Source organism: Lithobates pipiens, unplaced genomic scaffold, assembly GCF_037356315.1.
Source record: "Lithobates pipiens isolate NorthernLeopardFrog02 unplaced genomic scaffold, aLitPip1_a1.2 Scaffold_19, whole genome shotgun sequence".
In the NCBI taxonomy this organism is placed as follows: domain Eukaryota; kingdom Metazoa; phylum Chordata; class Amphibia; order Anura; family Ranidae; genus Lithobates; species Lithobates pipiens.
In genome coordinates this window covers 259,378,483-259,522,661 of record NW_027507764.1, presented here as the reverse complement: position 1 = coordinate 259,522,661, position 144,179 = coordinate 259,378,483, and positions in this window count along the sequence as shown.

Here is a 144,179-nt window from a genome sequence, read left to right as displayed (position 1 = left end):
GACTTGAGAGTCAGTGTGATTAAATTAATAATGTTCAGCCATCCATTCCATTGGATATAAATCAAAATTGATAATTTTGTGACGATTCTCCAGGAGTGGGATGGTGTAAGTTACAGTAAGTTAAGTTGATCAAGGATGGTCGCCCCAGTTCAGAAGATGAATTTGTACAGTATGCAGGAGTGATGCAGCTGCTCTGAACTATACCTTGGTCATACAGTGCTCTGGCTAAGGTATGTTGATGATATTCTTTTGAGCTGGAGGGTACCCTCGAGAGTCTGGGGACAATTCATCAAGGAACTGAACCTAAACACCAGGAATATAAAGGTCTCCTTTGACTGGGGCCCTCAACAAATCTCTTTCCGCTACCTCCTTATCAAAGTGAAGCAAGGGAACCTGGTTATGAGCACTTATAGACAGCAATCACCCGAAGTCCTTAATGGCATTCCGATCAGACAGTTTCTGTGCATACGCAGAACCTGTAGCCAAGAATCAGACTACAGAACTCAATTTGGGGAAAGAAAATATCCTCACAGGACCCTGATAAAATCCAAGCAGAAGACATCACAGAGGCCACAAATCGATCTATTACAGGCAAAGGTAAATAAGGATGATCCCCAAAGAAATCAAACTGATCCAGTCAGGCTCATTACCCAGTATGGGCTACAATGGGAGGCTGTCAGATATGTGCTTACCAAACATTGGCACCTTATAACCCGATCTCCAGCTCTGTTTGATATTGTAGGCCCTAGACCCCCTCATGATGGCCAAGCAAGCCAGAAACCTGGCAGGAGAACTTGTAAATTCTGAATCCATAAAAACCACTCCACGGAGTGGCTTGCAGACCTTCAGGAGATCAAGGGAATGTTCCCCTGTGGGAAGTGCAGTATTTGCAGTCTGGTGGCGAGAACCAACATCTTCACCGATACAGATAGAAAGCATATGAAATTAGGCAATTTATAAACTGTAACGCTGAAAAAGTTCTATATATGCTTGAATGCCTGTGCCATAAGCTATATATCGGCAAAACAAAACACCCATTAAGAGTAGGAATCGGCAAACATCTTTCAAGCATCAGAGGAAAAGATGATGAGAAGCCAATTGCCAAGCATTTCCTTGACCACCACAAGAGACAAACCAACTGCCTATGTGTAAAAGGTGTCGATGCCCTGAACATAATCTAATAGAAGAGGACACTTTGATACAGTCCTAGTACAATAGACCAAACAAAAGCACCTAAGGAGTCTTGTCTTCGTTTAATAAGGTAATTCTCACCGACTATACAGCGGGGATATAATCAAAACCCTATATACTCCAAAAGAAAAAAAGAAAAAAGAAATTGATACTAATACACCCTAAAGAGTTAAATTTCCAACATTTATTAAGCTATCAATAGCAAAGATAAATAACAAGCATATAAAAATCCCTAAATCCCCAATACTGACTCCATACGTAAAAATCCCTCTACCACCATCCCTATACAAAGATGTAACCCGTTCCCCAATAAACCATATCTGTATAAAATGTTAGAAATAAACCACTCTCATAAAGGAGGGGAGGAATACATGATACAGTGGATGATTGCCACCCTCTACTAATATTTTACACCCCCAGTCTAAAACCTATATAAACTCCCACAATCCACCTATAATGCGAGCAGAATCTGTACAATTTCAGAGGGCAGCAGCGTAGCTCCAAACCATGGATATTAATCAATGCTATTGCCTTATAAAATGACCTGGGAAACAGTAATATAAAATCAAACAGTTAGTCGTCTGTCAAGAGATATCTCCAGCTGGAAAAGAGACAGTTAGGAGAACAGACACAAAATGCTATATAGAATGTTCTTTTTCTCTTGATAGTCCTCTGTTGTAACATGAAAGACTTCTTGTATGTATTACCAACATAATTTTTTTTTAGTGCAATCAGACTGAATGAAATTGAAAAACAGGCACTGCATGGTTATACTGACTCATCACAATTTTTGCCATAGTAGGGACAATGACTGCTGCTCTCATCCTATTAACCATATGCCAAGGTTCCCATAACTTGTAGGTATATCCTCTAAGCAATATTCAAACAGACAAATTATTCTTGGTTACTTACTGGATGTTGACCTTGCAGATTTTCCCAGTCCAAAAAGAGGGATGTATATTGCCCATCTGTTTCGCATGGCATTACATCCTTGATCAACAAGTTGTCAGTCCGCATAAATGATATAAATTCTTACCACAAGTCCACCGCCAGCTGAAGTGCCTGTATTTAGTATTTCAACAAATGTTTCTCCAGGGTAATTTAATGCTGTTCAACCCAGTAAACTCATATATTCGTCAAAGCTCTGACGAAGTTCCAACACTTAAGGAATGAAACATGTAAGCTTTTAGGTTGGACTGACACCCCGGAGGTCTTCAATTCACCTCCCCCTATCAAGACCAAATGTTACGACCTTTGCGAAAGAACAACGTGCAATATATGAGTTTACTGGGTTGAACAGCAAACACTAACTCTCAAGCCCCATATATATTTCCATTATATATACTGTATCCACTTCACTAGATGATCTGTCCTCCCGCAATATCCACACCCAGGGGGCTCCACTCCAGTGGACACTGTACTACACATAACCTACATCATTGTTGTCTATTTGGTAGATCTCGGAAATTGAACATGAGGGCCGAGGGCCGCAGAGTGTTTGTTAAAGCCAATGTATGGCCAACACCACTGGATGTTATCTATCCATTGTTTTCTTCCCTGATCCCATTCACAAATGTCTGTCTAAGTGGGTAAATTGTAATGATATACGGTACTGTTCACAACTTCATAATTTATTGCTGTCTGTTTGGTAGATCTCAGAAATTGACTTGACATAAGTCCGCAGTGTGTTTGTATAAGCCAATCACTGGCTGACACCACTGGATGACACCTATCTTTACTCTCTCCCCTGATCCCACTGACATATGTCCTTAAGCCTGGGTTCACATTGCTGCGTTCTCAGAGATCGCATGTAATTCAGACCCGCACTGCAGGTGCTGATCGCAAGCCATGTCTGTGAGATGCAAGTTCAGCCATACACTTGTATAGCTGAACTCGCATTGGATTCACAAGAAAATAGTGCAGGGACTTGTTTTTCCCTACACTAGAATCATCAATCCGATTCCTGTGTGAGTTCACAGTTCGCACTGCGATCTGTGAAATAAACTGGGGTGTCGTTAACTTTGTTAATGACACCCACAGCAATTTGCAGTAGGCAGTGTGAACTGCCTGCTTAAGAGGAGCGATGCGGGAACCAGCACTGGAATTGCCCCGGTTCCTGCATAGCACTAGTGTGCACCCAGGGTCAAGGTCTTTGAACTGTCATGATATTCACGGCATAATACACCTTATTTCATGTGACTCCTTCTGGGCCGGGTCTGTACACTAGTGGCAGCTAAGGATGATGGGCTTTATGTTCAAGTCAAACATTGGCTGTTTGCCCGTTCGCCAAATAGCGGACAATTTGGGGTGTTCACAACAAATTCAAAAGCCGCGGAACACCCTTTAAAAGTCTATGGGAGAAATCAAAAGTGCTCATTTTTAAAGGCTTATATGCATGGTATTGTCATAAAAAGTGTTTGGGAACCCGGGTCCTGCCCCAGGGGACATGTATCAATGCAAAAAAAAGTTTTAGAAACGGCTGTTTTTTCGGGAGCAGTGATTTTAATAATGCTTAAAGTGAAACAATAAAAGTAATATTCCTTTAAATGTCGTGCCTGGGGGAGTGTCTATAGTATGCCTGTAAAGTGGTGCATGTTTAGAATAGTCCGAGTGCAAAATGACATTTCCAAAGCGGAAAAAGTAATTTAAAAGTACTATCGCTAGCGCCGGCTATAAATTGAATTGTCAGTCCGGCAATGAACATAAAAGTTAATTGATAAAAACAGCATGGAATTTCCCCACAGGGAAACCCCGAACCAAAACAAAAAAAAAAGTTCATGGGGGTCCCTCTAAATGCCCTTCAGGTCTTGTATGGATATTAAGGGTACCCCATGCCAATTTTTTTTTTAAATGGCGTGAGGGTCCCCCTCAAAATCCATATCAGACCCTTCAGGTCTTGTATGGATTTTAAGGAGAACCCCGCGACAAAATGAAAAAGAAAAATGGCATGGGGTCCCCCCAAAAATCTATACCAAACCCTTATCCAATCACACAACCTGGCAGGCCGTAGGAAAAGAGGGGGACGAGAGAGCGCTCCCCTCCAACATTGGGAGGGTGCTTTGGGGTAGCAGCCCCCCTAAAACACCTTGTCCCCATGGGGGCTAAGAATATGCATGCATCATACATTTTAGGGGGAGTACAAATGGGGGAATCCATAGTGGAGAAGGATCTGGGGGTTTTGGTAGATCATAAGCTCAATAATAGCATACAATGCCAAGCTGCGATTTCCAAAGTGAGAAAAGTCCTTTCTTGTATTAAGAAAGGTATGGACTCCAGAGAGAGAGATATCATTTTGCCCCTGTTCAAATCATTAGTAAGACCTCATCTGGAATATGCAGTTCAGTTTTGGGCACCAGTTCTCAAAAAGGATATCGGGGAACTGGAGAAAGTGCAGAGAAGGGCAACCAAACTGATAAGAGTCATGGAGGAACTCGGCTATGAGGAAAGATTAGAGGAACTGAATTTATTCACTCTTGATAAGAGGAGATTAAGGGGGGATATGATCAACATGTACAAATATATAAGGGGTCCATATAGTGAACTTGGCGTCGCGTTATTCACTTTACAAAAAAATGGCCAGTAAACAGGTAAGATGTTAAAAAAAAACACACGGTTTTTGAACATCTACTGTTATACTGAACAGCAGCACTAATTAAAATGATCAATTCTCTTATTTATAAGTGGACACCTGCTGAACTCAATTACAAGATTCAAATCGTGTGCACATGTACTGCATAACCCACTTAGTAAATGGATTACTCATAAAACATCGCTATAACTGCATGTGCAAATAATCCATCTTTCAAAAAACTTCTACAGCGTAGGCTCTTTGTGCTGGAAATTCTCCACCACCACCGTATTTTCCACAACACCTTCACACATGAATTCCACACCAAAGAGGCTTGTGATAAGTGAAGGCCCCCTTTTGGTAATATTCTTACCGAAATACACTGGTGAAATCAGCGTATCATACAAACATTGAGCTCATCCACACTGGTTTTTGGCTATTTGTCTTCTTCCATCAAATCTTGTTGTCATAATAGCTTCAATAATCCCAAATGTTTTTTATGCAGAAAAAAATGGAACCATATATAGTGTAATTCCGTCAAACACCACTTAATTTTATTCATATAAAACAGCAAAATATCCACTCACAAACGAAATTCTTAAATAAGGCATAAAATCAAAGACACGGTAAGATCATCAGGTTCTCTGCGGCTCACTACATTGCTCACCCATCCCCTGGAATCTGCGTGATTCACACAAATTGTACACCTCTGTTCTCTCCACTGTAGCTCACAACACCATACACCGTTAAACTGACGCGTTTTGTCTTTAAAAGACATCATCTGAGCCTCAGATGATGTCTTTTAAAGACGAAACGCGCATCTCACCTATAGCTCTATTTCCCGTATATCCCCAAGTAAACAGACATCACCATAGCTTACATTCTTAGCTCCATCAGCATCACAGAGCAGTTTACTAATTTCTTTAGTTTCCTAAGTTTAGTGCCGGCTTCAGTCTTAATTCTTCTACATAATGTAACACAAGAATCCTTGTTTAATGATGCATCAAATTCATAACATTTAACCCATTTTACAATATATTTTACATTATCTTTGCCTAACTCATACATGCACTTAGTATCATCATTCATTTCTTTTTGATTCACACATTTCTGGCCCATTTTAAAGTGCATATGGAGTTTAGTTAAGGTCTTCTCATGGCATAAATTCCTTAAGAGGTTATTGTACTATTTCAACCCTCCTAGTCCTGTGCTCTATTAGAAAACATTGGTATTTTTATACCTTTATACACAATATTTTTGTCAACTTGCAGACTGACACAGAATTTCTTTCCTAATCCTGTGCTCTACTAAAAAAAAAATGCTATTCTTATTCTCTAACCAAATTAAAACACATTGTGAATTGTTCTTACCTTGAACCAGAATGGGTCTTTTCTGCCAATTCTTGGGAACCCGTCACCTGATAGGGACCAGACGGTCGACTGGCCTCTGTTAACGTCAATTCAGATGGAGGATTTTGGAATAAAGAATCCCGTAAGTTAACGTTCACCAGTGGTCTGGTCCCTTCATGGGATTTTGAGTTTTCAGCTCAAAGGACTAATTTTGGGGGAAATTCACCTTAGACTGCACTCATGATCAAGTTAAGAAGTTTATTCTCATACGAGGAGACAAGTTACAACAAAATGACAGATATTTGCCTATTGGTTCGGACCTCTATGACCCGTGCGATAGGGCAGCATACAATAAAGGTCAGCCTGATCTGCGCCTATCTGACTCGTCTAACTGACAATTGAAAAACTTGCATTATTATACCTTTACAAGCCTGACTTAGCCACCTCTCCCAAACATGATTTGTTGATGTATATGTCTGGGCTTGATCTTTATTTTCATATCTTAGTAGGCGTGCTCAGTCTCACAAACTAAAATAAAAATGAATCTAACAGTGATTACGTAATTTTCAGAAAACGGAAACTCATTTCTTTGTAAAACAAAACTATTATCTCCTGTGATTTATATGCACTTCAAGGAATCTAACGATTGTGGGTTATATGAAGCAATCCTACATTTTAAGCAGTCTTTTACAAGGAGGCATAAATGTTTATAAAACATGCATATCTAATTTCTTTAACACAGAGTGACCTGTATTGAAAGGGGTATGAATGACTGCACCTCCACTGTAAATGAAGTCGTAGAGGTCTATGATGATGTAAGAGGGGAACAAGCATGGATGCGGGCCAACCTGACTGATTTGGAATACAGGTCCCGCAGGAATAATGTTAAATTGAGAGGAATTCCTGAAACCATATTACCGGCGGATCTACCCAAATACGCAAAAGAGCTCATGCATACCATCCTAGAAGCGTCTCCCCAAGACATAATAGACAGGATCCACATAATTGCCAAACCATGCCACCTTGCAGCTTCAGTACCCAGAGATGTGCTTATGAGAGTCCACTTTTTTATATTAAAGAAAAACTCCTGTTTGGAGCTAAGGTCAACATGCCCCAACCCGCTCCTTACACGAGTATTCAATTTTTTCCAGATCTCTCCAAATACACACTTCAATTAAGGAGACAACTGAACCCGGTCACTAAAGGTCTTCAAAACCACAAAGTTTGATATAAATGGAGGTATCCAGCAATGCTTTTAATGGCAAAAAACAGGAAATCCCACACTATCAGCAATCTCAATAAGGGGACGCACCTCCTCCATACATTGGGTATCATCCAGGAACCTCCCAAATCACCTCCACCACACAGTGGAACAATCACCCCCACCGTAACCTGGATCAAAACAACAGCTAAGTAGAACTAACCCTCATCACCACGATAGGCCAACATGCTTCATTACTGCTCCCCTGGGCTCTGACAGATTGAATTCTTTGTTGTTTTAGCTCCCTTTGATTCTGACTGTTCTTACCCCCAAATAGAGGCTGCAGCTGTGTTTTGCTCAACCTCTGATTGAACTGGTGTCTTTATTCAACCTTACTAACTATGAAACTATGAATAAAGTGCATTTTCACCCCCTCCCTGCCCAAGCCATTTTTCAGCTTTCAGCACTGTCACAATTTGAATGACAATTGCGTAGTCATACAACACTGTATCCAAATGAAATTGTTATGGCTTTGTCCCCACAAATAGAGCTTTCTTTTGGTGGTATTTGATCACCTCTGAGGTTTTTTTTTTTCTATAAACAAAAGAAAAGTGACAAGTTTGAAAAAAAAAAACAATATTTTTTACTTTTTGCTATAATAAATATCCAATTTTTTTTTTTAAACAAATTTTTTCCTCAATATAGGCCGATATGTATTCTTCTACATATTTTTGGTAAACAAAAATCACAATAAGTGTATATTGATTTTTTTGCGCAAAAGTTATAGCGCCTACAAAATAGAGGATAGATTTATAGCATTTTTATTATTGTTATTTTTTTACTAGTAATGGCGGCAATCTGCAATTTTTATAATGACTGCGATATTGCGGCAGCCGGGCACACGCATTGAGTACCTAGTGACATGGCGAGCGTGCATGCGTGCCGCCTGGTGGACTGGGAAGGCGAGGGCGTCATATGACTCCCTCCCACAATGAGAGCTGTGCCGCCTGTCCGTCAATTGACAGCCAGCGGTCGGCAAGCAGATAAGCAAGTAAAGTACACCCTTATCAATGTCTATGCCTCGAACTCTCACCAGATGAAATTTCTTCACAAAGTACCTGGTCCCCGACATCTTTATGGATACCACATCTGAAGTGAAAAGGAAGGACTCGCCACTGAAAAAGTTAATCTCTACACATGATCTCTTTGATGTCTGATGTCTGTCACCATGGATCTGAGAGAGACTTTACCTATTTCACCCCCAAACACAACTCCTATTCGAAAATAGATTTGTTTTTAACACACAAATGGCTATTACAAAAAATTTGTGCATCTGCAATCCACACCACAACATGCCTGTTACGTACCTGCTGGATGAGCCTGACGTGCAGTGGGAAGGCTGTCTCGTACAACCCCTGCTCAAGGGCCACCGATGCTGCAACAGTGGTCACAAGAGCCTGGCGGTGTATGGGTGCCTGGTTCGTCTTTGGTCTTGTCAGTTCAGCTGGTGCAGCAGGAAACAGGAAGCAGGCTGGTAAGCTGGGGAGACACTGAATACGTAGTCAGACAAGCCGGGTTTGGTAACAGGTGATCAGATGTAGATATAGACGACAGGCAGAAAATGGTCAGGATACAGGCAAAGTTCGGCAATAGGATATCAAGCAGTGTAGAGCAGAGCGTGGTTACAAGGCAGGCCAAGGTCAGGATAGCAGAGATCAAATCATAGTCAAACAAGCCGGGTCAAACACAGGAAACAGATCGGATCACAGGAACAGGCAGTCACTGGAACAGGTATGAGCTGCAGACCTGACAGCAAAGACACAGTGCTGCTGAGGTGTTTAAATAAGGCAGGCAGCCTGTTACCAATCACTGAAATTAGTCTGCACTATTTTAACCCCTAGGTGGCAGATCCATGACAATGCCCCAATAACCCTTTTAAAACTTCAAACACCACCGTAACACATTTCTCTGGAGGGCAAACAACTATACAATACAACGCGATGATTACGCACCAGAGATTTTTCATCAGATTCTTTTTACTCGACATGGCTCAGTGTCTGATTCTAATGTGGTGTGGAGTGCACACAAAGTTTTTTTTTTAGAGGAATATTGTTGAAACTTGGCTCTGTTCACAAACTGAAGAGGACGCAGCTCCTTGATGAGATTGCATCTCAGATAGCGACCCTAGAAGTGCAACACAAAACCAACCCTCAGGCCCCACAGACAGATCAACTATTGTCCCTTAGACATGAACTTAAAACACTACTACTTCATTCATTTGACCTCCTTCAATGTAAGCTGAAAGCCACTACATATTCCAGTTCCATCAAAATGTAAAAAAAGACTAGCACAATGTATCAAAGGTAAAAGATCCAAGACCAAAATACACCAACTTAACCAACCCAACACAAAAAACCCATTGACGAACCCCCCAGAAATTGCCAATGCTTTCAGTGACTATTACAGCAACTTATACAACCCAAAACAGGACCCTCTGACTCCACAACCATCCCATGACGATATTAACCTTTTTCTACAAAACATTCATCTACCAACTCTGACTAAAAAACAATTATCGATCTTAAATGTTCCATTCACAGAACAGCAAATTAAAACAACGATCAATTCACTCCCCACAGGGAAAGCAGCAGGACCTGATGGCCTGGCAGGAGAATATTACAAACAATTCTCTGACCATTTACTCCCACACCTAACTAATCTTTGAATGCACTGATAATAATGATACTGAAACCAGGAAAGGAGCTAAATACACCTCAAAATTTTTGCTCGATATCCATACTCAACCTTGATCTAAAAATGTACGCTAAAATCATAGCAGCGAGACTGCTAGATATTATGCCCAGTCTCATACAAAGAGACCAGACTGGTTTCACTAAAGACAGACAGGCACCAGGTGCCACTAGAAGCATGATTAATGTAATCTGCCATGCAGAATCTAGCGGAACACCTTCTCTGCTTCTATCTCTGGATGCAGAGAAGGCATTCAATAGGGTGCATTGGTCATACCTCAAATTGGTACTTAAAAAATTTGGATTCAGAGACTACATTCTTAGCGCCATCATGGCAGTGTTCTCTATCCCTTCTGCCTAAGTATTCAAAGCAGACATCGTATACCGACTATTCCCCATAACTAATGGCAAGCGTCAAGGCTGCCCACTATCCCCTCTAAACTTTAACCTGCTCAAGGAACTACTAGCGGAACACATTACAGTCCACTCCTTCATCTCTGGCTTACAAATAAGGAGCACTCCTCACAAAATTAGCCTTTTCGCAGATGATGTGATTCTAATCCTCACAATCCCGGCTTCCTCCCTGGCAGAAGTACAAGAAATTCTAAATTGGTTTAGTAAGGTCTCATATTATAAAGTAAATATGACCAAATCATTTATACTTGACACAAAGCTTGATGCCACGAAAAAAACCTGGTTCAACTATCCTTTCACATGGGCAGAAAAGGACATCTCATACCTAAGGGTTCAACTAACAAGATCAGTTAAAAATCTCTACTCCAACAACTTCTTACCCCTTCTTCATAAAATCCAAACAGACTCCCAACAAATAGTAAAACATGAACTCTCCCAGTCAGGCAGGCTTGCAGCCTTTAAAATGACGTGTCTCCCACAAATACTGTACTTTTTTAGAACCCTTCCCATAACCATCCCCACATCATTCTTCAGATGCCTCCAAACAATTCTTAGCAAATTTCTCTGGAAAATAAAAGGCCCAGATGTGCACACTCAAAACGTATTAAACACAAATTAGCAGGTGGCATGGGATCCATAGACTTTGATTATTATTTAGCAGCCATCCTCACTCAACTACCCAAATGGTTCCAACCCCACCAAAACACCCCTTGCGGCCAAATAGAGAATCTCTCTCTCATCCGACCTAACCTAAAGAACTGGATACTGAGTACTCCTCTAGGATCCATAACTCCGACCACCATCTCTCCAACCATAAAAGCTTTAGTCCAGGCATGGAAAAAAATGATCACCCTCTCTGATTATGTCCCTAGCACGCCACTCAACCAAATACATCTATTGTCCCTCCACTACATGACACCGGATCTAGTGCTGACACAGTGGACCCTTAAAGGGATCCATTCCCTACAAAATCTGATACAAGGGAACCAACCCAAACCTTTTTCCCTATTACAAAAAGATTTCAAACTTCCCTCATCAGATTTTTTTTACATACCTACGAATTCACCACTGCTTAAATACAATACCCCTTCCCCTCTACGCCATACCTCCAAAGACCTGGGGAATCTTAAAAAACCCTACCTCCAAAACAAAAGGCATCTCTTACTTTTACAACCTCCTTCATTAGAAGAACATTTTCACTAAACTGCCCCCACACTGCCAATGGGAATCAGATCTGATGCACTGCTATACAGATAAACAATGGCAATATACATTAAAAACCATCTATGGAGCCACAAAATGGTCAGCCCTCTGGGAACTCACGCAGAAAATCTTGCTATGATGGTATCTGACGCCTGTTAAATTAGCATCCCTCAACCCCCAAACCCCCAACACATGCTGGAGATGTAAAACCATTAAAGGGGACATGTTTCATATATTCTGGACTTGCCTCTATATCCAGACCTACTGGGAAAATACCTTCAAGCTTATATCTGCCATATCCAACTGCACAGTACTCCCCTCACCCGAACTTGCAGTGTTAAATCTAAAAATAGTGGAAATTCCCCATCCCTTCAGACATGTAACAATCCACTTAATACTGGTCACCAGACTAAATATAACAAGACTATGGAAGTCAGACAAGGCCCCAACCGTTGCACACACTATTGACCTGATAAACTTACACTTCAGCTATGAGACAATAATGGTTGTCAACAACAGGTAGGCCACAAAGACCCGAGAAGCATGGAGTCCCTGGGCAAGCTGGTCAAATACTGTGACAGTCATGTAACACTTTCTCTTCAGCCTTACCACTTTCTTGACCAAGAAATGTGTACGTTTTACACAAGTTTAGTTTGTTTATATAAGTATACAAAAGTTTTAACATACAAGATACAAGGGTTAATACCTATACCAAACATGTACTCATTGAGCGTTCTCCCCTCCTGAGACACATAAGTGCTCCCATTTGGGGTGTCGGGCAGGAGAGGAGACCAATGAAATCATTATCTGTCTTTAACAAGACTATCGAGCAATCTTTTAGTTATTAGTCTGTTTCATATGTTCTTATCACAAGCTCAACAACATTGTTGCATGACATACAATGTTGACATTGTTAACTGTATTTACCTATGAAAACATTTAATAAAAATCGATTAAATAAAAAAAAATGGTGTTATCGCTCTCACTCTCTCATACTGGTCACTGGAAGTTCAACATGGCGCCTCATGGCAAAGAACTCTCTGAGGATCTGAAAAAAAGAACTGTTGCTCTACATAAAGATAGCCTAGGCTATAAGAAGATTGCAATACCCTGAAACTGAGGTGCAGCACGGTGGCCAAGACTAAACAGTGGTTTAAAAGGACAGGTTCCACTCAGAACAGGCCTCACCATTGGTCAAACAAAGAAGTTGAGTGCAAGTGCTCAGCATCATATCCACAGGTTGTCTTTGGGAAATAGACGCACGAGTGCTGCCAGCATTGCTGCAGAGGTTGAAGGAGTGGGGGGTCAGCCTGTCAGTGTTTAGACCATAGGCCACACACTGCATCAAACTGGTTTGCATGGCTGTTTTCCCAGAAGGAAGCAGACAGATTGAACACTTTTTTGACACTTTTTTGGGAAGAGTAACATTTATACAGTGATCAGTGCTATAAAAATACACTGATTACTGTAGAAATGACACTGTCAGGGAAGGGGTTAACACCAGGGGCGATCAAAGGGTTAAGTGTGTCCTAGGGAGGTACTTTCTAACTGTGGGGGGAGAGGACTGACCTAATCACTAGGAGCAGATGATCACACTGTACTCCCCTGACATCTGCTTGGTTTACATTGGCTCCACCAGCCACGTGCATTGGCTCCGGAACCGCATGTGTATCTATTATATGAACCACCATTCCGATTTGTGCAATAGAGCCACCCTGCCACAGTATGACTGCAGTGGCTGGTCGGCAAGTGGTTAATGGCTGCGTGTTGAGATATTTTGAAGGAACAGCAAATTTACACTGTTATGCAAGTACAAGTGCCATCACTACTTTACATAGCAAAGTGACATTTCCTCAGTGTTGTCACATGAAAAGATATGATAAAATATTTACAAAAATGTCCCCTTAAAAAAAAAAAGCTTGTAAATTGACTTTAAAAATGGCCAAAAAAAATACATTTTCATCCACTATAAACTTCAGTTGGGTACAGTGTTATGTTCATGTTTATCAGATTTTTTTTTCTTTCATTTATCGAACCTCCTGAAAATGGAACTTTGCGTGGTTTGCTGTTCCCTAGATATATAAACTTTGTAATACTCTTTTGTGGACTATGTTGTTTACATTTTATGAAAAACCACAGGCAAGGCAAGAACTAAATGCTGTTATGTGATTCAAATCTAATTTGATTGAAAATTTTCAGGTTACCATTTGAGCCAAATTAATTACTTCTCACTATGAGGTGTAATAATCACATTATACGTGATGTACAGGGGGTGAGGAAGTGCATAACATTGCAATGATTAAGTAGAACTAAATGTAATACTTTGTCTGTTTCTTAAATGAAAGCAGTAGCTAGAAAAATACATTTCAGACTATAATGTATTCCTGAAATGGTACCATATCTGGCCAATTACATTGCACAGTTTTTTATATTTTTTGGTTATTGTGTCTTTTTAGTACATAAGTTTATTCATGAGCATATGATTTTAAAACTAAATTACAGGCAGATATAAAATATAAAATTTGTAAAGATATATGTGTTAATACATAACTAAAGTGGCTATAAAGTGTATTTTTAAAGTATTTTTTTTTTCATTTGAAACCAAGAACAAAATCCAAATATAGTTTAGATTATCTGTCCTAAGGTGTGGTGCCTGCACCAATTTTCTTTTTGTGAGCTTTTTTTCCCTATATTCTCACCTAGAGATCCTTTCAGTAACACAGGGTTGCAACGTTTAGAAGATTACAATTTTTTGCCATTATTGACAAGACATTATTAACAGACAAAAATAAATAAATAAAGTAATACTGTATTTAATGGACTAAAAGGGGGCAAAAAAGGGGACCTCACACAAAAAACTAAAATGGTGTGAGGATCCCTTTCTGGTCTGATATGGATTTTAAAGGAGAATCAAAAAAAGAAAGCATGAGGCCTTCACACGCCTTTCCTGAGCATTCAACCTTTCAGGCCAGGAAAGGAGGGACAAGGATGTGCTCCCCCCACACCTGAACAATACCAGGCCACACATCCTCAACATAGAGGAGGTACCCTGCTAGGGAGGACCCTCTTTGCAAGTTCCCATATTGATGAGGACAAGGGCCTCTTCCCCACAACTTTGGCACGGTGGTAGTTGGGCTCTAATGATGGGGGCTTATTGGGTTCTGGAAGCCCAATTTAAAAGCCCTACTCATTAAAAAAAAAAATACATACTCAGTTATTTGACAAATCCTTTAATAAAAATAAGTACCATGATGTTCATCCATCATCAATCAGTCAATCATGACACTCAATGCCTGGCTACCTGCCAATAAAATAAAAAGCCAAATGCTGATACACATTCTTTCTCGTCACTTCTTTTAGCTGAATGTCAACTCCTGTTTCTATATATGGACATGACCATACTTGGTCAGTGATGTTACAGGAATCCCTGTAAAATCATTGACCAAATAAAGTCCATACTTGGTCAATAACATTATCTGGGAGGCTTTGCTGCTTTGTTTATATTAGCTGTTGTTCATCCAAGGGAAGTGACAGGATCAGACGGATGTCAGGGTTTTTTCTTTTTGTGAGTCTCCGTGAGTAGGGCGTCACAACTAACATTGATCTACATCAATAAAGATGTCGTGATTAATGATAGTTGTACATCATAGTTCATTTCTTTTCTGTTTTTATTTTTTTTTATTGAAGGGCTTGTCAAAAACCGTGTGTGTTTATTTACAACCCCTCTTTTCAGAGAAGCCTACTGCACCTCCACCTAACAACTGTATTTCCACTTTCTCTATCAGCTCATCCCCCACAGTTATTACCTTTTTGTATCACTTGCCCTTGACTTTTAAATTGTAAGCTCAAATGAGCAGGGCCCTCTGATTCCTCCTGTATTGAATTGTATTGTAACTGTACTGTATACCTTCATTTTGCAAAGCGCTTTGCAAACTGTTGGAGCTATATAAATCCTGTATTATAATAATATAATTTAAAAAAATTCAGATTTTTGTATGGCGTTTCCTCTAAGGCCGCGTACACACGGGCGGACTGTTCGCCCAACTTTGTCCGCTGAACAGTGTTTGGGCGGACAGTCCTCTCGTGTGTGGGCTTTCAGCGGACAGTTTCAGCGGACAGTTGGACGGACAAGGTTTTTCGGAAATTCCGAAAAACTGTCCGCTGAAACCTTGTTTCAGCGAACAGCCCGCTCGTGTGTAGGCTTGTTCGTCAAACAAAGTTGCGCGCATGCTCAGAAAGGATTTTCACGCCGAAAGCTATAATGCAGTGTATAGGACGTCGTATTTTTCGTCCCATCGTACGTGCTGTTCACGTCATCGCGCACGGTTTCAGCAAACTGTTCGTTCGTCGTGTGTGGGCATGTCCGTCCATGCTAATTTTGAGCGGACTGTTTGCTGAAACTGTTGGACGGACAAAGTTGGGCGAACAGTCCGCGCGTGTGTACGCGGCCTTACAATCCATACAACCCAAGGGGTGTAGTATAGATTTTGGGGGGTGCCCCCCTGCTGTTTCTGTTATATGGGGAGATTTCCATTAACACTTATATCAGGCTCACATCTAGGAGGAGGCGGGTGCGTAAGTGCGAGATCACGTATATATATATATATATATATATATATATATATATATATATATATATATATACATATATATACATATATATATATATACATATATATATATATATATATATATATATATATATATATATATATATATATATATATATATATACAGAAGCCTCCCTGTAGCAGTAAAACTGCTGTAGGGGCAGTTGGGAAGTGGTTAAACATGAGAAGTAGTGAAAAAGTGGCAAACATTGTATCTTCACCAAGTGAAAAACTTTTGCCATCCCCCTCACTCAATATCTCCCTGTACCTGCTATCTGCTAGAGAAATGCTTACAATGTTCTTTACAATGATCATCCAAAGTCCTTCATAAAATGGCATTCTCATATAGTAAAGAAAGCACTAACAAACTGTAATAAATCTTAAAAATATTAATGACACAAAAAACGAAAACTCACATTCACAAAAATTCAAAGTGTCAAAAGTGTTGGAAGAAAAACAACTTTTTCATTTATTTTGTAAAAAATAAAAACCCAGTGGTGAATAAACAAAAAAAAAGCTTTATTTGTGTGAAATAAAATTATAAAAATGTCATCTGAGTACAGTGTTGCATGATCGCGCAATTGTCAATCAAATTGCGACAGCGCTGGAAACTGGAAATTGGCCTGGACAGGAAAGGGGTAAAAGTGCCCAGTATTGAAGTGATTAAACACCCTAGGCACTGATTATTTTTACTAAGATTGTAAATAAAGAGACACTTTTTTGACAAGTCCTTTATTAAAAATATTTCAAAAGCATATTTTTTTCTTTTCCAGCTTAACCACTTGCCGCCTGTCCTATAGCAAAATGACGGCAGCGAAGTGGTTTCAAAATCCCGACTGGGGGTCATATGACGCCCTCAGGATTTTGAGCTGTTGCGCGCCCCTGGGGGCGTGCATCGTGGCGATGGTTGTTGCGGGGTGTCAGTCTGACACCCCGCAACTATGATCTCGGTAAAGAATCTCCAACAGAGACTCTTTACCAGGTGATCAGCCATGTCCAATCACGGCTGATCATAGTGTAAATAGGAAGAGCCGGTGATCAGCTTTTCCTCACTCGTGTCTGTCAGACGTGAGTAGAGGAGAGCCGATCGGCTGTTCCTCTGATGGAGGGTCTGTGCTGATCGATTATCAGCGCAGCCCCCCAGAGGATGCCCACACTGGACCACCAGGGATGCCACCAGACCACCAGGGATGCCAAGCACCAGGTATGCCACCCTAGACCACCAGGGATGCCAATCAGTGCCCACAATGGATGCCAATCAGTGCCCACAATGGTCACTGATTGGTATGCATTATTGTTTGGCACTGATTGTCATCCATCAGTACAATATAATGCCGCCTATCAGTGCCCATCCGTGCCACCCATCAGTGCCCATCCATGCCACCTATCAGTGCCCATCCGTGCCACCTATCAGTGCCCATCCATGCTCATCTGTGCCGCCTATCCATGCCTATCCATGCCGCCTATCCATGCCAATCCATGCCAGCTATCAGTGCCAATTTGTGCCACCTATCAGTGCCCATCCGTGTCACCCATCAGTGCCACTTATCAGTGCCCATCAGTGCCGCCTATCAGTGCCACATATCAGTGCCCATCAATGCCACCTCATCAGTGCCATTTCATTGGTGCCACCTCATCGGTGCCCATTAGTGCCGCCTTACCAGTACCCGTCAGTGGAGCCCCATCAGTGCCCATTAGCGAAGGAGAAAACTTACTTATTTAAAAGTTTTGAAACTGAAACAAAAAAAACATTTTTTTCATAATTTTCATTTTTTTTATTTATTTAGCAAAAAATAAAAAAGGTAGAGGTGATCAAATACCACCAAAAGAAAGCTCTATTTGTGGGGGAAAAATGATAAAAATTTAATTTGGGTACAGTGTAGCATGACCATGCAATTGTTATTTAAAGTGCGACAGTGCTGAAAGCTCAAAATTGGTCTGGGCAGGAAGGTGTTTAAGTGCCTGGTATTGGGGTGGTTAATTAAGTGTATTCGACTTCTGGTGAACATTAGCATACATATATTATTCACTGATTTCTTGATATTACTCTTCAGCAGAACTTGATTCGCTGGAAGGGCGCTCCTCGGTCGACCACAGCTAGTTCCCAGATGGGGTGACCGACTAGTGGATGCGGACCCTTCACTACTACCTACAAATTATACCTTCTCTTATTATCGTATAGATACATGATTCTGTTGGATAAACTCTATTACGCACTGTTGATTGTTTTTACAACGTGATGTATATTTTAACCATTGTAACATGGAAAACGAAATAAAAATCTATTTGGAAAAAAAAAACTCCCATGGTGTAAATCCATCGACAATCCATTGACCAAATATGGATATGACCATATCATCATAACTGGAGCAGACAGAATGTGGAGCAGCTGTGCGTGGCAACCAATCAAATTTATCTTTAGCTTGTTCTGTTAAGCTTTGAAATTAAAGATGCCATGCACAGCTGCTCCAGTTTTGATAAATATAATAATAATATAACAAACAAGCGTTTTTTTTTTTTAAAGGTATTACAAATTTTTAGTGTTTCACTTTAAGAATTAGTAAAATTGCTTCATCCCACCAAACTGTATTTTTATTTATTTTGCATTTACATTTTGCATTTGACGTGTTGCCCTAGCCATTATCACTGACCAATAGAAGGATTTCACAAGTGATTTTAGTGATTTGAAGAATCTTATCCAACTGTTAGAAAAGGACACTTCAGGTTCCATATAGAATGAGGAGTTGATAGGAGATGTTAAATCTTATGATGATTCTGTCATTGAATGGGATAATATGCAGAGGCACTGTGTGGGTATAGAATTTGTTCCACATGTGACATAAGTGGAGGGTATTTCCAGAATGTTGAGCTAATTCCAATAAATGGCCTTTTTTCAAAGTTGCTAAAAACACCACACTTAAAGTGGTTGTAAACCCTTACAACACACTTTGACCTACAAGTAAGCCTAGATTAAGGCTTACCTGTAGGTCCAAGAAATATCTCCTAAAACTACACGGTTTAGGAGATATTTGCTGAAAGACAGGCACCGCTGTCTATGACGTATGCGCCGTAGATAGCGGTGCATAAGCGCACTGAGCGCGCCGCGGTCAACGGCGATATGCCGCGAGTGGTGGCTCCCGTGCGCATGCGCGGGAGTGACGTCATCGTGGCTTCGCCAAATGACAGCGGCGGAGCAGGAGACCCACCGAGAAGATGGATGCGCTGGACTACAGAGGACAGTGGTAACTTCGCTGGCTCCTGTGTCAGGTAAGTGACACATAATGGACTACTATGCGATGCATAGTAGTCCATTATGCTTTACCTTTGCAGGGAATGAAAGAGGAAGGGTTTACTTCTTCTTTAAGAAATAAGAGCTTTTAAATTTAACACTTCAACTACATCAAGCCATTTCTAAGCTACAAAATCATCACAATTAAGCAATCAGACAAACAGGATAATGAGGTAGTCATGGACGATGCCCAGTATGAACATGTAAGCCCAGAAATTTAAATAAATAAAGAATCGTACAGATGCATTATACGTGCTGATGTTCGATGGAAAGGTTAAAAGGTTTCTGGATCATATACTGTATGTTATTTTTTTTATTTAACGTATAGCTCCACTGTAAGGAGGTTAAAATGTATCATTTTGGCTATACCCGTGCCAAAGCTTGGGTACGAATAGAAGACTCGTTCTCCCAGATCCCAACACATCACTTACCCTGGATTAAACTGAACATGATTACTAAACAGAGCTCCAGTCACCCTATAATAGGCCCCACTCTACTGAACTGCCAAACAGCGTGTAAAAAACTGAACATTTCCTCCTCCCCAGGATATCTTAACCCAATCAACCACAACCCTGAGTTTCCCCTGGCCTATCAGGTTACCCTTCTTGCAACCTATCTCCAAATAAGACACTTCCTAAACAGCTCTAAACTTCTGACATCATGGCACAGAGATCTTACCCCTTTTGAAACACCAAATCCGAATGCCAGAGACACCTTATGTCCAACCTACACTTTCTCATGTTTGCCAAATGTGACTCCAAATGTAACAAAGTAACTCAACAATGGGAAAACAGACATAACCTCAGACCTCTCTGTAGAGGATTGTAAATGTGTTTTATCCCACATCCACAAAGGATCAATGAACGTCTTGGTCCAGGAAAACGGCTACAAAATCTATTTGAGGTAGTACAGAACCCCTATAAAATGCCACAAATACTATCCTACAACTACCCTGCTTTGCTGGAGATGTAATGCAGACTCCGGTTCACTACTGCATATACGGTGGGACAGCCCGCTCATCTAATTGTTTTGGAGAGAAGTACATTGTCTCACTACAAATATCACATTCTTGCTCACTAACACCCCCATATTAAACGCCTCTCCTCCAGGTGGAGGAAAAGTCGGAGGCGTTGGGGTTTTTTTTTTTTTTTTTTTTTTTTTTTTTATTCTTGGGGGACAGCTCCGGATATAGTATCTGTCTCTCATTTATCTGAAAGAAGGGGTAGTTTTGGGGCGTGGATTGGGTTTTATTTTTATATATTTATTTATTTTTCGTCTCCTCTCTTTTTCCCTCCCCCCCCCCCCCCCGAACTGACAATAAAAATGACTAAAATAAGTTTCACATCATACAATGTTAAGGGACTAAACACCCCAGAGAAACGTACACGATTAATAATGGAGTTGAAAAGATTTAAATCTCAAATAGTTTTCTTACAGGAAACTCATTTTAAAAAGGATAGGATCCCTTGGAGTAAAGGTCACTATTTCCCATGGGTATATCATAGCACCTCACAGAACTCGAAATCCTGTGGGGTATCTATTTTAATAGCAAGACAGACACCATGGAAGGAACAAGGGGTATACATGGATGAGGAAGGTCGCCTCCTGATAGTAAAAGGTACATTGGGCTGCCAAAAAGTGACATTGGTAAATATATATCTGCCAAATGAAAACCAAGTAACCTCTCTAGAAATCTATTTACAGATTATTCAACAACATAAAGAGGGAATACTAGTGTTAGGAGGCGACCTAAATATGGCTTTGGATCCAATAATAGACACATCAAAAGGCTCGTCTCATCTATCTTATGTCAAATTAAGGAAAGTAAAGAGAATGATGCAAGAACTGCAGCTGATCGACAGCTGGAGGGCTGTTCACACACAGAGCAGAGATTATACTTTTTTCTCGGCAAAATATAAATCTTACTCTAGAATTGACTATATTTTAATCTCCCAGAATGTGATTACATCCCTAGTGGAAGCCTCAATTGGCCTATTTACACTATCAGACCACGCCCCGACGAGTTGTGTGATTGAATTAGGGGAAGCTGAACCAAGGGAATGGCAATGGAAGTTAAATGAAACATTACTAAAGGATAGTGAATATAAGGTAAAATTAGAACAAGAACTGGATGTTTTTTTTGCAACAAATAAAGTAGGAGAAACAACACCTTTTTGTATATGGGAAGCACATAAATGTGTCATGAGAGGAATATTTATATCCATGGGAGCACATAGAAAACGCAGAATGAATGAAACGATTGATAACTTGCTTAAAGAGATTAGGGAACTAGAAACAGTACATAAAAAATCACAAGCACAATTAGTAGAACAGAAATTAGAGGGTCTGCGTGAAAAATTAAATCTCCAATTAATAGATAAAGCGAAAGCAAAGCTAACTCGAGGGAAACGGAGATTCTATGAATTTGGGAATAAACCAGGGAGACTGTTGGCAAACGCCCTCAGAGAAAGCACAACTAGGAATTCAATTACACAAATTAAGACACAGAGAGATGAAATGGTTAATACATCGGAGAAAATTGCTCAGGTATTCAAAGAATACTATGAGAAGCTATATCAGTTGGAAAAGAAGTCTACGTTGGCAGAGGAGTTAAAAAAAGGAGAGATCGCTAGAGAATATATTGAAAGGACAGAAATGCCAAAAATAACAGAGGAAATGGCCAGAGAAATAGATGTACCAATCACTCTAGAGGAAGTTGCAAAAGCATTAAAAATATTGAAATTAGGTAAATCACCAGGTCCAGATGGATTTACTTTGTCATATTATAGAATGTTCGCGGAGAAATTGGCTCCGAGATTCGTGGAAGCTTATAATTCAATACGGGAAGGGAAGCAAATTCCAACAGAAACGTTACTGGCGCATATAACAGTAATACCGAAAGAAGGAAAGGATCCCTCTCAGTGTCCCAGCTACCGACCTATTTCGTTGTTGAATGTGGATCTTAAATTGTTCACAAAAATATTAGCCATGAGATTGATAAATTTGATACCGGAACTAATACACCCAGATCAAGTGGGATTCGTCCCAGGGAGAGAAGGAAGAGAAAATACGCAACGAGTGGTGAACACAATTTACCTGGTACAAAAATTGCATAAGTCAATGGTGATAGTATCTGCGGATGCAGAAAAAGCGTTTGATCGGGTGGATTGGATATTCTTAAAAGCAGTACTACAACATATAGGCCTGGGGGAGGGGATGCTGAGATGGATCCTAAACTTATATTCAAAACCAAGTGCTAGGGTGAAAGTGAATGACAGATTATCAGAGCCATTCTCCATTTTAAATGGAACACGCCAGGGATGTCCCCTCTCACCCCTGATATTCATTTTGACAATAGAACCTTTTTTAAGGAAAATACGTGCCAATGTGGATATCAGGGGGGTAAAAATAAAAAATGAGGATCAGAAGTTGGCAGCTTATGCAGATGATTTGATCTTTTTTGTAACGTCCCCAATTACATCTCTCCCATCTTTACTAATGGAGCTACGAGAATATGGGAAAATATCCAACTTTAGAATAAACTATGGAAAATCGGAGGCAATGGGAGTAGAGATGGATTCGCCTCAGTTGCAAGCAGTGTCCACGCAATTTGATTTTAGATGGACGAATTCATATATAAGTTACTTAGGAACAAAAATGTCAAAAAATCTAAATGAACTGTTTGAACTTAACTATATCCCACTGGTAAGACAGATCAAAAGTGATCTTCAAAAATGGGACAAAGAGATTTTTACATGGTTCGGGAGAACCAATATTATTAAGATGAATGTGATGCCCAGACTGTTATACATAATTCAAACTATACCAATTAAGATCCCTTCAAGTTTGTTTAAGGATCTTAGATCAAGATTTATGAAGTTCATCTGGGCTGGGAAACCAGCAAGAGTACGCCGAGATATTTTAGTACTCCCCAAAGGAAAAGGAGGGATAGGACTTCCAGATCCAATAAAATACCAGGAGGCCTCACACTTAACTAGAGTAGTGGAATGGTGTAGGCTTAAAAACGAAAAACCGTGGATACAGACAGAACAAGCAGCGACAGATATCCCATTGGAAGGATTAGTGTGGATTCCAGATACAGAAATACCAATGGGATTGAGAAAACATCCAATACTAGGGGAGACATTACGAATAACTAAAAGAGTATTCAGGAAAACATCTATTTCAAGAATTCCCAGTCCGCTCCTTCCTATCCTTGGTACCCCAGCATTTCTACCGGGAATGACAGATCCAAAGTTTAAAACAATACAAGATAGAGGTATGAGTAGAATTTGTCATTTCTCGGTAGGCAACCGGTTAATGACTAAAAAAGATATTGAAAAAGGAATGACATTAGGACTAGACCCTTTCAGAATGAGGCAATTAGAAGCCTTTATTAGATCTAAATCAAAGGTATACGTAGAAATAAGGGCATTGACTGAGTTTGAAGAGATCTGTTTGAAAGGAGAGGAACTGAGACATCTGATGTCTTATTTTTATAGTATGTTAATAGAACAGGAGACTTCACAAGATTTGCCCTTTTTACAGGCTTGGGAAAGAGATTTAGGGACTACGTTTTCCCCAGAACAAAAGGATAAGATGCTGTTGTTTAATCAAAAGGCCTCGATGGCAAGCAGATATCAAGAAGGGGGATATAAGATCCTTACTAGGTGGTATAGAACACCAAAAATGTTACATCAAATTTACCCCCAGATATCAGAGACATGTTGGAGATGTCATGGAGCAGAAGGAACATTATTACATATATTTTGGGAATGTCCAAAAATTAGAGTGTTCTGGGAGATGGTAGCCGATACTATTGTAAGGATTACAGGAATTGACCTGGGAGATAAACCGGCAACTTTTCTGCTGCTGGACATCCCAATGGCAATAGAAAGATTCAAAAATTCTTTGCTGAGACATTTATTGATAGCAGCAAGGGCATGTATCCCGGTTCTGTGGAAAAAAAGCAACCCTCCAGCTAGAGCACAGTGGTTTCAGAGAATTGCAGAAATCCAACAAATGGAAAATTTAACAATGACAATGAGAGATCAAGACGAGAAATATCAGAAGATCTGGGCTCCATATCTAAATTATAGAGAAAGTATGATGTGAAACATTTCGAAATATGATAGAGCAGGCGGGTGGTGGTGGGGGGGGGGGGGGGGGTGAGGGGGGGGGATTATAGAGAAAATTCAAACTTTTATTTTTTTTTTTTTTTTTTTTTTTTCCTCTTGTTTGTATATTTATTTATTTATTTTTCTGGGAGGGAAGGGTGAGGGAGGGGGGAGGATGACATGGAATTGAGGTACGGATTGAAATATTATAAGACTGTTATAGCTGTTAAAGAAGTTGTAGATGTAAAACGAAATGTAATGTGAAATCTATGGAAAGAAAAGATGAAAAAATAAAGAATTTATAAAAAAAATATCACATTCTACTCCCTAGATTACTTAGTCGTGCAGTATCTCCAGCACCACTCTTCAATCCCCCAATCGTTGTATCGGAAGTCCTTGAGCCTCCACTTGTTCAATGTAGCCAAATTGTGCATCCCGATGCATTAGAAAGACAAACCCCCCCCAACAATACCAGAATGGCTGCAATGAGTTAGAAAAACTGAAAGAAATGGAGGACTTGGTACACCAGGCCCGTGAGACCGGAACCAAATTCTGCAAAACCTGGTCATACTGGCGGAACAGAATCAGCAGATTACACCAGGCTTATGTAAGATTAAATCCCTAATAGCGTACAGGAGTTTGACCCACGTTGGAAGAAGGAACTTGGAGACAAAGGAGCCAGTTTCTGGGCTCTTAGGACTATACTCTGAATACTATGACTACCCTACCGGACGAAAACTGTATATTGGGACTTATACCCCAACAACACCCCTAATCTAACACATTCAAGGACAAGAGAATTGAGTACTGTCAACCTGCCCAACACCACCTCTCTCCATCCCTCCTTTTTTTTCTTCTCTCCCTCTTCCCCAACACGACTTCCCTCTAAATTGGAAGGACCTTTACGCACGTTGTTATTATTATTTATTATTATACAGGATTTATATAGTGCCAACAGTTTACGCAGCACTTTACAACATTAGGGCAGACAGTACAATTACAATACAATTTGATACAGGGATACAGGGGGGAATCAGAGAGCCCTGCTCATTAGAGCTTACAATCTAGGAGGGAGGGTGAAGTTATACAAAAGGTTAAAGCTGTGGGGATGAGCTAGTGGAGAAAATAGTGCAGTTGTTAGATGGAGGCAGGATAGGCTTCTCTGAAGTGGAATGTTTTTCAGGGATCGCCTAAAAGTGGATACATTTGGAGACAGTCTGACAGATTGGGGTAGCGAATTTCAGAGGATGGGCGAGGCCCGGGAGAAGTCTTGGAGCTAGATATGGGAGGAGGTGATGAGGGAGCTAGAGAGCAGGAGGTCTTGGGAGGAATGAAGAAGGCGATTAGGTTGGTATTTTGAGACTAGGCTAGTGATGTAGCTGGGGGCAGAGTTGTGGATGGCTTTATAACTTATTATTAGTATTTTAAATTTAATTTGTTGGGCAAGTGGCAGCCAATGGAGGGATTGTCAGAGAGGGGTAGCAGACACTGTGCAGTTTGTAAGGTGGATGAGTCTGGAAGCAGCATTCATGATGGACTGAAGGGGGGATAGCCTATTTAAAAGTAAGCCAATGAGGAGGGAGTTGCAGTAGTCAAGGCGAGAGATAACCAGGGAGTGAAACAGGAGCTTTGTAGTTTCATTGGTTAGAAAGGGACGTAGTTTAGAGATGTTGCGGAGGTTGAGGCGGCAAGCTTTGGTAAGTGATTGGATGTGGAGCCGAAAGGAGAGTTCAGAGTCCAGGATAACATCTAGCACGCTGACATGTGGGGATGGATGGATGGTTGTGCCATTCACAGATAAGTCCGGGGAAGAAGCACGTGGAGGAGCAAATATTATAAGTTTGGTTTTGGACAAGTTGAGTTTGCAAAAGTGGTGTGACATCCATACAGATGTCTGTTAGTAAGTTAGTGATGCGTGATGAGACTGATGGAGTGAGTTGAGGGGTGGAGAGATAGATTTGTGTGTTGTCAGCATAAAAATTATATTTTTTTTCTTTCAATAGATTTTTATTGGATTTTATCACATACAGATATAACAAAACAGAGGATAAGGGAATAAAGAAAGGTAAGGTAGGTTATGTTATTGGACACAGTAAAACAAGAAAATATCTGGGTACATACAATCACAAAGTATCTGCAACATATACCATGCAATTACTGAAATATAAGATAACTTCATTAACAAGGTTTGAACCTGGTGGTCCACAATTTCCAATTACTGTCAAAGGTTTTGCAAGAAAAGGAGTTAAGTGCCAGCAGTCTTTCAAAGGAGTAATTCCTATTCACAATAGCAATCACCTCAGAAAAGTTAAGGGCTAGAGAACTCTTCCAGTTACGTAAAATTAGGTTACGTGTTGCCAGGAGAATATATGTTACCATGGCCCTATCACTGTATGGAAACTTATCTATACCGATGTGTAAGATAGCCAAGTTGGGGTTTGGGAGCGTTAAGATACCTGTAAGATCAGATATCGTTCGGAACGTCTTGTTCCATAGGCCTCTTAGACACTTGCATTCCCACAAAACATGTATTAAGTTCCCTATCTGACCGCATTGCCGCCAGCACTGAGGTGAGGAAGTCGGGAACATGACCGACAGTCTGTAGGGAGTGTAATGACACCTATGTAGAATTTTCAGGGTCATTTCCCAATGACTTACGCAATGGGAGTATTTTTGAATGATTCTGATAGCTAAAAGCCATTGGTCTTCAGTAAAGGTAGTTGCTAAGTCCTTTTCCCATTTGCTAAAGGCAGAATGTTTGTGAAACTGTCTTTTGTCCTGGAAAATGTTGTAAAACAGGGAGATACCCTTGTCATTGGGTTTCGAATTTGAGTAGAAATCCCAGGCTTTTGTGGGTATTGAAATGAGGGGTATTGGGCGTGAATTCAAAAAGTAATGAGCACGAGCGCATGAGAACCACAGGGAGTTCGATAGTTCGAATTTTGAGACAATGTGGTCTATCGACATAGGCACTGTGCCCTAGAACAAGTCCTGGACATAGCATATATTTTTCGCTTTAAGGCTGTAGCGAGGGGAGTTTGGCGGATAGAAGTTCTATAGGTAGGTCGTGTTGTAACCTAGTCGCTGCCACACGCTTACATTTGAAGAGATAGCGCCATGCTTGTAATGACACCTGTATAGTCGGGAACATATGACTGGTCACCCAGGGGTCCCAGGCATCGCTGAGCAGAAAGTCCGCAGGCCTGTCTACAGGAAGCAAAGAAGATTCGATGTCCACCCATTGTGGACTTTCTGCAGATCGGAACCAGTATTTGAGTTGATCAAGTCTAGTGGCCCACATGTAATCTGTAAGATCTACATATCCAGCCCCCCCGAACGCCTTGTGGGGTAGAAGAACCCGACGAGGACATCTGGCTCTCTTACCCTCCCATGTGAATTTCCACATACTTTTGGACAATGCTTTAATGTATTGAGCGGGTATCGGGATTGGTAAGGAGCGGAAGATGTAGAGTATTTGTGGCAGTATTGACATTTTATAAGCTGCTATTCTGCCCAGCCACGATATTTATTTTTTCCCAATGTCCGCGAGTTGTCTGTCTATGCTAGTCAATAGCGGTGTAAAATTCTTCTCTGCAAGAGTGGATGTTGTGCCCGTCAACGTCAGGCCTAAGTAGGTGATGCCGTTGTCAGACCAGGAGTAAGGAAGAGTAGATTGCAGGACTAGTTTAGTGGATGGGTGAACTCCCAGGTCTAAGATCAATGATTTGGAGTGGTTGACTTTATAATAGGATATGTCCCCAAAATCCGATAAGATTTTGTGGGCTTGAGGGAGGGAGTGTAAAGGGTCTGTTAGTAATAGTATAATGTCGTCAGCAAACAGGTTTATAACATGTTTGGATTTATTAAACATAAAGCCCTTGATGAGGTCGTTTGCCCGTATAGATTCTGCCAATGGTTCTATAATAAGGTTGAATATGGTGGGGGAAAGAGGGCACCCTTGGCGAGTGCCGTTGGTAATGGTAAAGGATTTGGACAATAGACCTGCTGTGTACACCTGTGCAGATGGGCAGGAATAAAGTGCCAAGATGGCATTAAGTATTAGACCCTGGAAACCAAACTTATCCAACACAGCCTTCATATAGGTCCAATGCACCCTATCGAACGCCTTCTCCGCATCCACAGAGAGAAGCAGAGAAGGCGCTCGCGAGGACCTTGCATGGTGAATAATATTAACAATTCGCCTGGTGGCATCCGAAGTTTGCCGCCCCCTCACAAAGCCCATCTGGTCTTTAGAAATGAGATGTGGTATGATAGTCATCAACCTATTGGCTAGTACTTTTGCGTAAATTTCCATGTCAGAGTTTAGGAGAGAAATCGGCCGAAAATTGGAGGGAGTGGTAGGGTCTTTGCCCGGTTTTGGTAGAGTCACTATGTGGGCTCTCAGCATCTCAGGGGGGAAAGAGGAGGTCTGTTCAGCTTTTGTGAAAACTTCTAAAAGATATGGAGATAGCAAATCTTGGAAGACTTTATAATATTCATTCCCAAAGCCGTCTGGGCCTGGGGATTTGCCGGAAGGCATTGAACTGATTATTTTCTGTATCTCCCGACACGTAAACGGAGCATTTAAGTAGGTGATATGATCTGCGGATAGGGAAGGGAGATTGATATGCTGTAGGAAGGATTGAATGCCCTGCATGGACGGTTGGGGAGTGTTCATGTCATCGCGGAGGTTGTAGAGGGCTCCATAGTATTCTGCAAATTGGTCCGCTATCTCTTGGGGGTTTACTATTTTGTGGCTGGTGAGAGGGTGTAGTAGGTGAGCGATTTTAGAACGGGTGCGCGCCGCTTTGATTCTATGGGCTAGGTATTTTCCCGCACGATTAGCATTTGCATAGGAATTAAGTTGTAACTTACGGAGGTGTCTATCAAATTTTTGAGTTAGTATGTTTTTTAATTTATTCCGAAGATCAGCGAGCATAGTCGTTGTAGCGGGTGAAGGGAAGGCCTTGTTGCGTAAGTCTAACTCGTGTATCTCCTTCAGGACTCCCTGAAGTAGTGCATTGTATTTTTTCTTTTCCCTGGCCCCTAATTGTATAAGAATGCCTCGCATGAAAGCTTTGTGAGTGTTCCAAAGAAGAAATGGGTCAATATCGGGGGTAGAATTGGTTTGGAAGAAATCCCTGAGATGCTGAGAACTAAGTGGTGCAAGCTTAGGTTCCTGAAGGAGCCGAGTATTGCAACGCCAGATAGGTGGTGAGGAGGCGGCGCCATGGGTGGCAAAGGACAAGGAAATTGCAGCATGGTCTGACCATGAAATATCATGTATCTTAGAGGATCTAACCCTCTGCAAAAGCCATTTGTCAGTCAGGAACATATCAATACGTGAATAGGAGCAATGTCTTGTGGAAAAAAAAGTATAGTCCCGTTCCATAGCGTGATGACATCTCCAGACATCGAAAAGGTCTTTGGTGTGAAAAAGATTAGGTAGAAGTGAAGCCCTGCGTTGGTGAGTTGCTGTGGTATCCAGATTGTGATCCGCAATGAGGTTAAAGTCCCCTCCAATGAGGAGGTTTCCATATAACATGGAATCAGCCTTTTTGAGAACCTGCTTGATAAATCTCAATTGGTGAAGGTTAGGAGCGTACAACGTCACTAAGGTGAGGGGCTGGGAATCAAAGTCACCTGTAAGAATGATAAATCTGCCTTTGGCATCGATGAATGAGTCCTTAGGAAGGAAAGACACTGTGTTTTTGATGGCTATCATGACCCCGCCAGTTTTTTTGTTAGGAGTACATGCTAGAAAAATGTGCGGGAAATCCTTATGCGTACAAGTAGGTGTTTTCATTTGTTGGAAATGAGTCTCTTGAATGAGGAGAATGTCTGCCTTCTGGGTTTGAGCCTCCCGCCATAATGAAAAGCGTTTGGCAGGGTGATTCAGACCGCGCACGTTAAGGGATAGACACTTAATGGTCATTAGGGTGGTGCGGGAAAAGTTTGTAATGTAACAGATGCAGGGTACTCACTGCGTCTTCCTTTGTCAAAGCAGGAAATGGTGCCAGCGATTCATTCATATGTGTAGTCAAGTTCCAGGCGTGTGGTCCACCGTGTCCAGATAGGGAGAACGAAAAGAAAAAACAAACACATGAGGCAAAAACAAGTAACTGTTGCATAGTAAAAAAGGATCTTACAACTGATCCGGGTGCAGACATGTCTGCTGAACTGAACATTAGGGTGATCGGAGACTGAGAAATGACTCCGTCAGCCAGAGAGACATAACTTGAAAGTCAGAAGTTGTTCAGGAACTGCTCCCGGCCTGATGTTTGCCGTGACGTCTACGCGTGACTAACTGCCATTCCTCCCTGAGGGGGGAAGGTTGTGGTGGGTGAGTTGAAAGATGGATCACTGCGGATCTCTGCGTGTCCTTTGGACATGAGGGAGCCTCCTCCGATCATGTTGCTGCTGTGAGCGGCCTGTGGCTCCGCATCGTGAGGGCGCCGTCCGCCGCCATTTTGTGGAGATCCGCGGGTTTTCGCCGCGAAGAACTGAGCCATTTTCTGCGGTTGGATTACGTTCTTCCGTCACCTAGACATGCCTCCGCCGTTCCGCCGATCGTTCCGTAGGTTCGGAGGTATTTTGTTGGCCGGTGCGTTCTGATGCGGCGAGGTCTCTCTGGAGGACGAACGGAGCTCCGGAATCAAGCGTCCATCTTGGAGCTCGTTCGCCACGCCCCCAGCATAAAAATTATATTGAAAGCCGTGAGAGGCTATCAGCTGACCCAGGGAAGAGGTGTAGATTGAAAATAAAAGAGGTTCAAGAAAAGAACCTTGGGGGACCCCGACAGAGAAGTAGAATTGTAAGTGACATTGAAGGTACGTTGGGATATGTAGGATGAGAGCCACTGAAGAGCACAGTCATGGAGACCAAGGAAGTAAAGTTGTTTGAGGAGGAGGGGGTGGTCAACTGTGTCAAAAGCAGCTGAAAGGTCCAGAAGTAGGAGTACAGAATAGTGTCCGTTAGACATGTGTACACTGAAATATTTTGTTTCGGAATTTTGTTTTTGTCTGAAAAATGTATTTATTTAGTTACTCCCGAAGTTTTTTTTATTTATTTTGTTTCATTAAAAAATGCATTCGTCCAAAAATCCGAAATAATTAAGGTTGAATCTGTCATTGAAGGCTTATGCTATATGTCGAATGTTCTAAGAAGATTCGATAGAGCAGCTAAACTGTACGACGCCGCAATCGTACATTTACGGTCAAATGTTCCATCTACAAGCTATAGTAGAATTCTAATGTTGTATGACACTAGTAATAATTATATTATTACCACATTAGAATTCTTCTATAGCCTATGGGCGGAGCATTTGACCATAAATAACCACTTGCGTCAAATTTTCATGCCAAATCTTTTCTCTCAATGTCGAATAATCTTGGACTAATAGAGTTAAGTTAGGCACATTCAATCTTTTTAGCTATTGTCTCTATAATGTTGAATCTTTTCTCACTATGTAGAATAATCTTGGACTAATAGAGCTAAGATTAGACACATTCAAACACAGATTGCTGTTGTCAGAGTCATGTCGAATCTCCTAACTATATCGAACTGTTGTCACAACGAAAATGAAAATAAAGCATTTGTTTATGTAAATAGAACTAGTTCCCCCACAAGCGGGGTTTTTAGGCAGCAAGAGACAGTAATAGAAGCCAATAGAAGTAGTATAAAAGGTATTTTAATAATGATAATTGGTAAAAACAAACATGAGCTTCACCTGAACACTTGGATAACAGACAAAATCATGTATATAAAGTACATATAATGTCACATGGAAGTAAAATAACAGACACAACTATGTTACACTGTATGAGTAGATAACAGTGAGAGCATAAAGCTAACGCGTTTCGACCCCAGAGGGGGTCTTCTTCAGAGATGGTGGTCTGTTAAAAGAAAAACAAGATTACACTGAATAAATAAATCCGGTGTTATACATATTAGGGATTACCCAATATCAATTTAAAAATGGTTTACCCAATAATGTACTTCCAGGTAGGTAAGATGGATTGTAGTGCTTCAGAAGAAAGGTTCTCCCATAAGGCAATATCTCAATTTCCTTTACACATCTTGAGTGGTGCTTGGTCCGTATGTATTGCCAAGATGCCAGACGGAAGAAGAGGCAGTGTCATACACCCACTGACGTGACTCACGGGAGGTCACACTATTGCCTTGCCCCCCGGAGGAGGAAACTCCGGGGGGGTAGGTGCGAGTAAGGGTACACCGAAGATATGGCGGGTCACACCTGCAGCAAAATCCCAACAGTGGCAAAAAATTAATTAATTAAATAATTGAAAGCAAGGATTATTTAGTGTTGGAGACATGGAGTGCATACACACTATGGGGATAATAGTATCATATCCCCGTTATGTATGCCAAGGGTTGTGCACATGTGCACATATACATATACACACTTGCACCCCCAATTGTCCAAATGTCCACATAACATGCTTTCTAAGACCCAGACAGAGAGAGAAAGAAGAGGGGGGGAAAAGAGAAACCACGCCTGGGAGTCCAAGAAGCCTAAGAAAGAGGGGAACAAAGGAAAAAAGGAAAAAATGGCCTGGGATGAGTGAGTGTGCAGATGTGTGTCAGTGTGTGAGCTCTAATATACAGAAAGGGGGGGACGGGAGAAAGAGAAAAATGAAGAAGAAAAAGAGGAATAAAGGTGATGGGAAGTGGACTGTGTGAAAGCGGTATGAGTGTGCGCTTAAACAGAGAAAGAAAAAGTGCGCAAAGGAATGGTGAGAAAGTGAAAACATGAGTAAGTAATAGTATATGCGGGTCATACAACAAACAAACAAAAAGACACCGCATGTGAAAGTGTGCAAAAACATGATGCGCTAAACTGGGTGACAATGGTGAGGGACATAATCAATAAGAGTGTCAAGTGCATAATAATATATACATATAAAGAAAGTGTGTGAATGTGATGTGTGGGAAAATACCACACCGGTGTATTAGCGTCATTGGAATAGCCAGGCGGGTGGTGAGGTTATTACCTGAATTGTAAGACCTAATAGGAAACTGTTCCAGAAGGTAAAGATGAGGGACGGCGACTTAGGCGTTAAACCACAAGTGGTAACTGGCGCAGCCCCTACAACGTATTTCCTGAAGTCCGATCTGTAAATTAGTTTAGATCAGTCCTCATATTGAACAGCCAATAAAAAGGGCTTGTTTTGGTGCAGTATATCACCAAGTATAGGTCAAATACAAAGGGGAAATACAGTGGTGTGAAAAAGTGTTTGCCCCCTTCCTCATTTCCTGTTCCTTTGCATGTTTGTCACACTTAAGTGTTTCGGAACATCAAACCAATTTAAACAATAGTCAAGGACAACACAAGTAAACACAAAATGCAATTTGTAAATGAAGGTTTTTATTATTAAAGGTGAAAAAAAATCCAAACCATCATGGCCCTGTGTGAAAAAGTGATTGCCCCCCTTGTTAAAACATACTATAACTGTGGTTGTCCACACCTGAGTTCAATTTCTCTAGCCACACCCAGGCCTGATTATTGCCACACCTGTTCACAATCAAGGCATCACTTAAATAGGAGCTGCTTGACACAGTAAGGTCTACCAGAAGATCCTTAAGAGCTACACATCATGCCGAGACCCAAAGAAATTCAGGAACAATTGAGAAAGAAAGTAATTTAGATCTATCAGTCTGGAAAGGGTTATAAAGCCATTTCCAAAGCTTTGGGAATCCAGCGAACCACAGTGAGAGCCATTATCCACAAATGGCGAAGACATGGAACAGTGGTGAACCTTCCCAGGAGTGGCCGGCCGCCCAAAATTACCCCAAGAGCGCAGCGACGACTCATCCAAGAGGTCACAAAAGACCCCACAACAACGTCCAAGGAACTGCAGGCCTCACTTGCCTCAGTTAAGGTCAGCGTTCATGCCTCCACCATCAGGAAAAGACTGGGCAAAAATGGCCTGCATGGCAGAGTTCCAAGGAGAAAACCACTGCTGAGCAAAAAGAACATCAAAGCTCATCTCAATTTCTCCACAACACATCTTGATGATCCCCAAGACTTTTGGGACAACATTCTGTGGACCGATGAGACAAAAGTGGAACTCTTTGGAAGGTGTGTGTCCAAGTATATCTGGCGTAGAAGGAACACTGCATTTCATAAAAAGAACATTATACCAACAGTAAAATATGGTGGTGGTAGTGTGATGGTCTGGGGCTGTTTTGGTGCTTCAGGACCTGGAAGACTTGCCGTGATAAAAGGAACTATGAATTCTGCTGTCTACCAAGAGATCCTGAAGGAGAATGTCCGACCATCTGTTCGTGTACTCAAGCTGAAACGAACTTGGGTTCTGCAGCAGGACAATGATCCTAAACACACCAGCAAGTCCACCACCGAATGGCTGAAGAAAAACAAAAATGAAGACTTTGGAGTGGCCTAGCCAAAGTCCTGACCTGAATCCTATTGAGATGTTGTGGTATGACCTTAAAAAGGCCGTTCATGCTCAAAAACCCTCTAATGTAACTGAATTAGGACAATTCTGCAAAGATGAGTGGGCCAAAATTCCTCCAGGACGCTGTAAAAGCCTCATTGCACGTTATCGCAAACGCTTGGTTGCAGTTGTTGTTGCTAAGGGTGGCCCAACCAGTTATTAGGTTTAGGGGGCAATCACTTTTTCACACAGGGCCATGATGGTTTGGATTTTTTTTCACCTTTAATAATAAACACCTTCATTTACAAATTGCATTTTGTGTTTTCTTGTGTTGACCTTGACTATTGTTTAAATTGGTTTGATGTTCCCGAAACACTTAAGTGTGACAAACATGCAAAGGAACAGGAAATGAGGAAGGGGGCAAACACTTTTTCACACCACTGTAAGTGCTCACCTAACCACGGGTACAGGTTTCTTTCCTCCTGGATGAATATACACCTCCTATGAATGAAGGTTCGTATATAAAGCCTGGAGATTGGCTGCAGGTGCAAACGCCCACCAATCAGTCGGCGTATCCAAACGTGTTGGCTGCCTGAATAGGATCAGCCTCGTGTGGCCGCCCCGGCGTCCTGGAAGGCCGGAAACCGGCCCCGAAATTTCGTCACTTCCGTCGCAAAAACGTGGCGTCACAACGTCGCGCACGTCCGTTCGATCGAACGGACGCGCGCGAAGTGTATATCACGCACGTTCGCCCAAACGAGTGGACGCGCCCGAGGTACGCGCCCGGAAGTGTCCGAGGATGCCACCGGCAAGGGAATGTATGTCCACCATCCCTCCACAAGGGGGGAGGGGGAACCAATGGAGAGGCCTGTCCGTAAAATACAGGCAGAAACCCCTCCTACCCTTCCTGGGGAGTCAGAGCAGGGGGCAGACACATTAGCCCCTCCCTCCCTCTGCAATTCGGCAAAGGACCCTTGGAGATTTCGAGGGAAGAGAGACATATTCTCACCGGAAGAAAAAAAAAGTTGTTATAAAATAAAAAATTAATATTAAGCGATGTCAAAAAGCCGAGACTAGCCAGGTACCCCCTAAGTACCCACCCAGGATCTTCAAGAGGATAAGAAAAAAAAAAAAAAAAAAAAAAAGAAAAAAAAAAAAAAAAGTTCCAGGCGTGTGGTCCACCGTGTCCAGATAGGGAAAACATGTCTGCACCCGGATCAGTTGTAAGATCCTTTTTTACTATGCAACAGTTACTTGTTTTTGCCTCATGTGTTTGTTTTTTCTTTTCGTTCTCCCTATCTGGACACGGTGGACCACACGCCTGGAACTTGACTACATATACATGATTTTGTCTGTTATCCAAGTGTTCAGGTGAAGCTCATGTTTGTTTTTACCAATTATCATTATTAAAATACCTTTTATACTACTTCTATTGGCTTCTATTACTGTCTCTTGCTGCCTAAAAACCCCGCTTGTGGGGGAACTAGTTCTATTTGTATCTACTTGGGGTGAGCAGCACCCTCCTAGCTTCTTATAGCACTGTGTTCTTATTTGATTGTTAATCAGACTGGGTGGATAAACACCCTTTTCCTTTTCCTCCTTTCTCTTTCTTTTTCTTTTTTCTTTTCTCTTCATACGATCCCTTTCCTTTTCTTTCCCCCGAATTGAACACAGGAGGGTTAAACATGAGCTTGGCCTAGCATAACTAACATTGAGGAATTGATTTGTCCTTATATGTATATTTTTATGCAAACATTGTTATGGTAAATAAGAATATATTTCAAGGTAATGATTGGGATCTGTTGATGTTAGGGTATGAAACAGAATTTGAGAAAAATGATCGGGTTGATACTGAGATTACTACTTTGACTTTCAAACTAATGAGAACACTTGAAAGAAAATCAGCACTATTTTGGCACATCAAATCGTTCGAAAGATATAAGAATGAAAAGATTAACCCATTGGGTCTCAGGGTCCAAATTTTTCCAAATATAGATCTAATTAGCAATGAATGTAATTCCCTTCATCATTACATCTCAGGCTCTTTTTCTGTATCCGTCAACAGATTATTCTGGATTGTTTTGTATATGCAATGTATCCTTATACCAATAATTACCCAGAAAAACCATGTGTTTAACTGTCATGCGTTTCAATTGATGTACATTTTACTATAGTTTGCATATTTGCTCCGTTCAGGCTCTTGATAGAGACTTATATTTACATGACAATAGATGCCATTAAACTTTGAAGAGTACTATGGAATTATACAACTTGATTGGTGAATTCCACTTGGCTTTTTGTGATGGTATGCCCCGACCTGCCATCTACCTCTCTTTTTCCCCCACCCTTGGATCTTCTTCCCCTTCACGAGCACAACCTCCTTTTAATTTCATTTTTTTTTTTTTTTTTTTTTCTTATCCTCTTGAAGATCCTGGGTGGGTACTTAGGGGGTACCTGGCTAGTCTCGGCTTTTTGACATCGCTTAATATTAATTTTTTATTTTATAACAACTTTTTTTTTCTTCCGGTGAGAATATGTCTCTCTTCCCTCGAAATCTCCAATGGTCCTTTGCCGAATTGCAGAGGGAGGGAGGGGCTAATGTGTCTGCCCCCTGCTCTGACTCCCCGGCAAGGGTAGGAGGGGTTTCTGCCTGTATTTTACGGACAGGCCTCTCCATTGGTTCCCCCTCCCCCCTTGTGGAGGGATGGTGGACATACATTCCCTTGCCGGTGGCATCCTCGGACACTTCCGGGCGCGTACCTCGGGCGCGTCCGCTCGTTTGGGCGAACGTGCGTGATATACACTTTGCGCGCGTCCGTTCGATCGAACGGACGTGCGCGACGTTGTGACGCCACGTTTTTGCGACGGAAGTGACGAAATTTCGGGGCCGGTTTCCGGCCTTCCAGGACGCCGGGGCGGCCACACGAGGCTGATCCTATTCAGGCAGCCAACACGTTTGGATACGCCGACTGATTGGTGGGCGTTTGCACCTGCAGCCAATCTCCAGGCTTTATATACGAACCTTCATTCATAGGATGTGTATATTCATCCAGGAGGAAAGAAACCTGTACCCGTGGTTAGGTGAGCACTTATTTCCCCTTTGTATTTGACCTATACTTGGTGATATACTGCACCAAAACAAGCCCTTTTTATTGGCTGTTCAATATGAGGACTGATCTAAACTAATTTACAGATCGGACTTCAGGAAATACGTTGTAGGGGCTGCGCCAGTTACCACTTGTGGTTTAACGCCTAAGTCGCCGTCCCTCATCTTTACCTTCTGGAACAGTTTCCTATTAGGTCTTACAATTCAGGTAATAACCTCACCACCCGCCTGGCTATTCCAATGACGCTAATACACCGGTGTGGTATTTTCCCACACATCACATTCACACACTTTCTTTATATGTATATATTATTATGCACTTGACACTCTTATTGATTATGTCCCTCACCATTGTCACCCAGATTAGCGCATCATGTTTTTGCACACTTTCACATGCGGTGTCTTTTTGTTTGTTTGTTGTATGACCCGCATATACTATTACTTACTCATGTTTTCACTTTCTCACCATTCCTTTGCGCACTTTTTCTTTCTCTGTTTAAGCGCACACTCATACCGCTTTCACACAGTCCACTTCCCATCACCTTTATTCCTCTTTTTCTTCTTCATTTTTCTCTTTCTCCCGTCCCCCCCTTTCTGTATATTAGAGCTCACACACTGACACACATCTGCACACTCACTCATCCCAGGCCATTTTTTCCTTTTTTCCTTTGTTCCCCTCTTTCTTAGGCTTCTTGGACTCCCAGGCGTGGTTTCTCTTTTCCCCCCCTCTTCTTTCTCTCTCTGTCTGGGTTTTAGAAAGCATGTTATGTGGACATTTGGACAATTGGGGGTGCAAGTGTGTATATGTATATGTGCACATGTGCACAACCCTTGGCATACATAACGGGGATATGATACTATTATCCCCATAGTGTGTATGCACTCCATGTCTCCAACACTAAATAATCCTTGCTTTCAATTATTTAATTAATTAATTTTTTGCCACTGTTGGGATTTTGCTGCAGGTGTGACCCGCCATATCTTCGGTGTACCCTTACTCGCACCTACCCCCCCCCGGAGTTTCCTCCTCCGGGGGGCAAGGCAATAGTGTGACCTCCCGTGAGTCACGTCAGTGGGTGTATGACACTGCCTCTTCTTCCGTCTGGCATCTTGGCAATACATACGGACCAAGCACCACTCAAGATGTGTAAAGGAAATTGAGATATTGCCTTATGGGAGAACCTTTCTTCTGAAGCACTACAATCCATCTTACCTACCTGGAAGTACATTATTGGGTAAACCATTTTTAAATTGATATTGGGTAATCCCTAATATGTATAACACCGGATTTATTTATTCAGTGTAATCTTGTTTTTCTTTTAACAGACCACCATCTCTGAAGAAGACCCCCTCTGGGGTCGAAACGCGTTAGCTTTATGCTCTCACTGTTATCTACTCATACAGTGTAACATAGTTGTGTCTGTTATTTTACTTCCACGTGACATTATATGTACTTTATATACATGATTTTGTCTGTTATCCAAGTGTTCAGGTGAAGCTCATGTTTGTTTTTACCAATTATCATTATTAAAATACCTTTTATACTACTTCTATTGGCTTCTATTACTGTCTCTTGCTGCCTAAAAACCCCGCTTGTGGGGGAACTAGTTCTATTTGTATCTACTTGGGGTGAGCAGCACCCTCCTAGCTTCTTATAGCACTGTGTTCTTATTTGATTGCATTTGTTTATGTTGGCTCTTTCGGTTTTCGGATTCTGCACGTTCCTTATCATTTGTTAAAACAATAACAAAAATACCCGAAATTCAGACGAAAATGCATTCGGATGAAAACAAATGCACATATCTAGTGTCTGTTGGTTTTTGCAGTTAGTAGGTCATTTGTGAGTTTTAAAAGAGCAGTTTCTGTGGAGTATTGAGGCCGAAATCCAGATTGAAAGGGATCAAGAAGGTTATTCTTAATGAGGTGGTCACTAAGTTGGTTGTAAACCAGGCGTTCAAGGAGTTTAGAGGAAAAGGGGAGCAAGGAGATATGGCATAGGTTGTTAAGATTGGTAGGGTCCAAGGGTAAGGTAGAGATTGAATATGTGAATTAAAGAGTTTAGGATAGAGTCAGAGTGCGATCGCAGTGTTTGAGAGGGAATAGGGTCCAGGGGGCAGGTGGTTAGGTGGACGTTAGAAAGGAGTTTAGCAACTTCGTCTGTAGTAGCAGATTTGAATAAGGGAAGTGTCGATTGTACCTGTTGATATGGGGTCTTAACCGGGGGAGATACCTGTAAAGTGGAGATTTCATCACGGATTGTATCAATCTTGTTTTTGAAGTGATTAGCAATCTCCTGGGCAGTGAGTGAGTCAGTGGGCGGAGGCGGTGGAGGACGAAGTAGAGAGTTGAAGGTAGAGAATAGTTTACGGGGACTGGATGAGAAGGTGTTAATAAGAGTTGTAAAATAGGTCTGCTTGGCAGTGTGGAGGAAAGAATGATATTTTTGGAGGGCAGATTTGTATTGGTTGAAGTCTTTGCGAGACACAGATGCTCAAGAGCGCTACTGCGTTTTTTGAGAATTTTAGTGTCATCTGTTTGCCAGGGTTGTAGGGGACGAGGCCTGATTCTGCGTGTAGTGAGGGGAGCAAGCTTGTCCAAGGTGGAAGACAGTGATTTATTGTAGATGGAAGTGGCTTGTTAGACCCCAAAATGTTGCCTCACCCACAGGTCTAGGTCCAGTCCCTCCCCAAGAACGACCATTTGATTTGATACAATTCTTGATATACTTGAGCCATTTAGGGAAACAATGTTTCTGGTTTCAACCAAGCCAAATGACCGTCTATGTTAAATTTGTTGTATTCTATGTTTGCAGTCTAACTACTGTGCACACGCTTTTACAAATAATATGATTGTATCATCTTTGTGCTTGTACTTTGAAAATCTTTGAAACAAAATTATAATTTTGGCAGATAGTGAGGATATTAAACCACAGCAATCATGTCATCTGTCAAGCTTTAGGTGTCATCTATTTGATGCAGTGCTGAGATGGTCTATGTGGACAAATAAAATGTCTGTTTCGTCCTGGTACAAATTACCATACTTACTTGATTGAAAAGGGTAAGTTCACAATTCTAGAGAGCAGAAATGCTGGGATGTATCATAAGTATGACACAGCTTGGATTATCTTTGTGATTGTGGATCACATACAGGAAAATATAATAGGTGGTTTATTTTGGCAGGTAAATACTTAGACATGAAACTTGTTGGATACAAGCTTTAAAGATTGTCTTGCACATGGACATAATAAGCCCCTTAAGTACAGATCTTTTCTATGGGTAACTGAAATTGCTGAATTAAGGAAAATAAAGTGCTGAATACATACAGTACTGGGACATTATGCTGTTTATGTATTTATGGATACTAGAGTGTTCTATAGTAAGCTTATAAGTGTTTTAAAATATGTACCGTATATTGTTTACAAAATAATTGTGGTATCTTTTATTGTATATATTGTCATGATTCTCCTGTATGCACCATTCCCACCCTCTCCCAGCAGAGTTAATGGATCATTCTTTTCTCTAATGGGGGCTGTATGGACATGACCTCAAATGTTGTGTTGTTATAACATATAAAGAATAAGCATGTAATGTTTAGATTTTAGCATCATTCCCATTAGTCATCCATAACTGTCCTCTTCTCTTCTGCCTATGTGTTCCCCTTATTTTTCAGATGGGATTGGCCTGGTGGATCCCTGCTGTTTGTAGAGATTTGGGCTATAGCTGATTAGGAGGCAGAACAATGGGAGGCTCCATCTGACAGACCTGGCAGTTGGATTCTGCATTATAGCCTGGCATGTGGATCCACATCTATACCACGTGTAATATCAAACACCAAATCCTCTGTGGTAAATGATTGTAATGGCACACTGGGGAATATAAAGGGAACCATAGAACATAGGGGAGTAAAGGGGGAATACCTGAATGGCTGTCAGATTGATAAGGAAGTTTGTTATTTCATCTAGTGTTGCTTACATACTAGTTTTCAATATAGATCTCAGGTTATCACTGCAGGCTTTTATTGACTTTTTACTCTATTTCCCATTACTAAACCCTGGGACCCTGAATTGCCTATTACAGGCAGTCCCCCAGTTACGAACACCTGAGTTACGAACGACTCCTACTTACAAACGGCCTTGATGCCGGCCACTTGTGCTCCACGTTGGTCCTCAATACCTCCGAGCAGCTATCTTGCAGAACAAGACGCATCTTACACTGTAGTACTACATGTACTGCATGGCCAGAAGAGCCCCAGATAACATAACTGTATGCCCAGAAGTGCCCATTACATCCCGCATCCATGCACAGGTGGAAATTTCACTTACAAATGTAGTGTTCCGACTTACACACAAATTCCACTTACGAACAAACCCACAGTCCTTATTGTGTTCATAACTCGGGGATTGCCTGTATATGGACCAGGACACTATTGTTAGAATATTGGACCAGAAACTTACTGCTAACAGTCTGGATTAGCACATCATAGGTAACATATTTACAGTAATTAGGCACTTAATAATGTACACATGGCCTTTGTGACTATTTTGCAGTGCTATACCTATACAGATATTGCAGACATATTGTGATTACCATATGAAGTAAATTCTCATACTTTATGTGTGTATCCTATGTAGGTGTAGCAGTGCAGTAAATATATCTGTTGAAATGTTATATTAGGCTGGCATTTGAGGACCCCTTTATGTCCTCTGTGGTCTTCATTTGGATTTTGGATGGGAGCATTACCCTAGAGTAATGTCACACTGGGGTAGATTTACAAAAACTGGTGCACTCAGAATTTCAAGCAGCTGTACATGACCTAACCTCAGATTGTTCAATTAAGCTCTGGCAATAAAACCTGGAAGCTGACTGGTTTCTATGCAGAAGTGAACCTATTCTTGCACTCTTCAGATTCAGTAAATAAACCCCACTGTGTGTATGGAATTGTGTTATAAATAAGGAATATAATGAAAATGAAAATAATGAATATGTGTCAATAATGTCAATTTTGCCAAAATATTGTAGGCACACCTCCTATATCTCCTAATGAAGCAGATATATAATCTGGGAAAAGAGTTATCCTCATCCCACTGCAGGAATTATCTTTAACTAGATGGACATAATAACTTTGTGCCTGACTATAACAATATCATAGTTAGCCAAGTAGCGCGTGGTTGAGGTTACCTATGGAGGTACAAATTATACAAATTATTGGCATTTGTTATCACATGGATTCTCCTTTTATTATATGTGATTTTATGATTTGTTAGCAAAAAAAAAAAGATAATTTTGGTATGTTGTAGCTCAAGGTATTTATATTTACATATAAACTTTTTGTAAAATATTGTAGTCTATTAAGGATGCGGTGCCTATATAAATCGGGGGTCTAATCTTTTTTCATAAAAGGTAAACCTGTGTCCAGCCTGCAACCAGTTGGTGTTTCCTGAAGAATGCCTTTGTGGTGGATCTGCATAACAACACATGCCATACATCAATGTTTCTCAACTGTAGTCCTCAAATACCCTCAGATGAACCGGCTGTGGTAATTACTAAGGCAGTGAAACTAATAAAATCACCTGTGCAAAATTATGGGAAGCCTGAAAACATGACCTGTTGGGGATACTTGAGGACTGGAGCTGAGAAACATTGTCATACATGACCTTTCTATAATCTGAAGGTTTGGTATGCCTCACATGAAATATCTGTGGTGGAAGGTGACTCACTGGTGTGAGATACACTTTATTGTCTTCAAGCGGCCTTTGTAATTTTTCTTGGACATTGTATACATTGGGATCGTTGTGATTTGTAACCTGGACTTTCTTTACACTACTACCCTGTTTCCCTGAAAATAAGACCTAACGTGATTGTCGGTGATGGCTGCAATATAAGCCCTACCCCTCAAATAAGCCCTACCATGTTTCCCCTAAAATAAGCCCTGCCCTGAAAATAAGACATACAAGGACTTTAACTAGGGCTTATTTGGGGGGTAGGGCTTATATTGCAGCCATTTCTGACAATCACGCTAGGTCTTATTTTTGGGGAAATAGGGTATCTAACATGGTGGTATTGTTCATATTTATTAAACTGCAGCACATTAACTGATAATAACTGAATAACTGAAGTACAACTGAACTCAATAACTGAAATACAAGCAGGTTTATCTTATTTACTACGCTAAGTGAACATTTACTTTCCAAAATGGTCATTAACTTTACTAACAAAAGCAAGAGGGCAATTATAATTGTCAGAAGCAGCCTCAGTGTTTCTCTTCTGATAGACCTTCTTTATTTTTCCCCTCTTTGACAGTTGTCACCAAACAGGTTTCCAAGGGGGATCGTGGCTACCATGCTGCTGAATGTAAGCCTGATTCTGAAGCTCCATACTAGCGCTGATGATTCAAGCACATAGAGGCAAAAAATCACCTCAACAACACCCTCAATCCAACTGCTACAGTCCTAGTCTATACCTGGAGATGACCTGCAACATGAAAGAAGCCTCCCAACTGAAGAAAGTCTTGCATTTCTTCCTCCCTGCAGAGTTGTCACAGATCCAAGATGGCATCTGCGGCTGCTTTCCAGCCTCCTCCAGTGGCTTCTCGCACATGTCCCGAGGCTCTCAGCAAGTTAGTACACAGAAGAAGTTGCGGCCACAGCCTCCAAATTACTTTCCCAGAGCGCAGCAAAGAGCAAGCCTCGCCTGTCAGCTAGGTTAGCTACTTCCAAGGTGAGCAATGGCTGCAATTCATTAAATTGACTTAGTAGGCACAATTAACTCATTCCCTGCTAGTAACCAACCAATCTCTGACACAACCCTAAACCCAGGTTCACACTGCTGTGGTTCAAGATCACTGCATGTAGTTCGCACTGGAATTGCAGCACATTCCGGTGCAAATTACATGTGATGTCTCTGGGGTGCAATTTGGGCCATTGATTTGTATGGCTCAAATCTCACCCCATTTACACCAAACCAGAATCAGGGACCACTCAGAATGAGCAGCGTGACCCTCAAGGCGTCAGTTCCTGATTCCCTTACTAGCAATGCCAGCGCCTTCACCTGCAGCCGAGGGGATGGATCGGCTTCAGGTGAGGGCATCGCAGGTGCACTGGACAGGTAAATGTCCTTATTTTAAAAGCCAGCAGCTGCAGTATTTGTAGTTGCTGACTTATGTCACGTACTCACGACCAGACTTTTTGACAGCAAAGGTCTGATGGAACGAGTCCGTCGGACAATTCGATCATGTGTGGGCTCCATCGGACCTTTGCTTGCCAAAAATCTGGCGTACTTTAAAAGTAGAACATGTTTTAAATTTTCCCACCGGACCAAGAAATCCGTTCATGTGTATGCTAGTCTGACGGACAAAAAACGACGCTAGGGCAGCTATTGGCTACTGCCTATGAACTTCCTTAATCTAGTCCGGTCGTACGTCATCACGTTTGAATCCGTCAGACTTTGGTGTGATTGTGTGTGGCCAAGTCCATTTATTTGGAAAGTCTGTTGGAACTCCACCAAAAGTACATCGGAAAGACCGTCGGACCTAGTTCCAGAAAAGTCTGGTCGTGTGTACGCGGCATTATTTCATTTTTTTTAGGTGGAACTCTGCTTTAACTTAACATACACTCTGCAATCAGTTCACATTGATGGGTTTACTATTTTGCTGCAGTGCCGAATCTGCAGGTAATTCACTATGGATTCACACTGCATCTAGTGTGAATCCAGACTAAAGGATATGTTAGTCTCCCTGCATGCCTCTCGGCACACTGACATGATGAAATGTGTCCAGAATTTCAAAGCTGAAGTGAAGGAACTAGGTGGAAAAGTACGGTAGATCATTTGGAGCACCAAATGGGGGGTTTTTGCATCCTCACATAACACCCTTGTTGATTCAAGGTCAATCAAGCAGATGAGATTGAAATACTTAAAGCTAAGGTGCCAGACTTAAACAGATTGAGAAGAAATAATGTAAAAATCTGTGGCGTTCCCAAATCCATACAAGCTGTTCAGTTGCAACAATTTGCATGTGATCTGATCTGAGTGGTGCTGTCTTCTATCGCTGATTCTGAGATAGCAATAGATAGAATCCACTGTCTTCCAAAACCATCTCATCTCCTTAATACTGTTCCGAAGGAATTTATCATGCGTGTTCATTTTTTCCATGTGAAGGAGCAATATATGTAAGCCTTTTACCAATTGGATCAATTACCAGAAATCTATGCAGGCCTTAAGCTATATGAAGATCTCCCGCATTATACGCTGCAGCAACGCAAGTTACTCCCGCCTATATCGCTCTTTTTTAGAAAAAGTTTTTTTTACTTTTTGCACTTTTGTTTGTGTTTTTGTCCTCTAGCACTTGATCTGATGTCTATGACATACTACTTCTGTTCATTTCTCTGGTATGTTCCTATGCACTTCCTCTCCACAGCCACTTATTTGACCATGAATGAATGCAACCTCTATGGCTATTCTTTCAGGAATCATACTAAGAATAACACCTGTGCCACTTCCTCACTTTTCCCTATGGTGTTTAAAGTAGTATCATTCATTGTACATGGACTAAACTATCCTACAATAAAGGCAACATTATGGAAAAGGGCTCTTAAACTAGGCTGTTACATATTATGTGTACAAGAGAAACATTTTCAATTCTCTGCTACCCCTACTTTTTTGTATTACATCTTCCCACTTATATTTCTAGCATCTGCATCTACCAAGCGAAAAGGGGTAATTGTTGCAATTAAAAATTTGGTGGCTTTTTCATTGTAAAAGGCCATCTCTGATGCAGATGGCAGATGCTTTATTCTTCTATGTGAACTAAACAACAAGCCGTTCACCATAGTAAACCTCTATGCCCCTAACTCACATCAATTCTGTTTTTTTTTTAAGAAACTCCTCTACAAAGTTTCCATGATAAAGAAAGGATTCCACATTATATGTGGAGACTTCAATGTAACTGTAGACCTTCATCTGGATGTGTCCTCCAGCCCTAAATGCTTACTTTGGAAAAAGATTCCAAGATCTGCAGGATCAAATGTTTAGAGTCACCATATCCCAAAAATATATGTAGCACAGGGGTTTGCTACCAAAGCTATCATTTTAAGTAATGTACTTTTTCTTAAGTAAGGATTTGGCTCCCTCTAGTGACCACGGAAACTTCATCAGGATATTTCCTTAATTTAAGAAGCAAACAGTTATGCACTGTGGGGTATGTAGTTTGATGAGGAAGTGACTCATGTTGTTAAATCAGTCTGGGAACTACTAGACCCACATTGCCAAGTCACAGACCCACAATGCCAAGTCACAGAACAGCCGGCTGGGTAAACAGATAAAAGGAATAGCGCGGCCATCTTTCAGCCTCTCCAGACACCATTCAACAACCAGCAGGAGGTCTGTGTGTGTGACCTGGGCACCAGCCTCTGAGGGACTTCAGAGTACAGCCCTGCTAGCTTAGCATGTGGATTGGTGTGCACAGTGCCAGGACATCTGGAAGTTTTCCTGCATCTCAGCCATCCGGAGGAGCAGTACAGCGTGGCGGTGCCATCTTTTCATCAGACTGAGACATCAGGAGGGGAGTCTGGATGGAGCCTCACAGCCTCTGAGTCTATTGTGGTGAGAGGGCACCTGCCCATTTCAGTAAAGTGCACTGTTTACTGAGTGAGTTATTTTACAGACTGCTGGTGTGATTTGTAGTTCCACAGAAGTGATTCTACTTATTCACAGGCTACATACAGTGAAACTCTAGGGTTTGTTATTCCCACTTCTGTAAAGTCAGTGTATTACACTCACATAGAAGGAGAGGGTTACAAGTGCCATATTTCTTCAGTTACACAGATGTCAACATACCATTTATCCTACAGTTTGCTTTCTCTCTTTTGCCCTGTTGGATTACAAATACTGCAATTTAAACTACAGGCTAGCATCACGTTCTATTTTGTAGTTTGAACACTGAATTACAACCTAGGGGAAGCTCTTGAGTACAGGTTAAATATTGCATTGTACTATTGAATGTAGGTAACATTATATTGCAATTTGGTGTGTGTATTGAGGCCACAGGGGGAAGGTGTTTAATATAGGTTTTGGAGCATATTGAACACTTGTCTACATATGCTCCCTACTGTGATTATTGAATCTACTGTTCTCGTAACTATACTGACTGTTACCAACTGTAAGTTATTGTTTCTATTTAATCACACTGTTTATTGTGTTTAATATCCACTTTAGTAAACTTTCTGAGTGTTTCATTGATATTGTGTGTCTATTCTATTTACTACCATAGCTGGCGAAGTGACAGAACCCAGAGCTTTGGTAAATATACTTCATGGTTTATCATTACTGTGTTTTCTCTCTATTGCTGGGTCCCACACTAATATTACCAAGCAGGTGTGCCAGAGGGCTTGAGACTGTTCTTGGGGTTGAGAGTCAGGGTGTAGAATCAAACATACATTAAGCAGCTCCTCAGGGGGTAGCGCTACACATGGGGGCTTGTCCGGAATTTCTGCTATTCTGCAATCAACCCCCCTAGAGGGCACCTCTATTAGCACCATAATGTATCCCGCCACTGCGATTCAGTAGTGCAAAGAAGAGGGCCCAACAAGTTTCAGCCAAGCAAAGGGAGTTGAAGAAGTAGCCCCCCCCCCCCCCCCCCTCTGTACCCCTAGCCATGATCAGGCCAGAGTTCTTTACAGCCATGGGAGACTTTGTATCCAAATGCCAGAAGAGCAATTCAGTTTCTTATGGGGCTGACTATTGAAAGCCACGATTCTTCTCGAGGAGAGTTCCCGTCCCCTCTGGTAAAGATGATTTTGACACTTGGTTTGATTAGACTATCCAGGCGGTTGAAGAATGGAAGGTAGCTGATACAGTAAAAAGTCAGAGACTGTTTGAAAGCCTGCGAGCTCTAGCTTCTGATGTGATTCGGAATCTGAAAAGAGACAAGCCCAGCTGTGCCACTTCTGAGTGTCTTGACATGCTTCGAGAGAACTATGAGGGAATTGAAGACTGCACAGAGTTACGCTCTCACACCTTTCAAAAGAAGGATGAGATGCTATCAGACTATGTCAAGTGACTAGATCAGATTCTACACCAAATCATAATGAAGGGTGGAATGGAAGGAAAAGTCGCATCCAAGAACTTAGTATCTCAGATAAACAAAGGAGCACAGCCACTGGATCCCATTGTGCTATAGTTTCGGGCCCAGGGCTCGAGTAACTACCACACTTACTCTAAATTAATGAAGTCTATCAGAGAAGAGGAGGCGCTCGTTACAGCCAAGGTACCAATGCCTGAGCTTACCAAGGGACCCAAACATGGTGCCTCAGCTGGCATCATACATTGGAACCTGAAATAGAGAATAGCCTAGAGAAAGGGATCTGCAACCCCATTGACACTTTGCTACAAGCCGAAGCCCAACTGGCACAAGCGCAGACTATTTTACAAAAAACCTTCTGTGAGATTCAGCAGACAGTTGGCAACTGATGAAAGCCCAATCTGATATGCAGAGGTCACTCTCAGAAATGAAACATGTTGTGCCCACCTTTACGGTTGGAAGAAGAAATTTGACCCCTCCCTCAGTTTTGAAATGTTATCAATGTGGGGAGGTAGGACATTTTATCACGCAATGGCCAAATGGAGAAAACTTGGCAGATATTGCAGTGGAAGTTGCCAAAGCATTAAAGAAAATATCCGCCAAGAAGCCAGCGGACTCCAGGGGCCCCTGGTGAAGGAGCCAACCGGGTGCCCATCTACAGTGGCTCACCCCAAAAATGACAGTGCAACCAGACAGCAGGGGAAGTCCAAATCTTTACAGAGGGCATCCATTGTTGCCTCTGAGCGACCTAATAACCCACTCCTTTTGACACATACAGACCGGCGTCGGGAAGTCACTTCTCACAAATTCTCTCCCAAGTTAGTGGGACCTTCTCCAGTTGTCTCCATCCAAGTGGAAGGAATCTACACCAAGGCCTTCCTGGATACTGGAGCTCAAGTGACCCTCCTCTATAGAGACTTTTATGACAAGCACCTCAAACACCTGCCATTACAGAAGTTAGAAGAACTAGAGATATGGCGTATTGGGACCCAGAACTACCCCTATGATGGCTATCTACCAGTCAAACTGACCTTTGACCCCTCTGTAGCTGGAAAGGCTGAGATTTTTGATGATAAAGGGATATGAATGTGGTGCTTACCAAACAAAAATTAATTAAACAATAAAAAGCAGTGAGCTTCTGTAATTACCACCACTAATACATCCAAAGCAACAAATTGCATCCTTAAATGAATGTCTCATCAACATTGTATAGCCAAAGATTATTAAAACAATGCTAAAACAATGAGAATCCTTCCTCCAAATAATAAGCAACAAGCAAGAGTACAAGTTGCTAAAAGAAATTAAGGGAGATCCTTGCTCCAAATGACCAGACATGAATAACAAGCTAAAAGATACAATAATGCATCCTGGCCATAAAATAATGAATAATCAAAGGGATTAAAATTAACATGCTGAAGACATATTTGATGTGTGGAGGTGTCACCATGCTGAAGAATAAGACTACACCTTCTACTCTTTCAGATATAATCCATATTTTAGAATTGATATGATTTTAGTCTCATCTTCCATCATTCATGTTATATCATGGTCTGACTATGCCCCAGTGTCTCTCTCTGTTATGGAAGAACGCACTCCTAGTCCAATGTATGTATGGAGAGTTAATTCTCAAGTTGTTAGTACTCCTCAATATGCTTCTGCTATCGAAAAGCATTTACAGGAATACTTCACAATGAATACTCAATCTGTTTCAGATACATTCACTATATGGTTCACAAATAAGACTTTTATTAGGGGAATCTTTATACAAACATGTTCACGAATTAAGAGGCAAAGTACCATCCAGATTGATCAGCTATTGAAAGAGATTTGCAACCTGGAATCTCAGAATAAATGTAACCTGTCCCAATCATTATCCCAAGCTCTCCCAAAACTACACGTCAACTTGCATCTATTTTCTTGGTGTCTATTAAAGTTTCTTGTGGTAAAAGCCAAGGAAGCTGAGACCTCTGCTATGTATTTAAATTTTTATGAAACAGAAAAAAAACTGCACATGCAACTGCAGAAAAAGCACAATTCATAGCATGCAAAGTATAACAACATATGCCTACAACATGCATAAGCAGACTATCTTCCTAAGCATGTACAATATGGATGTAATAGATATACTAAGCATCTACTTAACTTCTTTATAATGGAAATCTGCTTTCTCCAAAGTCCTCCAGCTTTCAGCACACGTTGCTCCCCAAAAACTCTCCCCAAAACAACTCAATCCTCTGTCTGCCCACATGATTTGTTTCATATGTCATGTCCTGTAAAGAGCTTCCTCTGCCAAGCTCATAAACTAGTCTGACTGGCTCATTTGTATATTAATAGGGGAGACTTAACTTGTAAAACAGCACATGGTCTTAAAATCTAACAATTAGGTATCTATGCTATAAAATCACCCCAAAACATCCATAGCAACACCTTCTCTTGATAGAATGACATGACAAACATCTTAAATACCTTCAATTGTGACATTATTCCTCGAGAAATAAGGCTGGCAAATTTTTAGCCGATCGGCTTAAAGTCATCTCATACATGCGCCACTTAACCACTTAAGGGCCAAGCCTATTTCTGACACTTGTTGTTTACAAGTTAAAATCAGTATTTTTTGCTAGAAAATTACTTACAACCACCAAACATTATATATATATTTAGACCCTAGAAATTAAAAAATGGAGATTGTTGCAATACTTTGTCACATCGTATTTGTGCAGCGGTCTTACAAACACAATTTTCTTTAAAAAAAAAAAAACACTTTTTGAACTAAAAAAATAAGAAGACAGTAAAGTTAGCCCAATTTTTTTCTATAATGTGAAAGACAATGTTATGCCAAGTAAATTTATATCTAACATGTCATGCTTCAAAATTGCGCATGCTCGTGGAACAACAGCAAACTTTGGTACTTAAAAATCTCTATAGGCAATGTTTAAACATTTCTACGGGTTACCCCTTAGTTATCTAGTTGTGCCCTACAGCCAGTTTTGGTGCACATTTTTATTGGCAGATGTATCTATATACATTTCAATGATTACACATGAACTTCACACCCCCTATGTTGTCAAATAGGACGAAACGCGTCGGATGACACTCCTGGAATCGTTGCTTTTGCTTATATGTTACTTACTAGCTTGTTTTATCAGATTTGCTGCAAGTGTAAACCCCCCTTTTTTATCATTAAATGCCATACAGTTTCACACTATGGTTGGTTATCTGTTTTTCATGTATATCATCATGGATCATTGTAACATCTGATGTGATTAATCGTATTCTTTGGAGTCTGTTTTGGATGCTAAAATAACCTGTTTATTATCAGGGGGAGTCCATTGACCACACCATTGTTGCTGTTGCGGGAGATTCTATTGAGGCTATTCCCTCAAGATTGCCTGTTTGACCCATGATCAGGTTGAACTACCCAAGAAAGACTTTTGCACATTTCCATTGTCACATTTATTTTATTCAAAATTGACTTTCTCAGTATGGTTTCATATTCACTTTATAATCATCTCTGACCGTAGTATTCACATATTGATATATTTTTTACACTTTGCTCTGGCCTTTCCTGGCCATTTTCTGATTCACATGTGTTTCAGTTAGTCCACTTTAGCACCACACTATTGTTTTTTATCCTGTTTTGCACTATACGTCTAGTGGTGTGTTGGCAGCTTATCCATTCTCTATGTGCAATTTGTCTTTTGTTTTACAGGTTACCAGTTTAGAGTTACAGAGGAGATCTGATGCCTCACATGTGTGGTTTGAAAACCATTTACATATGTGGGCGTGACTTGCATATGTGTGAGCTCAGAGGGACGGGGTGCTTTAAAAAAAAATTAGTTTGTTTTATATTTAATTTACTTTATATTTTTTATTTTTACACTGTCCCTTAAAAAAAAAATTTGATCACTTTTATTCCTATTACAAGGAATGTAAACTTCCCTTCTAAAATAAAGAAGCAGGACAGGGCCTCTTTAATGTGAGATCTTGGTTCAAAAAGACCTCAGATCTCACATTTACACTTAAAAGAAATATAGAATAAAATTGGAAAAAAAAAAATTTTCCCAAAAGAAAAATTGTCCCTTTTAAGGCCGGAGGACGGAAGTGACATATGACATTGCTCTGGTCTTTCAAGGGCATAGAGTCAAGTCAATCTTGCCCTCCCTTGACTTCCTGACCACCTCTCCAGCCGCCTATAAACACAATCTTTTAAAATGGGCCGCCCGCTGTTTAAAAAAATAGATAGCTGTCATAATCCCGGTATTTAAAGTCAAAGAAACGACTTATATCCACAGTGGGCGGTCTGGAAATATAAAATAATCAATCCCAAAGAAATAGCTAATTCTTTTGCCACCTATTACTGCTCTTTGTACAATCTAAAGAAGACCCTACTGTCCCCAGACTGTTGATGAACAAACTGATGCCTTTCTAGCCTCACTAAACCTACCTACTCTATCACTTACACACCTCCAGGCACTAAATGCATCAATTACTCCCTATGAAATTATCAAAGCCATCTGCACTCTTCCGCTGGGAAAATCATCTTTTTTTATATTAATAAAAACTAATCAAACCAAAACAGGATTCAGTATTGGATGATTTATCCTCAGCAATATCATTTTTACACTGAGCTAACGCTATTCACAACTAAAAAATAAACTTTAACAAATCTAAAAATGATTCATTAATATAGTATGTGAAACATGATCTTACAGCAATACATTATAAATTAAAAATAAAATAATAAACAAAGGCAATTTTAGCATGCAATTATGAAAATGTAAATACACCTATATTGAAAAATTGTTTAAATCTGCTTTAAACAAAATATGAGTTTATAATTATTAAAATGACTAGGTAGTTATTTCTACTTTTGTTTTTCAATTGCATTTATTGTCATATACTTTCATTTGTAAAAAATGTTACTGTTGTCAAAGTATGCCAAGGTCTGCAAAGAAAAAAAAAAACACAAAAAATGTGAAAATGTATAAATCAATGCTAGCTGATTTCTTTGATAGTCATACAGCGTCTGTCAGGCACCTAGCCCAAAGCTGCCCTTGAGCACGGAATGCATATTGCTGATGCACTTAGGAAATAACTTATTCATATCAAATCCACTGAATACAATGAAAATAATGTGCATTATGTTGGAAAGCATTTTATTGCCGTTCCAGTATCTTACTTTATGCAAAAACTAGTAAATGGGTTACCTTCTAATGACATAGCCATGTTATTATCAAAGTGTATATTACCTCATCCAAGATGAAAGTAACATGTTTGGAAATCCAATTACAAATTCTTTCAATCAAACATGTTGCGGACGCATATGAATCTATTTTTTTACCTTAAAATATTCAAAGTAAATGTATAATGTGCATTTAAGAGATGGATTGTCTTTGTGATTTTCAATTTACTATTAGACTTGTAAGAAAGTGAAAAAATAGTCTTGTAAAGATCAAGTAACTTTAACATTGCTTCAATCTGAAAAGTCCTTACTGCCACCAGTAAAAGTCTCCAATGGCATAAAAAAATGCAATCATATAAAAAGTGCAGGCCCTTGGAGATGAAAGCGCATACCTCCAGCAACTTATAAGTACCCCAAACCTCTGGTGCATTTCAGTGCTTTTACATCTTGACCATCCCCCCATCCTGCCTTATGCACATTTCTAATGGCCATAAATGCAGTCCATCATAGAAATGGGAAAATAGAATATGTGAGGGGGAGGAGGTTGTGGGCAAAAAATCAACATTAGGGCTTTTGGACATGTCTGCCGTTTTTATATATGTATATTAATTAAGCAAATATTTTGAATTTGATAAAGGTGTGCTGAATATTGTTTTCTCACTTACTAAAAGCTTATTAAGCTTCAACACTTCCTGGAATTTATATTTCTTCACTGAAAAAAAAGAGTATCATATTGATAATAGCATTCTCAGTCTTCAATCTCAGTTCTGTTCTGTTCATTCCTAACGCTGATGGGTTTGAAGGTTTGCTACCAAAAATAAGGAACAACCAATTATGCTGTGCATAGCTATTGCTCTTGGTCACCAGTCACTCAGAGAGTCAATATAGCTAATAATCTGAAGCCATATTGTCAATGGAACTGTTGAGGAGAATTGACAGTTTTGTGTAGGGTAAATGTAGGGAGAAATGTTGTGCCACACTGTGGATTACAGTGGTGGGCTATATTGCCTTTGCCTCTCTTCAAGCTTATAGGTACAAAGACTGAAAAATCCTCAACTACTAGCTATAGAAACCACCTTCACTCACTTGTTTTCCAACTTTGGGTTGCCTGGCTCATCCCCATCTACAGAATAGGGAGGAGGATATAACGCTTAGAAGGTTGTAATGCCCAGATGCTTTAGAATATCTGTCAGGAAACCAACATCAGGAGAAGGGCTCTAGGACCCAGCATCTCTACCAGCTCTTATGGCAGGAGAAGGACTTGAGAAGGACTTTAGAACCCAGCATCTCTGGCAGGAGAAGGACTTTAGGACCCAGTATCTATACCAGCAGCTCACATGGGCCTATATAAGGAAGCAGTTATGCTGCATTCATGGGCACAGTGAGGCTGCAATGGTGGGCACAGTGAGGCTGAATTCACGGCATAGTGAGACTGCAATGGTGGGCACAGTAATGTTGAATTCATGGGCACAATGAGGATGCAATGGTGGGCACAGTAAAGCTGCATTCATGGGCACAGTGAGGATGCAATGGTGGACACAGTTAGGCTGAATTCATGGGCACAGTCAGTCTGCCTTTACAGGCACAGTGAGGATGCAATGGTGGGCACAGTGAGGCTGAATTCATGGCACAGGCTGCAATGGTGGGCACAGTGAGGCCGAATTCATGGGCACAGGCTGCATTGGTGGGCACAGTGATGCTGCATTCATGGGCACAGACTGCAATGGTGGCACAGACTGCAATGGTGGGCACAGTGATGCTGCATTCATGGGCACAGTGAGGCTTAATTCATGGGCACAGTGATGCTGCATTCGTGGGTACAGTGATGCTACATTGATGGGCAGTGAGGCACAATGATGGGCACAGTGAGGCTGCATTGATGAGCATAGTGAAGATGCAATGGTGAGCACAGTGAGGCTGCAATGATGGGCACAGTGAGGCTGAATTCATGGGCACAGTAAAGCTGAATTTGATGGGCACAGTGATGCTGCTTTTGATGGGCTGGTGAGGCTGCATTGATCTCCTGAATCATGTCTGCAGTCTCTGACCATCTCTTGTAGCATGTCTGAATTCTCTTACCATCTTTGGAATGATGTCCTCAGTCTCTAACCATCTCTTGTATCATGTCCACAACCTCTGAAATCTTCTGTATCATGTCTGCAGTCTCTGAGGGAGTCTGGAGAGGAGTCAAGAATGGGAGCACCACTGGGATGGGGGTCATGGGAGAAGTCAGATACGTGTGGACAGTGGTGAGGTGACTGTGAGGATAAAACTGGAGCCAACTGACTGAGCCCTGTATTATCCACCTGAGAGGAGGTCAGTGACAGCTCCGCTAGGCCAGTCTGAGGGGGTCACTGATGTAAGGGGGCAGTAATACAATAATGTAAGGGGGCACTGATCTGATATAAATGTTTCCCCTTTATATCAGTAACCCCCCCTTACCTTAGTGTATTCTTTCTGCGGAAGGTGGTCTCTGGTCAACAGAGTCCCTGCCATGTTTCGAGTTACTGGTGTCCCCCTTGATGATTGACCAGTTTTAACTGGAATTTGCTTTTATTTATATATATAAGCCGTATGTGCTTTCATATTTGTCTTATCTATATATAGTACACTCTTCAAATGTGCTTTAAAATACATGGTTTTCCCTTTCATGAAGTAGAAAGTTATGCTGTTGGGCTGGTATAATGATGCAATGGGACTGGTATGAAATTTTTTCCAGGGCTGGTTTTATTCCCAGTCTGGCCCTGCTCACGGGTGCCACCTGTCTGCTGATTCTACGCCAGAACACCAGCTGTACTCTGGAACCTCCTGCATACAGTCCTCCAGGCAACCCGTGCTTCTTTGGGCCTGACCTTTCCTGTTTTCACCCTCTGGAACTTAGCTGCAAGGGAAGCCCCCTCTCTCCATTGGCCTCCAATACCAGGTATGCGATAGTATCAACCAGCCATGATGTTTGAGGCCGAGAGAGGTGCTTCCACATTGGAGGCCCTATTTCAGCAGATGACGGCTCTTACGCAAGCAGTCCAGAGCTTACAAGATCTCTACTTTCAGCTGGAAGGATGCCTTCACTCCCTCACTACTTCCATGACTCCTGCAGATTCTAACCAAGCTACTAGCTCCACTCTCTCAGCTTCAATGGCCAGTTCTCCTGCCATAGCCACACCTGCTGTGGGATTACCTCCTTTGGAGCCCAGAGTCCCCACTCCTGAGCACTTTTCAGGTGACCGCCAGAAATTCAGGGCCTTCAAAAACATCTGTGAACTTTACTTTGCCCTGCAACCAAGGACTTTTTGTCTTGAGACTGTCAAGGTGGATTTCATCATCTCACTATTATCAGATGAGCCACAGTCCTGGGCTTAACCTCCTTGAGCAAAATAACTTAGTACTGGATTCAGTTGCCACCTTCTTCGAAGTGATGGCTACTCTATATGATGATCCACACTGGACTGCTACAGCCGAGTCTGCCCTTCATGCCCTAGTACAAGGCAGACAACTGGTGGAGGATTATATTGTGAAGTTTCGCAAGTGGTCGGCTGATGCTGGGCGGAATGATGTCGCCCTGTAATGCCAGCTCCGGCAGGGCTTATCCGAGACTATCAAGGATGAGTTAGCTAGGACTGAGGCTCCCACATCATTAGAGAATCTCATCAAAATCTCTATCCAACTAGACCGACGACTTCAGAAACAATGGTCCGAACGCACCCATACCTTCCAACACACATGGGTAATGCCAAGGGCTCCAGGACCAACAATCCCAGTCTCTGTTCTTGTCAGGGCTAGCTTAGCCCTTCCTCCTTGGGGCTGGCTGCTCAGCTGTTGGCTAATTGCCAGCTCTCTTCTCTCTCCACAGTTACCAGCTGTTCCTGATGATGCTCGTCTGACCTGCCTATTTAAAGCCTTCCAGCTCATTTCTCCATTGCTTCATATTGGTCACATCACAAGGAACCATCTCCTGCTGTTTGTTTCAAGACTGGCTTGCTGACATCCCTCCTGGCTTCTTATCCTGCTTGCAGTCTCCTTGGATCCCTGACTTCTGGACTGGCTGATTACCTGATCTGGTTTATGAACTTTGGACTGGCTGACTACCCCGATCTGGCTACTGGACTCTGGCTATGCTTGACTATGCTTTTTTCTATTTACCTTTTTATTTTTATTATTAATAAACAAGTGTGATTTGATTGTACTTCTGTCTCAGTCTGTTTTATGGTTGCTGACAGTTACCCAGCCTATAAATACTTCTGACAAGGAACCCATGCAAATTAGCCTACTCCACCCTGCTTTAACCTCTGAAGAGAGAGCACACAGACAACAAGCTAACTTGTGTCTCTACTGTGGAGCTTTGGACCACTACCTTCACAGTTGTCCTGTTCACCCAAGTAAATCCATCCTTCCACGCCCCTCGTACCTCCAGTTATCCAGGACTGTATCCACTCATGTAATTCTCCCCATATCTCTGCAGGTAGCTGGAAAGGAAGTCAAGCTGCATGCGATCACTAACTCTGGAGCCTGTAGTTGTTTCTTGGACAACCTTGCCAAGAACTTGCGCATACCCCTTAAACTAAAGGATCAAAGACTTGATGTACATTTAGCAGATGGTACTGCTCCCAGTTCTGGACCTGTCACTCAGGAGCCTATCCCTGTCCTTGCCACCACAGATGCAGGCCATCAGGAATTATCAAGTCTCCAATATTCCCAGCCATCCTAGGGATACCCTGGCTGCGGGCCCACAACCTGCAAATCAACTAGCCCAAGGGAGAAATCAGCTTCTCATCTCCCTACTGTCTCCAACACTGTGGCATCCACTGTGGCATCCCCCTGTCAACCCTTCAGTGTGTCTCTCAGTTAAACCTACACTAGATCCCTGCCATGCAGTCCCTTCGGCCTACGTTGATTTCCTTGATGTCTTTGACAAGAAAGGGGCTGATGTCCTGCCCCCGTATCGGTCTTACCACTGCCTGATTGAGTTGCTACCTGGAGGAGAAGTACCCTTTGGGCGAATCTTTCCTTTATCCAAGCTGAAACTGGAGGCCCTCCGACAATATATAGATGAAAACCTAGCCAAAGGAGGCTGGAGCTGGCATAGTCTTTGTTGAGAAGAAGGATCATTCTCTCAGACCATGCATTGATTAGCGGGACCTTAATAAAATCACCATCAAGAATAGATACCCACTCCCTCTCATTCCTGAGTTATTCCAAAGGTTCCAAACAGCTCGGATTTTCACAAAGTTGGACTCACGGGGGCCTACAACCTGCTTTGTATTAGGGCAGGTGATGAGTGGAAGGCCGCCTTCTGAACACGATTTTGGTCCTTTGAGTACCTTGTGATGCCATTTGGGCTATGTAATGCCCCCGTGACATTCCAACATTTTATAAATGACAGCTTCAGGGAATACCTTGACCTGTTCTTAATCGTCTATCTGGATGACATACTCATTTTCTCACCTTCACTTGAACTCCATTGAGAGCACGTCAGAAAAGTGTTAAAGACCTTAAGAATCCATGGCTTATATGCCAAAGCAGAGAAGTGAGAGTTTGAGAAACAATCTATCCACACATGATCGAATTGTCTGGTGGATTCGTTATGTTGGACATAGTCCGTCAAAGTCTGGTCATGTGTACGTGGCATAAGACTAATGAGCTCTAGGCATGAGTCAAACAGCCCCCTGTTTGGTTTGCACCAGAACCTGCGAACAGACCTAAACTTTTTGTGAACTTTAGAACCCTATTAAAGTCTATGGGACTCAAACGTTCACAATCTAAAGTGCTAATTTTTTTTTTTTTAAATGTATATTTATTGAAAAAATTTTTGTAAACAGTACAAAAACGTCATAAATATGGTACAGCATTCAATAACATTGGGTAGACACGGTAGGGGTACCATAGTGTAGGTTACAAGTAGATCAAGTGACAGGATACACCATGAAGCTGTATACAATGGTGATAGCATAACTGAAAAAGGAAAATAGAACGGGTCAAAACATGGAAGATCAGACGTGTGGGCAAGTATGGGTGTCTTCGGTCTAATATAATATAGTGCAGTAAACAAGATACTAAATCTCCCTAGGGTTACTTAAGGAAAGGTTGGCACCAGGAGCAACAAAGGATTCTGGGTTGAACATGGAGATATCCCATGGGTCCCATATCTTAAAAAATTTAGGCAAGGAGTCATGAGCTATTGCCGTCAAATGTTCCATCCTACGCATGTGCGCGATGGACGAGACCACATGTGCTTGCGTGGGAGGTATGGGGGACAGCCAATGAGCCGGTATTACTCTCTTGGCAGCTAGGAGTATAAAAGCCATCAGTTTTTATCTAGGATCGGAAGACCCAAAAGGTAATGTGTCGGGGTTAGTGGGATATCCCTTTTCAGTATTGATTGGAGAATGGATTGGACCAAAAGGAAGTGATACGTGGACAATCCCAAAAAATATGAAGGTGTGTGCCGATATCCTGTAAGCACCTCCAGCATAAACGAGACAGTGAGGGATCATACTTATGTAAAACTTCGGGGGTTCTATACCAGAACATTAATACTTTGTAAGCAGTTTCTTTCTGTTCGACACATCTCGAAACTTTGGAGATGGAAGTCCATATCTCCTGCCATTGAGGGAGAGAAATGGTAGCGGATAGGATTTTAGCCCACTTCCGCATATAAAGGTGAGAAACCAAAGTGGGAGGCAATGAGTCATGAAGAATCCTGTAAATAGCGGATATGAGACCCTTCTGGTGTGAGCCCTGGGTGCACAGAATTTCAAAAGCGTTAGGTTTCTCTAGGCTCATGGCAGGAGACATGGAGCAAAAGTAGTGTTTAAATTGAAGGTAAGTGAAAATGAACCGTTGTGGAATGTCAAATTTGTCCTGCAAGTCTGGAAAAGATAAAAGTTTGCGGGACACTGGGTGAACTAAGTGGCGGAGTTGGAAAATGCCTGCTTGAGTCCATGGGGTCATTGCCACTGTGGACAGACTGTTAGGTATGTCCAGGTTGTGGGTAACATTTAAAAGGGGTGGACAGGGGGAGGAGAGAGAGAATTTCTTGTGGCATTTTTTCCAAATATCCAGAGTAAATAGCATAGGGGCTAGGCAAATACGCCTGAGTTGTGATATAGAAGAGGGTAAGTCGGACCATAGCATAGAACAAGGATGGACTGGGTCAGTGATGCTCATTTCTATCTCCGCCCATCGACTCGTCGCAGAGAAGGAGGACCAGGAGACCGTCGTAGATAGGTGAGTCGCGTAATAATATCGTATAATATCGGGTGCTCCCAGGCCTCCATATGAGCGTGGTGCGAAGACAACTGTATGGGCAATTCTATGTGCTTTGTTTCCCCATATAAATTTAGTAAAGGCCCTCTGGATATTGCGAAGCTGGAGCATGGGAAGGGCAACAGGCAAAGTTTCGAAAAGATACAAAAATTTAGGGAGTATCGCCATTTTGAGGACATTTATCCTACCTAAAAGGGATAGGGGACATTCCACCCAGTGACGGAGTAAACTGTGCGTTTCTGAAATTAAAGAGAGAAAGTTAGCCTGGTATAGTGTGCGATAGGACGCTGTTAAATGAATGCCTAAATACTTGAGTGAGTCTGAACGCCACTGGTAGGGAAAGGTGTTGCGTAAGGCGGTGAGGAGTGAAGGAGGGATGTGAATGGGGAGCGCTTCGGTTTTAGCTGTATTAACTTTGTATCCTGATATATTACCGAACGTTTCTAGGAGGGCATGGAGGTTGGGGAGCGAGGTGTGAGGTTCAGTTAAAGTAAGCAATATGTCGTCTGCAAACAAGGACAACTTATATTCTTTCCATCTTAAAGAGACTCCCCTAATGTCCGAGTCTTCCCGAATGCGTGCTGCCAGGGGTTCGAGGCACAATATAAATAACAAGGGGGAAAGAGGGCAGCCCTGTCTAGTACCATTGCTATGTGTAAACGTTGGTGATTTGAAGGATGCCAATTGAACTTGTGAGGTGGGATGGGAATAAAGGGTTCGAAGAGCCGATACAAAGGAGCCTGAAAAACCGTAGTGTGCAAGTGTGGCAAACATGTAGGGCCACCCAAGCCTATCAAAAGCCTTTTGGGCATCCAGGCTGAGAATAAGAGCAGAGCGGGAGGTTTTATCGAGCATGTCAATTAGATCAATGGTACGTCTGGTGTTATCCCCTGCCCGTCTACCTAAAACGAAACCCACTTGATCGTTATGAACAAGAGAGGGGATTATGAGAGAAAGTCTGTTGGCTAGAATTTTTGTAAAAATGTTATAATCCGAGTTCAGTAGGGCAATGGGCCTGTAATTATCTGGCAGGGATGGGGGTTTGCCCGGTTTCGGAAGGACTGTAATATGGGCGTGTAAGAATTGCGAATGTGGAGTGACCCCTTTTTGGAAGGAGGAGTAGAGTTTTAATAAGTGGGGGCCGAGGATGGGAAGAAAAGTCTTGTAATATTGATATGGTAGGCCGTCAGGCCCAGGGGACTTATGTAAGGGCAGTTCCTTCACAACTGCTGCCAACTCTTCTGTCGAGATATCTGCATTGAGGGTGGCTACTTGTGACGGTGACAGTTTAGGCAACTTTAAAGGGGAGCAAAAAGAATCAAAAGCCTCTTGAGTGAATAAGTGTTTAGGGTCAGAAGCTAAACAGTTGTACAATTTGTCATAAAACGAGCCAAAAACCTTGGACATCGTCAAAGGACAATGGGTCGGGGAGCCGTCAGCCTGGAGGAGGAGTTCAGGGTAAGATTGGAAAGGGCGTGGTTTAAGCTTGTTTACTAGCATCCTGTGGGGTTTGTTAGCGAACTCATAAAATTTCTGCTTTGCCCAAATTAGGGCCTTAGAACATTTTTGCATATCTAGCGATTTCAAACGCTCACGGAGGGTTGTGACTGCGCGCAGACGGGTCACCGTAGGGGAAGCCAGAAGCAGATCTTCAGCTTTACGGAGCTGTAGGAGGATGTCTTGCCTCTGGGCTGCCGAGTCCCGCTTTAAGTGGGCGCCAGCAGAAATGCACGCACCTCTAAAAAACGCCTTGTGGGCTTCCCATAAGGTGGACACCTCCGCCACTGAGCCCTCATTTAGTTGAAAAAATTCCAATAAATTTTGGGACAGTTGAGCCTCGACAATGGGGTTGCGGAGGAGAAAGTCATTGAGTCTCCAATGACAGGTTCTCGGCATGGAACAGGCAAGAGCCAAGTCAAGCTGAACCGAGGCATGATCTGACCACGTTATGGGGTTCAGCTCCGACGCCACCGCCGATGTCAATAAAGGTGTTGATATAAAAAGGTGGTCCAGTCTGGAGTACATCTTATGTGGGGGGGAGAAAAATGAAAATTGTCTGCTAGTGGGGTGTTTGATTCTCCATATGTCCAACAAATTATGGGATCTAATCAGTTTACGAAATGTGGTGGACTGACGTTCCACTTTAGAGGAGGTAGTGGAAGGAAAAAGCGTCTGTCTGTCTCTCCTAGGAGACATGACCATGTTGAAATCCCCCCCTATGATCATGAAGGGTTGAGCGTATTTACCTAAACTGTCCAATAAGTCAGAAAGAAACTGGATTTGGCCCGAGTTAGGAGCATACACATTAATCACAGTAAGAGAGCGTGAGAGATATTCGCAGTCCAGGAGGATATATCTACCATGGGGATCTATAAACGAAGATTTTACCCTTAACGGGCAAGATTTCTTAATCAGGATTGCAACCCCTGCTTTGCCAGAGGGGTCAGAAGCCAAAAAAGAATTCGGAAAGTGTTTAGCAGCAAATTTAAGAGAACCCCCAGGGCGGAAATGAGTCTCCTGGACCAGGACTATGTCTGCAGCTGAAGATTTGAACTCTTTCAAAGCCAGCCAGCGCTTATGAATAGAGTTCAAGCCCTTAACATTATAAGTAAGAACCCTTAAAGCCATTTGTATGGACCGGCATCAATGCAATGTAAGCAGAACAAACATGTAGTAACCAAAAATACCCGTAAGAATTAACTAGGCAATATAAACCATGGTGTATCCCGTGGGATAAAAGCAGATGCATGCATAAAACATCAACTGTAAGGAAAAGGATTATACAATACCTTGAGCAATGTAGATCAAAAACAGCAAATAGGCCAAAAAAAAGGCCTATAACAAGAAAAAAGAAATAAAAAAACGGGAAAAGAGAGCCTGGGGGGTGAAAACCACCCAGGAGTCCACGGCCTGGGCCGTGGAACAAACGGAGGCACACAAGGGATTCCATCTCATCTGGGGTGGGACCCCTTGCCACCTTCCGACAGCGCCCAAAAATAGCCAATAAGAAAAAGACAATACAACTTTACTCTAGTCCATAGGAGTGATGAAAAGCCCATAACTACGGGCAAGGCTAACCCCTGAACAGGGGAAACATGGTGACATAGGGGCCGAAGTCAATCCCAATCAGGGTTTGGGGAATGGGTCCCTCTCAGGGAGGGTGTCTGGCAAATGGTGAGCGTTGGGGGGTAGAAAAGTTCTTCTGCGACCTCTGCCGAGCGGGGGTCCAGAGCCGTCCTGGAATGGAGGTGGGTTTAGGCGTCACGGGAAGAGGAGTGGGGTCTTCATCTGGAATCGGTGGTAGACCAAGGCTGCGGATAAATGCTTCACTTTCCTGTAAGTCTCTCATGGAGTGTTGGATTCCATCTTTTGAGGCGGATAAGCGGAAGGGGAAACCCCATCGGTATGGGATTTGGTGGTTCTGTAGGTGTGTAGTCACCGGTCGGAAGCTTCTGCGTTTGGCAAGGGTGATCGGAGATAAGTCGCTGAAAATCTGTATCTTCGCCCCCTTAAACTCTAGGCGGGATTTGTTGCGGGTAGCCACTGTTAAAGCCTCCTTACTGTCATAGTAATGAAAGCGTACTATAATGTCCCTGGGGTTGGCACCCGTTGGGGGCTTGGGGGCCAGAGATCTGTGTGCCCTATCCAGTCTCCAGTCAATGTCCGGAATCCGGGGGGCCACCAAATTGAACAAGCTGAGAAGATAAGGTCTAATCTCTCCCTCGCTAACGGTCTCCGGTACGCCTCTGATACGTAGATTTTGACGGCGTTCCCTGTTCTCCAAGTCTTCTTGTTGGGATTGAAGCTGGGAGATTGATTGTTTCAGGCCAGCGTTATCATCTTCCAACACGTGAACGTATTGTATCAGATCATCAAACTTCGTTTCTAAGACATCGGTGCGTTCACCAATTTGGGCTATCTCTCCCCATAGTTCATGTGCCAGCTTTCCCATTTCTTTAGAGACGTTGCTGGTCAGATCTTGCAGTAGGGCCTTAAGTTTGTCGTCAAGGACTTCTACCGTGACAGGGGCAGCCATTGTTTCTGGTGCGGCGTCCGAGGGAAGCTGAGAAGCGTTTCGCGACCCCTCTTGAGAAGGCGTTTGTGCGGACAGGGTGGCTGTCAAGGATCGGGAAGGGGATGCGGGTCTGCTCAAAAAGCGATCAAGAGTCTGTGAGGGTCGCAGGTCTGGAGATTGCGACTGAGTGGGATGTTTTGGCCCGTATTTCACCATGAGGCGTTTGGACTAGAAGTCAGACAAATGTGCTGTCCCCCGTTGTAAAGATGCTGGTTATGCGTTGTAGGGGGAGTAGGAAGGCGGCTTAGGGCGACATATAACAGTTACATGGCGGTCATCCTATGGGACCAAAGGTGCGGCCCCCACAGTAGAGAATGAAGCACATGAGTTAAAGGGACCACACTGGTATAAGGGGGACAGCGTGGGGTCCCTAAATGAGGAAGGGGATTCCAGGGGATCCAGGGGGATTCCAGGAGAGGGTAGAATGCGCTGGCGAAGCAGAGGGAGGAGCAGGGCTCACTGGAAAAGACTCGGGAGTCCCAACATGGCCGCCAGATAGGCCAGAGCCGCAGTATACAGCTGGGGGTAGAGGAAGGGGGGAGAGGCAGAGGGCTGTGGACCTGTCTGTCTGCTGAGAGTAAAAAGTCAGGCCAGCGGGGGCGACTGGAACAAGAAACTCTCAGGGCTTCTCCTCACCTTAGGCCATGGGTGTAGCAAGATGGCCGCCGGAGCACACCAGGAGCCTGAAGATCTGCTGCTCCTGGACACCTTTTGTTAGTCCGCTGTAAGCGCTGCGCCGGCGGCGCACTCAGCCTCCGAACTGCGCGGTGGTCTTGCGGTGGGCAGGTGTGTTTGCCTGCTCGATGGGACCCGAATCCTGGATCCGTCGGAGGAGGTAGGCCGCAAGATCGCGGCGGCGGGGCTCCGAGCGTGGCCCTAAAGTGCTAATTTTAAAGGCTAATATGCAAGTTACTGTCCTAAAAAGTGTTTGGAGACCTGGGTCCTGCCCCAGGGGACATGGATCAATGCAAAAAAAGTTTTAAAAACAGCAGTTTTTTCAGGAGCAGCGATTTTAATAATGATTAAAGTAAAACAATAAAAGTGTAATATTCCTTTAAATGTGGTACCTGGGGGGTGTCTATAGTATGCTTGTGAAGGGGCCTGTGCTTAGAACTGTCCCTGCACAAAGTGTCATTTGTGCAGGAAAAAAAGTCTTAAAATCACTTGCGGCTATATTGTCGGCTCCCCGTAATACAGAGAACACTCAATGAGTGTTCTCTGTATTAGCCGACAATTCATTCATTCATTGATAAAAAAATAAAATAAATAAATAAAAAGCGCGGAGGTTCCCCTAAATTCAATTACCAGGCCCTTCAGGTCTGCTATGGATATTAAGGGGAACCCCGCATCAAATTAAAAAAAAATTTGAAGTGGGGGTCCCCCTAAAAATCCATACCAGACCCTTTATCCGAGCATGCAACCTGGCAGGCCGCAGGAAAAGAGGGGGGGGCAAGAGAGCGGCCCCCCTCCCTCCTGAACCATACCAGGCCACATGCCCTCAACATTGGGAGGATGCTTTGGGGGTCTGTGACCCCTCAAAGCACCATGTCCCCATGTTGATGGGGACAAGGGCCTCATCCCCACAACCCTGAGCGGTGGTTGTGGGGGTCTGTGGGCGGGGGGCTTATCAGAATCTGGAAGCCCCCTTTAACAAGGGGACCCCCAGATCCCACCCCCCCTGTTTGAAATGGTAAGGGGGTACAAAAGTACCCCTACCATTTTACAAAGAAAGTGTAAAAATGGTTAATTTAAGACAAACACACTTTTGAAAAAGTCCTTTATTAAAAATAAAAAAAAGATTCCAGCGGTGCTAATCCACTCTTGCTATCCAGCGACGGATCTCCGGGGTCCAGCGATGGATGATCATATCCAGTGACGGGGGATCTCTCAGTCCAGCATTGTCCATACATCCATCTTCTGTCTCCACTGCGGAGACACTGCGGGGATCCCAGCGCTGATGTTTCTTATATTAAGAGGGCGGGGCCACCCGTCACCTGACCCCATTTCAAACAGGGGGGTTGGGATCTGGGGGTCCCCTTGTTAAAGGGGGCTTCCAGATTCTGATAAGCCCCCCGCCCGCAGACCCCCACAACCACCGCTCAGGGTTGTGGGGATGAGGCCCTTGTCCCCATCAACATGGGGACATGGTGCTTTGAGGGGTCACAGACCCCCAAAGCATCCTCCCAATGTTGAGGGCATGTGGCCTGGTACAGTTCAGGAGGGAGGGGGGCCGCTCTCTCACCCCCCCTCTTTTCCTGTGGCCTGTCAGGTTGCGTGCTTGGATAAAGGGTCTGGTATGGATATTTAGGGGGACCCCCACGTCAATTTTTTTTAAAATTTGACACGGGGTTCCCCTTAATATCCATATCAGACCTGAAAGGCCTGGTAATTGAATTTAGGGGAACCCCCACGCTTTTTTTTTTTTTTCAATGAATGAATGAATTGTCAGCTAATACAGAGAACACTCATTGAGTGTATATTACGACAATATAGCCGCAAGTGATTTTAAAAGACTTTTTTTCCTGCACAAATTACACTTTGTGCAGGGACAGTTCTAAGCACGGGAAACATGCGCCCCTTCACAGGCATACTATAGACACCCCCCAGGTACCACATTTAAAGGAATATTACACTTTTATTGTTTCACTTTAATCATTATTAAAATCACTGCTCCTGAAAAAACAGCAGTTTTTAAAACTTTTTTTTGCATTGATCCATGTCCCCTGGGGCAAAACCCAGGTCCACAAACACTTTTTAGGACAGTAACCTGCATATTATCCTTTAAAATTAGCAGTTTAGATTTCTCCCATAGACTTGTATAGGGTGTTCCGGCTTTTCGAATTTGCGCGAACAGCCCAAATTGTTCACTGTTTGCTGAACAGGCGAACAGGCAATGTTCGAGTCGAACATGAGTTCGACTCGAACTCGAAGCTCATCCCTAATGAGCTCATTCAGCGGTCCTTTTGGTGGCCTAACCTCAGTCGGGACTGCAGATCCTACGTCAAGTCATGCACGACATGTCTACGTAAAAGCGACAAAGTCGAAGCCTGGGGGTTATTGAGACCCTTTCTTATCCCTAATCGCCCCTGGGAGATGATCTCTATGGATTTTATTGTTGACCTTCCTCCCTCTGAAAACATCACGACCATTCTGGTTGTGGTTGACCGACTATCCAAGATGACCCACTTCATACCAATGATTGATACTCCCTATGCAGCCGAAACAGCTCATACTTTTATCAAGGAGATCATCAGACTCCCAAAGAACATTGTTTTGGACCGGGGGTGCAATTTACCCCCAGGTTTTGGAGAGCCCTTTGTAAAGCCTTGGAAGTGGAACTCTGCCTATTATCCCCAAAGTAATGGGCAAAGAGAACATACAAATTAAACCCTGGAGCAATACCTCCGCTGCTTTTCAGCCTTTTCCCAAGATGACTGGGCATCCCTGCTCCCACTGACAGAATTTTCCTATAATAACTCTGTCCATTCAGCTACGAACCAGTCCCCATTCTGGGCCAGTTATGGATTCCACCCTGCTGCCCTGCCTGAAACTATGCCTGAAACTACTGTACCCGCCTTGCAGGACAGACTGGTTTTTATACAAAACAATTATCAGGTCCTCCAGGAGTCCATACAGAAAGCCCAAGTGGATAAGAAAAAACACTTTGATCAGAAATGGAGGGAGAATCCTGCCTTCAAGGTAGGTGACAAAGTGTGGTTGTCTACTGCCAACCTGAAATTGGCCTGCCCTTCGTGGAAGCTAGGGCCAAGGTATATTGGCCCCTTTCAGATCAAACAGGAAATAAACCCAGTGGCATACGAACTGTCTCTACCTGAATCATATAGGATCCATCCCGTCTGTCACACCTCCTTGCTTAAATCAACTGTTGCAGATACATTTCCAGGGAGAGCGGAGCCACCGCTGTCACCAGTGACTATTGGAGAGGACACAGAATTTGAAGTAGAATCAATCCTGGACTGCAGGAAGCGAGCGAGACAAACCCAATTCCATATTAAATGGACAGGGTATCCACCCGAAGAGAGCTCCTGGGAACCTGAAGTCAGTGTACATGCCCCTAGATTCCTTTGAGGGTTTTCAGGCCAAATACCGTGAGAAAATGGCCCAAATGGGTATCTGGAGGCTGCCCGTCAGGGGGAGCACTGTCAGGGAACCAACAGCAGGAGAAGGGCTCTAGGACCCAGCATCTGTACCAGCACTTATGGCAGGAGAAGGACTTTAGGACCCAGCATCTCTGGCAGGAAAAGGACTTTAGGACCCGGTATCTCTACCAGCAGGTCACATGGGCCTATATAAGGAAGTCTGCTAGTGTCTGCATTTGCTGGTTGATCTTCGGCTCCTCCGGTGTGTGATCTTTGTGATAGTCCTGTTCCTGTGTCTCCTGTTACCGACCCGGCTTGTCTTTGACCTGTCTCCTGTTTCCTTCCTGTGTTCGACTCCAGCTATCCACCTGACCACATCTGCTCTGATACACACCCGGTTCACAACCTAGGCTTCCTTCTGACCATGCTTCAGTCACAGCATTATCCGAATCCTGCAACACCTCACTGGTGACACCTGTCTGCTGATTATACATCAGCACACCAGCTGTACTCTGAAACCTCCTGCATACAATTCTGCAGGCAACCCGTGCTTCTTTGGGCCTGACCTTTCCTGTTTTCACCCTCAGGGGGGTCTGGAACTTAGCCGCACGGAAAGCCATCTCTCTCTATTGGTCTCCAGTACCAGGTACGTGATAATATCTGTTTTTACTTCTTATGCCCCAGCACACAAAATTTGTTTTTCTAGAAGTCTCCAGACAAAAAGAATTACAAACCATGCCCACTATGTTTTGGTCCATTCCTCCCATTTGGCAGTCAGCTCATGCTGGAAGGTCTCTTGTCATTATAGGGTATACTTTTTTAAAGATAGGTGACTGTCAATATATTTTGCTACAGAATAAAGTACCACTTCAGTAATAAGTTTATGTTCTCGATTTTCTGCCTAGACCAAAGCCACTACATACAGTAGGTATCCATGGATTTTTTTCAGACCCACCAATTAAGCATCCATGGATTCATTCAGCAGTGTTGGCCAATCTGATGTAGTTTAGTGTCAGTCTTACATAGACTGACGGTAATCTTCTGCTTAACAACAATAGCCCTTACAAACTGCACACCAAACAGTCTGTTAAAATGTCATTGACACAGAGATTTTCACAGAGTGCAACAAATATCATCTCTTTAAAGCTACTCTTTCATGTGCACACACAAATACAAAAAAATGCTGCTTGGAAAAAATGCAATTTAATACGCGCCTATCCCACTATCTGTATTCCATTCCCATATGTATTCACTGACCGAAGAGTCTTTAGAATCTGGTACACATTGGGGATTTTAAAAGCCTGCTCTGCTGCCGCATGCTTGGTTCCTTTAACCACTGTCCGTGTCCTGCAGGGACAACAGCATGTAGAGAAGGACTTGGTATTATTATCTATTTATAGTCTATACTGGATAGATAGTAAGATTGAAAACTGAAAAACTGTGGGTTTACAAATATACATAGTTGGTAAGGTTGAATAAAGACACCAGTCCATCCAGTTTAATCTGTGTGGGCGTGTGTTTTCTATTATGTCTCTACCACTTCCCACATCCCTGTATTTTGTGTTCAATAAGGTGCCCATCTAAGCCCTTGTACACACGACACACAACAAAATCCGTCGGATTTTGTCTGATGGATTCTGTCCGAAACTTGTGTTGCATACACACGGTCGGAACAAAGTTGTCGGAAAATCCGATCATACGTAACGTGACGACGTTATTTCGTTACGACGGGACTATGTTCAGGCTAGTAGCCAATAGCTTTAGTCAAAGTTAATTTGATCTGAGCATGCGTGGCACTTTGTCCGATCGGAATTCTCTACAAACAATCGGACAAAATCTGATCGGATCATGTTGTCGGAAAGTTTTATAGCCCAGCTCTAAAACTTTGTCCGTCGGATATTCCGGCGAAAACAGTCCTATGGAGCCCACACACAGTCAGATTATCCGATAACACGGTCTGATCAGACATTTTCCGTCAGAATTTCCGACCGTGTGTACAAGGGCTAAGGGTTTTTTAAATTTGCAGCATTACCTGCTGACACCACCGATTGTGGAAGGGAGTTCCACATCCTTACCGCTCTAACAGTAAAAAACCCTTTACGCAGTTTAAGGTTTTCATCCAACTTCATTGAGTGGCCACATGTCTTCTTGAGTGACCTGAGACTGAATAGTTTCCTCCCTATCCTGGAGTCATCATGAAAGGAAATGTTCACCTTTCTTAACATATAGTGAATGAAAAGAGTTGATGCACAGAATTGTATAATTAGGAAACAACTAAATCCACAATTCGTAACCAGGACACTACCAGCATGCATTAAAGTTTCTTTTTTTTAATGCCAGGTACTTCTCTTAGTGCAACAACTGTAACTGACACCCCTGTAGCCTGGAAGGCATATGCCTATTACAGTCTTATCGGGGGGCTGGGCAATAAGTGTTCCTGTTGAAATCTTGTTCAATGAAAATTTAAAGTGGGTAAAGTAGGGGGGCATAATTAAATAGCAAAACAGTTTTCCACCCAGCAAAAAAAGCAGAAGTAGATGGACAAAACCAGGTGGGGGCAGAATAGGCTTCTCTGAAAAGAAGGGTTTGCAGGGATTGTCTAAAAGCAAACAGAGTAGTCAGACAAATTGGGGTAGGGAGTTCCACAGGATGGGAGAGGTACAAAAAAAGTCCTGGAGATGAGCATGGGAGGAGGTGACGAGGGAGATAGAGACCAATAGGTCTTGGGAGGAACAAAGAGAATAGAATAGGTTGGTATTTTGAGACTAGGCTAGTGATGTAACTGGGGGCCAAGTTGTGGATGGCTCACTGAACGGTTGGTAAGGTGGATGAGCCTGGCAGCAGCATTCATGATGGACTGAAGGGGGATAGCCTATGTAAAATTAATCCAATGAGGAGGAAGTTGCAGTGGCCGAGGCGAGAGATGACCAGGGAGTGAATTAGCAGCTTAATGTCATTGGTTAGGAAGGGGCATATTTTGGAGATATAAATAAATAAATATAAAATTAAATGGTTCAACTAACCATAATGCAGAATCAGTGGGAGCCCTGAGTGTGTCACTTTCCACATCAACCTGCCTTCAGATGCAGCTTGTCACTTGCCACCTCCCTGCCACAAGCTGATGACTTTCACTTGCCTGCCACTTGTTGCTGATTGTCACTTGCCACATCACCTGCAACACATTGCCGATTACACTTGCCACGTCGCCTGCCACATTTTGCTGATTATCACTTGCCACACATTACAGATTACACTTGCCACGTTGCCTGCCACATTTTGCTGATTGTCACATCACCTGCCACATATTGCTTATTGTCATTGGCCTGCTAAGTTGCAGATTGTTAGAGTGAAGGCTGTACAGTGAGGGCAGAACTGCAGTGATGCAGGGCGGGCGGTGATAGATGATGTAATCTCTCTGCTCTCCACCCATCGGCTCACTGGCTGGCCCATCTCTCCACTCACCTGTGGACCGGTCCACCCCCTCACTCGATGTCTGCCCTGCATGCCCACACACTCACCTGGCAACTCCCCCTAACTCATCCACCGACCTGCCAGCTCAGGCTCTCTCTCACCTGCTGACCCCGGCTGACTGACCCGCCCACTCATTAACCTGCACACTCGCCCTCCCGCCCACTCACTCATCTGCTAACTGGCCTGCCAATCATAAATTTCTCAGAGGGGGCAATTGCCCCATTGCCCCCAACGGATCTGCCCCTGGGAAGAGGGGGGGTCCACTGTGTAAAAAGTAGCAGAGAGGTCAGGAGTAGGAGTACAGAATAGTGTCCATTTTAGCCTTTAGCAGTTTGTGAGTTTTAAGAGAGCAGTTTCTGTGGAGTGTCGAGGGTAAAATCCATACTGGAGGGGATCAAGAAAGTTATTGGATACACATTGGATACAGTTAAATGATGGAGGCCTAGGGTTTGGGGATTAATCTCCAGAAGTTAGAAGAAGCAGAAGGGTAAGGGAGTCAGTTTTATATGAAGGGACATGCTCCAGTGTCCTGGAGGTTTTTTTTTTGTTAACTTGAAGTTTATTGACATTTTTTAGCATTATGCCAAAAAAGGCAAACATATAATACAAAAATAAAAGATACAAAAGGAAAAAGGAAAGGGTAATACAGGAATTCTTTCCTTGAGTAAGGTAGAGAATACAATTTGGAAGAAAATTAAATCAGAGTGAGTAGATTGTGATTGTGATATATATTATTTAAGTCTTGTTTAATAATACATTATATATTAAAGCGGAGCTCGACCCAAAAGAGGAAGTTCCACTTATCTGCCTCCTCCCCCTCCGGTGCCACATTTGGCACCTTGCAGGAGGAGCAGGTACTACTACCTGATGAGTTTGCCATGGTGAACTCAGCCGGAAGTTCGGGCCCTCGCCGCAGCCGACCCATTTCCCTTACCCAAGATGGTGGCACCAGCACCCGAGAGCAATTCAAGCATCGGCTTGGGTGTCGGCATTGCGAGATCCCTGGATAGGTAAGTTCCCTAATAGTAAAAGTCAGCAGCTACTATATGTATAGCTGTTGATTTTTTTTATTTTTTTGGTGGGGGGCGTTGGAGCTCTGCTTTAAGAAGAGGAGCATCACATATAAGGTTGAAGGGTGCCACCATGCAATGGGATATATGTTCAGGTGGTCAAATTGGGCGCTGATAGAATAACAAACTGAGAGGTTAATCTAGAGAGTTAGTGACTTAGGTTAAAGTGGCTGTAAACCCCAAAAATCTAAATTAAAATAACCAGTCTGCCTCACACAACACAGCAGCAGAAGCCATCTGCCCCTAGACTGGTCAGGAAAAGAGTAGCCAGCCATTTACAATCCTCTCTGTTTTCCTACAGTGAAAAAACCCAACACACAAAGAAAATTTGTGTTGCCACACCTACTCTTCTGTGACTGACAGGCTAATTAGGAGACTCATGCATGAGAGAAGGGGGCATGTGTCCTGCAGCCACCCACACAGTTCACTCTAGAAAGGAGCTCCAGCCTGAGGAGACTGATGCCGCGTACACACGGGCGGACTGTATGGCGTACTTAGTTCGTCATACAATCCGACGGACAGTCCGTCGCACTTTCGACTGAACGGACTTGACCACACACGGATGCACAAACAGTCCGTCGAAAGCTTGCGCGATGAGCACGTACGACGGGACTAGAAATAGGAAGTCCAATACACAGCAAAGCACCCTTCCGCCGTGTAAATCCTTTCTGAGCATGCACCATTCTTAGTCCGTCGAACTAGCATACTGACGAGCGGATTGTCTGCTGAAACCAAAGTACGACGGACAGAATTTCGAAAAATCCGAAATTCTTAGTTCGCCAGACTGCACGCTGAAAAAGTCAGCTGAAGCCCACACACGAGCGGACTGTCCGCTGAAATGTGTTTCGACGGACTAAGTACGCCATACAGTCCGCCCGTGTGTACGCGGCATTATGCAGACTTTCATAAGCAGGAGGGAGCTGAGCAACTGTCTTGAATCAGTACACAGTAGGACACTGCTGACACTTATCTCAGGAGGGGAGACATGCTTTCACTGTCATCAATATCAACAGAGCCAAACAGAGTCACACAGATTTAACCCAAAAGCTACCAGGGAGAGAGCCAAGCAGGAGGGTCACAACCCCTCAATGGCTGGGCTGTGTAAGATTGTTTGGCTCTGTTGATAATGATAACAGTGACAGCATGTCCCCTCCTCCATTAGAAGAGATAAGCACAGATAAGTGTAGGCAGTGTCCTGCTGTGTACTGATTCATGACAGTTGCTTAGCTCGATCATGCTTATGAAAGTCTGCACCCTGTGCCTCAAATGCTGCCCACTGTTTATGGGGTTTACTGATTTCAGTCTCCAGCTTGGCATTTAAGCCCCACTAGTGTGATTTCCAGGGGAAGGGGAAGGGGGGGGGGGGTGTACAGAGGGAGAAAATGCAGGTACAACTAATGTGCTTTTGTAAAGAAAATTGTTAACACATGGACTTTTGTAGTTGTTCAACATGAGGTTTACAACCACTTTAAGGTATACATGTAGGGTGTGTGAGCAGGAGGTTCCAATTTATATTGCATGCTGGAATTTTTAAAGTGGGCTCTGGGATACACATACTCCATTAGGCAATGGTTATTTTAGAATTGAGATCACCTCTGCAATAGAGAGGGGAAGGGGAGATTTCAATTTTCTGGCAATAGCCAAGCGAATGGCAATGAAAATATGAGATATCATACTGCAAAATGAGGTCAAGAGTCAATATCTAGACCCAATAGGACCAGCAGTGGGAAGAAAAGAACAGGAACTGATTGAAGAGAATAGAGAAACATGGTGAGAGAGGAACAAAAGGTAGTAATTCCTACTCCTGTAGATTTGTAAAGAGGTCCCAGTAAGTCCACAATTTCTCCAGCAGGTGGTAGTGATATAGGGGTAGATTCGTGCAAGTTTTGGGGGATGAGATACCAATTGTCAGTAAGGAGCTTGTAAATGTGAGAGATATCTCTCTTTAATGAGGTGCAAGAAGTAGGAATTATCCGACCATTGCATATGGGAGAGGGCTGAGTGGAGCCTGATGTAATTGAAAAAGTATTTAGAGGAGATATGATATTTAGCTTGTAGTCATTTAAAACAGGGTAGTAGGGTGCTTTGAAACAGATCTCCAATGGTGGTAAGGCCAGCAGCACGCCATTCCAACTGCGATATATGAGGAATGATAATGTGTAGTGCATTTAGAGACAGAGAGTAGTAAATGGCAGGGAATACCAGTGGTGTGTTAGTTTCATAGTTTGTAAGGTTGAATAAAGACACCAGTCCATCCAGTTCAACCTGAGTGAGTGTCTACAATTGCCCCTATCCCTGTACATTGTATACTCACATCTCATGTCCCTACCCTCAAAGAGCCCACAATCCAAGGTCCCCATTCATATACTAGGGCCAATTTTGGACAGAAGCCAATTAACCTACCTGCATGTCTTTGGATTGTTGGTAGACTGCCCACCATATCTTGATGGTCATGTTGATATTGCTTAGATAAAAGTATTTCCCATGGTGTTGCAGAAGTAAGGCGCTGAGAACCATTTTTGGTTGGGCTTGAAGAACAATTCTCTCTATCTGGAGCCAAGTAGAGTGTAAGGTGGGATTCCACCGGGCCTTAGCTTGGCCTAAGATTGTTTCTTTGAAGTAGGTTCTGGTGTGGATTCTGGTGTTTGGTGCTCCCATACCACACGAAGATGCAGGTGTACATAGGATGGTGTGTTTAATTCTAGGGTGTTTCCCATTCCAGACGAAGAAGGTTATGATAGCTTGTATCTTATGGAGGTGAGGCTGTAGAAAGGGGAGAGGCATAGTGCAGAAGGCATACAGGATATTGTGGTAGGAGATGCATCTTGGATAGGACCATGTGACTTGCCTAGGATGCTTGGACATGTTTGAGATCTTGTACAGCTTTTTGAAGTTTGGAAACAAGAGTAGAGAAGTTATGAGGAAGTAGTTGTGAGGTAGGAGTAATTAGTTGCATACCTAAGTAAGAGAGAGTAGAGTTAGGGTATCATGAGAATGAAGTATTTGCAGCAATTCGTTTTGGTGGTTTGGTCAAGGCCTATCTCTAACGTACATGATTTAGAGTAGTTGATCTTGTAGAGGGAAGCTTTACTGAATAGATCCAAGCTGTGATGAAGGTGTGGGAATGAGATGATATGGTTGGTACAGATGGAGGGATGACCACTGCAAAAATTAAGGGTGAAAGGGGCCAGCCTTAGTGGGTCTCAATAGATATTCGAAAGGGGTCAGAAAAGATACCTGAGGCGATAACCTTAGTGCTGGAAGTGGAGTGAAGGGCCGTTATGGCTTGTAGGATAGACCCAGAGAAGCCAAACAGAACTACTTTTAAATTGGTACAATCAACTCTATCAAACGCCTTCTTCAACAGGAAACATAAGCAGAGAAGGTGTTCGATGGTGCAAAGATGGCACAGAGAAAAAAGTCAATGAATCAACATGTGCCATCCTATGTCGATGAATCAACGTGTGCCATCCTATGTTTGTGTTCCAGCCACAAAACCACCTGATCCATATGAACCAGTTGAGGGATAATGCTTGAAAGCCACACGGCTCGCAATTTCGCCTAAAGTTTGGTGTTATTATTATTTTTATTGTTCAATAAGATCTGATTCTATAGCTGGCAGGGTCACCGGGCACCTTACCTGGTTTAGGGATCTTCATGATAGTGGCTTCTAGTTGATCCAGGGGAATAGAACCTGTGGATACAATATGATTAAAGGTTTTGCAAAGGTGGGGGCGTGAGAAGTTTGGTAAATTGTTTATAGTAGTGTTGGCGAACGGTTCGGCCCAAGCATGAGTTTGGGCTGAACATTTGCCTGCTGGGGCAAACGCCAATCACCCTGCAATGTACTGAGTGCTGCACAGTGCATTCTGCATCCTGATTGGACAAAGCTTTGCCCAATCAGGGCACAGTGTAAGCTTGTTGTTAGGGAGTGGGGCCGGGTAGTCGGCCGTTGGCATCCTTAACAAATGATGAGTTATCAGCTGTCAATGGGTTTCCCTGCTGACAACTGAATAATAAAAAATAAAAAGTGCCAGTTTAAAAATAAAGAAAGAAATGGCGTGGGAAACCCCACCAGTCCATACCAGACCCTTCGGCTCTGTCCCGCACACCCTAAAGCACCTTGCCCCCATGTTGGGGGGACATCATCCCCACAACCATGGCCTTTGGTTCTGGGGATCTGTGGCATGGGGCTTATCAAAATCTGTAAGCCCCCTTTAACAAGGGGCCCCAGCCCCCCATGTAAATGAGTATCGGGGACATAGTACCCTTACCCTTTTACCAAAAAAGTGTCAAAAAGTAATAAAAAGAAGACACATTTTTGACAAACTCTTTATTAAAAAATGAAAAAACTAGTGCCCCCCTACGTAAAGCCATTGTCAATCATGCCACCCACTGCACCGCAAACCCGAAAAAAAAGCTCCACCTTCTGGGACGAATGCCTCCTCTGCGCTTCGACAGTTCTTATATGTGTAAGGGGCGTGACCATCTGGCAATGTCACCTGGTGGCCCTACCCCCTTGTGAGGCCACAAGTCCAGTGTGCACCAGTCCGTGACATCAGAAAGGGTCAGTGCTGCCAGGTATCTCCACCCCTTACCTATATAAGAACTGTCAAAGTGCAGAGACATTCAGTGGGCAGCTGTCCCAGAAGGCTGAGTTTTTTTTTGTTTTTCAGGTTGGCAGGCGCGTGATTGATGATGGATTTACACCAAAGGACACTATTTTAAATTTTTTGAATAAAGGATTTGTCAAAAACGTATCTCTTGTTTTTTTTTTTTTTTTAAGTTTCAAAAGAGCTTTATTGATACGTAATAAAAAATAGAACAGAAGGTCTCCCACGCAGGGGAGTCAAGAAGAAGGTGTTTACACAACAGAGGTACAACATAACTGGCAAAAGTTCTATTGTTTGCATAGTAGAACAGAGAGTGAATGGAACAATACCCATCAACCTGCTCATATCGGAAATTTTCTCAATTACAACATTAAACAAGGCTCCAAAGTCAACTTGAGGCAAGAGTTGCCCCTAACCCCCAACACCCCTTCCGGGATCTTGCTGTGTCGGGGACTCAGAGCCCTCCCAAGATATGACAAATTATAGTTAACAGGGGCCCACTCTGAGCAGAGTCCAAATTTTCAGCCTCTGTTAGTTGGGGCAATAGCAGATGAGGGAAAAATGGGCAATGGGGAGGATGGGTTAGGGAAAGAGAGAGAGGAAGGAGGGAAGAAAGAGAAGAAAGACATGAGGAGAGAGGGGAGTAGAGAGGAGGCCTCAGGGAGGGCCCGACCTGTCTGTGGGAGTACACCTAGTGGGGGGAGAAGAGAACAGGTTATAGCCAAGTGAGATCCCCATATGACTCGCCCAGGGTTCCCATATGCTCTTGAACCGGTCTACTTTGTCGAGAATTACACTGGAAGTCTGTTCTTGGAGCATGATCCAAGTAATCTTTCGTTTAGTAGAGTGTAAGGAAACCCTAGGTGATTTCCAGGCCCGGGCAATGGACAATTTCGCCCCAATAAGGATGAATTGGGCCAGAATTCGTGAGAATTTCTTCGCACGAGGGATATCTTGATTGAGGAGAGCAATCTTGGGGTCCTGGGGAATTCCAAGCCCCGTGACTTTGCGGATAAGGTTAAAAACACCATTCCAATAACCTCTGATTCTGGGGCATTCCCAAAAAGTATGGATCAGGGATCCTAAGTGGCCACAGCCCCTAAAGCAAAGTGGGGAAGATTGGGGGAAGATTGACGCAAGTCGTTGCGGGACTAAATACCATCTGGAAATCACCTTGAGGCTGGCCTCCATTAAAGAGACATTGATGATCCCCTTGAGCCCTCTCATGAAGCTGCAATGCCAAGTATCCAGGTCCCAATCGAAATCCAGATCCCGCTCCCATTTCAGCATGTATCCTGCCTTGACCTGTGGATCTGCTAGAGCTGCATAGATCAGGGAGATACCACCTCTCATAACCACAGCTGATGTGCACCATTGTTCATAGAGGGTGACTGTCAGGGGGCCTAACGTACAGGAAGAGAGTGAGTGTAGGAAGTGAGAGATTTGGCGGAAGCGAAATCTCTCGGTCAGAGGCATCTCTAGTTTAGAAATACACTGGTCTAACGTGAGGGGACCGTTGGAGTTGACGTAGTTCCCAATTCTAATGAGACCTTTGTTGAGCCACCATTGGAACGCTTTGACGTCTAGTCCAGGTGGAAACTGAGGATTGTTAAAGATGTGTGCTAGAGGGCGCCACGGGGAAGTCAGGGAGTTCTTGGAGTGAACCGAATCGCAGAGGGCCATTGAATGAGACAGAGTGGGTGACATAATCGGAGGCCTGGACTTGGAGGGTCGCCATATAAGAAAATCTATGGTAAAGTTGGGAATAGCTTGTCTTTCCATGTCCACCCAATCCGGTTTCTTACCGTTAGTGTAGATACAGGAGATCTGGCTCAACTGCGCAGCTTGGTAATACCACCAAAGATTAGGTAGTCCAAGTCCTCCTTTTCGTCTGGGTCGAAAGAGAACCGATTTGGGTAATCTATGGGAAGACCCGCCCCACACAAAGCGGATTATAGAAGAGTGCAATCTGTTGATGTGGGATTTGGGAACCAGGATAGGGAGCGAGCGGAAAAGATAGAGGATTCGGGGAAGTAGGGTCATTTTAATGGCATTAACTCTACCTAACCAAGAGAGCTTGTAAAGGGACCACTGATCCAGGTCTGCCTTCAATTTGTTGTACATTGGGGGGAAATTGTGCTTATAAAGTAGACCAATGCTTGGGGTGAGGTGGATCCCCAAGTAGGGAATGGACGTAGGATTCCACGAAAAGGGAAACTGGGTTTGAAGTTTTGCTACCGATACCGAGTTAACAGAGATGTTGAGGGCTACTGACTTGGACATGTTGACTTGCAGGCCAGAGGCTTGCCCAAACTCATGAAGCACCCTTAAAACGTTGGGAGTGGAGATGAGTGGCGAGGTAATGAAGAGAAGGACATCGTCCGCGAATAACGCGCATTTGTGTGAGGAGGGGCCACAGCGCACGCCGTGGATATCTGGATGAGTCCTGAAAGAGATTGCTAGCGTTTCTATAGCTATAGCGAATAGTAGGGGAGATAACGGGCAACCCTGCCTAGTGCCCTTGGCAATAGGGAAGGGGTCTGAGAGATGGCCTTGAAGTTTGATCCGGGCACTAGGATGGGAATAAAGGGCGGAAAGAGTATTGACAAATTTGTGGCCGAAACCCCATCGCTCTAGTGTGCGGAACAAATATGGCCAGGTAACGGTATCGAAGGCCTTTTGGAGATCGATGGATAATAGGAAACCCTCCTGGAGAGGACCGCCATCCCAGCCCGACTGGAGGATGGAGATGATGTCTATAGCTCTCCTCACCTGGTCTGGCCCCTGTCTGCCTGGTATGAAGCCAACCTGGTCCCCATGGACATATGAACCTATGAAAGAGCCCAGTCTGTTTGAAAGAATCTTGGTCATTATTTTCAGATCATTATTAATTAGGGATATAGGTCTATAGTTGCTCACTAGGCTTAAGTCTTTATCGGGTTTAGGTATTACTGATATAAATGCCAGGTTAGCTGTCGGATCCAGAGATGACTCATTGTTAAGGGAGTTGAAAAATCGGGCCAGGTAAGGAGCTAGGACATCTATAAACTTTTTATAGTACTTAGTAGAAAACCCGTCAGGGCCAGGGGCCGAGCCAAGTTTGAGTCCTTTAATGACTTCTCTAACCTCCTCCTCCGTAAAAGATGAATCCATAAGCTCCCTATGGGAGTCTGAGATTCTAGGGAGTGCGATACCGTCCAGGAAGGCCTCCATCTGCGGAATACTAGCGGGGTCGGTGTCCGAGTATAGATTAGAATAGAATTTATTAAAGGCCTCAAGAATCTGTTTAGGGTTTTGAGTCAGTTTTCCGGAAAGGGACTTCACTTTGGGGAGAGCCTGAATCCTGTGCTGGGGGGAAAGCCTCGCAGCCAGCTGGGGGCCAAATTTATCAGTGTGAAGATAGAATCTGCCACTTGTCCATTTTAGGTGGCTCTCCGCACTGGAAGTCAGGGCCAAATTCAGAGCAATTCTAGCGGTATCCAATTTGGCTAATGAAGTGGGTGATGGATTTTTCTTGTGAGCAGCACTCAGATCCTGGAAGTCCCGTTCCAGATTGACTATGCCTTGGGCTTTTTCCTTCTTGAGCTGGGAGGTCAGCTGAATAATTTTGCCTCTCATGACCGCTTTATGGGCCCCCCACAATGTGCCCGGGGAGATTTCAGGAGTGTCATTAAGTTGAAAGAACTCTTTCAGGTCTGTCTCCAGTTGTGTACAGTGTATTTGGTTAGCAAGGAGGGACTCCTTAAGGCGCCATTGGGGGGGGCCCGCCGGAGCCAGAAAGCCCACTAGCTGGATGTAAATGACTGAATGATCAGACCATGGTACCTCTTTAATGCAAGCCTGAGATAAAAAGGTAATATCCGCTGTGTGGACAAAGATGTGATCTATGCGGGAGAATGTCCTGTGTGGAGCCGAAAAGTGAGTGAAGTCCCTAGCATCAGGGTGAAGCTCTCTCCAGGAGTCTATCATCCCCAGAGAATGTAGAAGTTTAGCAATTTTTAGGCTCTGTTTGGGGGGGCGTTTCAGGTGGGTTCTACCATTGGAGCTCTTATCCATAAGGTGGTCAAACGCGATGTTCGAATCACCTCCCATGACCACCTTACCCTCCAGGTGGGAGGATAAGGCAGTCAGCATGGACGAGAAGAAAGGAGCTTGGTTTTTATTGGGCGCATAATAAGAGACAAAGGAGAAAAGGATATCGTTAATAAGACCCTTAACCAGAAGATATCTCCCTTTGATATCTCTGATGGTTTGAATGTGGGTGAACGGGGTGTGTTTAGAGAATAATATGGCAACCCCCCTCGTCTTGTCCTCTAAAAAGAAGGTAGGGAAATTCCGGTGTAAAAATGTGGGGTTATAATTTTTGGGGAAGTGGGTTTCTTGAAGCATAACAATATTAAGGCCCCTAATGTAGTAGCTGTGAAGAGCTTTACGTCTTTTAGAAGGGGAGTTTAGGCCTTGAGTATTATGCGACGCTATCTTGAGCGTCGTCTTATTAATATGCGGATCAGCCATGGTTATCAGAGTGTGGGAACAAAATAGGGAGTAACAATCTTACCCTGGGTAGGAGAACTTGTTTGCTGTTCCGAAGTGCAGGATACAGGTGCTGAAATGCGCTATAGACCGAAAGGCGGGATCTCCCCGAGGGCTCCTGTAGGAAGAAAAGAATAGAAAAGGAGAAAGTGAGAAGAGGAGGGAGGGGAGGGACTCGAGAAGGGGAAAGCTCGGGTCCTCCTGTGGTGGGTCTGGAATGGCAGAGCCCACCTCGAGCCTCCTGAACCAGGAGGGCCCGAACTAAAGGCAGTCTGAAATCAGACTGCATTCCTGGAGACCCTAAGGGAGAAATCTCCACAAGGGGGCTGCAGGTAGAGTGGCACACGGCAATAAGCCCCGCTCCGGCTCCAGCGCCTCTATCGACGTGTCTATGTAAATGGGTGCCAGCGGGCACAGACAAAGAACCATAAAATAATTTAACGAAGAGAAAAAAAACATATCAACCTTGGAAAACTTATGAGCAAATAATATCCGGGACTGTCTAACAAAATAGCGAGACCAAAAAAAACAAATGGTGTCAGTACGACAACAACGTTAGGAGAGATGTGTCATGGACAGGGGGGGGGGGGGGGAGAGCACGGGATGTTAGGTGAATGTTAAGTGAAAAATCGGGACAGACATTCACACCCTGTAAAAATAAATAAGAATAAAATAAAAAAAGGGGGAGGGGGGGGGGGAGGGGGCCAGGGGATTGGGAGAAAAAAAGAAAAAAAAACACATATTGCAAAGGGAAAAACTGAGTCCAGAGGGTCCTTAAAAGGACCGGAGGGAAGCCGGAAAGTCCGTCGGCCCCTCCTGACAATCATCAGGATTCAAAAATGAAAAAAAGTCAGGGGCCTAGAGGCCCTAAGGGCTCAGGAGTCACTTTGGAGGTACAGAGTCGCGGTGCCTCTTCGACTTCTGCTTCACCCACAGGGGGGCCAACGGGCTGTTCGGGGGGGGTCTTTTAGACGCGTTCGGCTGGCTCTCCATCTGGTTGGATTGTAGATCTTGTGTAATGAGCCCAAGTTGTAGGAGGAGGTTTTCCCCGTCATGAAAGTTGGTAAAGCTGTACTGTCTTTCTTTCCACTGGAACTGGAGGCGAAATGGAAAGGCCCATCTATATTTGATCGAATTTTGATTCAGAACTTCCAGAAGGGGCTTGAGAGATCTTCTCTTTTGAATCGTAGCGGGAGAGATGTCTGCGAAGACTTGGATTTTATTGCCCTGGATGGTGAGATTGTCACGATTGCGAGAACGCATCATGATTTCCTCTTTTATTCCATAAAAGTGAGGCTTGATCACAATATCACGGGGCAAGCCGTCCTGCCGGGGGGCTTGTAGCGCTCGATGGGCCCTATCCAGCTCTAGCTTGTGGTCTGGAACGTCCGGAATAATGTCCTTAATGAAGGCCTTGACGGCGCTTTGAATGTCCGTGACAGATTCAGGCACACCTCTGATGCGGAAGTTATACCTTCTGCTTCTGTTTTCTAAATCATCTAATTTAGAAAGAGCTGATTCCAGTTGTTCCTGCAGAGACTGTATGCATTTAGTGTTCTGGTTAGTGCGAGCTGCTGTATTATCCACTGCCTGTTCTATCACATCTATTCTGGCCCCAAGATTCTGCAGGTCGGCTTTGATTGAAGAAGTTATCTGAACAGCATTTTGAGCTAGGCCTGCTGCCAGCATTTCAGAAAAGCTACTTAAGAGCTGTGTCAGGTCAGGTGGATGGATAGGCTGAGGGGAGGCCTGCAGGGCCTCAGCCAGGCTATTTGGGGAGATGGTTTGAGGGGAATAAGAGAAGCCTGCCAGCGATCTATGTATCAATGATATAGTAGAAGCAGGAGAATTCTGAGGGTCCTGGATGCTACTCACGGCAGCGGAGGAAGGCTGGGGAGGAGGGGGGTCCGCTATATCATCCCTGATGTCTGTGTCTCCGCCGGGAAGAGGAGCGGTCGCCATCTTGGACAGATCAGGCTCGTCTAGGCCGTAAAGTAACTGGCGGCTGGCGAACGTTTTTGCCCGGCCTTTGGGCATATGTGCGAGCTCCTGGTGTCTTCCGGAGCTCGGTGATGTATGCGGCTGAGGTTCCCGCTGGCTGGAAAAGCTGATGTTGACGCCGAAGGGCCGGAGCGGTACGGAGCTCCCGATCAAGGCGTCCGACCGGAAGTCCCACGCATGCGCACTCGTATCTCTTGTTTTTATTACTTTTTGACACTTTTTGGTGAATGCGTAGGGGTACCCTTGATTATTTGGTTAAAATCAACACATATTATTAAAGTGGTTTGTCTGAAAAGAGCAAGTTTGTTCATCATAGTACTGCAAAATTGTTTTTGATTAGCCTAAATGTTAGCAATGGTCAGAGTATTGTTAAATTAAGGTGTTCAGAATGAAGCCAAAGGGTTGAATGAAAAAAAAAACTGTCAGCTCCAGTCAAGGCCACTATACTATCTATGCAAAGTTAGTATAGCGATCTTCCCCTCTAAGCTATTGTGTTCTCACAGGGGGACAGCCCCCCACCCCACCAGAACTCTCCGATCAGCACCCTCTGCCATTGGTTGAGAGCACTGATCAGGGCCGGGAGAATTCTGGTTTTCCAGCATGCATGTAGGACAGACCGACATACACATGGACAGTTTTTATGAAAATACAATGTGGGACATTTTTTATGAACCAGCAAATGTCTCCCGACATTCTATAAACCTCAGAGTGGAATAGTTTAAAGGAGGCCTAGGAGCAGATGGCAATTAGGACCTCAACTTTTTTCTTAGGAGGGTTGGTAAGGAAACAATGTGGGAATTGTTTGTGAGACCAAGTAGGGGGTTTATGGAAGGCAAAGTGAGTCTCCTGAACACACAAGTCTGAGTTGTACATTGGGGCTTCTAGCCACAGTAAGCTCCTATTAAAAGGGGAGTTTAAGCCTTTAGCATTGAGAGATGTAATGTTAATTGACATAGTTGTAATGATGTTAAGTTTTATAGAAGAGAACGAGATGGTGCCTTATAGAATCGTATACAAAAACAGTTGTGCAATGATTTCAGTATACAAGTGACAAAAAATATTAATTGAACTGTATGCCAAAATAGACAACATAACACAGAACCAGTTATAAGTAAAAAGAACCACTCTTTTCTTCTCGGGGGAGGAGAAAAAAATGTGATAAGCACTTTCAGAGTGAAGTTTAATTAGGACACGTATGATGCCAAGGAGAAAGCTTTCATAGTGCTGTAATAACAGCATGGGCATCTGGAGGTGTGGGCCAGGACAGAGGCTATGGCTATGAGCGTAAAGATGGAGAGTTGGAGCTCCTATGGGCTCGGTTGTGTGTAGGAGGACATTGCGGTTGCAGGTCAGGTGGAGGTGATGCGAGGAGGTCCCAGTTTAGCAATCTTTTGATGCTTTCCTTATAGGTAAAGATGTTGGTAGACTGGTTTTGGAAGGTTTCTACCAGTTTGGGGGAGAAACCCCATTTATAGGTAACATTATGCTCTCAAAGAACCGTAGTGACTTCTGTACACTTTTGGGCTGCGGCTGCGGAGATATCCATGTAGAGAGTAACTTGGAGTAAGGGTCTGGCAATGAGGCGGCGCATCAGGTTTCAGCCATGATACCTTCCATGACTTGAAAAAAGTGAATAAATGCTAACACATCACATGGAACTGATACAGGTAGATGATTAGGTTTAACAATTCTATGAGCGTGATCTATGATGAGATCAGCTTGGTGTAGTTGTGGAAGGAGCTTGATGAATAGTTGTTGAATGTAGGGGATCAGATACAGAGGTTTAATTGTTTCTGGTATGCTTTAGTGTTGTTCCTCCTAGATTGGTCTTCTAAATCTGCCACTCTAGCCTGTAAGAACCTGAATTCCTCAGCATGGTGGTCATGGGCAACAGCTATCTCATTATAGGCGTTAGAATATTCTGACATTAACCTCTCTAGGTAATCCATGCGTTCCTACACATGATCAATTCTGGAGTGGAGATTAGAAATGGAGGAGCGGAGCTCATTGCAGAGGTCTCTCTGTAGAGAGAGGAACATGAGCTTTAGAGTATGCTTAGGTGCAGGCTGGTCACTTGCAGGATGATGAGCTAGGGAGTCAGCACAGTGTCCCTCGGGATATGCATCTGCAGGGGCATCTCAGTGTTGCTTCTTATGAAGAGGTGCTTTGGCAGGGTTTCAGGGATTGTGCTGCCCGCTTACCTTAATCAAAGAGAGAGGGTTGAGGCAGGCTGGACTCCTGTACTGCACTGTCCATGTCCTCCTGGATGTTGTTATTCTCCTGTGAGTTGCAGGTTTCCAGAGATGAGGAACTTGGCACCGCTCTAGGTGCCATCTTGGCTGTTCTGCATGGCCCAAGGGGTGAAGAAGTCAGTGAGGGGGCACAGTTTATGGAGATTTTTGTTTTTCTTCTTAGACATACCACCCAGGTGCCACATGCAATGTCTCCCCTCCCATGCAGAAGAGAGGGGAGAAAAGTCATTGTGAATTGCGAGATGTCACTCAGTGTCCCTAGGCTGAGCAGAGCTGGAGGATCAGGCATCTATCTTACTCTGCTGCCAGCCATGCTCCCCCTGCCCTGGAGGTTTTATTAGCATGTGGATTTAGAATTAGCTGGAGTTGGTGAGTGCAGTAATAAGGAGAGGATAGAAGCGAGGGAGTTATACATAAGCTGTGGGATGGAGAAGATGGGTTAAGGAACGAGTGTTTAAGGAGAGAGGACACAACTGTCAGAAGTGGTAGAGAGCACACGTTACAGAGTGGAAGAAGAGCTGAAGGGGTAAACAAGGTCACCTGCTGTGTTTTTCAAAGTATTTTTCTCTGTACTTTTGCTTCATGCAATTGCTGAAGTGCAAAGCCTGTAGTACTCCTACTTAAATAACCCCTACTTATAAAAAGAACCCCAGCAAAAGCGCCTCCCAGAAAATGTGCTTCCTCCATAAAGGTGGTTTAGCTTCATACTGTTTGATTGGGGGTGGGGGTGGTTGCTTGCCAATTAACTAATAATGAGTTATCACTTTAACATTTTTTTTTACTACTGTGGTCTAAATTAGTTTATTGTTATTCATCAAACTATTGTATATTGATATACAGAGCTACATAACCATGCGCATTTTGTAAATCATTTAAGAAATGTGTTATGAAATGCTTATATAATTTTATTTAATATAGATATAGTGCATTATCTTAAAATCTTGATGCAGAATTGCTGTGGGAAATATTCCATATATTTTTTCCTGCTTTGTATATAGATATGTTTTTATTTGTGCAAAGTGCAGCAATTTATAAAATAAAAATAAAAAATAGCTTGATTTCATGGTATCAAGTTCTATAATTTTTTAAAGATGAAAAATGTTTAAAAAAAATATTTTATACAAAATCTGGTAAATTAGGAAATGCACCCTGCTTGCATAAATACACTGTATGAATTTATTCACAAATGTTCAAACCATTGAATTAAATTGTATTTTTTGCAAGATCACCTTACCCCAACAGCCCATTTTAAAACAAAACAATGTAAATATAGTTTATTTTGAAATGTAATCACTGCAGCAGAAAATGCAGACTTGTCTGTGATTATCTTTTACATGGGAGGTTAGACAACTGAATTTGAACTACAAGTCAATACTTTGTATGTCACATTAAGAAAAACAATGAGTTCTCTTTTATTCATTACAAGGGAGGCGAGAAAATGTACGGGGGCTGTATAAAATTAGAATTGGGAACCCAAGCTGGGAATGTTCTTTGGTGTGGAAAATAGAGCTTTGCACAACTTCATAATGGAACTCAACACAATGCTCAGGAAATGTGTAAATACATTTATAAATTGAAAACATTATAATTTGCTGGTAAAGCATTATCATTCACTCAGCCTAACACGGAAGGTTATTACCATAATCATTAGAAATGAAGTGGATTCAACATCATTAAAAGTAATACATTTTTTTCTGATTATAAAATATATTTTAAGGTTTTAATGACAAATCAAAACGGCATTTACATATTTAGAAATGGATACAGTTTTGCATTCCAAAACCAATTTCTTTCCATTCAAATATAAAGTGATTCAAAGAAATATGAAGCATCTTTTAGGTATTTCATTATCATACATTTTTTAGCATATATTCTAGGTAGGTAGTTAAGACAGTTCCCAAATGAGAGCAACCCCCAAATTTTAAATCAAGGCAGCCATAGCTAATGCAATGACCACTAAACTACCCATATAATATAAAATCTATTATACAATCAGCTGTATTTGTTAAATAGAGAATGATCCAAGTAAAAGAGGAGAAAATCCTTTATCAGTAACAAAGAAATAACCAAAAAATAATTCTGTAACAGTGTCATGCACTTAAAGATCAAATCTTATATACAACAATGTATTGAATTAATGATCACACAATTTATGATATAAAGTACATATAGAAACATAAACATTACTCAGTAACGGGGCCGGACTTGGGAAGGGAAATGAACAAGAATAGATCTACACCACTTGCAAAGCAGGATTGTATGATGATGATTGACAACAAAAGCCATAATTGCTCACTGAGGAATGAATTGCACATGCACCATGCAAATAAGGCAGCATATGCATGGGCATTCCAAACATCTATTGTTTTTTTTAACAGTCACCATAAGTGATATACATATTTAACATAATATGGTTGTGTTCCTACATTAAATGTGCATGTAAAATTGCTAAAAGTGGATTCATAGACCAAAAAAACTTGATATGGAATATAATTTCTGGGGGGATGCAAATAAAATGAAAAATACTGACACCCCCCCATAAATTACAGCCTCACTGTGCCCATCTAATGCAGCCATTGTGCCCATCAAATGCAGCCACTGTGCCCATCAATTGCAGCCATTGTGCCCATCAAATGCTGCCACTGTGCTCATCATATGCAGCCATGTGTGCCCATCATATGCAGCCACTGTGCCCATCAAATGCAGCCATTGTGCCCATCATATGCAGCCACCTGTGCCCATCATATTTAGCCACCTTTGCCCAGTATATGCAGCCACTTTTGCCCATCATATGCAGCCACTTGTTCCCATCATATGCAGCCACTTGTATCCATCATACGCAGCCACTTGTGTCCATCAAATGCAGCCACTTGTGCCCAGTATATGCAGCCACTTGTGCCCATCAAATGCAGCCACTTGTGCCCATTATATGCAGCCACTGTGCCCACTGCCCCCCTCACTCACAGGGCTTGCGGCTCTGGCAACACCCCCAACCTCCCTCACGCGCCCGACTCTGATGCCAGATTGGCGGTGACCTCCGCTCCAGCGTGTCTCTTCTGCTCCTCTTCCTAAGTGCCAGGAATACAATAGGCTGGCCTGGGGCTTTGGCCAATCAGGAAACAGGTCTGACGCCCTGCCTTCTGATTGGCGGGGAAGAAGGTTAGTGTGAAAATAGTGAAAATTCATTCGCTATTGTCACACAATTGGATGGGATCAGGATGCACTCTCTGCGTCCTGAGCCCACCCTATTTTGAAGCCTATTAGAGCCTCTGGCTCTAATCAGGTGCTTCAAAAAGTACCACCCCCACCATAGCAATCCATGCGTCCGGCGTCCTGAAAGTGCGCAGGCTGCCTATATATATATATATATATATATATATATATATTGAGAGAGAGAGAGGGTTATGTATTTATTTATTTAGGGCACAACACCAGTTAGCTGGCTCTCCTTTGGATTTTGCAGTGGACACTACATAGAGAAATACATTTCTTAGTCACTTTCAGAATCTATGCTGCAATCTGAGCACAAATATCCACACATATTGCAGGGCATAGTAAATATTGTGAGAATCAGACTTGCAGGTAAAAGCACAATAGCTTTTAGCTGATTTTATTTTCTAACCATGAATCGTTATCATTTGCGTGCAGATTTTTATGTTTGATTACACAATTATAAGAGCAATTCACTAGGCACTTTATCAGGGGTTGATGCCTTTTTATGTGGGAACTGTTTCATTCCACTTGGTGGTTATACATTTTTGAATTACTGAAGAATAAAACATATTTATAAGATGTGGATTATTAGGTGCTTTTTAATTGTTTGTATAGGCTGGGGCTTGTGATTTAATAATGATGATTAGAGCATTTCATAATAATTATTAGAGCATTACAATTAGAATATTTTTGTGATTTTAAATACATTTAAAGCAAAAAACATTTTAGTTTTGGAAAGAGTAGAGAAGAAATAAAGCTCTTGACAGATTTTTGTATATCTGTGTTACATTTTTAATTATGGATAGAATTGGGAGGGGATAGTACCTTTTGTTTTTTAAAGGCTTTTTTGGCCCCTCTATGGAAATTTCTTTCACATGCTGTCCTGGTGAAAACTTTGTCACTGTAACAGGAAGTGAGGGGAAATCATTCAAATGGGTGCACAGACAGCAATATAAAAAGACAAGGGTTTCTAATTCTGCCCCACCCTATCCAAAACTAAAAGAAAACTTTTTGGCCTGAGTAACTCATTAATTTATCCATAGTTTATATAAATTATTGTGTCAGAGTTATAAAGGGGTGAATAAGAAAAAGGTTAGAGTTTAATAAAAAGGCAGAACTGAATTATGCAAAGTAAAGATGGCCCACTATGACAGACATCATTTGTTAGAGCTACTGTATGTATTAGATAAACCTATACTGCATATACATAAGACTTTACGTAAACATATCTACTGAATTAATTTTAACATGAAAACCGAATAATTAAATGCTCTTGAAAAAGAAGGAAGCGTGTCTTTTATAATATATATTTAGAAATGTCTATGTCATAAAAATGTGATATGTTATCATTTGATACAAACTTTCTAGCAGTTTCTTGAACAATAAATTGGTAGAAATGTCATGTGGAAATTAATTAAATGAATCAAAATGGTCTGTATGAGGAGCCCTTGTGCTGTCTGTAAAAAAAGGCAAATTGCATTTACTCAGATAATATAAGACTTAAAGCGGGAGTCCACGGGAGTTCGGCCGATTTTTTTTTTTTAAAAAGCCAGCAGCTACAAATACTGCAGCTGCTGACTTTTAAAATAAGGACACTTACCCGCCCAGCACGCCCGCGATGTCGGCACCCGAAGCCGATCTCTCGATCGTCTCTCGGGTGCTGCTGTCGCCATCTTGGGTATGGGAATCAGGAAGTGGAGCCTTTTGGCTTAATTTCCCGGTTCCCTACTGCGCATGCGCGAGTCGCGCTGCGCAATAAGGATGGACCCGCTGCCTCTGGGATCTGTGTGTTTCCCAGCAGGCAGCAGGGACTTTCGGAAAGGGGCGTAATCTACGCCCCTTTCCGCAGAGAGCTATCCCGGAAGTGGGTGCAGATACCTGTACTGTACAGGTACCTGCACCCCCCTCCCCCCTGAAAGGTGCCAATTGTGGCGCCGGAGGGGGGGAGGATTCCAATGAGCGGAAGGTCCACTTTAGGGTGGACCTCCACTTTAAAGCCCAGTTGTGGGTTATACATACACATTAAAATAAAAGCACGCTTACAAAGATGGTGTCGATTTTTCTAATATAGATTCAGACTAATCCCAGATATTAGCATGTTGGGAAGACTACTTGTGGAAACTTGTGGTTACTTTCTTTTGCAAAGTAGCAAATAGAATATTATAGTTTATACTTTTTTTTCAGTGAATCATATATTATTCATTGACTTGTACATGATCCTCTTTTTACAGGGTTTGTTTAAAGGATACCTTTAATAATAATACAATGGGACTGAGAGCTAAGTAAGAGTACAATAAAAATTTTATATTATGATCCATTCTAATTAAAAAATCTTTATTCTTACTGCACCAGGGAAAGCCTTCAAAGATTGTAGAAATCTTAATGGAAAACTCAGGTCAGTTGTTCAGGTATGATACCACAGCTGCTGAAAAAAATATGATGCATTGTCTTTTAGAATATATTATGCTGATATAGTTTAATATTTAATACATGCCATTGCAAGAACTTAAGCATAAAATATACTGTATACATGAGTAACCTCTATTTAAATTAAATTTTTTATGAATTTCAGAAGCATTTTATTTTCAAGTGAAATCAGAAAAAGTAAATTTTTAAATATACTTTTTTTCCAGAGTCAAAGGTTAGCTTCTCTCACAAATGAAGAAATCAGGTGAATCCCAATAAATACCTGTAGATAAAAGACCTTTTTTTGGGTTTGACTGTGCACTGTTAATTTTGTTACATTTATAAATCACATGTAGCTGACTTTTTTGAAGTTATTATTATTATTAATATTACAAATTTAAAGAGGAACTGCAATCTGCTCACATAATTTGTAATAAATACATCTTTGCCACTTCCCTCCAACCACTTTGCATATTATTTTATATATACTGTCATTCTGTACTTTCCAAATATGCTGCAGAAATCTCCCTCCAATAAGTCTGGCTGCATCCATTTTAACTGTGGGCAGCTGAAACAGCTCCCTGTTCATTTCCTAGATTTATAGACACACAGAGGCACACCTCCAGCTCTGCAGCCTTGCAGCTTTCATTGGCCCTCTTATGACTCACCCCTCCCACCCTTCCTGGAAAACTCTCAAGAGAGTGAGAGAGAGAGCTGGGCATGATGTCATAAGCCTAGGCTTTTTACCAGATAATAAACACAAAGTGCGCTGTATAAGGTATTTACTGGCAACAAAAAAACAACATTTTACTATCCAAAGTTAAAACAACAAGGGCAGAAGATTTAATAGATATAAAGTTGAAAACATTACTGAAGGTCAGCTTTAAGCAAGCTTGACTGTTCATGATAAACTACCACAGTACAGGCATGCAAAACAAGAAAACACTTCCTTTTTTGGATCAAGAGGCATGAGCTACTTGACTGTTTAGATTTTTTGACTTACTACATTGAACTACAGGAAGAATTATTGAACTACAAGTGCACTCATAGGTTTCCCTTTCATGAGCATACCAGGCCCTTCTTTCTGGTATGGATTTTAAGGAGAACCCCCACGCTGAAAAAAATGGTGTGGGGTCCCCCCCAAAATCAATACCAGACCCTTATCCGAGCACCAGCCTGGCCGGTCAGGAAAGGGGGTGGGGACAAGCGAGCAGAGAAGACACCGGAGAGTGGGAGAAGAGAGCAGAGAAGTCAGAAGAGACCCCCGAAGTTGGAAGAAGACCCCCGGAGCTGCCTAATAAATTACTTTAAAAACTTGTGTAGTGTGTTTTTTTATTGACATTTTTACCCCCCCGGGTGAATGGGTGGGGTACGATACTTGTTCACATAGGGTGGGGGATCGGGATCTGGGGGCCCCCTTATTAAAGGGGATTCAAGATTCCGATAAGCTCCGCACCCGTAGACCTCTACAACCAATGGCCAGGGTTGTCGGGAAGGTGCCCTTGTCCTCATCAACATGGGGGCAAGGGGTGGGGGGGCAAGGTACTTTGGGGTGGGGGGCACCCACCCCCCCATGTTGAGGGCATGTGGCCTGGTATGGTTTAGGAGGGGGGCGCACTCATCCCCACACCCTTTCCTGACTGGCCAGGCTGGTGCTCAGATAAGGGTCTGGTATTGATTTTGGGGGGGGGCCACGCCGTTTTTTTGGCATGGGAGTTCCCCTTAAAACTCATACCAGACCGAAGGGCCCAGTATGCTCATGAAGGGGGAACCCATGCCGGGTTTTTTCTTAAAAAATAATTGCCGTGGAGTTCCCCTTTATGCACAAGTCACATGCCAAAGTCGGATCAGTTAATATGGAATCCAACTTTGATCCGTCTTCAGAAAAGTAGTGCAGGAACTACTTTGAAGTCGGCACGACTTAAACTTGTGCCAATATGAATGGTAGTCATTCAAAATCATGGAGAATCATGGGACAAGTCGTATAAGTGAGCTTAATGTCAGATTTGTCTGCCGCAATGTCGCAGGCCTGCTAAAAATTGCTAATTGCCACCATTACTAGTAAAAAAAAGTCCCTAAATCTATCCCATAGTTTGTAGACGCTATAACTTTTGCGCAAACCGATCAATACACACTTTTTGTGATCTTTTTTACCAAAAATATATAGCAGAATACAAATTGGCCTAAATTGATGAAGACATTTGATTTTTACATTTTTTTTTATAGAGGATGTTTTATAGCAGAAAGTAAAAAATATTGTTTTTTTCGAAATAGTGGGTCTTTTTTTGTTTATAGCGAAAAAAACTAAAACCGCAGAGGTGATCAAATGCCAAGGAAAATTAAACAGATTTTTTTAGGACATCTAAGGCAATACTATTGCTCTCTGATTGCACTTTCTCAAGGTCCAAATAACAATGTAAATCAAAACAGAGATTGCAATAGTGTAAAATAATTTATTATGCAAAATTAAAACCATTTACTTGAAACGTGAACAACTAAGCAATATGTAAAAGGCTTAGTCCTTCTGTGATTTCTTCAGGCTTCACCCCTATGCATTTAATCTTAAAATAATTTCTTAAAGGCACAGCCTGGTCATGTAAACTCTTCCATTTTACTAATTGTCATGGTTACCCTGATACCAATGTCCCATGCTGTACAACTTACTGGGAAGTAACACATGGTTAGCACCATCTGCAATACCAGAGGATACAATAAATGAGTAATAGTCACCTGCTTATAAATCTTAAAACATCCCACATATTTTTATGTTCCATGCCATCTCCAATTTCACCACCAATATCACTTTCACTTGTTAAAAATTCACATATAAATATGTATCATCTCAAATGTATGATTGCACTCACCAATAAGGGCTATCAGTCTATATGTACCAAACATTTGAATGTCCCTGATACAAAAAGTATGTCTCATTATATTTAACCCCTTTGGCTGTAAGGATTCCACATGAAAAATCAATTTGCCTCTTTTTTTGGGAAAATTTCCTTACCAAGTCATTTCCTTTCCAGTTGCTCAATATTTATAGTATGCCCAGTGTTTACAGCATGCCAAACCACTAGGGCTATGAATAATAAGGAGCCATGTACACAAGCTGCAGAGATGTGAGCTGAGTCTGTTGCATGATGATCATTATTTTCTGTGATCCATGGTAAATCAGAGCATGCCATAGAGCATGCCAAACATAGTTTGGATTTATTTGTAAGTATGGTGGTGTACAGTAGAAAGCTGTAAACACTATGCACAGATTGTACAGTACACTGGTCCTCTTCCAGAGACCTATTCCAGGGTTGAAAATTAGCACACAACAGGCCGTCCAGGTTCATCCTATACATGGTGTGTGTTATGCTTTAAAAAAGCAAATACAACATTTCTGAAATTCTCCATAATCCTATAGCCTTAATTTTGCAACCATATTATAAGCTGCCGAATGGCCATTGTTAAAACTCAGTTGATGCTCCTCTAGAAGTATATGTGCTTATGATGAATGAAAATTGAATTAGCATCTTTAACCAGTTGCATCCCAAAGCCATTTACCACTTTCCACCCTTGGGACACAGGGTGTTTTTTTCATTTCAGTCACATCTTGATTCCACACCTCACACCTTTTAGATATCTCCGCAAACATGTAGTACAGGGGTAGGCAATCTTGGTGCTCCAGCTGTGGTGAAACTACAAATCCCATTATGCCTCTGCCTCTAGGATTCATGTCTGGGATTGTCAGGGTCTTGCAATGTCTCATGGGACTTGTAGTTTCACCACAGCTGGAGCATCAAGGTTGCCTACCCCTAATGTAGTACATCTTGGCTTTTTGGAAAGAAAGGGCTTTATTTTGTAACAAATCAGAATACACTTTCTTTTATTTTCTGCATTTTAACTAGGTGTAAATTGGAAACAATTGTGGGAAATGTAATTAACTTTTTCCCAAAGCAACCCTTACGTTAGTTGCATAGCCCCAGATATTTATTCCAAATTATATTTGATAAAACATTTTGTGTAATGTAGCAATACCTAAAGCTAAAGTTTAGTAGTTTAGTACTTCCTGCAATGTGTCCTTTCTGCTGCTGTTTCCTTCTTTAGTTGAAATATTTCTCCTCTAATCCACCACCACCATAATATTCCAGTGTGGTGGCGGTTAATAGAGCTGGGGGACCTGTCATAAATCATCATCAAGAGTGCCAACTATGATTGCCCTGGGTTTCTGTCCACCTTTTCCATTCATAGAAGCTGTACTTTAGCTTTTAAGAATGAAAAATGGTCTATGAATGGAGAAGGAGGACCTTTCATTGATCCACATATCTTCCATTCATAGATTGTTTTTCTTTTACAAAAGTTTTATTGTTACGTTTGCCAGCATAACAGGTTTACAACAGAGCTTTGAAACAGTCAAAAAAAATACAGTTCAGGGCCTAAAGGCCTTTATCAGTACAAAAGAGTCGAAAGACAAATTGTTAACAATTAAATTCCATCAGAAAGGCTCTGGGAATCTGATGATCCTGATCATATATCATACTAGGGATAGTATATGCCTATGGCAGGAACATGTATTACACCCTAAGGGTACCTGAGAGCTGGTATCCTCAAAAGAGGATTCAGAATAGGAAAGGAGCGCGCGGGAAGAAAAAATCGGAAGATTAGTGAGATATGAAGGGATACAAGGGAAGGGAATTAAGTGCCATGTGGCTAGGAAGAAAGCCAAAGAGGGTAAAGGGGACAGGAGAAGAGAATGAGACATAAAGAAAAAGGGAGGGAAAGGGGTCCACAGGGCGGGCGCTCCAAGGTCTTTATAATGACAGTAATGCTACATCAAATCTAGAGGGATGGTGATGTGCTATCCAGGGTTGTCAAACCTTGAGGAATTTGGTATGCGTATTCGAAAGGATGGCCGTTAATTTGTCATTGATCATAATGTCGTTGAGACGATTTTTAACTGCTTCAAAACTCAGCATGGGGGTTTTCCATGCCCTTGCCATTGTCAACTTAGTTGTGGTAAAAAGGTGCTGCGCTAATTGACGTTCGGCTTAGTTCGGCTATGGGTTTGGCCAATAGCGCCTTGTAGGGGTTCCTTTTAAGATTGACCTGAAAAAGATTGCGGATAAGAGTGTATACCCTGACCCACAGTCTACATACCCGAGTGCACGTCCACCAGATGTGCGCCATAGAGCCTCTCTGAGAGCATCCTCTGAAACAGAGCGGGGAATAGGCTGGGATGAAGCGGGCCAGCCGCACTGGCGTATAGTACCATCTGTACAGCACTTTATAGGCGTTTTCTAGAATTAACACATTAGTGGAACATTTAGATATTGCTGACGTCATGGCCTGCCAGTTCTCAGGGCCTAACCCGCTACCCAGCTCCCCTTCCCATTGAAGATGATAAGCTTGAGAAGGGGGTTTCGTCATAGAAATCACAGCCGAATAGATCAGCGAAATCAAGCCCGGGGAATGAGGTCCGGATCTGCAAAGGCTCTCAAAGGAAGTCAGAGCATAAGGCATAGGATGGGGTTTTATCAGGCTCTGCAGAAAGTGGCGAAGTTGCAAATAACTATAATGTTCTCGTAAGGGTATGTCATGGGAGGTGCGTAGAGTCTCAAACGCCACAATTCTCATAGGTGTGAGCAATGAATGAACATCTGTGAATCCATTTGAAGTCCACCACGAGAACCGAGAGGGGTTGTCATGGCCTGGAAGGAAGAGTGGACAGCGCAGAAGCCGTAATAGGGGGAGGTGGGGGGAAATCAGTCCCGCCGAATACTTTACTGAGTCCCAAACTCGCAGGGTATGGGTCATACAGGGCCCTACAGTCATCGGGTGATGCGCCGGAGGGAGCCACGGAATTGAGGCAATAGGGATGGGGTCAACATCTACTAGGTCTATCGTGGCCCAAAGCGGGAGCTGATATGTCTCATGGAGGCGTGATAGTGCAACGTCGATTGCAGGTCTAGAGGTGTTAACCCGGAGCCCTGAGAGGGAGCCGAAGGTATCCAATAGCACTTGTAAGTTAGGTAGGGTTATTCTGGGAGAGGTGACTGTCAGGAGGATGTCATCAGCGAACAACGATATTTTGTGGGAACAGCCCGCTACCTCAATGCCCCTAATGTCAGGATGCCTTCTGATTGCCTCCGCCAGGGGCTCCAATGCCAGAACAAAGAGCAGAGGAGATAATGGGCACCCCTGGCGAGTTCCTCTGGCGATGGCAAACACCGGAGACTGAAATCCACAATATTTGATCTTCGCCCGGGGGGAGTCATACAGAACAGACATCCATCGCATAAATGATGCCCCAAAACTATAGTGCCGAAGGACTGACATGAGGTAAAGCCACGACAAAGTGTCAAAGGCTTTGTTCACATCCAGAGACAGGAGCATGGACTCAAGCGAGTGAGTGTTGGCTATGTGTTGGAGCTGCATTATGCGCCGAATTGCATCCCCTGCCTGTCTCTGGAGTACAAAGCCGACCTGATCCTTTTTAATTATTCGAGGGAGAAAATAATTTAAATGATTCGCCAGAATTTTTGTTAAAATTTTCATATCAATGTTAATAAGGGAAATCGGTCTAAAATTGGCCCAGGAAGAGTGGTCACGGTCAGGCTTAGGGATCATTACTATGTTTGCTGTCAGTAGGTCTGGGGTAAAGGAAGATCCATTTTTAACGGAGTTATACATGGCTGTCAGGCGTGGTGCTATTACCGCAGCTAGCTTCCTGCAATAGAGCGCTTCATAGATTGTTTTTCATTCATAAGGGACTATTCCAGAGTGGTGTTTTAAGTTGTAAATACACTTTAAATGCAAAGCAAAGGCATTGTGTTGCACTGTACAATTATAAAGCTCTATTATCATGTACTTGTACATTGTAGAAGAATCATTTTCAGTTCCTAGCACATGGACCCTATTTTTTATCTAGGTCCAATTGTTAGACAGCTTACTTCCTTTACTGTATCTCCTTTCGTGCAGATGGTAGCATACAACATTTTATTGATATCAATGTAAATGAATATTATTTAATAAAAAATGACAAAATTCTGCATTATAACTCAATGCTTGAGCAAATCATATAACTTACCAGATCAATAATTTCTACATAAATATGAGGTCCAAGAAATTTAGTTGCACTGGTAAACCAAATGTCTAATGTATCATTTTCTTTTAAACAAATAGGTGGGAGTCCTAGGGCAAACTCTCCTGCACAGAGAAATACAATGAAATTCAATGGAAACCCCCTTTGATAGTAAACCTTAGCTTTTCTGCCAGTAAGGATGGGGTTTGCCTATGTTTTCTTAACTAAAGATGAGGTTAGCTTTAAAATGTTACTAAACCCAAGACAATGCATTCACTATATCTGGTCTCCCACATTACACAGAACATAGAAATGCAATTATTTTAGTAACTATAAACTTCTAAATACCATTTCTTATTAGCAGTATATAAAAGTCTTGTGACTTCTATCAGTATCTGACCAAGCATTAGTTAAAGCTTGTAGGAGGAGTTTTCATTCTCCTCTGACTGTCCTATGAGGCTGCATTTCCTGACCCTCTGTCTAGACAGTGCTGATTGGCCCTGGGGAGATCACATGCATCCTCCCAAAAAAAAAACTATAGCAATACACACCAAACTGAGCATGTGCAGAGTGCCCCCAAGGCTCTGTGATATCAGAAGATGGATAGGGGACTGTGGAAGAAGAGGCGGATCAGAGAAGACAGGATCAAACAGTTTTTTTGAACAATGCGCAGTATTAATCCATTAGGTTTTACAATGAGTATAACAAGCATGCTTTACTGCATATACAGACTGATTTTACGGTTGTAGGTTTATTAATTTGAGGTTCACATAGGATCCCCTGGATCCGCATTCATACCACAATGCACATTTGCCCCATAAATTAGGGACAACCTATAGTTCACTACTTAGCCTTTGCTCCAGGTTAGTTAGCTGACTAACAAGAGCCAATAATCTGAAAGAATTCATAACCCCACTTTCACTATAAAAAGTAGGGCTTACAGCAGTTATATTGTTATTGTGTATTGTAACTATGAAAGAGAGCTGACAATTCTAGGAGGGGAGAGACACTGTGCCATTCTGTGGATCTCAGTGGTGGACCAAATATGCATTGAGGCTTTCTTGTGTTCTCCGTTCTATACCCAACAGTCATTCCTATGACTACCCTTTTTTTCTGTGGCAAGCTCAATACTACCAACTGATTTAAAGACCATATAAAGAAGGGTAGGGGGTTGCAATCATCCATATCATATATTAAAACCATAGCCTATATACAAAAATTTGGACTTGGTGCTACAGTCTGTACCTCCAATATTGTGTAAAAACAAGCTCTTTTAATTGAGATTTAGGGTTAAAACACAACATATTAAGGGCCTCGTGCACAATACTTTACATCATAGTTAAAGGAGAAGTCATGTCTGAGCTAGTTTGGCTGGGCTTCTCCTATGGGTCACAGAATTGCAATTTGTTTTGCTCTCCTTTGGCCCATTTTCAACAGAGAGTGGTCTGAAAATCTGCTCTCTGCTGTCACACAGATCAGTCCAGGCACCGCGTCATCCCAACTCTGGGAGTCTGGATCTGCCAGGTGCCTGAACTGATGGCCATCTTAGCCTCTCAGCTCCATGCTAAGATGGGTGCTCAAGCGCTGCAATGAGCATGGAGGAGCAGAGCAGGAGAGCTGCTGCCTGACAGGCAGAAGCTCTCTGCTCGGGGAGCTGTGAGAACCGAGCCATCGGCGGTGTTCAATGGCTCGATTCTCAGTGCAGAGATGCCAGGGGATAGCTGCAGCATCGGACTGATGCTGCATCTACCTAGATAAGTATGATTATGGGAAAAAAAACATTCCCACACTTCTCATTTAGGTGTCCGTTTATGAAGCAGTGAAACCTATTCCCTGCTTCATTCTCCGGAATTCACAGAGGGGATCTTTCTCCTCTATGTGCCAGTTTATGAAGCAGAGTAGATCGCTTCACCTTCTGAGGAGTAAACCGATCTACAAATGCTTCCAACACTGGAGAACGGCCCCTGATACTGGAATCTAGTGAGACTTTACGAGATTAGAGTACCAGAAAGTCACTGAAATACCGAGATGTCTGTTTATTAAGCAGTGATAATTTATCACCGCTCAGTACACTGACAGACGGTGTGGTTAATGTTAGTAAAATAAAGATTCCCCCTACATTATCTATGTATATGTATACACACAGACACACATTATATATACATGTATGTTCTCTCTTCGCTCCCTGATTATCCACCTCTGAGCTTGTGAATCGGGGAGGTGAATGCTGACACAGATCATCAGTGAAGTGCTCAGATCGCAGCTTCATAAACTGGCCATTACTGTGTCAGTCAATGAGGATTCATGTGTGGAGATAATCGATGGGAGAACATATTCAAACACTTCTCCACCGATTATCTCTGGTTCATAAACAGTTTATGGGCTGTGATCAGTGGCGATCCTGAGGATCACCGCTGATCACTGCTTCATAAACGGACACCTTAAAGTGATTGCAATGTCTTCTTTTTTTTTTTATAATAAACATCTTACTTACCTGCAATGGTGCAATGGTTTTGTACAGAGTAGCCATAATCCTCCTTTTTTTGGGTAACCCACCTTCACTCCTGGCTCCTCCCACCACTGAGTGCCCATAATAGGAAGCTGCTTCCTATTCCTATGGGGGCATTTGTACAGGCTCTCTCCCATGCCAGGTTGTTTGCGTCTATTCAGACACACAGCCCTGCTGGGACCCCCCCCCCCCCCCCACTCTGTTCACAGGTTTTGACTGACAGCAATAAGAGCCAATGGTTCCCGTTGCTTTCAGCCAAGTCTGTGAGAGCATTAAGTGGAAAAGAGCTGCTGCAGGCATGTACAGTGCTTGATCCAGATTGGGCTCAGGTGAGTATTTAGGGAAGGCTGGGGGGGATGCTACTATTAAAAGATTTTTTTAACTTAATGCAGAGAATGCATTAAGGTAAAAAAAAAAAAAAACAGTTTAATACTTTCTTCCTATAGCCCTAAACTTCATAAATTATACATAATTCTGTAAGTGTCCCAATGTGTTGAATCTCCATTCATGGGACTGTAGTGTCTCCATGTGTGCAGCGCACAGGAGGCTCCATGACAACAGGGTAAACACCCAATCAGAGGCGCCCAAACAGAAAGGCCAACCGCATCAGAGATTGATGACGCGGCCGGCCCCTGTGCACTGAGTGGATGACCCTGGAGAGATCCACTGCATTCTGCCCCCTGTGGCTGCTGGAGTAATTACAAGCAGCAAAGACTTACCCAGATGTTCACAGAAAAGGGTTGAAAGAACAAAATGAACTATTTACATACAGAAGAAAAAAAGAAGAAATCGTTAGGTCAGATTTAGGTCCTTTCCTCCATCATGGCGGCTTCCAGTGTGCGGCTCCTACCCTCCTCTTCGGCATCCAAAAGGATTGCCTGTCCTTTCAGCCAATCGGGTGACAGGTCTCAAAACCTGCTTCCTGATTGGCTGGGAGGAGGATCAGTGTTACAATAGTGAATATTCATTTGCTGTTGTCACACACCATTCACATTCTCTGCTCCCCGAACCCACCCTATTTTGAAGCCTATTAAAGCCTATTAGAGCCTATTAGAGCCCCTGGCTCTAATGATGTGCTTCAAAAAAACTCCCCCGCCATTGTGGTTCATGCATATGGCATCCTGCAAGGGGCCGAATGCATGGATAGGGGGGAGCGGCAATGGATGGGGGGGCCCTTAATGGACGGGCCGCCCCTGAGTGCATGCATCCTTTATCAGCAGCCAAAAAAAAAGGGCAGGCTACCCTGACCCTGTCCTTGTGCTATACTCACACAGGTACTTATTGATGGCTCTCTGATGCATATGCAACTTCTGCAGCATTGAGTTCCTAGTGGGCATGCCACAAATCAGGCGGTTTATGCAGTGGAATTCCCGCTGAATTTCAGCCAACCAAACACTGGCTGTGTATGACCTCCTGAAATGACTACATACTCTTCTGGCCTGCCTGAGTAGATCTTCCAAACCTGGGTACCTGTTTAATATATGCTGCACCACCAAACTAAGGACATGTGCCAGGCATGGCATCAACTTTCCCTGTTGAAGGGCGGACAGAAGATTAGTGCCATTATCACACACCACCATTCCAGGCACAAGCTTACTTACCTAGAACCACCGCTGGGCCTGCCCTTGCAAAGCTGAAAGAATCTTTGCTCCACTGTGGCTTCTTTCCACTAGAAAGACCAGCTGAAGTACTGCATGGCATCTTTTAGCCTGACTCGTAGCCCCTTGAATGCTTAGGGGGTACTGATGGTTCATAGGACAATTTAGCAGAAAAGGGCATGGTGGAGGAGGAGGAAGGGGTGGAGCTGACAAATCTAACATCATCACCACCATCTGTATGGAAATATGGCTGCAAAAAAATCTCCAGCACTGAACCCTGTCCTGTATCCTTCCTAGTTGCAAACAGTTACCCAGTGTACGGTGAACTAAATCATTGACAATGAAGGCTGCTGCGGTGTCTTGGGATATAGCAGGAGTAGACATGAAAGGTGAGGAGTGAGGAGGAGAAGAATTGAGTCCCTTTTGTGTGTGTCTTGCCAATGGGCTGAGTGTTGGTGGGTGTTAAATGCCTTTGCAAGCATGTGGTACCCAAATGGCTGGTGCTGCACTTGATCTGCTTTCGGCAGAGATTGCAAATTGCAACAGTGCAATCAGCTGCATGTGTGCTAAAAAAGGTCGGTCCAGAAAATAAGGGCCTCACCCTCACTTTCCTCCTCTGCTCTATCTGGCACCCAAGTCGCATCAGTGACCTCATCATTTTCTTCATTCTCATCATCACTGGAGCCAACCTGGCAATATGCTGTGGCTGGGGGAACATGACTGCCAATTTGTTGTTTATCAGTGTTCTCCCCTCTCTGTAGGCTCATGATACTCCCTTCCTCAACCTCGGAACCAACATCAGAATCAAGTAATGCCTTTGCATCCTCAAGAAGAAAGTGGCTGACGCTATATTCAAATAATTAATCTGACGCCTCCATGCATAATGCTGGGGCTGTGGCTGTAGCTGTGGATAAGGTGGCAAAATAAGCCACTCTGGCAGCTGCGGCGGACTGTGCCCTAGTCTCAATTTGGGTGATAGAGGATGAGGAGGATGGTTTAGTAAGCCAGTCCAACACCTCCTCTGCATGCTGTGGCTGGATTGCAGGGGAAACATCACTAAACAGAAAAAAACATGCCCTGTCTGAGGACGGACCATATCCACCTTTGCTTGTGGACACAGACACTGCTGGCCCCCTCATAGTGGCATGGTAATGTCTGTCTTTCCTTATTGGCCTCCCAGACATGATGGTGGGGCTTATCATCCAACTTTATTAGATACTGGGAAATGTGTAATTGGACGCACTTTAATCAATGAAAAGTGGTGCTTGATGCACTTTACATTGAGGACTGCCGCTGACAGAAATGTAAAAACTATAAAAAAAAAAAATGGGGGGGGGGGATACCAGTTTTGCAGTGAGAAAAACTGCGGCTGACAATTTAAAATAAAGGGGGGCAGGCACAGACAAAAAAAAGGCCAAAAAAATTCAACAACCAAAAAAAACAGCAGCCAAGTGCATTGCTTCCTCTAATTAGGGCCCTAGAATGCACTGTGCAGCATGCAGTGCATTGGGGGCACTCAGCGGGTGAACATCCCATGAGCTCCCCGCAAATTTGGGCATTCGCCGAACAGGCAAGCAGGCAATATTCGGGCTGAAATTTTGCTCAGCTCAAACTGTTCACCCAACTCTAATATCAATGTGCAATATTTTTCTTACATGTGCCACAGAGTCATTACCATGACATCTGATTATACCAAGGATATCACTCCTTTCTAGATGGTCCACCCCGAAAATGCGTATACAGTATATACTGTATGTTATAAGTATCTACAAACTGTATGTTAACTGCATCATAAATAATCTCCAATCCCTAGAAAAAGTGAAAGCATGTACTGTATAAATACATCATAAGGCTGTTTCTGATTAGAGTGAAACATTCTGCCATGCAGGTCCTTACACCCCAGTCACCTGCCTGCCAACATCCAAAATTTGAAAGTGTAATGTAACATAATGACATCATTGTCCACAATTTGAATCAAAAAAGCCTCTATTTTTCCCCAAAGTCATCATCCTCACACACACATTAACTACCTTGTTTGTGTTTCTCACTGGTTCCACTTCTGTGCCACAACAAACCTGACCCTAGCTGGGTCTGATCTAATATTGCCTGTTTTTCTACGCGGCCCCACGCCAACACATGGTTGCACTCTGTGTGTTGTGGTATTGCACGCACAGCGCCAGAACGTAATTATGTCATCATGCACATAGTGCAATTGTCTTGAGAGGTGGGGCAACCGAACGCCCCTCCATTCAATCTCCACCCCAACAAGAGATTAGCAAACCAACCCTATCCACAGGGGAAAGAGGGGGAGAACACAAAGTCACAGTTGCCTTAAAAGGTCTAAGATAAAGGCTCCATATCCTCCCCCATAATCAACAGGGACCTTATGTGCCAGAGTGGCTCCCCATGGTGCTGTAGGTGCCAACTGCCAGCCTCATAGAGGTGCCTGTGTATAAACAAATGTCAATTAATATTCATGTTTTAATGCATATTCACACTACATAACATCTAATTCATATTTAATAATACATGCTATTTATCCAACATTATTTGCTATCTTGTCAATACAAACTCTTATTTCAAGAACCAAAAACAAAGTGTTAGCTCCCAGGGACCATTATCTGAATGGTTTAAAACTAGTTGTTAAATTTAAACCAGGAGACACAAACAGTAGATCTACACATTTCCCGTTGCAGCATACCATATCCCAATAAACTAATTTTTGATTTTCATTGGAATGTAATTTTTTCCTGAAGAATACACTCAAAATAGATACCAATATTGTATTAATGTAGCCCCGTGCTCTTGATTTTAAACTCTATGTTTATCTTCCTCTTTCATGAAGTTGACACAATCTGAGCAATTCATTTTGATCCTCAGATATTCACTATAGGGAAATTAATGGATAAAAGGGCTAGGATCAGAACTGCTGCATTGTACTGTATAGCTCCTTTCCAGTTAGCCAGCACCTGAACATCCAATAATGAGATTAATTCTTGATTGCATGACATCAATACACCTGTGACATGAAATGATATGTCACAGGTAACCCGCATAACTTCCTCCCCATCTCGTTCCTAAATGTTGATATAAAATTCTTGCAAAAATCATTGCCACCAGAATTAACACATTCCTTCACAACCTAATTTACAAAGATCAGATAGGCTTTGTCCCTCATAGGCAGTCATCTGATAACCAATCCACATGATGCTCCAGAACCGAATCCCTGGTATAGTTCTTGGGATAGACATCTATAAAGCTTTTGACTCCCTCGCTATGCATTGGGGTTGATTTACTAAAACTGGAGAGTGCAATTACTGGTGCAGCTCTGAATAGAAACCAATCAGCTTATATGTTCTATTGTCAAAGCTTAATTGAACAAGCTGAACTTAGAAGCTGATTGACTACCATGCAGAGCTGCACCATATTTTGCAGTCCCCAGTTTTAGTAAATCAACCCTTATGTTCTGAACAAATAGGGATTCAATTCTCATTTCATCTCCTGGCTAAAAGCCCTATACCATTGAAAACTGTACCCTCGTCCTTGTCTCATCTTCAACTCTCCTGGATAGGGAGGATTAACACAGTGAAAATTACACTTTTACCAAAACTTCTTTACCCGTTTAGCACCTTCAAGATACCCTTTCCGTTCTTCATCCTAAAATTTTGACTTGGAAGCGTCTCTTTTTTCCGCAATCTCCTTCTGCTCCCCCCAAAATCCAGACCCACATCTATAAGCTCCTTGATTAGTAAAATTCTCAGAGCCTGGGATAAAGACTTAAATAAATATTTAAAATAAAGAAAATTTTTTAAAGCGCCCCTGTCCCCGGGTGCCCACACATACATAAGTCTCACCCACAAATGTAAATGGTGTTCAAATTACACATGTGAGGTATCTCCGCAATCATCAGAGCGAGGGAAATCATTTTAGCTAAAGACCTTCTCTGTAACTCTAAACTGGTAACCGTTAAAAATTTGGAAAGAGTTGCCTATGGAGATTTAAGTACCGTAGTTTGTTACCATTCCACAATTTTGTCTATGCAACTGTTTTTATCAACGAAAAGCTAACTAGCATTCTCCTAGACACATAAAAAAATCCTCAAAAGCTTCACCCCATGGATACAATACGCTCATCCTTCCATGTCCCCTAAAAGCTAAACACTGCTATAGGTATTAACAACCCAGGGTTTCTGGCTAGGGTACCCTTGATATCCTTCTCCTGCTCTCCTCTCTTTCTTTCAATCTTGCTCTATTCCTTTCCTTCCAATCTTCCTCTTGACCCCTGATTCTGGGAGGCCCTGGTTATTATTGAAATTGAAAAGTGAAATTATATGGCACAGGTATATTGACAGGGTATCACCAGATAACATTTGATGTTCTCACCCCCAGTACAAGTTGGCATCTAATGGGTCACAACATGTCTCCATTGTTACCTCCTTCACCTGGAGGTAGTAGGACCCACAAGTCCTTGTGCATGTGGTATGCTGTTGTATAAACATTCAACATCTATAATCATCAGCCATGAATGTTCTGGAATGATAAATCCCTGCCGAGTGACGCCCCCCCTCTCTGATTATGCAGCGCAACGTTAGCAGCACACTGCGGACACCTGTGGCTATATAGGTTCACACCTGGGTGGAGCACATACCATTTTCACCTCATACTCCAACACACTGGGTGGTCCACATGCTTGTCTCAGTTCAAGGTAATAACTTGTTGTTTATAGGTTTACTACTTGGTTTAATTGGCTGCACACTATTCTCAGCTCCTTGACTGGTTGTTGTGGGCACTATCTTCTTTTTTTACCCCCCACCCGGATCTTGACCATCACCTACCCCTCTTGATTTGAACTCCTCAATGCACCTTGTGCAGCTCTATTTACACATATTTATTTTACCATGTTCCTATTCACAGGAATTTACTGGCCCTATTCTACAACCTGCACCAGATGCAACTTCTATAATTGGGGATCACATTATCACTGATGTCTTTTGCACTCCTTTAGCGGCCGTGGATCTGCAGCCTCAGCTCCCTGTAGATGTTTGCTATCCGGATTACCCCAGCCATCCAACACCACCTTTTTACATATCCAACTTTTTGTAGGTAAGTGGGTCTGGAAAAATATTTCCACTTCCTCCTCTGCCTCCCCCCTTTCTCCTACTCTGTGCCAACCATCTGTTTACTCTGCAATTTTTTTCAATATAGAGCGATACATATTGCTACTGCTCCTGATGAGTGGATATCTCCATGAAACACGTAGAGCCCAGCCTTATGCTACACCATCGCAATCACGTCATTCTGAGATCGATAATTATGGATTTTATAGTGACCGTTAACTCAATTATATTGATGATGAATTACAATGATGTTCTATGAAATTACTATTATTATACAGTGAATCATGTTGTCATTATGGACAATAAATTGTGAAGATATTATTCTTGCTTATCATGGTATTTAATTACTCTATGTATAAATTGTTTTAAATCCTTTAACATGTGATCGCTCATTCAATGCTTTTAGCTGTGCTTCATATAAAGTCTGAACAAACCTCCTCTTTTTGTTCTAACATAACAGGGATGGAAGCAGATGAACCTACCCACTCATTGCCTCACATAAAGTCCCAAACCCCCTTCCCCCATTTTTATAGGCATTTTTATTGTTGTATTGTGATAACTTTTTCCTTTCTGTAAAGCTGTCAACTGATGAAACCCTTTATTAATGAGTAGCTTTTACATTTTCTTTAACAGTCAGTTAAAAAAAAATACTGAAATACTCAGATTTAATTATAAAGTGGGAAATGTAGTGGACTTTTTGTGGAACTCACTTAAACCTGCATCATTGTCACACACTGGTTGTATGTACTTTCCAGACTGACCCTATTGATGAAATCCACTGGGTCATTATCATTCTTTTAATAATATCTCATCCAGCTCCTTTAGTGCTTTAATCATCATTTAAAGTAAACCTTTAAGAATTTTTTTATTAAAGAAGAGCTGGCCTTTATACGGCAGGAACTTCAGTTAACGGTTGACAGATTAACAGCAGCAGAAGGTAGAATTTCTCAGATTGAAGATGAGGTGTATCCATTAAATCAAGAGGTCAAAGATTTAAAAATACAGATGGGCAAATATGAAGGGAAACTGGATGAATTGGAAAACAGACTCCGCAGGGACAATATAAGACTGGTAGGCCTCCCCGAGAAGTGTGAAGGCTCTGACATAGCTGAGTTTCTGGAAAAATGGCTTGTTGAAGTGTTTGGCAGAGAGTCTTTCTCCCAACAATTTGCTATTGAAAGGGCACACAGAGTTCCGCCTAGAATTATGCATCGGGGGGGTCAGCCTAGATCTGTATTAATCAAATTTTTGAATTTCCGGGATAAGGTTGTTTTGCTTCGGAGGGCCAGGGAGATGGGGAGTATCATCTACAAGGGCGCTAAAATCTCGTTTTACTCTGACTTTTCCCCTGATTTGCAGAAGCGCAGAGCAGAGTTTATAGAAGTCAAGCGTAGACTCCAGAAACTGGACATTACATATGCTCTGCTCTATCCGTCAAGGTTACGGGTAGTAGCATTGGGAGAGACTTTATTTTTTGGCACGCCGGCAAGGGTAGAAGCATGGATGCAGGAGAAGGGAGATCAGTTATTGAAGAAGTGATGTGTTTTTCTTTTTTATATATGTATGTGTATGACCCCCTTTTCATTTCATTTATTCTTTTTTCCTTTTTGTTTTTCTCTCCTTTCCCCTCCCTCTTTTATCGGGAGAGGGGAAGATTAGCGAAGGGGGGATGTAACGGGTGCACTGTAAATGAAGTAAGGGAAGATGACACACTAAAGTCAGGGTGTAGAGAATGACACACAATATAGTAAGAATTTATGCTTGAGAAAGGGGAGGGTCAAAGGGGGGGGTTGTTGAGTATTGGGGGGGAGTGGGAGGTGGGTGGGGATGGAAGTATGAGAGACGGAGGGGGGAGGGGGGAGCATGAGGGTACGTGTGGGAGTGTAGCGGTCACGGTAAAAACCCCTAGGGGTAACCTAGATAGGTATGGAGAGGGTAGGGGGGAGGGAACAGGGAAGATGGAAGCATACAAAATTCAGGAAAAGGAAATAGGTAATACTTGCACAGTTATAGATGTCAATTTAAAAGTAATGAGTAAACACGGGGTAATGGTGTGTGTAGACAGAAGGTTTGGATCTCATGCTCACAAGAGGAGACTGAGAAGGGATGACACTAGGGAGTATAAAAGATGGTATAGCTTTATCAAAGTACTCACTAAGTGGGATTGCACTTTTCTTTTTACATCCCCCCCTTGCATTCGCCTCCTCGGCATGAACTATAGAGGGAGAAGTAGGGATTATTTCTGCTCAACGTCAGGGAATTCAGGCAATTTAAATGTTAATTTTGAGCCTTCAGGTTTTACTCTTTTTTCGCTCTTCTTTTTTCTTTTTCCACACCTCCTAGAGTTATGCAGTCCAGAGTTTTGAATATTGGCTCTTGGAATGTCCGAGGGCTGGGAGCCTCTGTAAAAAGAGCAGTAGTGTTTGACACCCTGGAAAAGTGTGGAGTAGGATTGATCTGCCTTCAGGAGACACACCTAATTAAAGAAACTATATTAAAAATTCAGAGTAGGAAATTTCAAGTCCAGTACCATTCAGTCCACACCTCTTATTCGAGGGGAGTGGCCGTGTTGGTAAGGAGAGAGGTGGCGTTCTCCTGTCGGCAGATCAATATAGACAAAGAAGGGCGGTTTATCTTCTTACACTGTGTAATTGAAAATCAGGAGTATGTTTTTGCAAATGTTTACATTCCTCCCCCATTTAAAATGGAAGTTTTATATTGTTTGATGGAATTTATAGCGGATAAATCGGGGATTCCTGTTATAGTAATGGGAGACTTTAATGAGGTTATAAATAAAAGCCAGGATAGGTTTCCACCAGGAATATATATGCAAACGGAGGCTGAGACCCGGCTGTCTCGATTTTTGCTGGAGGGGGGCCTGTCTGATATATGGAGAATGCGTAACCCGGACCAGTTACAATACTCATGTTTCTCAAGCTCATACTCCTCACTCTCAAGGATAGATTTAGTCCTTGGGAATGAGGAGGCAAGCCGTGTAGTAAAGGAAATAGTGTATCAACCTAGAGGGGTGTCAGATCACTCGCTAGTGACAGTTTCGGTAAATCTAGGAGGGATAAAGCCCCCAAGAGTATGGAATATGAATCCAGTGTGGTTTGAGCTAATTGGGGACCCCGAGAGGGTGCTGTTTAGTGTGGCAGAGTTTGTGGAGTTTAACAGCGGGTCTGCAGAGATAGGAGTAATATGGGACGCATTGAAGGCCTATCTTAGGGGTATTCTTATCCAACAGGTAGCGAATGTTAAGAAAACATCTAATGAATGGGAGAATAGGGTTAAAAGGGATCTAGTAATAGCAGAGAGAGCCTATATAGAAAACCCCACCCCAGAGAAAAAAAAAACATGGTTAGAGAAACAACTGGAACACAAGGTAGTGGTTATTAGGAAAATAGAGAATAAAAGATTGTTCCAGAAACAAGTGGAATATGGGGAAGGGGAAAAAGTAGGAAAGATGTTGGCACAGATTGTAAGAAGTAACTCCTCGCCATCCACTGCCCCAGTGATAAGGACTGAGAAAGGAGAAATATCAGCACAGAGCTCAGTGATTACTGATACCTTTAGGGTATTCTATGCCAAACTGTATTCTTCACGGGGGACAGAGGTTGGCGAGGATATGGATAGGTTCTTTTCGAATATCAAAATGCCTTCCCTAACAAAGGAGGAGAATGAGATAATGGAAGCCCCATTAACAATTGAGGAAATCCAGTGCGCAGTAGCAGCAATGGCTAATAAGAAATCCCCAGGGCCAGATGGTCTTCCTTTGGAAACCTATAAATATTACAGTAAAATATTGCTTCCAGAGCTCCTTAAAGTATTTAACTGGGCAAAAAAGGAGGGGAGATTGCCAACATCAATGACTGAGGCAACAATAATAGTCTTACATAAGGAGGGGAAGGACCCATTGGAAACACAGTCCTATCGACCCATTTCCCTTCTTTGTGCGGATGCTAAAATATTAGCCAAAGTATTAGCCATTAGATTGAATAAAATTATTTCCAGGCTGATACACCCCGACCAAACAGGTTTTATCCCGGGCAGAACTACAAGCACAAACATAAGAAGACTATATCTTAATATGCAGGTACCCATAGAGAATGATGGCAATAAGGCAATAATGGCCTTAGATGTAATCAAAGCCTTCGATAGTTTAGAATGGCCCTATATCTGGCGGGTACTGAGGGAATTTGGGTTTGGCCCTAATCTTATTGTATGGGTAAAAACTCTGTATAACGGCCCTAGTGCTAGAATCAGGGTCAATAATGAATATTCAGATAGGATTTTTCTAGAGAGGGGGACAAGACAGGGGTGCCCTTTGTCACCCCTGATCTTTGCCCTAGCAATAGAACCATTAGCTATTGCAATTAGATCTAGTAGGAATATGGTCGGTTTTCAAAGGAGGACGAGGGAAGAGAGGATAGCGCTATATGCGGACGATATCCTCCTCTTTCTGGGGGACACAGAGCAGTCCCTCAGACAAGGGATGAAACTTATTTCAGATTTCGGGAGGTTCTCAGGCCTGGAGATAAACTGGGAAAAATCAGTTCTTATGCCATTGGATAAAAGTAGGGCCCAAAGCCCAGGGACAGGTGCGCAGCTGGAAGTTGTGGAGCGCATGAAATACCTGGGGATACACATACAAAAAGATCCTAATAAATATATAAATGATAATTTGGTTCCATTAATAGCTAAATTCAAGAAGAAAATCGAAATCTGGAAAAGACTCCCATTATCGAATGCAGGGAGATGTAACTTGATTAAAATGGTATGGATGCCTCAGTTGTTGTATGTGTTACATAACTCCCCGATTTGGGTAGACATAATGTGGTTCAGGAAAATAGAGGTACTATTCCGAGAACTTATATGGAAAGGGGGAGTATCCAGGATAGCTCTACAAACTTTGCAATCACCTACAAGAAAAGGTGGAATGGCAGTTCCACATCCAAGGAGCTATTTTTTAGCTGCGCAATTACAACACCTGGACATGAGTGAGGAGATGGGTGGAGGAATTAATAAAGCCTTAATATTAACGGAGACACCCCATAAGAATATGGTAGAAGCTCTGGAGGCAAACTCATTTCCCAAAAAAAAAATACCCACAATAAAATTAGTAGTAAAGGTGTGGAAGGCAGTTAAGGCGATTAAAGGCCTGGGAGGCTTAACTCAGTACACCCCATTGTGGGATAACCGGAACCTGCAGGAAATGGAAGAAATAGGGGTATATAAAGATTGGGAAGTTAAAGGGATAGATAGGTTGGCCCAGTTATATACAGGGAAAATATTAAAAACATTTAGCGCTTTAAGATCAGAGTTTGATATATCCAAACAATCATTTTATAAATACCTTCAAATTAGACATGCCCTAGGGAAACAATTTAATAGGCAAGGTCCTGTGTGGAACAACTCCCCTATTTTTACCAGATTAAAGGCCCCAGTGAGGACAAAAGGATTTATAGCGGATGTATATCCAGTCATATGTGAAGGAAGTATAGGAAGCCCAGAAGGGTTCAAATGCAGAAGGAAATGGGAGGAGGAGTTGGGAATATTTACGGACGAACAGTGGAGGAAAATACTGGAGGATGGCTATTCAATTTCAGTCTCGCCTGCCCAGAAGATGTCACACCTAATGCTGCTACATAGGGCCTATTATACACCAAAAAGACTGTTTAGTTTTGGACGTAGAGCGGATGATAAGTGCCCTAGATGTCAAGAGTCTGGAGACCTGGCTCACATGTTCTGGCGATGCCCAAAATTGTTTCGCTACTGGTCAGAGGTTGTTACTACCCTGAATGAAACATTTGGTGTAGCGATCAGGGGGGATCCCAGGATATGTGTGCTGGGCCTGGGTGAAGCAATAGGAAGATCGCGACATACCAATAAAGCAATACTGAGATGTCTGTTTCAGGCAAGAAAATTGTTAGCTCAAAGGTGGCAAGCAAAAAATGCTCCTTCAGTAGCGGACTGGCAGATAGCAACTATGGAGACAATATGGAAGGAGAGGGTGATATATTTGAGAAGAGGAAATTTTAAAGAATTTAAAAAGATGTGGAAACCCTGGCTGGATAGAATGAGATACCCAGAATGAGGTATGGGAGAGGTGAAAGCTGGGTAGAGAGAGAGGAAGTAGGAGGGGAAGGAGGATTATATGAGCAATGAGTGAAAAGAGGGGTTAGATAGAAGAAATATTGACACATCATGGATAGGAACGTTTTCTAAAGGTTTTTATTACTCACTAAAGTATTACTGTATTTGTAAAGGTGAAATAAGTGCTACACATGCTATAGAGAATGTTTTTCTTGCTTTTATTATGTAAAAGTATGTTGAAAATGAATAAAGATTATGAAATTAAAAAAAAAAAAAGTAAACCTTCCATTTCTAATCCCTCTCTATCTCTCTTCTCTTTGTGACAAAAGACTTTTAAGCTATACACGATATGGATATGAGAATATCAGATGAAGGATCATGCATGTTTTTTTTGCATGTTAGTCTAAAGTTACATAAATTTGCATGCTAGTCTAAAGTTACGAGGTTACTAAAGTTACAAAAATTCTTATACAACAGAATACAACTTCGGAAGGGATGTAATGTGTTGTATTGTATTGTAATGTATTTTTTTGTTTCTAAGTATGCATGGTCTTGGTCTTCAGATTTTTTTTTCAGATGAATACTGTACTAATTAAATTTAAATTGTACGTTCCGGTACGAGAAAAAATTTTGTGTTTGTCCCATCAGATAATTTTGCACTAGCTGTCATGATTGGCTCTTGAAAGCTGTGTACTAATGATCAGGGCTTTTTTTCTCAGAAAATAGGCCACGACTTCTCAAAAAAACCTCCCCCACCCCACACAAACCCTTCAAACCGCATTAAATAGTGAGTGTGGTGAGATTGAAGGGGCAATAAATACCAGGAGTGCATTATGTACAGAGTGCAAAGTTTCGGGGGGGGGGGGGGGGGTGTGGATGTTACACAGAATGCAGAGTTCAGCCTCCTTTCTCTGTATCCCCTATCCTCCTCACTTTCTCCACTCTTCAACTCTGACCTCTGCATGCAACCCCCCCTTCCACTGTCTCCATCTTCCCCTTCCTTCCTAACAGCTCCGCCATATTTCACGTGACTTACTTGTGTTGGTGTATTAAGCTGAAGCACCCAGCCAGCTCTAGTACCTCCCCACACACTACAGGTGGCTTTGCCTCTCTCACTTGCAGGGGGATCATTCAGTTGGGGTGTTAGGATCTGAACCTGCATCTCCCTTGTCCCCATCCTGCACTCAGTGGCAGTCACTCAGAGGATCAGATCTATGGGAGCTGTTGGGAGACAAGCTTTCTCTTGTAAACACAGAAGCCAGACTTCTGTGTTTTTCAAGTGATAGTAGTGAGCAGGGAGCAGAGGGCCTGAGCCAGAGGTGGTGAAACTGAGTTCCACCAAGTTCCAGCTGAAAAAAAATCCTGCTAATGATCAGATTATCTTTCAATCCATTCAAAAGCAGCATTTGTCATCCTATTGTCTGATCGTGTGTACTAGGCTTTAATAGTAAAGTCTGTACATACAGATTCAGGTCCTTTATGGTCCTTTATCTATCCATATTGTTTGTGATAAGGACAAAAACTCCAGTAGAAATCCAGATTTATTTTGATTTTAAATAGTTTTTTTGAGTTAAGCTAACTCAAACAATGTATTTCCATTACTAACTGATGCAGCCGCTGCATGCACTGTACTATGCTGTAGTAGCACCAGCTACATACAGTATATGGTGCTGTGTTCTACAGCAATACAAGCAGCTATCCATACAGTTGGCCTGAATACAGGAAGCCTGTGCAACATGCATTCAAGTTTTAAGCCCCTCCCACTATTAGCACAATTTTGACATGCAAATAATTCACACATTTTCCCTTTTTGTCCCCAAGGCTGGACCCACCCCAGGAAAAAAAATTCTACAGTCCTGTGGTACTGAGAGTGTGGCTCAAGACATATGGATTCAAGGCTAATAGCAATAACAGTCAATCTAAATATTACTGTAAGCACTAAGTTTCCTTTATCAATGCCTGTCTTTAGGATTTATCTAACACTGAACATCTTTTTCCTCTTAACCTTAACATTCATTCTATTTTCTAAAATGAACACTTAACATAACATAACCTTAACTCCTAAAATTTAATTCTTTCTTCTCATATCCCATTCCCTAATATTTAAACTACACTGTAAAATTAATCCGTAACATAACCTATCCCCAACTCCTAAAATGAACTTCTAAACTTCTCTAACTTCTCACAAGAATAAAATGATACTTACATCTTTGAATCCCCCCCCCCCCCCCCATTTCAATAAGCTTGGTTTACTAGTGGCAATTTGCAAATGTCTACATGTCGCCCAAATCTTGTTTGGCAAAATTCTTACAATGGGCAAATTTTATTTAACCACTTGCCGCCCGCCCTATAGGCAATTGACGGCGGCAAAAAGGTTTCATAATCCTGACCGGACGTCATATGACGTGATCAGGATTATGAGCCGCTGCGTGCCCCCGGGGGCGCGCATCGCGGCGATCGTTGTTGCGGGGTGTCAGTCTGACACCCGGCAACTACGATCTCGGTAAAGAGTCTCCGACGGAGACTCTTTACCACATGATCAGCCGTGTCCAATCATGGCTGATCACAGTGTAAATGGGAAGAGCCGGTGATCAGCTTTCCCTCACTCGCGTCTGTCAGACGCGAATAGAGGAGAGCCGATTGGCTGCTCCTCTGACAGGGGGGGGGTCTGTGCTGATCGATTATCAGCACAGCCCTCCCGAGGATGCCCACACTGGACCACCAGGGACGCCACCAGACCACCAGGGAAAAGGTAATCCTCCCTAGACCACCAGGGATGCCAGTCAGCACAATGGGTGCCAATCAGTGCCCATAATGGATGCCAATCAGTGCCCACAATGGGCATCACTGATTGGCATGCATTATTGTTTGGCACTGATTGGCATCCATTACTATAGTATAACACCAATGCCGCCTATGAGTGCCCACCTGTGCCGCCTATGAGTGCCCACCTGTGCCGCCTATGAGTGCCCACCTGTGCCGCCTATCAGTGCCCACCTGTGCCGCCTATCCATGCCCATCCATGCCCATCTGTGCCGCCTATCCATGCCCATCTGTGCCGCCTATCCATGCCCATCTGTGCCGCCCATCTGTGCCGCCCATCCGTGCCGCCCATCCGTGCCAGCTATCAGTGCCAATTTGTGCCACCTATCAGTGTCTCTCCGTGTCGCCCATCCGTGTCGCCCATCCGTGTCGCCCATCCGTGTCGCCCATCAGTGCCGCCTATCAGTGCCACTTCATTGGTGCCACATTGGTGCCCATCAGTGCCGCCTTATCAGTGCCCATCAGTGTAGCCCCATCAGTGCCCATCAGTGAAGGAGAAAACGTACTTATTTACAAAGTTTTGAAACTGAAACAAAAAAAAACATTTTTTTTTCAAAATTTTCGGTATTTTTTTATTTGTAGCGCAAAAAATAAAAACCGTAGAGGTGATCAAATACCACCAAAAGAAAGCTCTATTTATGGGAAAAAAATGATAAAAATTTCATTTGGGTACAGTGTAGCATGACCGCGCAATTGTCATTCAAAGTGCGACAGCGCTGAAAGCTCAAAATTGGTCTGGGCAGGAAGGTGTTTAAGTGCCCTGTATTGAAGTGGTTAACGAAGTGAAATGTTACTCCTGCACTATCACACAAATGTATTAAAAGTGGATAAGATTGCTGCAAACACCGAAAAGCTAATTTGTGGCTTTAAAAAGTGAATGAATAAAGATGATGTCAACAATAATATGAAACTAAAACAATATAAACCATATTTGCATGAATAAATAAAGGAAAATACTTAAAAGTCCCAGTAACAACAATATGATTCCTTAAAAGTGACATGAAAATTAAAAGTGCTCTATTTTTTGCATATATGAATGGTGAAATAAAAGGTGATTGGTGTCTCTTCTTATAGTGTATTTGACACCTCTGTGCTCACAAGTCTCCCACCTTACAGCTGTAAGGTAGCAGCATCAAGTAAATCTCTCTTTTTGGGAGAGATTTAAATCTCTCTCCTTGTGCCTCCTCATATATATAGAGATCTCTCTGCGGTGAGCGCTGTCCTAACGGATAGATGTGTGAGCACAGAGGTGTCACATACACTATAAGAAGAGACACCAATCACCTTTTATTCACCATTCATATGTGCAAAGAATAGAGCGCTTTGATTTTCACTGCACATTTCAGGAATCACATTGTTATTACTGGGACTTTTTATATTCATTTTTATTGCATTGGTTACTTTATTAGCATGGTATTATGGATTTGTATTCACTTTATTTATTCATGCAAATATGGTTTATATTGTTTTAGTTTCATGTTAGTGTTGGCAGCACAACATCATCTTCATTCATTAAAATTTTATTTAATGCCATTTTCAATCATAAAATCATGTTTGAAAGAGGGTGAGGACCACTGTGATAAATACAGTGAATGTGAAAAGTTAAACCTTGGTCAAAAAATGGGCAAATGCTGAATGAATCTTGGGTACATTTCTAGTAGAATCAATGATAAATACATCATTTATATTTATTTGATAGGATTTGTATAAGATGAAAATATATATGAATTATATTTTAATACAATACAATATGGTTGAAATAGAATACATACAGTATATAAACAGCATAGTCAAATAGCCAAATAAAAAAGAATGAAAGCTTGTAAAGTAAGGTTAAACCTTTACGAGGCGAGGTGGCTTACAATTAGTGGGTTTTCCAGTATACAAAAATAAATCAAAAAAATGTCCTACTCAGCGCAATGGGTAGATCTATTTTCTAAATTGGTTACGAATTTGACAAAGAGTGAATTGAAGATATTAAAAAATCTACAAGAACGCTATGACTTGGTTATTAAGCTATCTGATAAGAGATGACTCTGGAACAATTTGTTCATATGTGTAATATTCTAATGAACAAATTGTGGTACCAACCAATTTCACCCATGACAATCAATTTATTCCAAAATACTTTCTTTAAAATTATAGATAATTATAGATTGCACAATCACTCATCACTAAAGATACTTGTGACTATTTAAATGTTGCACATCCAATGACCCCTACCTTTTATGCACTACCCAAAACATATAAACAACTGGGGCATCCCATTGTATTAGGAGTTAACAGCCTCACTTCTAGAGCAGGTTGTAGATGATGAACTTCGCCCTCACATGGAAAGCTTGCCCTCATATCTGAAAGATACAATCCATCTTTTGATAATGCTAGATGGAATGAATGTTAAAGCACATACCATTCTAGCATCAATAGATATTGAATGCCTCTATTCGTGTATCCCCATGACAGAGGGGTGAATGTATTGGATGCTTTTTGAAAGAGAGAAGTCAACACTACTATGCATACAATGCTTTCATTTTGGAGTTTCTGGAATTTATATTGACTCTTAAATTTCACGTTCACCACTCCTACTACCTCCAGATGCAGGGTGTGCCTATGGGGACCATGTGTGCCCCCTTCTATGCCAACCTGTACTGAGGGGGTGGGAGCAGTTGATCTTTGGGAGTGATGATTTGTCTGCATACCTCCGCCACATGTCCACGGCTGTCAATTCTTTGCTTTATGCCAATAGCACACATACTAAACATGTAATTAGAGGCATTCCCATGGGACAGTATATGCGTAAGTCAAAATTGCTATAACTCCAAAGACTATGAAATACAAGCCCAGCTCCTGAAAGACAAATTTCTCAGAAGTGGCTTATCTAAAAAAGTACTTAAACAAGCATACCACAAAGCAAAAGAGAGCCCACAGGAATAATTATTATTTCAAGGGGAGAAAATAAAGAATATATAAAGACACAACCAATTTTACAGTTGAATAACCAGAGTGAGAAAGTTAGAAAAATCATGCAAAGACACTGACATTTACTAATAGATGATAACATTGTTAAACACTTTGTTGATGACCACCCACATCTCACATTTAGATGTGGTCGCTCATTAAAATACAATTTGGTACAAAGCCATTTTGACAGAAAAAAGGGACAGGGCCCTTGTGGTATATACCCTAAAGCATGTTTAGATGTGGTGATTGCCCCGACTGTAAGTTCATTGCTGTGAGAAGGAGAAGGTTTATAATTGAAACTACCGAAATTGTTCCTCAACATTTTGTTAACTGTGACACCATAGGGATTTTATGTTGGCAAGACATGTAGAAAACTGTGACAATGCATTAAAGATCACGAGGCAGACATAAAAGAGTCCAACTTGGAAAGCCCAATATGTAGACATTTTGCTGACAAATACGCATACAACCTAGATTCCCTGCATTTTGAGCCTTAGTCCTCGTGGGGATGATTTTGACCAACTAATTCTGCAAAGAGAGGCCAGGTGGATACATAGGCTGTGGACCACTGTTCCCTCTTGCTTAAATGATTCTCTAAGTTTTGCACCTTTTTCTGACAGAGACATAATGACATTCACATTGAATTATGCAGTGTAAGGTGATGTCTTTAAAAAGGGGTTGTACCAGTATATGACCATTTTTCAAGATATGTCATTCAAGATCCTTCAAGAATGTAAGCCCCTGACCTTTCCTTGTTTGTTTTTTTTGCTTGGCTTGTTAAAAAAAAAAAAAAAATATATATATATATATATATATATATATATATATATATTTATTTTTTATTTTTTTTTGCAAGGTTATATTACTATTATAGTAGCGCTTTTTTTCAAAAAATGTACAATGTAATGCCTATGCATATGATATATATTGATACATATTTGTTAGATATATGAATTATGTATTGAATTAACTGTCACAAGCATACAATATTTAGCAATCTGAAGTAGAGACATCTTACAGCAAAACACATAATTGAACCATTGCACTGGACAGTAATACTTTTTCTGTATGGGTTTTATATGTGGATCCAATTATGCAGTATATTTTTATATAGAAGGTTTTTTTTTAAATATATATTTTTTTGTGTGTGTAATTGGACAACCATGTTAATACCAGCAAGCCACCCTTAGATCACCTGCATGTTTCTCTTCATATTACTTTTGGCAAGGTGGATTAGAACACCCGTCATGGTTTTACTGCTGTCTATGTCCCTCTTATGAATATCCACCCTCTTTATATGTCGTGTTAAAAGGAAAGAAAATTCAAAATTTTTGGTTGTCACCAGAACAGGAATGGAGGGGAAATCTTCCAATGGTGATACTAGTTGTGATCGCCCTGATGACGACCAGGGATTCCCTCACTATGGAGGGATTTCTTCTCACTTCCTGTTTTGGCTATGGGACGGGAAGTGAAGGGAAATCTTTCCAGTGAAACATGGATAGCAAAAAACCTGACAGGGGCTCTAACTCTTTCTTAATCTATTCTTTAGTTCTACTTTAAATGGGTTAACATATATGTGGATGAACACACCATAATTCCTTACTATTCTCTCAGTGAGATCTATAGTATTATTTTACGACTTTTAAACTTATAAAACATTCTATAATATTAAATATGCTGTTATACTGTATAGTAACAGTACCTCTCAACTACGAACTATCCAGCTAAAATATACACTGTAAAATAATCAAAAGAAAATACTAATGAGAAGTAGCATTCACTTTTTATTCCACACTAAAAATGGCATTTGGAATCGGATTTGATGCTATGACTTAACAACTCTGTTTTAATTTTGTACGGCTTTCATAAATAAGGGAGTTTCATTTTTAGGCTTGCTTCAAAGAATGAAGGGGACGTGTATGGTTGTGGAAATGCAATTATCTCTTGTCTGTGTGCTTTGAATTGCTTTGCTTTTCGTTATCCTTTTTTTGCAGTACTTAGAAGATGTAGTGTAGCAAAGAATGCTAATGAGTCACGCCACTCGTAATATAGGAAACACACATCTGGACAAAGTAAAAAATTGTTGTTTATCCAGCTTCTTCAGAAATATGGCATGCTGGAGTTTTATTCTATCATCCAAATTTATAAACTGTTAATTGCATTCTTACTTCCATTACCAAAACATTATGACTGTAACAAATTAATATTGTATACGTGAAAGCTATTTGGTTTCAGTAACAAAGGAATCTGCCCACCAGTCTAAGTGCTGGGAAGAAAATAAAACGTATAACCAGATGATAAAAGAAATGGAAGCTGCTCTTGCAGTTCCTAGGTTTTGTACATGAAATGACTTTGACAGTCTGTCTTGCTGTGACACCTTATATGCTTGATCTATATACACGTAAGTTGGTCAACGTCCATCAACATGAGAAAAAAGCTCTGAAATCATATTTCCTGAATAAAAATATTTTGGAAAACCTTCTTGTGTTTATTGTCACTGTCTCCTCTACGCAAAATGAAAAATTGAGTGTGAACCCCAAGCAATATAATTTCCTTGAGTGTCAGTATTATTTTAAATATCTGTTAGCTGTTAATCAGGTTTAGTTGTTTTCTTTGTAATTTTAATCTTTATAATCCTCCAGTGTGAAGCATGTATTACATAAATATATGTGTGACCTAACTACTGTAGAGGCCTGTGTTCAGGAATTATAAAAATTGAACTTTACACTTATTTGGAGATTGGGGCCAGCCATAGATAGTTTGAATCTTGGCCAGTTCAGCAGGAATCATATATGGGCAGGCTGAATGTTCCCAAGTTGATCGAACGATCAACTTGGGTACAACCAGCCTATTGGATTTTACATGTGATTGCCGCTGTTAGAGCTGCTAGCAATAATGGTAGGGCATTCTCCCGGCTGGGAGAACACAATGCTTGGCAGGGGGCATTCCCCTGTTAACACTGTCTGTGTTAATGGGGAAGTTGAGCGAATTTCGCAGGAAAGAAATTTGTTCTGTCTATGGCAATTGAGGGTTTATGATTTGTTTGTTTTTTGCTTTTGATTTATTTTTATTCTAAAGGGGATGTTTAGCATCTTTTGTGAATGTGGAATTATGACCTAATAGTGTGTATATATATTGAATAAAACAGTCTCAAACAAAGGAGACTAAAGGCAGTAGACACAAAATACCCATTGGCCCCGATGGAACTCCAGTATTCTTTTACATTCCTGTGTATTGACTAGACAATTTAAATAATATTATCAGTTTTCCATGTAATTTTTCTGTGAACTACAAGACCCGGTCTTCCTATGTAATAAAAAAAAAGGAGTTTTTAGTCCAAATCAGGATCAAAAATAAAGAAGAAAAAAGCCATTAAAATGTGAAACTAGTGCAGCAACCTCATATATATAGTAAACTGCAACATGTTACATTTTTGTTTCACAAATCCTTTAAGTAAATTTAATTTACAGTATGTATCTGGTGTTTGCACTAAACATGACATCAATAGTAGAGCATTGCATTCTATTAGCCCACCAAATTTAATGGATTAAAAAATAATTATCAATTTTAAACCCTCCGAAAGAAAAAATACTAAATCCAATCTGGCCTGGTAGGAGAGGGGTCTAATGTGTATTTTCACATTTGCAGCCAAATTGGGATAACACCTATTTTTATATTTGTTTCTATTCATAGAGCATAACTTAATTATTTTTTTTTTTTTAAATAGCAGCTTTCCTTTAGATGTTCTTTTCTTGAAACTCCAGCACTGAAAATCCTACCTAGTTCTCTTTTTTTAAGGTCCTGGGGAGCTGTGTTTGTCAAACTTAACTTTGTCTGTATTGTGCTGGCAGATCTCATTATCAGTTGAATATTAGATTTGAACAACACTCTTAGGCCCCATTCACACCTGAGCGTTTTGTAGCATGAAGCCTGAAGCTACAAAATGCTTGAGGAGAAAAAATCCATTATTCTCTATGGAGATGGTTCACATCTCCACTCCAAGTCGCCTGAAGCCCTACGCCTGAAGCTCAAACAAGTTCTGGACCCTTTTTTATCGCTCGAATCGGGTAGATTTGGGAATATTTGGAGCAGGAAGCAGATGACAAAATCTAAAAACATAGCAACAAATGATGAAACAGATGATCATTTTTCCTATTGGCTAATAAAAAAAACGCCAAAGCTCAAAAACGACAGAAAACTCTGCATGTAAACACGCCAATACACGTGACAAAAACGCATGAAAAACGCCTATAAAAACACTTCGCTTAGGTGTGAATGGGGCCTAAGTAGGAATAAGTTAAACTACCCTTGGTTTGTTTCAAGTAGGTTTCAGTAAACTTCAAAGAAGCTGGGAAGTCGCTACATAACCCCAATTAAATCAATGGGAGTTGAATCTGTCAAATTAAAAATGTCCCTTTTCTGGGATAATAGGCAATGCGGTGTCAAAAGAAAATAGCATGAGGGGTGGACACTGCCACGGGGAACATATACCAATGAAAAAAACTTTTAGAAAATCCATTTGGCAAGGAGCAGTGATTTTTTTAATTTATTAAAGTGAAAGAATGCAGAAGCCTTTTCCTTTAAATAACATTCCTGAGGGCGGGTGCCCTAGTCCTATGTGTGAAGGGGGCATCTCTATGATTCTATGATGTACAGAAAGTGCTGCAGCAGCGCTGACATTTACAAAGGAAAAAAGTGTAGCACTGACCCCTGAAGGAGCTGCTGGTTTGACTGGGCCTACCGTTACCTTCTTCACCTCGATTTGCGTCTAGGGGTGTCCCATGGTAGATGGCCCAGAAACTTTAGAGACTTTGCAAAAACATAGTTAACGAACAGTCCCTTAGTAGAGGATCAGAGGGTTAGGAGGAAAGTTCAGGTACTCTTAAGCCCCGTACACACGAGCGGACTTTTCAACATCCAAAGTCCGACGGAATGATTCCGTCAGACTTTTCGTGTGTGGGCTGCAACGGACTTTTGATTCGCAAAAGTCTGACAGACTTTAAAAAATGGAACATGCTTCAAATTTTTCCGACGGAACTCCGCCGGACCCAGTTCCTACCGAAAAATTTGCTCGTGTGTATGCTATTCCGACGGATTAAAACCGACGCTAGGGCAGCTATTGGCAACTGGCTATGAACTTCCTTATTCTAGTCCGGTCGTACGTCATCACGTTCGAATCCGTCGGAGTTTGGTGTGATTGTGTGTGGCCAAGTCTGCTCATTCGAAAAGTCCGTCAGAACTCTGTCTGAACTCCGGCAGAACTCCGGCAGAACTCCTTCGGAAGTCTGTCGGACATAAGTCCGCTCGTGTGTACGGGGCTTTAGTGTCAAAGTCAATAATAAAGGACTTGCTTACTTCGACTAAATCCAGAGAATAGCCATTCAGAGCTGGATGTTCACTCAAGCTGGATAGTCCCTCTCTCATAAGGCATAGCAGCCAACAAGGTGCTTAAATCAGGAACAAGTCTCTGCCACAGACGTTGTTGTAGAACATGTAGGAATAAGTCTCTGCCACAGACGTTGTTGTAGAACATGTAGGAAACTAGGACTTGTAGAACACTCACATGGTACCAGTATCTTTCAGCCGAGATTGGATTCACTTAAGTCCCTCAGCCTCACCAGGCTCTTGCTAAGAAGCCAACCCATACTTGGCCTTCTTCTGAAGAGTCCTCCCCTGGATAGCTACGAAGTTGCTGGGCCTCTCCACAACTGGAGACAGCACCGGACCACCTCGGAATCCTTTCCTTCGTTTCCTTGCCTCGGACTAGCCAGCCCAGAGACATAAAGTCGGGTGGATCCGCACCCCAGGCCATAGCCTTCATGGGGGCTGGTCAGGAGGACCAGGACCATGGAGTCAGAACATACTTCTGGACCGGAACCCCAAACCAAGTGACATCCGCATCTTAAGTACCCTCTCCCAGAAAGCACACTAAGAGTGACACTCCCACTGGGCTGAGAAAGTAACCTTAAAGCACCCGACCAGACTGTGGTTCCTTGGCTGCCAGAAGAGATAGTGCCCCCCTATGGCCAGGCTGAACACCCTATAGTCCAGTCAGACTGATGCTGAGGTTCAAATTTAGAATAATTATACCCAAACCAAACCGCAGTTTAGGTGTAACATTAAATTAAAAAAAAAAACATAGCGCGTGCTCTTCAGGAGCCAGCGCTACAAAAGTATTTATAATTACTGGCAAATGAATTGTCATTGTTATTAGCTATGTATTGTATTTTGGGGGACTCTTGGAGAGGTGTGTGCAATTTTTTTTTAAAGAATCTGGAAATGAATGTCTTTTGTCAGTAACTTAAATGGTAGCCCCCAAAATCACATACCATACCTTTGAGCCTTGTATGGATTTAAAGGTAGCAGGCAAACAAAAAATACAGTATATATATGAGGTAGGGATGAGCTTCGTGTTCGAGTCGAACATACGTTCAACTCGAACATCTGCTGTTCGCCCGTTCGGCGAATTCCGAACGTTATGGGCCGTTCGCGCCAAATTCGTGTGGCGCTCACGCCCCACAATGCACTGCGCCATCGCAGTGCATTGCTGGCTCATGATTATGTAGCTAACTATCTTGCTCTTTTTAAATAGAGCTTGCAGTCAGTGGTAGGAGATTGTGCGTGCTGTCTGCGTGCTCTGAACACAGTATACACCGCTATATCCACCTATATAGCTAACTATCTTGCTCGTTTTAAATAGAGCTTGCAGTCAGTGTTAGAAGATTGTGCGTGCTTTCTGCGTGCTCTGAACCCAGTATACACCGCTATATCCAATTATTTTGCTAACTATCTTGCTCGTTTTAAATAGAGCTTGCAGTCAGTGTTAGGAGATTGTGCGTGCTGTCTGCGTGCTCTGAACCCAGTATACACCGCTATATCCACCTATATAGCTAACTATCTTGCTCGTTTTAAATAGAGCTTGCAGTCAGTGGTAGGAGATTGTGCGTGCTGTCTGCGTGCTCTGAACCCAGTATACACCGCTATATCCACCTATATAGCTAACTATCTTGCTCGTTTTAAATAGAGCTTGCAGTCAGTGTTAGGAGATTGTGCGTGCTGTCTGCGTGCTCTGAACCCAGTATACACCGCTATATATCCACCTACATAGCTCTTCTCTATTTGAGCCATCTGCCATCTGCAGGAGTTAGTGGAAGTTGTGTGTGCCTCCAGCACAATATACACTACCCAATTGCTGGTTTTCCCAACTCCCTTCAGGCCATTACCATGTCTGGAAGGCCAGCAAGGAGAGGCAGACAGGCACAAGCCGATAAAAGAGGGCAAGCAGGCTCTGTGTCTAGAGACAACAGTGCTGGTCGTGGACGCGGTGCATCGTCATCATCAGCACGTGGCCATGGGACACGCTTGTCCTTCATTTCGGGAGCTTGACATGTTGAGCTGCAACATGCCAACGACTTGGTAGAGTGGATGACCAAGCCCTCTTCATCCTCCTCATCCTCTCTCACCCAGGCTCAGGGTACTAGCAAAGCAGCTGCCAACGCATTGTCTTCCCTTCTCTCAATGCCATCATCAGTGACTCCTTCCCTAGACCCACCATGTCCTCCTGAGGAGTCTCCTGAACTCTTTGAGCACAGTGTTGGGTACATGCTCCAGGAGGATTCCCAGTGTTTTGTAGGCTCTGATGATGATACTCAGCTAGAGGAAGGCAGTAGCATGAATGCAGAGAGAGGGGATGCTCAAGAAGGACAGCAATCTGGCAGTCATGTTCCACAAGCTGCAGCATACTGCCAGGTTTGCTCCAGCGATGAAGAGGGAGGGGATGATGAGGGCACTGACTCCACGTGGGTGCCTGGTAGGAGAGAGGAGGAGGATGAGGAGGCACATGTCCAATGAGGCAGGATGCCCTCTGGGGGCCAGCTTAGGGGCAGCACACCGACTGAATCACACCGCAGAGCTCCGCCTGTGCAGGGCGCTGCCTCTGTGTGTTATTCTAAAAGTTCTTTGGTGTGGGCCTTTTTTGAGACGAGTGCATCAGATCGCACCACTGCTATTTGCAACATATGTCTCAAGCATATCTCGCGTGGCCAAAACATCAGCCGCTTGGGCACCACATGCTTGACCAGACATATGTTGACCTGCCATGCAGCTCATTGGCAAGCGTACCTCAAAGACCCACACCAAAGAACAAAGCAGACCTCTCCTTGCTCCTCATCAGCTGGGATCTCCAACCCCACTAGACCTTCAGTCCTGTAGGTGCAGTAGTGTTGGAGGTTGTTCCGCCACCACGCCTCCAAAATGCTACTATTGGTTGTGACACACCTCTCTCCTCCACCCCCTCCTCTTCTTCTTCCTCCATGGCCTCTTCCAGTGCTCTGTACTCAGAACCAGCGGTGCTCCGTAGGCGTTCCAGGAGCTACGCAAGTACACAGGCAAAACGATGCCATGCCGTGCTTGTGCTGGTTTGTTTGGGGGACAGGAGCCACACTGGGGCGGATGTTTTGTCAGCTCTGCAGGGGCAGGCCGAGAGGTGGTTGACGCCATGCCAGCTTAAGCCAGGAATGGTGGTTTGCGACAATGGCACCAACCTCCTCTCCGCCCTCCGACAAGGACAACTGACCCATGTGCCCTGTGTGGCTCACGTCCTTAACCTGGTGGTGCAGCGGTTCTTGGGCAGGTACCCGGGCTTACAGGCTGTCCTGAAGCAGGCCAGGAAAGTCTGTGTGCATTTTCGCCGATCATTTAATGCCTGTGCTTGGCTGGCTGAGCTCCAAAAGGAGTTGAACCTGCCCAAGAACCGCCTATGTGACATGCCCACCAGGTGGTACTCAACGTTGGCCATGCTGCAGCAGCTGCACACACAGCAGAGGGCCATCAATGACTACCTGTGCGACTACGGCACCAGGACAGGGTCAGGGGAGCTCGGTTTTTTCTCACCACGCCAGTGGGGCATGAGCAGGGATGCATGCACTGTCCTGTCACCGTTTGAGGAGGCCACAAGGATGGTGAGCAGTGACAATGCCTGCATCAGTGACACTGTACCTCTTGTCCACCTCTTGGAGCATACGCTGCGTGGAATAATGGACAGGGCACTTGAGGCAGAACAGAGGCAGGAAGAGGAGGACTTCCTTGCCTCTCAAGGCCCCCTTTATCCAGACAGTGTTCCTGCTGTGCCACCCATCACACAGGAAGAGGATATGGAGGAGGAGGAGGAGGAGGAGGATGATTGTGTCAGCATGGAGGTGGAGGCTGGCACTCAGCATCAGCAGCAGTCTTGTGGGGATGATTTACTGTCCCAAGAAACCCGTGGACTTGTACGTGGCTGGGAGGAGGTAGCTGCGGATCATGTTGTCCTTAGTGACCCAGAGGACTCCGGACCGAATGCCTCAGCTAACCTACGCTGCATGGCCTCCCTGATCCTGCAAAGCCTGCGGAAGGATCCTTGTATTCTTCGGATCAAGGAGGGGGACCATTACTGGCTGTCCACTCTCCTTGATCCACGGTACAAGGGTAAGGTTGCTGACCTTATCTTGCCATCACAGAGGGAGCAGAGCATGAGACATCTCCGGGAGGCCTTGTAGAAAGGTCTGTGCATGCGTTTCCAGAGACTGGGAGGTTACAAACTCCTGGTCCTGGACAACGTGTTGCTGAGGCATCGGTCAGAAGGAGTGGTGGAGAAGGTGGCCATCTGACCGATGCTTTCAGGCAATTTTTTAGTCCGCAGCCCCAAGGTATGATCGGTTCCAGCAACCATCGCCAGCGTCTGATTTACATGGTGCAGGAATACCTAGGGGCAAGGTCAGACTTGGACACCTTACCCACCGAAAATCCTCTGGCTTACTGGGTCTTGAGGATGGATCACTGGCTAGAGCTTGCACAGTATGCAATTGAGCTACTGGCCAGTCCTGCATCCAGCGTTCTTTCGGAACGCACCTTCAGTGCTGCTGGTGGCTTTGTTACCGATCACAGGGTGCGCCTGTCCACCGAATCAGTTGATCGACTGACCTTCATCAAGATGAATCAGTCTTGGATCACCCACAGCTACCAAGCACCTGAAGCTGATGTAACCGAATAATTTTTTTTTAAATATCACATCCCTTCAAGACTGCCTATGCTGATGCTGAGTGACTGTCTTGTTATGTTGATTGTCTATCCTCTTCCTCCTCCGCTGATATGTTGGAAGAACATTTTTGGTTCTGGGTGATGCCATCAGCCCTATTTTTCTGCCCCTGTTTAACAGGGGCATTTAATTACAATTTTTGATGCAATGCTTTGCAGCAGGGCTAATTCCTGCACTAAAACTAGACTATATGGGAGAGGTTGCAGTGTCGCGGCACCAGCACCAGTGCCTAAGGCCCAATTTTTCTGCCCCTGTTTAACAGGGGCGTTTAATTACAATTTTTTATGCAATGCTTTGCGTCAGGGCTAATTCCTGCACTAAAACTAGAGTATATTGGAGAGGTTGCAGTGTCGTGGCACCAGCACCAGTGCCTAAGGCCCAATTTTTCTGCCCCTGTTTAACAGGGGCGTTCAATTACAATTTTTGATGCAATGCTTTGCAGCAGGGCTAATTCCTGCACTAAAATTAGAGTATATGGGAGAGGTTGCAGTGTCGTGGCACCAGCACCAGTGCCTAAGGCCCAATTTTTCTGCCCCTGTTTAACAGGGACATGTAATTACAATTCTTGATATAATATTTCACAGGAGGGCCCATTCCTGTGCCCACCCAGAGTAACTGTGAGGACTTATAGTGTTGTGGCACCAGCACCACAACCACCAAAGGTCAATTTTTCTACCACTGTTCAACAATGGCATGTAATTACAATTCTTGATATAATCGTTCACAGCAGGGCGCTCCAGCGCCCACCAAGAGTCACTTTGAGGGCTTACAATGTTGTGGCAAAACCAACACCTTGTTCCGCCATTTCTGCAGAGCATATAGGGCAGGTCCCTACTTTCAAACATCCAACTTACAAACATCTCCTATTTGCAAACGGAAGGAGACAACAGCAAGTGAGATGAAAAAAGATGGACGGCAAAACAAATTATACAGGGGTGATAACCCTTCCCTATGTTTTCCAAAAAGCTTAAAAATAGATTTTTTGACTGGAGCTAGACTTTATAAATGTACCAGTTGAAAATTACAAACAGATTCTACTTAACACAACAAACCTACACAGTCCCTGTCTTGTTTGCACCGCCTGTATACTGCTGTTCTGAGTATATAGGGCCTGGGGGCCACACGTATTTCCCTTTTTCAATATGGGTACGGGGTTCCCCTTAATATCCGTACAAGACCTAAAGGGGCTGGTAATGGGCAGGGAGGGCTACCCATGCCATTTTTCTCAATGATTTTCAACCATATTGCAGGAACCAGATATAACATTAAAACCGCAAGCAGTTTTACATGACGGTATTTCCGTTAAATGTCATTTTGTGCAGGGACTGTTCTAAACATGGGAAACACGTGGCACAGGCATACTTTAGACACCCCCCTGGCACGATATTTAAAGGAATATTTCACTTATTTTTTTCACTTTAATCGTCATTAAAATCAGTGCTCTAGCCAAAACGGCCATTTTTAAAAACATTTTAGGCATTGACCCATGTCCCCTGGGGCAGGAGCCAGGTCCCCAAACCCTTTTTAGGACAGTATCTTGCATATTAGCCATTAAAATTAGCACTTTTAATTTGGAACGTTCGAGTCCCATAGACTTCAATGGGGTTCTAACGTTCGTACAAATTTTGGGGTCCGTTCGAAAGTTCTGGTGCGAACCGAACCGGGGGGTGTTCGGCTCATCCCTAATGAAGAAAAAGGTTCTCTTTCCCCACACTTTGATGGTGGTTAAAGGAGTCTGTGGGCATGGGGCTTATCATAATTTAGAAGGTCCCCTTAGTTATAAGGGGGCACCCAGGTTCTTCCCCCTCCACATTAATGAGTATGGGGTACATACTACTCATTCCCAAAAAAAAAAGAATTGTAATCTAGAATAATTACATCTAAGCATTTGAGTCATTTATTAAAATCTTAAAAATCCACAAAAAAGTCCCTCATCATAAATCCTTTGTCAGTTACAATGCCTGTTCCCTGCTGACTCACCAAAAAAAATATGAAAAAAATCATGATCTGGCGAATGAGACCGGTCCTGATGGTACTCATAGTTGAATGCCAGCTCCCTGAGGAAAGGGGTGAGGATTGTGGTGACATCAATGACCAGATAGGGTCATTTTTTTTATGTCAATGACCAAATATGGGCATGGCCCTATTTGGTTAATATCACTGTTCAAATACAGCCAGTGGCCGTATTTGGGCAGTGATGATTCCCCACCGCTTTGCTAATGTGGTTAGGCTTCCCAGTGATGTCAGTAGTTCAAAGGATGCAGCTGGTACAAACATCTGTGGCTTCCTTAGGAAACAGCAGAAAATACTGCTTCTATCTATGATTTTCGGCTCCCACCAAACTGGGGGCCAATTTGGCAGAAGTCTAAATGCCCGAACAACCAAAGTTTGGTCCGAACCTAGATTAATTCCTAGTACTAGCAAAGGATTGAAGATTTAGAAGCTGCACTTCTCCATTGTTTGTTAATGAGAAAAAGCTGAGCATTTCCTTACTAATGTTGGGCCAAACACCACACGATTCAGTTCAGACCAGAACTCTTGTGCATTGAAAAAGTTTAGATCTGAATCACAAACCCTATTAATCACTTCAATACAAGACACGTTTACCCTCTTCCTGCCCAAACAAATTTTAAGCTTTCAGTGCTCTCACACTTTGAATGCACCCAACCAAAATTCTTATAATTTTTTTCACACAAATAGAGACTTCTTTTGGTGGTATTTAATCACCGCTGGGTTTTTTATTTTATGCGATATAAGTGAAAAAAGAGCAAATAATTTGAAAAAGAAAACACTTTTTTTTGTTTCTATTATAAAATGTAGCAAAAAAGGAGTTTTCTTCAAAAATTTGAGCCAAAATTGATGCTGCTACATATCTTTGGTAAAAATAACCCAGATTAGTATATATTATTTAGTCTGGTTGAAAGTTAAAGAGTCTATGAGCTATGTTACGTATGATTGAAAATGTATCAATCCTGATGTACTGACTTTGTAAATAATATTTTCTCACACACAGCATATGTATACTGGCAATTACACCCCAAAACACATTTTGCCACCTGTTCTGAGTATGGCAATACAACATGTGTGAGACTTTTACGCTGCCTGGCCACATACAGAGGCCCAACATCCAAGTAGCATCTCCAGGCGTTCCAGGGACATAAATTACACATCTAACTTCCTGACAAACTATCACACTTCTGAAGGCCCTGGAGGACCAGGACATTAGAATTACCCACAATATGACCCCATTTTGGAAATAAAACATCCAACATATATCCTATGAGGCATTATGAGTCTTTTGAACATGTCAGTTTTTTTCCACAAGTTTTTGGAAAAATGTGGAAAGAAAATGAAAACCATTTTTTTTGTACACAAACTTTTTTTTTTCCATTATCTTTTTATTGAAAGAAACAAGGTGTTACAGAACATCAGAAGGTATCATGGGAAATACTACATAGACAGCTCATTATACAAAGGTTGAGCATGTGCATTTACATTTAAACTGTTGGGAAAGAGAAGCAAAAGGTTTCCCGTAAACACTCTGTGAGAGTAGCCCGTGTAAATAACAAAGTCATGAACCCATATTATTTCAAACCAACAAACATATACAAAAAAGAAAGACAGTCCATTTTTCGAATGTCAAATTTTCCTCTTTGACTGGAGTTATATCCTTGTGGCTCTATGTGTTTATTATTGCTAGGTTTACTTTCCAGTGCAAATATCCCTAGCCTTCGTTCGCTCTCCCTTGGGAAGCTACCCTCAGGCCAGGTCAAGTGTTGGGAGGTAAAAAACACACAAAAAAAAGGAAAACCCCACGGGGAGGGGAGGGGGGATGGTGGAGTGAGGGGGGGAAGAATGAATTGGAGGAGAAAGATGTCAGGCAACTGCGCTCAAGATCGAACATGGAGCAAGTAGGGCATACAATTTTCAGTGTAGGAAAAGAATGAGGCCGCCGGACCCCTTCCTCCCCCTACCAGGGGTTTGTCTGCAGCATATGGCTTTCTCATCAGGTTAGGGGTGTTCCGACAAGCCTCAGTTCACGTTGGTGAACAGACCGGTCCTGTTGGCCTCTGTATAAGCTCCTTAAAAGTTTGAGTCTTCTTGAATGTTATCCAGGGCTCCCAGATTTCGGAGTACCTCTCGATTCTATCTAAGGTTGTGTAAATCAGCTCCACACAAACTTTATATGATATTTTTAACACATAGCATGTACATAGCAAAAATTACATGCCAAAATACATTCTGCTACTCCTCCTGTATGATGATACCACATGTGTGAGACTTTTACACAGCCTAGCCACATAGAGAGGCCCAGCATCCAAGTAGCACCTTCAGGCATTACACATTTACACATCTCATTTCCTGACACATTTTTGAAGGCCCTTTATATTTCTAACACAAAGCATGTACATACCAATTACACTCCAAAATACATTCTACTGAGCAAAGGGTAAACAAAAGATTACCTGTGGTTTTAGTGGTGCAGTGGTTCACAGAGGAGAGCATCAGTCCAGGTAGAAGGCAGAGATGCGGTCAGCGACAGCAAAAGGAATCATCCAGGCAGCAGGCAGGAATACTGTCCATAGTCATTATAGGCAGCAGGCAGAGATACTGTCATCACTACAAATGCATTGGTCCAGGCAGCAGGCAGAGATGTGGACAGCAGCAGCTAAAGGAATTGTCCAGGCAGCAGGCGGGAATACTGTTCATATTCAGTACAAGCAGCAGGAAGAGATATGGTCAGTACAGCCAAAGTATTGGTTCAGGCAGCAGGAAGGAACAAGGTCCATAAAGTCCTGGGTCATTACAGGCAGCAACATGGTCAGCTCAGCCAAAGTATTGGTCCAGGCAGCAGGAAGGAACATGAAGCTTAGGATATCGGTCAGCAAAGAATGGGGAAAGGGGTAAAGGCTTCTCCCATTCAAATCTCTTTGAAGCCTTGGGTCTCCAAACCCTGTTCTGGGAATTACAAATCCCAATGAAAACTACTCTATTCTGAAGCCCCTCACATATGTGAGACAACTGTGTGCTATAGTTATTTGAAAATCAGGGAAGGACTTTAAAGTGGGCCAGAAAAAATTGTACCAAATATAATAAAACATATAATTTTTAATTGTGATCTTTAAAATGATAACAGCACATACATAATTGACATAGACCGTACATTACACAATTCATATATTTACAAAAAATATGGTATCATCAACAGCAGACACAATTAACAGTATTTGTTCCTGCTTTCATGCAATATTGACCTAAACCTCACTGTATTACAACACATTACAGTGGGTATAGGGGAAGAAAAAAAAAACGCGTTTCGAGATCTTGTATAAAATTCTCTTAATCAGGGGTGTACGTAATTCACATGAAACAGTGATCAAGGGTTGTATATCTGAGATTAGAACAAAATCAAATAAATTCGACGTGTCAACATCTCGAGCATCTAATAACAATCAGTAAGGGCTGTCATCCATAAATAAAAAGAAGAAAAGTAAGAGAGAAATACTGACCAATACAATGTCCGGATTATATATCACAGACACACAAAGTATATATAATGCAGGCAGGGACAGAGGGAACCCTTTCTCTGTTTTTTTAGATGACAAAGTGAGTCAGCGGGGCCAACAGCTGCAATTTCGTGTGACGCACAAGGCAAAACTCCACAAAGGACGCCAAAGGATACACAGGATGCAGAATCACTGTAGAGAAAAAAACAAGGGGGGGGGGGGGAAGAGAAAACCCACTATTATCAATAAGTATACATAAATATCCATATTAGTTACCATGAAAATTAATATATTTACTATATAAAATGACTAAGGGGAAACCAAAAATGACCATTACCCCACAGAGTGAGTTAATTCTCAGAGATCGCATCCAGGGTGTGGCCAGCAAAATGCTGAACCCACTGCATAAGAACATATGAAAGACCAGGCAGAAGAAAAAAAAAAAAAACACACACACACATATATCTAAAAAAGCATAAAAAGCTACCTGACCCCCTGTCACAGCCAAAGAGGAAGCCAAATTAATGGATTGGAAACACAGCAACCATATCGCCAGAGCCTTGAAGGGAAAACAGTAAACTTGTCTTAATGTCCAGTCTGTGTTTGGTGAACAGAATCACTATCCATCCACACACTGACAAAAAACACAATATCTAGCGGTTAAATAGCCCTTCAAGGCATATCTATGATGAAAACGTTTTTTACCTGGCAGGCAGTAAGCAAACAAATGTGCGCAGACCAAATCCAAGGGCTCACATCCTGAACCCCTGAATTATTTGCCGAGACTAAATAGGGCTCCCAATTAAAGTGACAAGTGGTGTCACATGATCATGTGGTCCAATCAAACATGAGGGATCAGTGGGTTGTCCTCCGAGGCGGCGGCGCAATTTTCAAATAACATTGACATTTAGGATGGGGCTGGGTTTTGGCCATATTGCTAATATGTGTTACAGCACATTCCTGTGTACTATAGTAGCAGGGCAAGATCAGCTCATGCGGCAGGTAAAAAAACAGGATCCATTAACAGGCCGAGCTCGGTGCACGTGGAAGGTAGAAATGTGGTTTAGAAACAATCCATATGGCAGGCAGAGGCATCATTGGCAAAACAGGCCAAGGTCGGTTAATGTGGAAGGTAGAAACATGATTTAGAAACAATAAAAACGGCAGGCAGAGACATTGTCGGAAATGTCAAATTTAAGTAGCAGGCAAATGATCCACACAGGGAAATGGCAGGCTGTTAAACATAAGGGGAACTAATAGCTTAGGGATGTGTGATAATGCCTGAAGCATTCTCTGATGCATAGGCCAAATTGGGAGGGACATTGGGGACAATGGTGACTGGTGTCTTTTCTAACTCCTCCTCTGCTGCATACACGACATTTCTTTTCGTGTCCTCTTCCTGATGCTGTGGGGAGAATGTTTTATGGAAAATGTTGCAGTCAAAGTTACACAGTTTTTGCACTTTCAATTAACTGAACTTTTATATGAAGACTATTCATTACTATATTATGGGACTTGATTTCTAATTTGTTTGATGGTCACATTATTGAAGCATCCAATTAGTGTGGAACACGGATTGCACTTTGGAAAGTTTTTGCCACTTTAGTAGCATATTGCACTTTACAAGCTGTTTTGCACATTATTTTGGTATATGTTTGCACATTTATCACTATTTGCACTTTATTTATACTATTAATGTTATATATTGCATTTCATTCGTTTTATGTGAGGATTAATGGTATCACTATTTTTCACTTATTGGCATTTTTTATATAAAATTCAAGGAGTGTAGTAGATGAGGTAGCGCCACATATCATTTGTTAATGGCTTTGAAATTACCTAACTCAGTTTTAGTTTCTGTGGGTGTATGCCATCTGGTCCAGGTGCTTTATCTACCTTTATTCTGTCTAAATATTTCTGGACCATATCAATTTTGAGACATTGTGGATCATTTGGAGTTGTGTCAATACCATTCCCATTATGGACAGTAAAGTTAGCTCAATTTTGTTGTATAATATGAAAGATGATATTACACTGAGTAAATAGATACCTAACATGTCATGCTTTAAAATTGTGCACGTGTGTGAAATGGAGACAAACTATTTTACTTAAAAATCCCCATCTGTGACACATTTACATTTTTTACAGGTAACCTGTTTAGAGTTACAGAACTGGTCTTGCGCTACAATTATTAATCTCACTCTAACAATTACAAGTACCTCACATGTTTGGTTTTTAACACCTTTTACATATGCAGGCATTAGCTTTTGCGAGTGAGCTTGGAGGGATGGAGCGCTTCCTTTTTATTATTATTTATTTATTTGACATTTTACTTTTTATTTTTTTATTTTTTTTATTTTTGAGTTGATGTTCATCTAACAACTGCGTTTGATTACTATGATTACTATGATTTATTGGATTCTATGATGCCATGCCTGTTTTCTTCCTGTTGGATGTAAGTGCAATTTTCGTTTAATAAATTCAATATAAATGGTTTTACAATATGTGGAGATTCTTTTTGCTTCTATGACAATTTCTTTTTTTATTACATTAGTTTTTATTGAAAAGACTTATCCATACAATGAGGTAAAACATAAGCAGTGAGGGTCTACATGTGTTTCACATTCATAGGGTTATATTCCAAAAAATCGAAATCTTGCTATCAACATTTCCATCAGTAGCATTTTTATTGTTAAAGTCGTATGGAAACGAAAACCTCATTGCAAAACAGTATATAATACAGAGAGAAGAAAAATAAATAAATAATAAAAATCAGTTAACATAACTTAAAACTAGTAGGAATAGTCTTGACATCTCAACACAAAGGTCCACACAGGCAACTTCAGGAGCCATTGTCTCTCCCCATTTATAATCTATCGACGTTCCGCCCAGGACATTAATAGCTTCCAGTGAAAGTCAAAGGACCATTTTCTACCTTGTCTACATGCCAGTATATACTCAAATGAAAAATTATAGTTAACCATATCTATTACTTCTGATACACTAGGTGCTACGCTCGTCTTCTATTTGCTAGCTATAAGCATCCTTGCAGCTAACAAAATATGGGTGACTATTCTGCGACAGTCAGGAGGGAAAGAATCTACACCAATATTAAGGATTGCTAGAGCTGCCGTAGGGGGGGTGATCATCATAGTAATCTCAGAGATCAAACAAAACTGTTTATTCCAGAAACTTGTTAAGTGTCTGCATGACCAAAATATATGCACAATCTGCCCTACTCCTCCGCAGCCCCTCCAGCACAGTGGAGAATGTGATGGGGCAAACTTTGAAATTCTGTATGGTGTAAGATACCATCTCAAGGCAATTTTGTGGGAAAGTTCCTAATGGTTAGCACATTTAGATGCTTGGTAATTAGTTTTAGAAGCTGTTTTCCACTGGGCAGTAGTGAACGTGGTTCCCAAATCTAACTCCCATTTTAAATGTGATGCAGACTTAAGGAAGGTGAGTTTATCTTGCAAAAGGTTATAGAAGAGAGAGGTTCCTTTTGTCACATAGGCTACGTTCGTGAGATATTGCCAGCTTTGTGTATGTATTTATATGTCAGGAGAGGTGAGAGAGTTTAGAAAGTACGAGATTCTAACTTGCGTGAAATGCTCTGTAGGAGGTATGCCAAATTCGGTGTGAATCTCTTTAAAAGGCCGAAGAGACTTACCCTTTGTCACGTACCTTTAAGCAGAGCCCGGAGTGCAGGGAGTGGCCTCTCGTAAACCTCTGACTCGAGAGACCCTGGTAGTGGTGACAGGGGCTCAGGAGCACAGAGGGGCACAAGTGCCTGACTGGATAGCAGGTGGTAGAGGCAGAAGACCGTTGAAGGAGGAGGTGTATTGTAGTCCGGTGTCAGAATGCAGGCAAAGGTGAGATAAGGCTCAGCAGACAGCAGAAGGGTTCCTGTAGTCCAGCAACGGCATACAAGTGATTGCAGGAGGTGACAAACAACGGAGGGGTATTGTAGTCCAACAACGGATGCAGGTGCAATGGATAAGCGGAAGTGGAAGAGTCCAGTAGTCTGCAGCCAGAGGTAGAAGGCTACAAACGCAGAAGGAGTACAGCCAAATATTGCGGAGGACTGGGAGGTGTCCTGTAGTACAACAGCAAGCAACTTACAGTTGACGGATGGTGTAACAGTCCAGGTCAGGCACAGGCGGGCAGATCAGGTACAGAAACGGAATCCAGAAGAGTAGTCGGGTACAAAGCCAAAGTCGGGGAGGCAGGCAGCAATCAGCAGAGTCGGGAACAAGCCGGGTTTGATACGGATACAGGTACAGGTACAGGTTCAGGTTCAGATACGGATCAGGATACAGGTACAGGTACAGGTTCAGGTTCAGATACGGATCACCAGGAAGCACAGGAACGCTGTTGATCAGGCAGCAAAGCACTGAAGCATGGCTCCAGTTTAAATAGCGCTATTGGCGCCAATTTGCGTCAAACGGCCGCGCGCGCACCCGCGTGCGCACGTGCACGCGCATGCGCGCACCGCTGATCGCGGTAACGCTCCTGAAACTGGGCAAAAGATCTTCTGCGACTTTCGCCGCTCAGACGTCCGTGAGGAGGATCTTCCTGACATTGCCCCCCCCCAATGGGCAGCCTCCGGATGCCCAACTGGGACATCTTACCTGGGTGAGATCTTTTAAATGCCAGAACCAACCTCTTGGCGTGGATGCCAGTCTCTGGTTCCCAGGAGTTCTCTTCTGGACCATACCCCTTCCACTTCACCAGATACTGGACCTGGTTGCGTCTCTTTCTGCAATCCAAAATTGCTTCTACTTCAAACTCTTCTTCACCATTAATAAGCACAGGTTCAGGAGGGCCCACGTTCCGATCAGTGAAGGGATCCTGGATTGAAGGTCTTAAGAGGGACACATGAAACACCGGGTGAATACGCAGCGATTCTGGTAATTTCAGTTCATAAGCCACATTATTAATTTTCCTGGTGATTGGGAAAGGACCCACAAATTTTGGGCCCAGTTTTCTAGATGGGCATGTTAATTTTAGATTCAGAGTAGATAACCAAACCAAATCTCCGGGTTTTAGATCGAGCTCCCCTCTCCTCTTTCTGTCAAAAACTGTTTTGTTGCGCTCTTGGGTTCTTGCCATCGTTTCTTGAAGCAACTTGTTATTGATGCAGAAAAAGTTCAAAGTTTCTTGAGCTGCTGGAACCGTGCATTCTGGGATATTGGCTGATAAGAACTGAGGGTGAAAACCATAGTTCGCAAAGAAGGGAGATTGATTAGTTGCAGAATGAACAGAGTTATTGTAGGCAAACTCGGCAAGTGGTAAAAGGGATACCCAATCGTCTTGGGAAAAAGAAGAATAACAACGCAAATATTGCTCAAGGGTCTGGTTTGTTCGTTCGGTCTGGCCGTTGGTCTGGGGATGATAGGCAGAAGAAAACGAAAGATCAATTTTCAAGGATTTACATAAAGCTCTCCAAAATTTTGATGTAAATTGTACTCCACGATCGGAAACAATGTTCGCAGGTATACCGTGGAGTCTTACAATCTCCTTAATGAAGATCCTTGCGGTCTCAGGGGCAGAAGGTGTACCCTTCATGGGCAGAAAGTGAGCCATCTTGGACAATCTGTCGACCACCACAAGGATAGTGGTAAAGCCTTCTGACGGTGGTAGTTCTACAATAAAGTCTATGGAAATCATTTTCCAAGGTCTTTCCGGGATGGGGAGTGGTTTCAGCAACCCCCAGGCTTTGGCCTTGCTACTCTTGTTCTGGGTACAGGTAATGCAAGATTCTACATAAAGTTTACAGTCTCTTAGCAGCTGAGGCCACCAGAAGTTGCGTTGGAGAAGTTCGGCGGTCTTGTGTACCCCAAAATGACCGGCCAGCTTGTGGTCGTGGCAAGACTTAAGTACAGCAACCCGTAGTTGTTGGGGCACGTAGATCTTATTTTCATGCCATAATAAGTCATTGCTAGAGAGTAAGGTGGTGTTTGAGGGATGTGAAGCTGAAGATGAAGCCTGCTTAAGTTGGGATAGAAGATCTTCCTGGAGCATAAGGAAATTTCCGGGCGTAAGGATGGTGTCTGTGGGTTGAAGAACTTCGGGCTCGCTGAACATCCGGGATAGCGCGTCGGGTTTGGTGTTTTTCGATCCGGGTCTATAGGTAATGTGGAAGGAAAATCTTGTAAAGAAAAGTGCCCATCTGGCCTGACGCGGCTTCAGCCTCTTAGCAGTCTTTAAATACTCTAAGTTCTTGTGGTCAGTGTATACCAGAATGGGATGGGCTGCTCCCTCCAGGAGATAGCGCCATTCCTCAAGTGCAGCTTTGATAGCAAGTAGCTCCCTGTCCCCGACATCATAATTCCTTTCCGCTTTAGACAACTTACGTGAGAAAAACGCCACCGGATGCAATAAAGCCTTGGGGCCCTGTCTCTGAGAAAGGACTGCTCCCACTGCAACTTCGGATGCATCCACCTCAAGGATGTAGGGTAGCGCAGAATTAGGATGCTTCAGGACAGATGCTGACACAAACTGTTCTTTAAGGGAAGAAAATGCGGCCTGTGCCTCCGGAGTCCACTGGAACTTAATACCTTGTCTCGTTAATCTGGTGATTGGAGCGATGATTGTAGAAAATCCCTTGATGAATTTTCGATAAAAATTCGCAAACCCCACAAAGCGTTGAATTCCTCTCTTATCAGTAGGGGCTGGCCAGTCCAGGATGGCCGAAACTTTTTGCGGATCCATCTTGATTCCATCCACCGAAATAATCAGCCCCAAAAACTGAATGCTGCGACGTTCAAACTCGCACTTCTCAGGTTTTGCGTACAAGCCGTGTTGGCGAAGCCGAGTGAGAACCTTCTTAACGTGTTCCCTGTGAGCTGGCAGAGAGGGGGAGAAAATTAAGATGTCGTCCAGGTATACTATAACAAACAGGTCGAGAAAATCTCTAAAGATATCATTCACAAAATGCTGGAAAGTCGCAGGAGC